We start from the raw sequence: 130,916 nt of genomic DNA, 5'->3' as shown, positions 1-130,916 counted from the left end.
GATAACACAAAATAATAATTGGGGACACTGATACTTATGGTTGTCTCTGAAAGGGGTACGGCCGGGGTACACCATCCGTTCCAAGAGGCACGTATTGACCTCCTGCTGTAGATTTGCCCTGGTGAAAAATGCTTATTTCGCCTTTGCTGTCCCCTTCCATACTGTAAATCCATCTGAATCTCGGCCCTGTTTCATAAAACTTGTTATCAATAGCAAGTTGTAATTATTGTTATGAGCTACTGAAATCGTGGCATTTGATAGGCTAAGAGCAAATTTGTCATAGAAATTTAGCATTTGTTACTGATATCAAGTTTTATGAAACGGGTCTCTGAATCGTTTGCAGGAAATGAGGTCAAAGATGAATGTTTGGTCCTCATTTCAAATCAGAAGAGATACAATATCATGGTACGAGCGCGATAAAAAAAAATTGACATGTTGATTTTCTATGGACATGACGCTAATATCCTTGACATCCCAGAGTCAATAACAATTGAACAGAATGGGGGGGGGGGGTACTGTGGAATAAGAAAACAAAATAAAATCTACGAGGCCGTCACGATCATGTTGTGGAAATAAATGCCTCTCCCAAATATAGAGGAGACTCGTAATACAAAGACCTTAGAGAGAGAGAGAGAGAGAGAGAGAGCGAGCTTTATATTAGTCGGTTGAAGGCCTGTTCCCAATTGTTATGGGCATTTTCGATTAGGTTTACGCAGTTTTACGTCCGTAATTACATAATTTTAACAAAACATTTCATCATCGCTGCTAGTGGATGATTGACTCTATAAGCAGAAAAACCAATCTCAGGCCATTTCCTCTTGACCTTGAATGGCGACCTCACAACCTAAAGCGTCAACTTAACCGTAATTAATTACATGATTTCACTAATCATAGTTCGGTGGCTGATATCCTACTATTAGGAAATTTGAATGCTAAGAGAACACAGTCCTTATAAGGACACGAGGCGAGAGAGGTATTATATTATGGGCTAATGTGAACTTTCAAACACTTTTCTATTTTAACCCTAATAAGGCCGGGCTATTTGAGGTCTTAGTACGGCCGGGGGGGGGGGGCATTATGGTCCCCCCCCCTTAAAATCTCGGGCGTGAAACGGCCGATCTCCGCGAAAAATTGCACGCATGTCAAGTGAAGTGTATAGAATAATATGATAATTTCAATTTTTTGAAAAATTCTCTCATTTGCATATATATGGTAAATTATTCAAATAAGGTCATAATATCACATTTTTACCCATAAATCATATATTATTCATATTTAAGCATTCTTTTTCACTACCTATATTCATTAGACCATTTAGAATAATAATACGACAAAAAAAATTGGAAGAGCCAGCTTAATATTCCTTATGTTATCTCTTGTTTTGATAATTTCTTATGTATTTCATTTATTGCTTTTGTTTTTTTAATTTAATTTCTTACTACAATTCAACTATTTTGACTCCCAAAACAACCACCTAAACTTTAAACAAGACCCAATAACCAATGTTTGATCTATTTTTGGGAAAAATGACATTTCCACATGTTTTGTACACAAATCACAAAAATGAGCGATTTTCGGGCTGACATGCAAAGACAAAAGGTCACGTGACCTTGTAATTTTCAATTTTTTTTTTTTAAAGATGCGCAAGACTCGAAAGAAAGAGGTCAACGAGCGGCGGGGCGCCATCCATATGCGTTCCCGAATATTCAGAAAAATTGTGGAGGGGGGGGGGGGCATAATGGCCCCCGGCCTTATTAGGGTTAAGATCTAATCAGCTACCATTACATCCTCTGCTGTAAGCATGCTTTACGCCTTTTCGTTGAAGCTCATTTACCAATGACAAAAATTAATCGAATGGCTATTGCCTATAATTGCCTAAAATGGGAAAGCTCTCATTTTGTGAATTTGTATCGTTAATTATTGTTAAGTACCTGAATGGAGAGTGTATTGTGTAAGGAAGAGTGATATGAAGGCGGATTGCTGTTTACTCGTTGATGGGCTAAGTGTGTGTGTGTGTGTGTGAGAGAGAGCGTGGGTGAGTGTGGGTAAATGTGGGTGTGTGGGCGGACGGGAAATGATGCGTGCCGAAAGGGAAGAGGAATATAATACACTGTTGCTCATAAAGTTGGAATATTTTTTTGTTTACCCCAATTTATGGAATTATTTTGACAATGATTTATTCCTAATAGATCTAGATAATAGTATTCATTCTCAGATGTTATTGAATAACAATTTGCCCATGTTTGTTTTGCGTGACTGCTAAAGCAGTGTATGCTACTATGCTTATCATAAATTACAGTAATGAGGATTAATACCCAACAAAAGGGCACTAATATAGCACATTGACACGGTTTTGATCCTAGGGCCTCACAGTTACGAGGCCATTGCTTTGCTTTGCATTAAATTATCAATAATTCATTGCATTTTACCCCGGTCCCCAACATTAAGCGACCACTAGAGCACCGACAGCGTCTTTAGCCAGCCATCCAAGGTGCGTGTGCTATACCAATGGCCGATATCGGGATCAGACGCAGTTTTAGCCTACGCCGGTCATACGTCACACGCCCATTATCGGCGGCGGCACTTTCAAAACAATGGTTACGAACACATACGCCAATTCAGGTATTCAAGGCCCCTCAAATTTTACGAAGTTTCTCTCTTTTGGTGAATCTTTCATATGTGGCTCTTTGGGCTATGTAGGAAGATATTAACGCCCATTTAAACCACCAATCGATTTAGTTTGGGTTTCTTTCTCCTGTAATGCATTACCAAAGAGCAATAGCTCATCGACTTGTTTTCGAACCTGGGACCTCGCGGTTACGAGACCACTGCTCTACCACTGAGCCATCACGCCTCCACGGTCGGATTATCGATTCAGTCGACTTGAAGTGCCCATACGTACAGTGAATACAAATTTCGAAAATTCAAAAACTTCTGTATATTTGTCCGATTTCGTTCAAACTTTCGGTTTGCTTCTCTGATTTGTTTTCCTCATTTCTTCTATCCATTTTATGATTTCCTTCAAAGGTACTATGTCCTCTTTGCAGGCCAAAAATGAACAAGTTAAATTCCACCGGCATTTGAAAGATAATACTAACTTAGAACTTCCCTCCCAACGAAAGGGCTTGAAAACGTCTTTTTGTATGAAAATAACGACTGTTAGTTGTCGAATCGACTTTCGGGATTGTAATCCGTTTAGTAAATACTAGTCTGATTTTCAGATCCTTGTACCGAATGGTGTACGTTTAGTGCTGCGCAAAGATTCAATCAGTTTAATTTTGGCCATTCCAAGAAGTGGGTTATTGATGTAGACAAATGCTCATGTACAATATTATTATTGTTTTCATTATTTATGAGTATACTATGTATTGTTTATATCTGGATTCATTTAAAAGTGTTAAAGCGTATAATTATATTTATATGTCTATGGAATTATTTTTACCTTGTAAATTCACTTGCATCAGCCTCCAGTTGTATTGTTGAATATTCGAATAAAACCTTATTAAATCAAATCAAATCAAACGGATGATGTCATAAAATGATTGAGATCTGGAGCATTTTTTTTTAGGGTGGAGATAAGCAGGTCTGAGAAAATTATTCAAAACAATATTTAAAAATCTATGAAATATATTTAGATGTTTGAATAACAAAATATGAGCTGTTTGCAGCCCTGCACATCAACACGAATCAACTTACGTTTGTATTTCATCCGACCTGTTATATCAATGTCATTGTGCAGCTTCTAGTGGAGAGAAACCCGTTCCAAAACCCTCATCAATTCAGGGTCAATAAGCTAAATCTATTGTCAAGTTTAGTCGTCCAATAGCCTTCAATAAACTTAGCAAGGTACCAAAAATACTGTACGTAACAACTTACAACAAGAAGTACAAGGAAATCACTTGATAAAGTGTGTTCTGATTTAAGTGGAATGTTGAGGCGTGGCAATACGACGTATGTGAATACTGTACTGTCGTTTAATAAAAATTGCAATTTATGGAAGAGATCTTGGAAGAAGCAAATAAATCGACGACACATGACCGTATTTTTCCCCTTTTTCAGAGAGCAATTTATAGATGTGGTAATTTTGGTTTGATTTTTGTCTCTCTTCCATTAAGTATTTTATGCTGTGTTAAAATGTACAATGTTTCTCTTTTGCTTGTCTTTCCACGCTTTTAAGTATGTAAACAGTTTGTATCTCATAATGTATTGTTTGTAATTTATGAAATGGACCTTGTGGCGATTAGCCATGTTTCAAAGAAGTTATCCGATGAAGTATAGTACTACTTCTACTCGTAAGTAAGATGAGAACCATATACTCTATTTATTCTTATCCTACGTCTGTTAAGCTTGAATATTCCATTGATATACAACTTGATCTCCATCACGATTCATTTCAATTATATCTTTTTTCCTGAGAGTAAAAACTAACAAACACAAATACTATTTATATTTAGAAAATGACAGTGTTGAATATAAGGTAAACGCTCTATGTTTCGAACGTTGTTGGTCTTTGTAATTATTCAATACTAAATTGTTACGTGCAGTAATGCCCAGCGCAAACTACACCATTCTCCTGCGATCAGATTTGTGAAGAAATAGTAATTATATTATATATGGAAATGTAAACAAATATCATCTTCCTGATTTAGGATATAAATTATAATAAGAAAATTAAGAACCTAATTAGAGTGCATATCGTCAGGATATCAGCTGAATCGGATTCAAATCGTAAAAAATCGCACTATTGCATGGTCACGAGTCCCTGCAACTCAGAAATAAAGGGGTAAACCGTGGCGTTATCGTTTTTTACGATTGAAAGAATGATATTGTTCTGTTTTATAAGATACAGACATGTTAAGCGTATTACGCTTTACGTCATCGTATAAAAATAAAAACCCATCGGAACGAGGCTTAAACTAAGCTTGATGTCAGCGTTATAAAAACAACAAATAAGAAGGAATGGAAAAAAATGCTTTTAAATCCTACCTTTCCGTTGACATGTTGATTCTTTTGTTTCTCCAGCTTCAGTAAGTAGACATTACCTTTTAGGTGCCACGAGTGAAGTGAAGAATTCTTCGCCTGGTTCTCTGAGCTCACTAAATTGCTATTAATCACGCCTTTTGACGTACTTGGTTGCAAAATGCGGAATGGATCCTTTTTAAAGTGAACTCAATTAAGTCGTAACTGTTAATATGGACTTTTAGATGCACTGCCTTGAATGGACGTCACACGTATCAGTCCACGCAAATCTAAAAGTGCCTAATGAGCGATTGGAACGACCTTGGTAGCCAAAACGCGTTTCTGCAGGCGAATGGAATAAGGTTCTTGTTTTGGTAGTTGTTGTTGCTTTTTTAGTTTTTTTGGTTATTGTTTGTGTCTGTTGATATTAATAACATACAATATGCCCTCGGGCTTAATTTAGAAGAAGAAAGATCTTCGCCTGATCCAAAGAACTTTACAGGGAATAATAAATAAGTAGAAGGAAAAAAATATATGTTCTTAAAAACATAGTTAGAATTTTTGAAAAATTCTGTAAATGAGAAAGGAAAGATGAGGGCATTATCTTCAGCGTGATGCCCGAATATCGTCATATTCGGGCAGCAATAATTATGACAGAAATGTTTGATTATTATTTCCTATGTAATGTGTTTGGATGACGACATAATTTTAAAAAAGACAACAAAGTGTCTTTGTTGCTCACTTGCTTTAAGGCATTGTTGTTCTCAGAATTTCGAAACAGGATCTTTTCAGCAAGTGAGATGCTCGAATATAACAGGGAAGTGCTAGAATATATGATTATGATAGCTTATCAATATAACATATTTTGAAGACGAAAATATCACATGCTTCGTCATAATGAATAATTAGTTTTACTCGTTTGCTTCACTCGCTCGCAGAATTTACATTAAAAAAAAAAAAAAATCATTATCTTGAGCCCGCTGGTTATAGATGACGCGGTATTCATGAACTTTAACTCTTTCCCTCTTTCTGTTAATCTCCTACGTGTTATCATATTTGTTAATAGAAAAGGTTTTGGAAAATATCATAGTAATGTATTCTTTAAAAGATTGCTCTTAACATTCGTTTATTTCTGTGAATATTTCAGCAAATACTTCAATAGTTTTTACCCAACATTAGTGTAGTTCAGTTTTCCTATTTGTGTCACAGTGCAGGTGATCTTTAGCAAATTCATTTAATTTCGATCTTTTAAAACCTCACACTATGCATATTTTTTTTCTCACAACGACCTTTCCCAATGGCTTTTGACAGTTTACTTCACAATGTAATCCCATGACAAGATCTCAACTCAATGGAGCAGAGAATTATATAACAAAAGAAAATGTTGACAGCCAAGCTTTAGAAATTGGAACATAATTAAAAATGAATAATAGATTAGGAAGCGGATGTGATGACAATAGGTTTGTTAATCGCTTTGTAAGCGCTAAGGAATAATGGATGGGAAAAATGAAAAGAGAGTCGTGATCAATTGGAAGCTCCGCAGCGGAGATTAATTAAGTTCAGTTCAGTTCAGTTCAGTTTCAGTTTATTTTTATATTTCCCTTGTTGTATAATACATCATTAGATTTGGCATGTTACATTTTTTTGGTACTAATTTTTTAATGCGTTTATACAAACAAAAGAATAATAAATAAGACTAAGTTGTATAAAGGAAGAAATATGATGGAGCCTAAAGAGAAAACAATGCTTGTAGGGAATGTGAGAGAGAGAGAGAGAGAGAGAGAGAGAAAGAGAAAGAAGTGGGTGGGTTCCAATTTCAGCGAATATCATGAACTTGTGACTCTGTGCCTGTGATTAAGATGAACAGATCAAGAGGCATTCACCTAGGGTATATTGGAGGTCAAACCTATTCGATTCACAGTGAACTAGGTGACCGTTCGACTATCTAAATGTCTTTTTGTGCTTTTATGTATAAACCATACAAAGATGGGACGAATATAATTTAGATATGAATCTTAAAACATTACAGAGTACCTTGCTACCTCTGCAAAAACAAACCAACAAATCAACTCAGACCAAAGCATTCATGTGAAAATGCTTTATTGCCTTTGATTCTGTTAATTATGATGTATTGCTTAAAACACTTTCTATAATAGGATGCTCTGAGAATGCATTGGCATGGTTTAAATCTTACTTTTGATTCAAGGATCAATTGACAGAATAGGGGTAAATGAACTAATACAAGGTCAACTATCTCTGGGGTACCACAAGGCTCGGTTTTAGGGCCTCTGTTGGTTACAATCTATATTAATGATTTGTTTTCTAGTATCAAGTTAGAAAAAGTTGTCGTGTTTGCTGATGATGCAACTTTGTATGTTAGTGGTAGTAATCTAGAATCGGTTGAAAGTCAACTTAATTCTGCAATGAATAAAGTTTACACGTGGACATCTAAAAATAGATTGGTATTAAATGATTTAAAAAAAATGAAAGTGATGATTTCTTGTTCTCGACAACGATTGATTACCTTGCAGGATACAAAATATCTGTTACAATTAATGGTACTTTATTAGAATGTGTTTCAGAATATTAGTCTCTGGGAGTGACGATTGATGATACACTGATATTCAAATCTCATGTTGCTTCTATTGTAATAGTTATGAAACAAAAACTTGACTTAATTAGAAGAAATAAGTATATATTTAATGTTGATCAACTTAAGAGATAATATTGGGGTTTTGTTCCCCCCCATGAATTTTATTGTTCAACTGTCTGATCATCTAGATCTGAATCAAACTACAAAATATTAAACACGCTATACAAACGAGCAGCATATATCTAGCGTATATACACGGAAAACTCTATCGGGAACAGTTTTTCCGAATACTAGCCTGGCCTTCTCTGAACGAATTGTTTAAGAAGTCAATATTATGCATGGTGTATAAATGTGTAAGTGGGATAGCACCATCTCAGTTAACTAGTAAATTTGTCCTTAATGGTAATATTTCTACACGTGTAACACGAAGCAAGGAAGCACTATCATATTATTATTGCGTACCCCTCAATCTAAAACCTGATATTATCAGAGGACATTCGTAACTGTTGGTCTAAATGAATGGAGTTGTTTGTCTGATGAATGCCAATCTGCCCAGTCCTTAACCATATGTTTTTTTATGAAGGTGGAGGGGATGGGGAGGGGGGGGGGGGATTAACAGTGATATCAAATTAATGTTATGCTTGATTTTAATGTAATTTGTATTTTGTAAACAGGTGGTAAACAGGTACTGTAGCTTTACCTGAGTGCATGTGAAGTAAGCGTGAGTGTGACGATGATGTGTGTGTGGAAGTCTCTGTTTGTGCGTGTGTGTGTGCGTGTGTGTGTGTGTGTGTGTGTCCAGTGTTGTGTCCAGTGTTGTACGCGTGTAAATCTGTGTTTAATTCGCTTTAATGCTTTCATCGTAACAATTGCTTGGGATTCGAGGATAAGTACTCATGCAAAACCATGTGTTACTCGCTACTAGGCCGTTCCGGAATTTGTTATTTTTTTGATGAATTTGTTTACGGGTAATCACTCGTTTATACTCATGATAATGTTTAATTGTTATTTGCAGCGTACCGGACGCACCAACCCTGTTTTAATTTCGGTCACACTTTTTTTTATAGTTATGATGAAACTTCTGATCACATCCTAGCTAACAGTTAAAAAGCTAGAAATATTTCAAAGGACATACATGTTACTGTTAACAAGTGAGTATCAATTTTGATGACGACAAAAGCCTTATTTTGACTGAAGCTTAAAGATAAAGTTGAGTTTTGGTCATAAGGTTCTTAAGGTTCATAAGGTTCATCTTTATTGTCCATTTAACAATGGAAATTCATCGTGTTACATGGTATTGCGGTACACATATATTTAACATAATACACTCATACAAAAATCAAAGAATTTTTGAGTGGACAGTAAACAAAAATAAACAATTAACAATCAAAACAAAGATATAGTCATGCATCAAAAATAATATACATGTATATCAATAGGTGGAATGACTATAGGATTTTACAAGTATCGATAATGTATTGCATTATTATCATTGCTATATAGTCTTATTATTATTATGATTATTACTTTTATTATTAACAATGGAAATTCGTTGTGTTACATGGTATGTGATTGCATCGTGAAAATACGTTGTGAAATCGATCAGATAAGGGTGATCATCTAGCATATAAGTATTGGTGTATACTGCATGGTTCTGGAATCATCAGAATGATAAGAAATTTGACCCAGTCTTGGTAAATGTGCAAGCAATGTACTACACGAATATGTGGCATTAAAATCCGCCCCGATTTCAATGATGTTACATGCCATATTTAGAGTATTAGAGCACTTCAAGAGACATGCTTTTCAGGATACATTTTTATCTGATGTTCTTCCACTCTTGAATAATACAATGATAACGCTTACATATTTTTTACCTTTTCCCAGAACTCAACCTTCACTTTAAGTAGTCGTCGAATGTGCTTTGTTAATACATGTCAATTATTGTTTTGTGTAATCTTACATACGATTGTGTAAAGTAGGATCCTCTGAACAAGATGAGCATGAGATGGCCACAGTACGAAGTACCACACCAACCAATCTCCCGGGAACGGATGCATACATGGAACTGGAACTCTATGAACGAGTATCCGACGATGGAACCGCTTACCAAGCACTTGATCTGAAAGCGAGTCATTCAAAGAACCGTACCCATGATCGAAAGATTATCTTAAAAGGATCCGGTAGCTTTGTCTCAGATTCTGAAACAAAATCCTGGATTTAGCTCATGCCGCAATGATAATTATACACCTTTAGATCAGTCAGGAGCCTCATGACTTCTACAAGCCGATCGCCTGTCTGATTATCAAGATATCTATGATTGGAATTACAAACTTTAAAAACCGTTTGCTAAACGGTTTTCATAACACTACAATCTATTGAGGTAAACGAGTATGGTAAAACTGGTCACTCAAATATTTTTAATTTTTTGAGGCACTTCTTGATCATTTTGACGCACAATTTCTTTAGGGCTTCAATATTACACTATATCACAGACACTGATAACACGCAGAGTCGTGCATCTCAGATTTAACATTGTAAAAAGATGTCTTTAATGTTCCAAAGGGTCCTATTGGTAGGAAACATTTCTTGGCTCGAAATAAGGCTTCTGCTGATAGCCATATATGCCAGAAGGGCAATAACTTTTAGGAACATGTTACGAATAAGCGTTCGGCATGTTCTTCTGGCACCCAACAAACACGAAGTTTAAATTATTTCGAGATATATTCACGTGACTAAAACTAAAGGAACTGAATTGCCATAATTTCATTTCATATTATTTTATTTAGCAGCTAAGTTTCCATTGATACATATATATATATATATATACACACATGGCATTATTTGGTACATGTATTAGAATAACAGATCCATATAATTTGAAAATACATAACATCACAATGGTAAACCTTTAAAGGTTGAAAATAGCATATGCCACTTTCAAAGTGAACATGCACGTGCATTTGTAACATTCCAAGAACATATCGTACGAGATTTAACAACAATAAGAGGTGACGATATATACACACACACGATGCACAAATGTAGAACTGTCTAAAAATAGATTTGAAGTTTACACATTAAAGCACTAATAACGTGGATGTGAAAATTCAGCACATGCTGTATGTCCAGCTTTTTACAGTTGAAGTTATTTATATTGTCTAAAAATTTGCCATGCTAGATATAACCGTTGCTAGGAGTTGCTTAAGAAAATCATAGACATATATTTCAGAAATTTACAACAGAAGCTACACAGCTGCATACGATATATTTTTACTTTAAGTCAGTAAGAGACATTTAGCTTTATCCCTCTTGTTTTTGGTACAAATTATTACCGAATCCAGTCATGAAACATTTATGTACAGGTATCTTGGTCTAGTGGCTACGTCACCAGACGCACGTGTTTGAAAACAGTGAATTTAAGCAATCTGACGTAGAAAATGAACAAAAATGATTAATGAAGGCTCACAAAATATCACTGGTGGTTGGTGGAAAAACACTCTTGGAGAGGAGCTCAGTCAACCATATGTACAGAAGATAAAGACCGATTAAAGCAGGCTTGTTTGAGGGTCGACAAACGAGGCAAGTCCTGGGCCCTGCGTCATTAAACTTGTTATAAATAAGAACTGGTTATCAATAACTAATTACAAAAACTGTTATAAGCTTCTAAAATCGCGGCATTCGATTGGCTGAGAGCTAATTTATCACAGCATTTTAGCATTTATTATCGATGATAAGTGTTTAGAAAACAGGGTCCTGATGTATTCTGGACAAAGCTAATGAAAAGCCTTGTTTACGAATAGAAGGGTTTTGAACGCAACCACTCGACGTTCAGGCATGACAGGCAGCCAGTGAGGGTCGCATTGGAGAGTTTTGCAGTATGGGTCCGAATCGGTGCAGAGAATACAAGCCGCGGGCTGCTGAGATTTGTAGTCTCTGAAGTCGCTCGTGGCAGACTCAGCGTCCAGAAACCTTAGTATGTTTGGAAGGATAGCCTTTATGGCAGCAGACAGAGCGAAGTAACTCGAAGATGAAGACCAGTATCTCTGTCACTGATATGAAAGACATTCCTATGTAGAGACCCAATAATCCACCTAAACTTCCGAAAAGAGATTCGACCTTTTGATAGAGAAATAGAAGCAAAATGGAGAAAAATTGAAGTCATACATTTCAGATATCTCACATGGTTGGTCTCTAACTTTTTCATGAGACATAATTAATCTCTCTGTGTTGTACTATATTTATCGATGGATAGGTATGGTAAATATGGTTTTATAATAAAATATACTTTGAATAGTGCTTTATATAAATTTGTCTACGCACTTTACATTACTTTGTCGAAACAAACAACATTATCTGCCATAATTGAAGAAATTAAAGACTTATATTACCGACGTTTCTTCTGTAGCCTTGACGCAAAACAAATTTGTGTAGTATTTAAGTAGGTAAAGCGTCAACAAGATTGATTTGATATAAAACTGTTGACCGTTTTCTGAACTTTATTAAATCAATTTTTAAAATTCACACCTGTTGGTTATCAATGATATTGTTTTCATGATTGTTATCATACTTATGTTGTGTAAGAATAATTAATTTAACACATTTCAGTATACCCTAAATAGCTCTTACAAGGGAATACTGCTCTAAATTAAACCATTTGTTGACTATTGATTTTTAGAACGTAAGAAATAATAACATACCGTTATCAATGGAGTTTCCACGACATTCTCGAAGTTGAGTTCTTCATAAAACACAGAAAGGCGCACAAGATTGTTTCTAATAAAAATGGGGAAAAAAATCGGGGGTAAATCCATTTTTATTATGGCAATTATTAGCATTGATATTGATATTACTATTATTATTTTTGGTATCAATATTATTTTTAATATCAATATTATTTTTACTATCAATATTGTTTTTAATATCAATACAATTATATATATATCAACATTATTATCAATATTACTATTATTAGTATTGTACTTGTTGTTATAATTATCAAAAACGAACGCAAATAATTCCGAATCACAAACTTAAGTACCTTTCAATAGCTCTGACCATCACCTATTGAAATATATTTTTATTCGAACATTACAATAACTTATGACGTAATCTGAACAAGATTTCTATGGAATGTACGATAGGATTTTATTGTTAATGCATCTTATTCTTATCATTATTATTCTTAATCTTGTTGTTGTTGTTTTTGCTCTTCCACTACTACATAGTAAAATCTGCTTTAGTAACCACTTGTCTAAAAACACCATATTTGTGTTTCCCTTGAAAATGGTTTCTCATTGAAACATGTAAAAGGGAGTTGTACATATAAAGGCCACCTGCCTATAAAGACCACTTTTCTTGTCCTCCTTTATAGACAGGTTTCACTGTACTACTTCCACCACCGCTACTACTATTATGCTACTCCTGATGTTGCTGCTGCTACTACTACTACTACTACTACTACTACTACCTCTACTACTACTACCAATACTACTACTTCTACTACTTCTACTACCACTACTAATGCTACTAAAGATACTACTGATGCTGCTGCTACTACTACTACTACTTCTACTACTACTACTACTACTACTACTACTACTACTACTACTATTACTACTACTTCTACTTCTACCACCACCATCGATACTACTATTATACGACTCCTGATGTTGTAGCTACTATTCCTGCTGTTTTTGCTACTACTACTACTACTACTACTACTTCCACTACTACTACTACTACTACTACTACTACTACTACTGCTGCTACATTCACTACCACCATCCTCCTCATAAGCATCATGTCTTCATCTGTGGGGCTCGGTAGTTCAATAGGGGAATGAAGATCAGTTTAACTAGGAAGGGGAAAGGTGACCTATCCCAGAAATCTCAAAATTACACGGGGGGGGGGGGGGGGGGGGGGGGGGGGGGGAGGAGGTACAGAAATTAAAATTATGTTTATTGTTATTAATGCTATATTTATTATTACTACTATTAATATCATTGTTATTATTGTTATGATTGTTATAGTTATAATCCTTCTTCCTATTAATATTATCATAATTCTCATTGTTGTGTCTCTTCTTATTATTATTATTACTACTACCATAATTATCATCATCACCATCATCATCACTATCATGGCTTTAGTTACTAATTGGACTCAGTAGTTCAATAGCGGATCCAAGATCGCTTTAATTGGGAAGGGAAAGGGAATATACCAATAACACCATTTTCGACCTCAGAAATGTCAAACTTGTTCGGGAAGGTGGATAAAGGATCATAACTTGAACAGTTTTGTACAAATACCCCTGCCCCCCTAAGTCTATCACTACTGCAAATTACAATGGGTTACAGGCTAGCTCTAGGCACCAATCTAGCGAGCAAAGCATATTCATTAAGTGCATGTACCTGTTCAATTGTTGGTTTACTGCTATGGTTATTCAGACTTTAAGTTAAGAACAATAAAACAATAAAGACAAGGAAATTTTCCTACCTCGATTGCGCCACATTTGTAAGAATTCGAGCTGCTTTCTTGTTGATACTGGCCAGGCTGTCATACAAATGAGCCTTTTAAATATAATTAACGAAACAAAACAATTATTTCATACTAGGTATCTTATTCGTATGATTCAGACTAATTCTTTTGTTGGGTGTCAAAGAAAAATTTGATTAACACCAATTATACGCCCAAACCCTTATGACAGTCCATCGTTTTTTTTTAAAGACCTTATTGGATGAAGATACAACTTTATATCAATGGAAAGCTAAATAAACGTATAAAACAAATATAAAGGAATACGAAATACTTTGCTTTTCAGCATTGCACAAAAGCAAATTAAAAAAAATAAAAAAATCGCACACCTCCAAATAACGGGTCAACAGTGATCAAATCTACCGCAGTTACGGTGACGACATAACACGTGGACCATAATAGCTAAGGCGATCAGCCGTGCTTAATTAATGCAAAATCGTTGTGAACAAGCGTATACTCTACATATAACGATTTCATCAATTCGATAGCTAGATTTTGTGTCAAGAACTTCCAAATTTTAAAGTTTTAGCCCAGATTTCAAGTTTTCACAGAGCTGTTTCTCGTCTGACAGGCAGTAAAATAGCATATAACCGGCATTATTATAATCTATGACTTATAAGGTTTCCATTGAATATAATTATAACTCGTGTATTTAATTGTTCTCTTCCAACAGGGTCTTTGAAGATACATTGGTTGTGGCACCAGGGGTAGGGGAGGGGGCGGGTAGCTAGTCCCACGTTTTGTAGACCATTGTAAGTTTTAATTGTGTTTTCATGAGTCTTAGGGTGTCTTCCAATTGTGCACATGCCAGATTACAGACAGAAAATATCCAAACGCATGTAATCAACATACAATGAAATGAGCCGCTTCCTTCACAAAATTTAGCAAAGAAATTGAATCTTATATTTGCAAATAATTTGCTCACCAGTGGTTCACATGACTTGTATCGCCTCTCAAGCTAGCATAAAATTATTATGGAAAAAGGAGATATCGGAAAAGGCTCACAGCCGCTATGTGTATCCCAAAATACAAATATTGCTATGTAGGCTTAAATGTGTTAAACACGATCGCAAAGAATTTCGATAAATTTACAGAAGGGCAATTTTGAGTCCTTATTATTTCCCGTTTAAATGCATGTGAAAATGCAAGGATTATGCAATACGTCATTTTCTGTTAGAGTATTGCAAAAGTTGACATCAACTACGTGACTGGGAAATTTTGCTAATTAGATAATTATGTCGTTTTAACATCTATTATTCACCCAATCAGTGATAACCAACCTCGTATCTTGCGGTAGGCCATCTTGAAATTGCTATCCTCGGTTTGAACACAGTTTCACTGAAGAAAAAAAAGAGTCATGACATTTTACAATGTTCTAATGTATTAGAAGTTATTTTTCATCGTATTTTACCTATTAGGGTACTAGAAGAGCAATCCTATTCTGGGGACATTACTGGTATGAAATTCTTCCACTGTCGTGAAAAAAGAGAAGGCAAGCCCACAACTATTTTTCATCTTTATCGGGTCTCAACCTAGTCTGTAAAAGTAGTCGGCTCAGGGCTCGTGCGGTTCTCTTCTCGTAACATCTCGAATTTAGCAATTATAATTTAAATTAAAAATTGTTGTGGGTAAAAATTCACAATTTATTTTGCTTAAAAGATTTAGACAAAACTATTTTTTTATGCCGATGTTGATGCACGTACACTGTTGCTGATATAGTCGGAATATTTTGTTTTTACCCCAATTTAGGGAAATATTTTGACAATGATTTATTCATATTAGATCTAGATCTAGATCTAGTATACCTTCTCAGATTTTATTGAATATTAATTTGCCCGTGTTTGTTTTGCGTGACTGCTAAAGCATGTGTATGCTAATATGCTTATCAACTAGGGGACCTACGCCCTTAAGTCATAAATGACAGTAATGAGGATTAATGCCCCATAAAAGGGCACTAATAACGCACATCGAGGCGGTTTTGATCCTGGGGCCTCACAGTTACGAGGCCATTGCTATGCCACTGAACCATGACTGTACGCAGCAGGGCTAAGCTAGGGGACAGATCCCACAAATAAAAAAAAATAAAAAATGCAATAAATTATTAATAATTCATTACATTTTACCCCGGTCCCCAACAGAAAAAAATGTTCTGTGTGCCCATGCCTTGAACCATAATTCCAACTTTATGAGCAACAGTGTAGTTTCAGGCAACACGAATCTCCAAATGAAATTCAAACCACGTGAAACATGTTGATACGTAAACTCACCTACAAGCGTTTGAACAGTCACAATTAAGTTTGTTTTTCAGAAAGTCTTTAAAGACGCTGTTCCTGCAATTTCCTACGGAAATACGGAAAAGAAGTTGTTAGGAAACAAAATGAAAATGATTTTGTAATTTTGTTAAACCGTTGACTATTATTATCGTTATTATCATTATTACTATTATTATTAATATTATTATTATTTTTCTCATTATTATCATAAATATCATTATTATCATAATTATCATTATTATCGTTATTATCATAATTATCGTTATTATCATAATTATCATTATTATCAATACTATTATTTTTATCATTGGTATCATTATTATCATTGGTATCATTATTATTATCATTATAATTATTATTAGTGGTAGTAGCAGTATTGTTATTCCTAATTTAACATCATCATTATTATTGCTAATATTATTTGACAAAACAGGTCTGGATCTGGAAGGCTTCGTTTGTGTCCATTTGTTTTTAGATTTATCAACTTCTTTTTAAAGCTTCCATTTCAGTGGATTTGATTTTCCTAAAAACTTTCCGTAACGATACACAATTTAATAATTAAATATGTAGTTAATAAACTGAGGAAATCCAATAGTTGAAATTTATCCGATTTCATGTTTGAATTTTCATTTTCATTTGGATAATGAATTATATGAAAGTATTTTATAAAATGTACGAAGAACAGAAATGTCACAGGGGTTCATTATTTTTTTATTTTGAAGTACTACTGTTTTTAACATGGTATGATTAATATTTTCTTCAAATTCTACATAAATTATTCATTCTGGATAAAGAATAAAAAACATAAGAAATATTCTCTAAATCTAAACGTGCTTGCAAAGTCAAGTGTATTTGTTTGTTTTACCTTGTTCTCTGTTAATGACCTCACACATGGTTCCATCGATGAGAACGTCAGTGATGCATGAACACGTCTCGTTCAGGGTTTCCTGAAGGCAAAGTTTTAAACATGAACGCTGGGAGAAGTCGTATTTTTCCGGAGCATAGAATGAATCATGTTTTCTTATACAATTGCCGTAGGGCTCAGGGAGTCGAGAAATGGAGGTCTGTCGGAAAGAAAGAAAGAAAGGGAGATGAATAACAATAACAATACAAATATTATTATGACTTCTGCTAGTACTTCTGCTACTACAACTGCCACTACAACTACCACCACCACCACCACTACCACCAGTCCACCACCACCACCACCACCACTACTACTTGTACTATGCCAAAAGATAATGGTAGTATTTATTTAGTATTCTTTCATATTCATCTCTATGCTAAATGTATATACATAAATAATTTCGATTAAATATTCGAAAGCAAAAATAAAAACCAATCAAGCAAACAAAAAAACAAACATATATACATCATTGAACTCTTAAAATAAGGAGTGGAGTGTGTGGAGGTTCGAGTCCCGACGCTGCACTAATGTCCTTTGGCAAGACATTGATCTACATTTGCCACACTCCACCCAGGTGATGTAAATGGGTACCTGGTAGGAATTTATTCCTTGAAACGCAGAGCGCGTAACAGCTGCACTGCTAAAGCCAGGGTAATTATGCTGCATTATTGTAGAGCGCTTAGAGACTTCTGACAAAGTAAGTGTTAGGCGCTATATAAGCACTGTAATTATTATATTAGGATGGGTGCTGATGCGTGTGTGGGCGTGGATATGTGGGAGTGTGTGTGTGTATGATTGGAAGTGGTTGCGCAGTTTTAAGAGAGGGCGTAGATATAAGAATAAATTAAGATAAATAAAGATTCATGAAAACGGGAATTCAATGGTACTGCTTGTTAAACTAACATCACTTCTAGACGAACGGGTTGCTCAAAAGTGCCGAGCCGTTGCCTATCAAATGAATCATACAATTTCTTTTTTGTGACCTTTTCTGTTTCGAACCAAGATGAAAACGGTTTTAATTTGAGAAATTTGTCAACTGCAATTTTGTATGTTTTTTGTGTCTATTTATCTTTTCAAAAATTTATTTTATTTTGGGGTTTCTTGGGGCAGCAAGATGCGATAAAATCAATATAAGATAATATTATACAGATAAGATAATATAAGATTAGAGGTGGTAAGATAAGGTTTTTAAGATAACATATAGGCCTACCTGTATGCACTCAAAGAGACTACGAACTTTCAGCCTAAATCCGTTATCTTATAATTATAATTACTAATCTCGTTGTAAAGCTATATTCTGCAGATCAAATTTTTATACAGATTTAAAAGTTCATTGCAATTTTTGGTATAATTCACAATGGTTGAATTACATTTTGGAAGGTTTTGACAGATATATTTTCCTACGAGGGATTGCTCTAAAAGTAATACCTTTGTGAGTCCGATGGAGGTCGCAAAGCCAGGTGCTGCCTCGATGCCATCGTCCTCGGGGAACGCGTAGATGCGGGGGTCTTTGATAGCGACTTTGACCCCTGAATTGGGGCTGAGAATACCGATGTACTCGGGCTGCTCCACCATCAATGTCAGTTGAAGGCCTGGCTCATAGGAAGAAGGAGAAGAAGGAGGAGAAGAAGAAGATAAAAACGTCCATATTAAATGTACTATGTCCTATTTGCTAGCCAAAAAATGAAATATTAAATTCCAACGGCATTTGAAAGATGATGACGATGATGAACAGCATTTGTATGGCGCCATATTTCAAAGGCGCGAGCTCCTCCAATAAAATTCAATACTAATTTAGAACTTCCCTCAAAACGAAAGGGTTTGAAAATGGCTTTTAGTGGGAAAATAACGACCATCTGATTTTCAGATCCTTTTACTGAATGTTCGTACGTTTTAAGCTGCGCAAAGATTTAATCAGTTTAATTTTCGCCATTACAATTAGTGAGTTATTGATGAAGACAAATGCTTATAAAACCTGTTGAGCTCATTTTATGTGTGTTATTACCAAAGAAAACAAATGTCAGTCAGTCACTCAATAGTGTCCGACAGTGAAGTCTAGAAGGTTAACAGGTTACCTTGCATAATTTGAATACTACGACACTGCTAATGTTTTTACTTTACAGATAGCTGTACATGGCGTATTCATAATTCCTGCATAGTTCTATACAGAATTTAATGTTGGTTGCAAAAGGGAGTATCTTACTAGCGGTGTTCTATTAATTGCTTCCTAAGATGGGGTGCGAGGTTGACAAACTCTCTGGATAAACATAACGGAGGAATTCAGCAAGGTAGCCTAATAGAAAGATTATCTTTCTTTTGAATGTTAAACCTTTGCAAATACCATGTTATACAGTTTATTAGGGCTGCACTATTTAACAAGAGGCTGATGAAACATACTAGCGAGAAAGACTGTGATAATTTATGTTAACCCGATATACAGAGTACAGCACCTTCTATATTGGGGTCAAAGTTACGAGATCCTCCAGCAACATATGCGAGTGAGCAAAGCGACCGATATTTAGAAGGAAAACAAAGCTGTATACCCTCAACATTCTTTAACATGCACTCTTCACTCTGAATTGGGGTGCACAATCCTTGTGGATCACAATTTTTCTTCCTTTCCTCCCTTTTCTATATCTTTTCCCCTTTCTCTTTTATTCCCCCCCCCCTTGCTCTTTCTTTTCGTTTGTCTTTCTTGCGCCTCCTCCTTGTTCCGTGTAATGCGCCCCTTGAAATCCCTTCTGCACCCCCAGTGGATACGCCTCTGAACTAGATGAAAGTTTGCCTACTAAATTCTAAGGTTGGTAGAAGCTTAGACTACAATTTACTTTTCTTATTATCATTCTACATGCTTATATACCTGTAAGGAGGTCGTTGGTGGTGGGCGTTAGAACCGTGACCTTCACCCCGTTCCCACCCCGCTTATAGGTAAGCAAGGTTTAGTTTTTATGTGTGTTTAAGTTGTTATATTTGATAATATTGCTATTATGTTTTGTTCATATCCTGGTTTAAACGAATTTGTATCATTATAAGGCTTAAAAATATGTTCAAAGAACATGATATTTGTTAACAGAAAGGTGTAATTTAAGGCGATATTGTTGTTATGTAATGCTCAGAGGGTGTGACTTCTCAATGTACAAGTAGATTACACGTAGAGGAAATGGATGCGTAGGCTATGCCTGCACGGGTACCAACTCTACTCCTCAGGCTGCCATTGTCATCTGTATTGTCCGAGGCGAGGTCTACCCCCACTCATTCCGGCTACCCGTCCCAATCTACCCCCCTACATACCACTGAGCTACATTATCTTATTATCTTATCTTTACCATACTGAGATCCTGTTCTTGATGTCGTCGTGCGCTTCCCCCTCTTCAATTTATGTGCGTTGTTAAACACGAAACAATTCCCATACTCAGCGTTCTGGATGACGGTGAAATTTCTACGGGAAATTAAAAAATAATAAAAATTGAAAGTATCAATAACAAGGTAATATATAACAACCCTATTACACATGTGCATAATTCATTTAATTAATTTGAAAATCCCATTAAGTATTTATGAACAAACAGATGACTATGTGAAGTTTAAATATTTGCCAAGGTTTCTGGTCATATTGATTGAAACATTGCCGAATTAATGTAAAGCCGGATGAATTAATCTGAAATTGAATTCTGATAAGATCGACGTTCCCTTATTTGAATTGAGCATTCAGTTTAATTATTGATTACACCACTCAGTTTGATCAAACTGTGCCTTCAAATCGAATACAATCGTATTTTAAGGGCACACGAATGTATGAGAGTCTCCGATTGTAAATTCGAATAGTCAAATGATTAGGAAAAGGGCAATTTCTGGATTTCAGCCGATTTTTTATGCAATCTTTGGCTCCTCTTCGCTCTCCAAATATGTTTTAAAGTATAAATATTCCTTTTGTTCACTGCACTACCTCCCTATCTTTCTTTTTTCTTTCTTTTATTTCCTTTCCTTTTCTTTCTTTCTTTCCTGTTTCTTGTTCAGTGTGGGTTGGTCCCATCCCGCCATGCCCCCTCCGACTTCAACACTAGGGGCATTCACACCTACAGAAAAAAGTGAGATTTAAAATTTTTGCTTTGCAATCCAAGAGAGCCCAAAAGAAGGCACACGGAAGATCTTCGAAGAGTTCTTTGACAGCGCGACCACTGTGTGAACAGAATGATTTCGTAAAAATCTTCGCGATTCGTTTCGCGATTCAATTCGCAGTAACTATTGCGATTTTACAGAATAATCGCGATAGTTTGCCGGGCGCTGTGTGTGTGAATGGTATTGATAATCAAAAGTCGCTTGATGTAATCCCAGGATTCCAAGCGCGCGTGCTAGTGCATCGTCGAGTTTCGCGCATGCGCAGTTTGGACGTTCTTGCCGTCTAGTGAGAATTCTTCCTATGTGTAAATGGTCGCCCCCCCCCAAAAAAAAAAATTCATCTTTGCATCGCGATCTAATTCACACTAAAATGACACGTGTGAACGGTTGCACACACAAAATAAAATCGATCTTTCAATAGCGATCCAAAATAGCAAAGTAGCTACTTACTCATAGCTGCATGCCTCTGTATCGAAGGAGCATTGTAGAATAAAATCTTTGGCCTTGTGTCCAAGCGTACGCAACTCCTCTTTTGTCGGTTTGACAAAATTCTTAAAATTATTATAGTCGCTCCCCTTCGAAAGATTGTACAATGCCTCCCAGTCGTTCGGGTCTTCGATGTCCTCGATGCCGGAGTAATCGTATTCGTCGCCTTGTTCGAAATCGTACAAGAATAGAATATAATTCTTGGTTATCATCCATTTTGTTTGAATTAATTTTCTATATTCATATTCATATATATGCCGAATTGAAACAAAAATCTACCAAGAATTCTTACCTTCTTCTTTTATTGAGTAAAGATTGGATATAACATCACGGAAATTCTGAAACACTGTCTGTTAATCTTCGCTAAAAAAGAAAGTTTCAATCATTTAGGAATCGTATAGAAAAAAGCACTGTATGATGTCCGCGCCCCGGGGTCTACGCTCGCACAAAGACAATTTTAACACGTAAACCAATGGGGATCGCAGCATGAGGGCATTTTTACAAAGACTATTGACCGGTAGGCGGGCATGGCCAAAATCACGACTCCAATTTCGACCAATCAGATGGCTAGATTTCTAAAGAGAGGTATACACCATGCACTATTTTAAGCCACTAGTGAAATTATGGATTCCTCGGCGACAGAATTAGCATTCCTGCCACCTCGATCCATAATTTCAACTAGCCTCTCAGTGCATGGTATATCTGGTTATATTTGGTCGACGACGAATAGTCAACCTGTTCGAAACGTCGAGCCACTCCCGCCACTCATCCTCTCCAAGCGCTATAGTTCTCTTTAGAACTATATGCCAAGAAAGATTACCGAGAGTCCTTTTCAGGACTCCTTAATCCTCTCTCTCTCTCTCACACATGGTGCACCCACAAGCCTACTGTATATCTACATCACCATGCAAGCCGACACTTACAAGCAGCATCCAAATTCATTGTTATTGTCATTTTCAAGAAGGATTCGGTAAGAATACGGCTTAAAAGATTCATAAGATACGATATCGGATGGGCCTGTCATTTTTTAAACTACATCTGGATCATGTAATGTAAAAAATTAGGATCAATAGTATTCAATAGTATGTTCACACAATCAATCGTAACTTTACAATAAATAGTAACTTCACCTTTTGATAGCTGATTTTAAAAAATATATGTTACTGATAAACACAGTTGGTGGTAAGATACAATTAATTGCAGCAACATATAGATTTGCTTATGATTGTAACGAAAAAAAAACGAAAGAGAAATATAAATACTATAAGAAGACTCAGCATTGAGTGCACGACGGCCCCGATACGGAAGAGAAGTGGTATCTTCTTCAGCTGTTTTTCCATCTGTTGTTGTTTCTTCTCCTGATGACGAGTCTGAGAAGAACCAACTATAGTCGGAATCTTCCAGTCCAATCCCGTCAACTTTGTGATTTCGATCTAAAGCTGCCAGTGTCTCGAAACGGGTACCTGCTCGAGAATTATATTATAACAAAAGTAAGGTGGATGAAATCATTGCCTCGGTCGTCTTTTGACCAAATTGAGATGTTTGCCTATAACTCAGGTCTCTTTATGATAGCCACCTATTATTCAAGGTCTTAACTCAATTTACAGTCCTAAACCATGTCTTTTGGAAAAAATAGTAACTGCCTTAATCAGGTGAAACAAAAAGACAGAATTAGTCAATGTTTTTTAAATTCATTTGACAAAATGCTAATCGAATCAAGTGTGTAATTGAGTCGGTGTTGACATACTTTGATTCGATTTGATTTGAATTTATTTGAATATTTCACAAATAAATTTGAACAAGTAATTATACAAAATTACACAAGAAGTTGTATGTTGAAAAGGAGCATTTGTGGAAAATATTATTTTCAGACTAGTTTTCAACGAGACCGAGTTTTATAACGAGCACAATAAGGTGTTAGGAAATCAGAAGTATGATGAAATTAACGAAAAGGGGGCAGATGATGGTTTATTGAAAACAGACCAGCTGCTCACAAAGTCAAGGTAAAATCGACAAATGAAAAAAAAGTAAGTCTGTTACACCAATAGCAAAAACATATCATTATCAACAACCAACTTTTGTACACATAAGCAATTAAGAAAACAACACAATCTTCTGTCATGTTTCAAGGTTTTTCAAACCAACTGGAGATAATTACCCTTCAACATCGATCGTCGCAGCATGTTCAGATTACAGATGGTGACGGCGGGGAATTCGAGCCTCGATTTGGTGATGAGTGAGATTTTGGTCGTGGTCGGTCGAGCGATGTAGGACTGGACGAGCTTCGAACCCTGAAAGAGGAAGACACCCGCAAAGATCAAGGTGACCACGCACCAAAACAGACGTGATTGCCACGGGCGGGACGCGTTCAGAACTCGAGGGATTCCGTGCGTGGTCGCGTTGTCGACGAACTCGTTGACGATCTTCCGTGTGCCTTCTTTTGGGCTCTCGTCGTAGTCTGGTCTGCCATACGCCTTCTCCGAGTAGTCAGCCATTTTCTCTGGGCTCGTCTTTGTATCTCGTGGTAGGTCGCCCATGTCGATTTTCTCTTGCCCGAATTTAAATCTACGAGATAAACAAAAAGAAAAATCATTGACGAAATAACCAATGATTTGCAAATTATTCACACTCCTAGTTTTATTTTTGGCTTCCTTCTTGTCTATGTCATGCATCATTTGTGTATTGGGTCAATTCGAAATTCTATTGTAACTTTTGTTCACACCCTCTTTTGAGAGGCAGCTTGATGAACCTCACTAAAGAGATTATGAAGGGCCCGGTTGGCCGTAGACAACACCCCCCCCCCCCCCCCGCTGAGAATAACTCAAAAGAATAATTGGGGACACTGATATTTATAGTTATCTTTGAAGGGATATGGGGTCCATTATTTGTTCCAGGAGGCATGTATTGACCCCCTGCTGTAGTTATCCCCTGCTAAACAAATTTTTATTTGCCTTTGCTGTCTATTCTGTCCCCTTCCACATCGAAAATCCATCTGAATCTTGGCCCTCTTTCATAAAACTTGTTATCAATAACGAGTTGCGATAGCTGATTGAAATCGTGGCATTTGATTGGCTGAGAGCAAATTTGTCATAGAAAGTAAGCAATTGTTACTGATACCAAGTATTCTAAACAGGGCTCTGAATCGTTTGCAGGACATGAGGTGAAAATTGAATGTTAGGTCCTCATTTCAAATGAGAAGAGATACAATATCCCACCGCTGCCACCATATAATGTGGGGTTGTTTAAGCTGTATGATTATAGTATTGAAATGATGACACATAGAGATTGATCAGAGTTAGGTTTCAATCCAGCCAGCCTGGTTATGTTGCAGGGTATCACAGAGAACCACACCACAGACCAGCATCTGTATGTGCGTGTGTGTGCGTGTGTTTGTGTGTGTCTAACATGTAACATGAAGTCAATGTAAAAGATTACATATTACAAGGAGTGCGATTAAAAAAAAGAAACTTCTATTGACATGTACGTTAATTATACTAATCCTAGACATCCCAGGGTCAATAATGCTTCATAAGAATGAGGGAGGGGGGGGGGGGGTGGGGGGGGGGGGGACTGCGAAATAAGAAAACTAAATAAATTCTGCGAGGCCGTCACGATCATGGTTAAGTCATAAATGCCTTTTCCAACAATAGAGAAGACTCAGAAATACAGAGAGAGAAATATATAACGCATCATTTGCGATAATATACACGACCGCGTACTCACTATGGAAACGTGACCGATGAAAGACAAACAGAGGGACTTTCAGACAATTAATAAAGAGAGCCACTGACTGATTTATTCAAACAAATCACATGATTGCCGCCATCCCAGCCCTGCAATCATAAGTATTATTACCCCGGCTAATTAGCCGAGCTTCCATGATAAAGCACTCGAGCATTCGAAGAGATTCAGCCACCTCGATCCATATACTAATATGAGGAAATTGATAACGCTTTCTCTAAAGTCAGTCCTCTTCTTGCCAGTTGGAGAGTGCCTTTTTACAAACCGTGTTATGTTTGTTCATGGTGGTATTTTGATTGGCAGTGAAATTCAAACAAAATTTCCTGCATACATAGGAAAGATGCAAATACACTCTTAACTATCAATTTAAAAAAAAAAAATCTCTTTTCATGACATGATCATGAAAATATGGTTTATTCTCCTTGATAGATGAAATTGATATCTTTTTCAGAACTTCTTTGATCAATCTAAAGAGAAATAGGGATTTATCAATGAATCATCCTCTTAAGATAATAAACTCTATGTAGTCAGGAACATAATGATATAATAAAACAATCATGTCATAGAAATGGGTAAGAATATATTGTTCCAACTCGATAGGTAACAGAGTAGATATGTTACACTCATCCCTGGGTTTATCGGGAGGGGCTCAACCGACCTTGACCGCCCATTTAAACCCAACTGGCAAACCTTATGTAAACAAAAAACAAAATCAACACAACAACAACAAGGTCCCTTAATTGTGAATGTTTTTTCCCCTACAGAATCTCGCTCTCTTTTTGTATTAACCCAAGAATCCACCCCTTACCCGAAAGCCGTGGAACCCCCCCCCCCCCCCCCCCCCTGAATATCGAAGGAGCATCAAAATTATTATTGCAATGTGTAGTTTAGTCATTTTGAATGAGTATATTTTGTACTTTCAAAATATTATTGTATGGCGCACAATACGAATGTTGTATAATGTAATGACTATACATATAATGAACAATGACTATGACGTGCCCCCGGCAATTGCGTATGTGCCTCATTAGAAATGTGAACCAGGGATAATCCTACAGTAAAGCAATCATTAAGCTTTTACTTTATCATAATCATTATCATATTAGTCGTAATTTATCATGAACTTGAAAGTTAGTAATTGTTAGGGTGTTTGTTAGTTTTGTTGTTGTTGTTGTTGCTGTTGTTGTTTTTTCGGGGGGGGGGGGCGGGGGTTGTGCCTCACCCCCTGAAAGACCCAGCGATGCTATTGATGCTGCAGCGGGAGGGTGAGGGGTATCAGCGAATTTGAGAGTGAAAAGTAAACCCGAAGATATAATTATAAAGAAGGAGCGTGACTTTGACATCGGTTGAAGGTCTGTCCCCAATTGTTATGGACATTTTCGATTAGGTTTACGCAGTTTCACATCCGTAATTACAAAACATTAATAAAACCATTCCATCGTGACTGCTAGTGGATGAAGGACTCACACAATAAGCAGAATAACCACTTTCAGACCATTTCCTCCTGACCTTGAATCACGACCTTACAACCAAGAGCGTCAACTTTAAACCGTAATTAATTACATGATTTCACTAATCATAGTTCGGTGGCTGATATCCTAATATTTATGAACGATTGTGACTTTCAAGCACTATTTCCATTTTAAAGATCTAATCAGCTACTATTACATCCTCTGCTGTAAGCGTATTTAGCATTACGCCTTTTCGTTGAAGCTGGTTGACTGATGACACGATCATTTAATGGCTATTGCCTATATTGAGAAAGCTCTTATTGTGTGGATTGGTATCGTTTAAGGGAAATTACCGTTAAGTAGCTTGATGGAGAGTGTAATGTAAATTAATGGATTGCCCCAGGAATAAGGATATGAAGGCTAATTGCTGTTTACTCGTTGATGGGCTAAGTGTGTGCATGTGCGTGCGTGTGTATGTGAGAGAGGGCGTGGGTGAGTTTGGGTAAGTGTGGGTGTGTGGGAGGAGATAATGCGTGCTGAAAGGGAGGAGGAATATAATATACAGCTTTCATGTGGTCTCAACTTTCTTGAAGTGTAGAATATGGAGTTCTTATACATGTAATCTTAAAAGCATTTAAAGTGATTTGTCATGCCACACAAAGAATAATTATCCCAGTACCATTTTAGTTGATGTGAACACACATATGAATGATATGGGTTGGATATCCAAATAACACCCTAATGCCGTGACAGAATAAATTCTACTTAAAGGTACATGTACTATGTCCCATTTGCAGTCCAAAAAATGAAAATATTACATTTCAACGACATTTGAAAGATAATACTAATTAGAACTTCCCTAAAAATGAATGAACTTGAAAATGTCTTCTTGTGGGGAAATAGCGACCGTTAGCTGTCGTATCGAACTTAGGGATTGCAGTCCTTTTATTAAAGAGTCTGATTTTCAGACCCTTGTACCGAAAGATTCAATCAATTTAATCGTGGCTATTACAAGAAGTGTGTTATTGATTTTGACAGATGATCATGTACCATTTACCATGTTATGTATGTTATTACCAAATGTAAAAAAAGAAGTCCGTCAGTCACTCAATAGTGTCTGACAGTGAAGTCTGGAAAGTAAACGGGTTTCCTTGCATCATTTTCATAATTCCTGCAAAGTTTCATTCGATGTTGGCTTCAAAAGGGATACACTACCTTTAAACAAGTGCTGTCGACCTAACGGCATTATAGTGGCAATGATACATGCTTATAGCCCTTTTTTTTTTCTTTTTTTTTTTACTTTTAATGTGCAAATGGGTTCTGAAATTATTAAATGTCTACCAAATCATGAGCGATGCTTACTATTCTGTTTAGAATTCAGTACACTCTGTTCCAAAATCACATATATTGTGTATATTTGTCTCAATTTGATGTTAGAGGCAGCCAGAGCTTAAGGGTGTGCAATCTGGCCTGTGCCCATGCAAAAGAACATTAATTTCCGTTTTCCTCCTAGTGCCTTCTCTCTTGGACAACTACTAAAAGCATATTATGGATTGCATACGATTACAGGTCCTCTAACAAGAAATGAGCTTCCTTACTCAAACATTATGAAGAAAAAATGAAGACATTTTGGGTCTTAAAACAAACGTGAAAGTTGCCCGGCACTACACTACAGTGACACTACCGATTCACCTAATTACGTAGAGTGATTACTAATTTTGAAAATAAAAAAAACTTACTTGTTTTGGTCCGATTCCGTTTATTCCTTTCTTCTACAATGCATGTTAGTTGAGACTGGATTTTCTTCAATATAAATGTTCTTGTGCAGCCTCGTAAAGAGAAACATAATCCGATACCCTCATCTATTCACGGCCAATACACTAAATCTAATGTCAAGTTTAGTCATTCAATAGCCTTTAATAAACTTAGCAAGGTACCAAAAATACTGCACGTAACAACTTACAACAATTACAATGAAATCACTTGACAAAAGAGTATTCTGACTTAAGTGGAAAGTTTAGGCGCTTGCAATATAATGTGATTATTGAACAGTCATTTAATTAAAACATTTAGGAAGAGATCATGGCAAGAAGCGATTAAATCAAAGACACATGACGTTTGTCATAAAATCATGACCGTCATTCATCACATTTTTAGAGAGTAATTTACAGATGTGGTACATATGTTTTTTGATTTTGATTCTCTTCATCATTATGAAAGTAATTTATGTGTTAAAATGTACAATGCACCTCTTTTGCTTGCTCTTCCACGCTTAGAATTTTTTAACAGTTTGTAGCTGACAATATATTGTTCGTTATTTATGATATGAACATTGTGGCCGATTAGCCTTGTTCTGAATAAGTTATCCATTGAAATATACAACTACTCCTATTTATACTACTACTAAAATTACTACTACTACTACTATTACTACTACTACTACTACTACTGCCACTACTACTTCTATTAAGGAAGATAAGAACCATATAGTATATTTATTCACGTCCTACGTCTATAAAGCTTGAATAATCTATTTTTATAAACAACTCCATCTCCATCAAAAGTCATTTCAGGTATCTTTTATTCTTGAGAGTAAAAAGTACCCTAATAGAAATGCTACATAAGTAATGAATAAAATGACAGTGTTGAATAAAAACCATATGGTAAACGTTCTATGTTTGGAATGTTGTTGGTATTTATAATTACTCTATACTAAAGTGTTACTTGCAGTAATGCCCAGCGCAAACTACACGATCCTCCTTCGGTCCGATTTTCGAAATTTTTAAATTATATTACATAATTATGGAAATGTAAACAAATATCATCTTCCTGATTTAGAATCTAAATTAAGATAAGAATACTAAAAACCTAATTTAAGTGCATTTAAATCTTCTCGTCGTGATATCAGCCGAATCGGCTTCAACTCGTGGAAAATCGCACGACTGGTCTGGCGTCACTGCGATTCAGATATAATGGGGTAATCCGTGGCGTTTTTGTTTTTTACGTATCAAATGATTGGCAAAAGGTTCTGTTTTATAAGATACAGAAATGTGAAATGTATCACACGGAGTTAAATGTTTATGTCATCACATTTATAAAAAAAAACCCGTCGTATTTAACATATCGAACCGAGGCTTACGCTGAGCTTGATCACGGCGTAATAAGAAGGAGAAAAAAAAAGGAATTACAAAATAGCTTTTAAATCCTACCTTTCCGTTGACATGTTGTTGATTCTCCTCTTTTTCCAGCTATTGGTAATCAGACCTAACCTCTAAGGTGACACGAGTGAAGTGGATAATTCGTCACCTGATTCTCTGAACTGCATAAATTGCTATCAGCCAAACCCTTTGGCGTCCTTGATTTGACAGTGCATTCACTGTTTTGTTCCCGGGAATGGTTCCTGTTTAACATGAACTCAATTATGTCGTAGCTGTTAATGTACGGTCGGAACGACCCTGGTAGACAAACTCGTTCCTGTAGGCGTTTTGAATGACGGTGTTTTTTTTTTGGCCGTTGTTGTTGCTTTTTCTTTGTGTGATGCTATTGTTTTTGTTGGTTGATAACCTCATAAAGGCCCTAGGGCTTAATGTAGAATCAGAAAGATCGTTGCTTGATCTAAGAAACTTTACAGGGATTGAAAAATAAATAGAGGTAAAATATATGTTCTTAAAAACATCGTTAATTTTTTTTAAAGAATTGAAAAAGGAAATTTGAGGACATTAATATCTGCCGGGCCTACATTACGTTACACTGTCCCAACCATGCATATCTTTGTTGGGCTTCTTAGTATACTTTAAGTCAAACAGCTACAATAGAGTGGAGACTTATAATATACTTCATGTTCAGCGATTCCAAAGGCATACGGGGGGGGGGGTCCGATATTCGGGCAATATTAATCGGACAGCGTGGTGCCGGAATATCGTCATATTCGGGCAGCAATATGACACAATGTTTTATTTATTATAATGTGTTTTGATGACGATATATTTTTTTATGAGATAGTTAAGTGTCTTTGTTTTTCTCACTCCTCAGAATTTCGAAACAGGAAGTGAGACGCCCGAATATATTGCAGGAAAGTGCCAGAATGTATAATTATTATAGCTAATTTATATGATATATTTTGAAGACGAAAATATCACATATTTTGTCATAATAAATGTTTTTTAAAAACTCGTTTGCTTCGCTCGTTCGCAGAATTAACATTAAATCAATCATTATCTTGAGCCATCTGGTTGACGTCATGAAATTTCTCTCTCTCCCTCTATCTCATACCTTCCTCTGTGTTATCATAATTTTTAATGATTATCAGTCCTTTGTAGTGCAATACAACCAGTACAAAAAAAAACTTTTTATATAAAATTCTATCTTTTCCTGATTTTTTTCTTCTTTTTTTTATCAACCTTTATTTCATATTCTTGATGCAATTTTTGTTTAGAGGTTTACCATGTTCATGAATAATTGATAGCAATAAGTGGACATGTATTAAAATCATAAACATTAAAAATTAAACAAATCTATATAGAGAGATTTCGAATTAATTGGACTGATACACTTTTCTCAAAACTGCTAAATAGGGGGTTTACAAAGGGCATGCATTTTGTTTATACATAATTGAAAAGATCGTTATGAACCTGTCGATGAAAATGTTTCTGTGATGAAAAAATGAATACTTAATTCATTCAGGTAAAATAACCACCACTAAATATTAATGAGAAGGTTGATACACGGTAGAGACACGAAAACAATTATGTGAGCTTTCTAATTCTGTTTTGTCGGTAAGGCTTATAAATGTTAAATGCACGGATAAATCCTAGCGTTATATGCTTTTCATTATGCTAATATTTGTTTCCTTTTTAAACTGCGTGATATGAAATCAGCCAGTTATTCTGTGATGAAACGTACAATCAACTTGACCCCCCGGCCCCCGAGCTCTCGGTGAGAGTCTGCTGTTTCAGCACATTAAATGAATTTGTGAAATGTCAGGTGATGATATTGTGCACAATTTACAGCTTATACTTCAATAGAAAAGATTTTGGAGAATATCATAGTAGAAATGTTTCCTTGAAAAAGCGCTCAATTGCTAATTTCTGATATATTGCAACAAATAGTTCAACAGTGTTTACCAGACTTTAGTGTAGTACAGTATTTATATTTGTAGTGCAGTTGATCTTTAGTAATTTCTTTTCGTTTTGATCATTCTGAAACTTCACACTATGCATCATTTTTTCTCACAATAACCTTTCCCAATGGCCTATAGAGAGTTTCTTTCACAATGTATTCCCATGACAAGATCTCATTTTTTGTGCAGAAAAAAATAAATAGAAAAACAAAGCAAATGAAGCAGATAATTATATAACAAAAGAAACCTTTGAAAGACAAGCTTTAGAAAAATGGAACATACTCAAAAATGAATAATAAATTAGAGAGCGGATTTGATGACATAAATTTTGTCAATCGCTTTGTGAGCGCTAAGGATTAATGGATGGGAAAAATGAAAAGAGAGTCGTGTTCAATTGGAAGCTCCGCAGCGGAGATTAATTAAGTGAAAGTGAATGAGAGAGAGAGAGAGAGAGAGAGAGAGAGAGAAAGTGAGAGAGAGACAAAAACAGAGCGAGAGAGAGAGAGATAGAGAGAGAGAGAGAGAGAGAGACAGAAAGACAGAGACAGAGCGAGAGAGAGAGATACAGAGAGAGAGAGACAGAGACACAGAGACAGAGACAGAGAGAGAGAGAGAGAGAGGGATGAGCGAGAGAGATAGTTCACGTTTTGAAAATTACATTAGGGAAATTGAATATTAAATGATACACTTCAGAAAAACTGTCGATCCATATTAAAGATAAACTTGAGTTCTGGTAATGCGATTGCATTGTGAAAGAAAAGGTGTGGAATGGATCAGAAAAGTTGATCATATAGCATGTAAGTAATGGTGTGTAATGCAAGGTTCTGGAGTCATCAAAATCATCATAAATTTGGCAGAGTCTTGGTAAAGTAACAATCACTTACACAGAAAGATGTATACGGGACAACACACATGGTGTCGGGGCTAGTACTACCCTGATTTCCTTATCTTTCTATGCTCATTACTCAGCCAGTATACATTTTCTTCCAAAATTGTTTGGCACATGACATTTATTTGTAATATTGAACATTCAGTTTAAGTTTCGTTAGATTCTGTGAGAATTCATTTTCTTTTTTTTACCAGAACTCAAGTTTATCTTTAAGCATATACAGTGTCACTAACAAAATACAAAGAACGATGCAAAAAATAGCTCTCTGAACGATGATATTTTATCTAATGTTGAAATGGAATTCGTTCATGAAGCTCCTTAAAGGCATCGTTTAACAATGTTAAATCTGAGATGCATGGTCCTATGTGTCATCAGTGTCTGTGGTATGGTGTAACATTGAAGCCCTAAACAAAATCGCGCTTCAAAATGATCATGAAGTGCTTCCAAAATGTAAAAATCTTTGAGTAACCGGTTGTACCATACTCGTTCTCCCAAATAGACTGTATAGTGTTATGAAAACCGTTCGGAAAACGCAAAATTCGATTTCGATTCCCAATCATAAATATCTTGATAATCAGACAAGCGATCGGCTTATAAAAGTCATGGGGTTCCTGACTGACCTAAAGGTTAATAATTATCATTGCAGCGTGAGTTAAATCCAGGAATTTATTTCAGAATCTGAGACAATGTTACCTAATCCCTTTAACAACTTCTCGTAGCTGTTTTCCCGCCATCGCCCCAACCCCTCCATTCTCATGATGAGAGAAACAGTAACGTTTGGATTCACGCCGCTTGTACTGCGTTTACATGCCTCTAAGCTAGAGGCAACTCCTGTCTTCGTTTTCAGTGTCAGTCAGTTTCGGTTTATTGTTTCTTATTTCACATATATTTAACATTTTTGCAAATATTTTACAAAGTTAATGGTACTTTTATTAAACGTGGATTCCATAAAGAGAGACAAAAACAGAAAGTGAGCACCTCAAAGCGATTGGTTCGAATGCATTACATAAAAAACTGAACTAATTATAACAAGCAGAATGCAATATGGAGGGGCCTATGGTGAAAGCTATGCGTGTAAAATACACCGATTGGACGATACATCGCTTTAAAAGCATACTATACCGTTAACGTGTATCTTCCTATAAGGGGACAACTCTTATGTTGTACATGAAGTGGCTTATCCCCATTACTGTTGTTTCAACCCAGTTAAGTCATTCTATTAATTATGCTGCAGTCATTACAATATTCAATTTAAGAATTTTTGATCAGTAAATTAGTCTGATTATACACGTAAAACTTAGCTTGATTTTACTTTAAAGCCCTTTATTTACAGTTAATAAATATATTATTTATAGCCCTTGTAAACAAAAATGTGGGGGTATTTTTTCGTAAATCGAGAATAAAAGATGGACTGGTTGAATTAAGGCCTCTGTTGAATACTTTTTAGATGTAAGCTATGAGTCGGGCTATGATGAGCTATGTGGTCGGAAAAAGGTGGGTGGCTCAAGCCCCACGAAATGTTATAGTCGGGTAATGAATAATTGTAATCGTTTTATTATCCTATCTAGTAAATTTTAATGGTGAAATTTTCACTGTAATAAAGTGTTGATATTTCGCACGCTTGCAAAATTGCAAAATAGAAGAATCAAAATGTTTTTTTTTATTTCGTCAGCCCCCTAGCAGAACTGTTCCTGTACACAATTACACTTATACACCTGCGTTACAGCTAAACAAGGCACTTACAAAATAAATTAAAACACCCATAAAAATGTCCTACACGAATCTCAGGTGGCAGGAATTAATTCCTTGAAATGCTAGAGCGCCATAATGGCCTCCTTGCTAAAGCCAGGGTAATACTCGGGCAGCGCCAGGAGCGTCACGACGTGACGGACATGTGCGCTATATAAGAAGTCATTATCATTATCATTATTACTATTTATATATATATATATATATATATATATATCTCAATATTATATAAAAATATATTTAATGCAAAGGAGGAGAGGCACTTTGCAAAAAAGCATGACGGCTTGTGATTTTTTTCCCCACCCGAATTGATGGGCGTTTGTCTGCTGTTAGTGCCTTAAAGTGTCAATATTGATTACTTTCCTTCAAAGGTTGCTGGTGGGTGATTACCTTTACGGCGTTATAAAGGCCTACACAGGGTGACCCAATTAAAACGGAATAAGTAAAGATGACGTATACTTCCAATAATGCGGGACAAAGTTTATCGGTACCAGTCGATCATTCTAAAAGAAAATGATACCAAATTTGTTGAGTATTTTTAGAGGCGTGTTTTTGTGCAAAAAGTTGAAGACATCCACTGGCAGAGTTCATCGCAGAACATGACGTATCATTGTGTAATTTACGAAATGGTATGTCATGCCTAAGCTTTGGGTCAACTGTAATATACGTAGGATTGAATAAAAAACATTACACTCCACATGCATTTTTTCTCTTTCCAGTCATTCCAATGACTTGTTAAACACACACACATGACATTTTACGAATTGTTTAAAACGCAATTCCATTGATACTGGACGAATTTGAACTCATACCTCGCGTCAAAAAAGCTCTACCAAATTTGTCAATCTTGATAACATTTTCTACGTGAAGACATATTATTGCCATTGGCACCAGTTAATTCGACCCCACAATATTGGAAGTATGGAAGTCCTTTTTTATTGGGCTACTCTTCATACTATTCCGAGATCAAACGTAGTCATTTCGATGTAAGAAATATACAGAACCCCCCCCCCCCCCCACCAGGCACCTCAACGTTTCGAGGGTTACCTCGCCATAGACACCTACAAACAAACAAGCTGTATCTGGTTAAAAATGTATCATTTCAAGACATATGAAAATAATTTTTTTCTTCAAATTTGTCAAAATATCTAATATTTGTGGTGGTACACAAGTATTAGAAATCGATATATTTCAGCCGTCTCCGATCAGGTTTTAATTAAACATAGATGATTTTGTCATTTAAATATTATGTTCATTCAAATTTGACACTCAGTTTTTCATTATGTCACAAACAAATTATTTTATGTAGCGCCCTCTGCAACAGAACTCAACTATCCCTTTAATTAACACTCCGGATGCTCTCTTCGCCTCTCTTTACGGATTTGCCACACGTGCTATATGGCACAAAACGTTAGGCACCAATTGACGCTAGAATCGCTGTGTACAACGCAGTAGTTTTGCAAAATCACCCCCTTTCTAGTCTTGATTAGCTCCCCCGGTCCCCGACTCCGGAACCGCATGCGCGTTCCCAAAATCTCGTTAAAGGGATACTTTTTCGCGCGACAAAGTCCGGCCCGCCGTTGACTTTTACACTGGAGAAAGGGGGTGCTTCCAAAAAGAGGGAACATGCATACGCGTACCCTAAATAACTGAGTGGGGGCCGGGTAAGCTCCTTGACAACTGTTACGGGTTTGGGATAAGATCCCCGAGGACTGGGGCGGAGAATATAACGGTTTGGAGTTTTGGAACAGACTCAAGCAACACCTATCTATATTATAATCTTCTTTAGTGTAATAAAGTGTGTATTTTTCTTGATTCTTGAACTCTAAAACATGACTAGTAAGTACGTAGGATCTTAACACAACCCTTTGAAAACCGATATATTTTAATCTTGCCCTTGAAAGAGCTCAATGATCTTGAAGGCTTTTTTTTTCTTTCCATAAACCTGTCCTAAGATAAACACTATTTAGCTCAGGGAGATGATTTGTGTTGCATAAAAGAGATACTGATATTCAACGCCCCTGTGAAGCGCACAGGGAGGTTATGTATACAAACTTAGCTGAAGACTTTCATATTCCACATTGCTGATAGTAATTCAGTTAGCCACTATCTAAGTCTTTCCCAGGTGAATCGCCGACAGCATATTCAGTGGTTTTTCAGTCTCATCAGCGCCCTCGATTTGGCAACTCTAATATTTGAGCTCTACAAATTCCCAAATTGGATTGGATAATCATCTAAATATGACATGCGCTTTACCAAAGCGGCTCATTATATGCCCATTAAGACTCAGACATTTGGAGAGATCTGGGCCCCGTCTTACAAAGAGTTGATATCAATCGCAACTTATTTGCGATTGATATCAATCGTAACTATGTACATAAGAGATAGGAGACTGCAAACTTGCGATTGATTGGAGGACTTACGATTGATTTGGATCGATCGTAACTCTTTGTAAGACGGGGCCCTGGATCGCGATTCAAATCTGACTTTTTTTTTGCCCCCGTTCATACATAAGCATAAAAGCTCACTTCTCGACGAGCGCTGTTATCTCGCTTTTCATCACACGGCCAAGTTTTCTCAAACAAAAAGTTCGCACTTTGAGTGAGATTCTGATCGCAATTCGAAAAATCGAAACTCTCTAATTCATTTGTGTGTTCATCCCACTATTATTCATATTCAAGCCTTGTTCAGGTAAGACGCGGTTAACCGTGGCTTCACATTATTTTCCGTATCCGATAACACAGAGCTTAGTGATGAGTATACGCATATAGACCTTTGATGCGCGCAGTTATATCTGAACAAGCCTTTAATGGCCAACTTACTCCGATTCCTTGTTTTCAGCGGCTTCCTTGACTTGGAATATCCAGGCCACTCCATCCTGTTTCTTAGACATTTTGGCTTCCATCTACCTAGTCAGAATCGTCATCAATAATTCCTTTCAGCGAACACTGTATTTTAATCTGTCCTGCCTCTGTTGACACCTTGTATCATTATCAAAATGAACAGATAATGCGATTGGCCTCTGCGAGTGTTGAAAGTGTGATAAAATGTAGTGACCCTTCGGATGGGTAGCCTACTCTGTACGCTAATCGATCAATGTTGTTTGTGAAGCGAGTTTGTATGACGATATGTATTTGCTAGTAGGAATAAGCTAAGATCGGAATTTGATATCATGCTCCGTTATATATGCGCAGCAGAAGAGATGAGCTGACAAAACCCTATTCCTATTTGTAATAAGTGCCCCTTCCCCTTTAAAAACGTGTCATCCCCTCTGATAAAATGCCCCTATCGAAATCTAAAAGGTACCCCTTTTACTTTAACAAGATGTCCTTTTTTAAATTTCTCTTTTCTCTTTTCATCTCTGATAAGTGCCTCATTTGCTTTTAAAATGTGCCTTTTTAACTTTTCAATAAGTGCCCTTTGCCTTCCTGATAAGTCCCTGTTTTCTCTTTTTAATAAATGCCCCTTTCTCTTCTTATAAATGCCCCTTTTAACCTCTGATAAGTGCCATTTTCAAATATTATAAGTTCCCCCTGTTTATTCGACGTAATCGCCCTTTCATATTAAAGTGACCGTTTTTACTTATTATTAGACTATTATACACAAGAGCAAAATATGGTGCAGAAGGAGTTCTTGACCCTGTAAAAAGAAAATCTTGAAGATCATCCCTGATAATAATTTCATTACAATGTAGGGGTATATAGTATATACATGTACATTATCGAAAGGTTGTATTTTTTCGTTTTTAGGTTACCATTTGTGGGTGACCCCTTTTTCCAGAAAGTGGCAATTTTTGATAGTGCAACCCCACTTTGAGAGTCGTGCTACCGCCTCTGCCACTATCGTCACGATGTAATAAGTATAGACATGTTTAACTAATTAATTAGATGCGTTTCAATGACAACAGCATTGAGACCAAAAGAGAATTCTTTATCATGCGTCTACCAAAATGTTCCGTGGTGCATGTCATTTTATGAAAAATAGAAATTTGATTGCCTGGGAAGGTATTGGATAGCATTTTGTCCAACCGTCAAAGGTTGTTTAGTCGATACCTTTAATAGTGACGTGACAAGATGTTCATAAACATGGAATAAATGCATAGTAATACTGAAACTTATAAGTTATTATTTTTTTTAAATTCAATTATCAATCATAATAACTTTTGATGATGTCTGCAATCTTAAGAAACCAAGTTTTCTTACAGACGTTCTCGTCGAAATTAATAATTGTGAATCGGGCCAATTACCGGCTGGGATACTCGATATGGCACAGTCCCCGAAGAAATAAATGAAATAAAAATTGAAAGCCTAAAACAGCGAAAATCATACTTTAAGAAAAAAATAAACCATTATCTCTGCTAAGTGCAGGCAAAACAACGTAGGCACTATGCAATATTAATTCTTGTATCCGCTGTCACTATCTACATTACCTTCGCAATGCTTTGTTGTTGTTGTTGTTGATGTTGCTGTTAGATTTGATTCTTTGTATATTTGTTTTAAGTTAAGTCCCTGATATCATGACAATACTTCACTTCCGCCAACCGTTCTCTATTATTCTGTTATTTTTCATTATTTTAGCTTTTACTCTGCTTCCCCTTTTTTTAAATTTCCCTTCAGTTCTTTTTATTTGCCCTAGCTATTCTTTTTACTGTGAAATATAAGATTAAAAGAGCAAACTCGTATTTGTGTAGACTTACATGAGAGACACGTTGCTAAAGAGAGAGACGGTAGAGAGAAAGGGAGAGAAAGGGAGCAGGAGAAAGACAGAGAGACAGAAAGAGAGGCAGAAATAGAGGAGGAAAGAGAGGAGGAATGGAGAAAGAGAGAGAGAGACATACAGACATACAGACTGACAGTCGTGCATGATAGATTACAGAAAGGCACTTTAGATTTATCACAGTTATTTTGCCCCCCCCCCCCCCTCCAACAAAAAAGAGAGAATAATTGTTCTGAGAGATGTTATTATTTTTAAGTGACAGTTTAAAGATGCGATATTTTTATTTAGTTTAAATGCATTTTGCAAAACTAAACCGAGACAATTAGTTAATATATGATGATACAAACGTTTGATAACAATCATAGCTACATCACGATTTGTCGCAACGGAAATTAAATGTCACTTTTATCACAATGATCTCATTTTCAAAAGATACGTCACCTATATGAAGTGGGTCTGGGTTAAAGGTAAAGACCAGTTATGGTCAATGCGATTGCATTGTGAAAGAAACGTTGTGGAATCGATCAGAAAAGGTTGATCATCTTGCATCTAGCATCTGCAAGGTTCTGGAATCATCAAAATGATAAGAAATTTGGCCCATTCTTCGTAAAGTTACAAGCACTATACACAGAAAGATGTATATGGGACTACCCTATATCTCTCACAGACCATGAGAGAAACAAATTTACCAAATATATGAATTAGTAGGCGGTTTCCCGGCAAATTTGTTATCATCATGTATTAGTCAAAACATATTCTTTCACATGATTGGTAATGAGAGCTTCCATTTCATTTTTTGAAATTGGGGCGTTTCCAATACTGGTCTTTACCTTTAAGAGCGTCTGTAAGGGGGCGAGGGAAGGGGTGGTGCCGCCTCCAGGATTAGATATTTGAAAAGAAAGAGTACACGACACCCAATCATCACTGACACGTTGAAAACACAGGTGGTACATTCACAAAATATATTCACAAAATTGTGCTATTAAACTTTGGTTTTAAAGTGGAAAGCGGCAAGTACTTGTATGTGCCTCTAAACTAGTGAATTTTTGAATATCGTGAAGTTCCACAGAGAAATTATAGGTAAAGACCAGTATTGGAAACGCCCCAATTTCAAAAAATGAAATGGAAGCTCTCATTACCAATCATGTGAAAGAATATGTTTTGACTATATGAATTAAACAAACAATCAAATGAATAAATAAGTAAATTAATAACAAATAAATGGCAACCATCAAATAACTCTTGAGACAGTTTACATGGAAAACAAGACAAAGAAGATAAAAAGTTCTTTAAAAATATCGTTTAATGATAACAAAGAAAAATAATGCCTACATGATTATTTTGAAAGATACGCTCTCTACATTTTCAATAACATATTATCTTTCGGGACAAACGTCCAACATGGCAAGGATTATAGAAATTGATGTTTGATAAAGAAGTTCATAAATACTAAATCTACCCTTAAAAAGTCCATGGTTCATAAAATGCGCACGAGGTCAGATTAAAAAGTACGATGGATTATTTTTAACACCTAATTAACGTCAAAAGTGATAATCTTCACCTTTTCGGATAACTTTTATTGTTTGCGGTTCGAGTCCCGCCATGGCACTAAATGTCCTTTAGCAAGACATTTATCTACATTTGCCACTCTCCACCAAGGTGTTAAATTATAAAGCAGGAAGTCTTTAAATGCTGCGAGCACCGATATCGGTAGCCAAACAGAGCCGGGGTAATATTGAAGTGCCTTGAGCACCTTGCATGGTGGATATGTGCGTTATAAAGATATCCAATATTAATTATCAGTATCATTATCATTTTCGTCGATGCATGTGTACAATCGATCATACTGCCCACTGAAATGGATTTAAGAGTAAATAATTGCCTTATATATATATATATATATATATATATAATCTATGTATTCGTTGACATGGTGATCTGGGGATTGCAAAACAATTTGTGATTAAATGTAATCATGTCCCCTTTTCAATCCCCATAAATCATGTCGATCATTTATGATTTTTACGTCAGAGACGTCACACCATTTCCATCTTTTGTCCTGTTTTCCAAAGCAAGCACTAGAATGCGGTAACACATTGTCGACGTAAAGACTTCCCAGCGGTGTGCGTGCATTAATTAATTAGGTGATCATTTCAAAATTAATAATTGTTGTAGAGTAGCCGTAGTCAAGTAAATTGAAAAATTTAGGTCATGCAGTAAAGTTGAACCATTATTATTACCGGAGGTGGTCGTGTTCATTCAGTGCACAAGTTTATGTCTCTCGATCTCTCGGGGGACACCTAATGTCATATAATTATGAAAAGTGAGAAAAACTACATAGTACATTCAACCAGCATTGGAATGCATTTTTTAGGAACTGGGTTAAAATAGATTGTATATTCCTTCTAGAGGCATACTACAATGACGTTTTTTATTAACATTTATACATCTCTTGAATAATTTATTCAGTATCTTCACTCGATCCTGCAACGATGCAGAAGTATCGTAGACGAACCTGAACTTGAATTTCTCTTCCGTTTCAGGGTATGAAACGTTCTTGTAATGCCCGTGGTACATGTTGCGTCATTTTCATTCCGTCACTCCCTGCGCCAATCGGGCCCTGTGAATCAATATGATGTTTACATTGTTCAATTTGCATTCTTTTATTTTTTGTGTACGTTGTAACGCTAATAAGGCCCGTCAAAGACCACCACCGTCACTGACGCATGCAGTCGTGCGTCAGTCGAGTGACGTCTCGTATCCATGGACTCATGAATCGCAGTTTCAGTAGAGGTCAGATTTAAATTATGGTCTGGGAAAGGCAGTCACAAGACGTTAAATAACATGCCTAAGCCTAACTATCCTCTTTCCCCTTCCATCCCTCTCTCTTTCTCTATATCTCTCTCTCTCTCCCTTCTCTCTCTCTCTCTCTCTCTCTCTCTCTCTCTCTCTCTCTCTCTCTCTCTCTCTCTATCTCCCTCTTTCCTCATGAAAAGAGAAACAATGATAACGCATGTAATGATCAAAAGTGGTGTCATAAACCAATTTGGATATTCGGTTGCCTCGATCATTATAAAGTTTTCCGAAGGATCCTTTCTCTTTTACGTTAATTCAATGAAAGTACTTGGTTTATCTTTCATTTGGTGTTTTTATAAGAAAATCATAATTTAGTGTCGTTATCTTCCAAATTAATGTGGGCTGAGAACGGTAGCTTATCACTGGCCAGCTTGGACCGGGTCCTGCGGTGAAGAGCTTCGGCATCCTGTATGGTCTGGGGCTGAGTGCGACCCAGAGTTTCAGGGAGGGGTAATACGCTGAAACCCGCCAGGATCGAGAGGGTACCAAAAATGGTCATTGGTAGCCAGACCTCGTAGACATCCTGTGATTCAACGGGGAAAAAGAAAAGGAAAAGGTATGAAGAACTTAATATTGGTAAAGAAGAACATGAAAGAATAATTTCAAAATAAACATGAGCGCTTGTGAACGCTATCCATAATTTATCAATCCCACGTACAAACTTATTTATTAGTGCTTGTTTTGTTTTTCTCTCGTCACTTAGTATCTTTCAGCTAAAGATTCCGCAAGAGGAACAATCTTAACCAGAGGCGGCGGACCCGGGGGGGGGGGGGGGCAGGGGGGCACAGTGCCCCCACCCCACTTTTTCAAGTACCCCAAAAGTGCCCCTTTTTCCATAGGAAAAGTGCCACTTTAACTTTCTAAGAAGCGCCCCTTTTTACATAAAAACTGCCCCTATTACTTTGATAAGTGCCCCTATTAATTTTTAAAAGTGCCCCTCCCCTTTCCACCTCTGATATGTGCCCCTTTTATTTTGACACGTATCTTTTTTGCCTGACAAATTTTCTTTGCAATAAGTGTCTATTTTCCGTTCTCATAAGTGCCCTTTTTAATCTCTAGTAAGTGCCCCTTTTCGGGTACGAGAAGCGCCCGTTTTCACTTTTGTTAAGCGCCCCCTTCACCTCTGATAATTGCCCTATTCAAATCTTAGAGGTGCCCCTTTTACTTTGACAATTGCCCCTTTTCCTTTGTAAGAAGTGCCCCTTTCCCTTTTAATAACTATCCCTTTTTAACTCGGATAAGCGCACCTTATATTTTCACATGCGCCCCCTTTCCTTTCTAATAAGTGCCCCTTTTCCTTATGATAAGTGCTTCTTCGCTTTTTCATAAGAGCCCCCTTTCACCTCCAATAAATGCCCCTATCAATATCTGATCAGTGCCCCTTTTCTTTCAACAAATTCACATTTCCCTTTATTATTAGTGCCCCTTTTTCATTCTCATAAGTGCCTCTTTCATATAAGGTGTGTGCCCCTTTTCACCTCTGATAATTAACCTTGTTAACAATGATACGTGCCCCTTTTCCTTTCTTATAAGGAACCTATCAAAATCTGATGGTTGCCTCTTTTCCGCGACAAATGCCCATTTTCACCTCTGATCATAACCCTTTGTACTTTGACACGTGCTCCTTTTATTTTCTAATAAGTGTCTTATCCCTTCGATAAGTGTCCCCATTTCCTCTCATCATTAAACGTGCCCCTAATTTCAAGCGACTAAGAGCAATATCTCCCAAAGCTTGCTCGCTACGCTCGTTCACATTTATAGATGTTATAAGTTTGTTACTTATCAAAGGTCTTTTCAGTTTGCTGTTATGAGAATGTGCTTATTTATAACCCGATGAGGATTGATTTTTCCCTCTTTATAAGATGTAGTTTTCGCACTGCGACCTCACAAATCTTAATTTTTTCCTCGCTCGCTTTGCTCGCTCGCAAATGATTTTTTTTCGACCATCACACCCAACTGCAAGGTATGATGCTTAACCAATATTGTATACGATGTATAAAGAGAAACAAATATTGAAATCATCCCTGATAATGTAATCAAATTATAGGGGTATATACCAATGTATAAAAAATTGAATATTTTCGCTTTGAGATTTCCCTTTGTAGGTGCCCTTTTTTCCCAGAAAGTGCCCTTTTTTGTTGGTGCCCCCCCCCCCCCCCACTTTGGAAGTCGCTCCGCCGCCTCTGATCTTAACATGAAACCACCGGCAGAGTCTACTTTATATCATTTTTTTTTATCAAAGTAACGACATCCACTGACGAGTATTACGTGAAATCCCTTGACAGCCACGTCTCCTTAAAAAGACCTCGGTGTCATACACACACCAACAAATATGTGCCGACAGTTGTGTTAGTGTGCTCCTTTAACCAAAAGCACCTGAACATTTTGTCAATCTCTTTTTTTCTTGTGCTTATCACATAATTTTCCGAATTCCAAGTCCCGAGTGTCATGGATTTCTTGAACGCACCTATGTTTTATGTGTGCATTTAATCATCGGTCGACCATACAGGCAAAGGTTCTCCATAATATTCGAAGCAAACAGAGTTACACTTGATATAATTATTACTTTCGTTAAATGGGATCTGTTAAACTTTGATTGAATAAGAACATGACTCACGAGCGCAAGCAAAAACGGAGCAACGATACCACCAACTCTGGAAGAAAACGACGACACGCCCAGTCCAAGATTCCTAATAATAAAAAAAAGTTGGTATGATGTATTACTTAATAATGATAGGGGGGTATAAGAAACAGAGAAATTGAGAAAAGGTGGGGGAGAGGATTAACATAGTTCATTGATTAAATGAAGACCAAGTCTTAACCCCAAAGTTCTTAATAACTTATTTCAATTACAAAATAATTGATAATTTAAAAAAGATTGATATCGTCAAGACATGAAAATGAAAAACTATTCCTATAGAGTCAAATGTAGTACTTTTAATTCAGTTGCAAATTTTAAGTGATTTGTAAAGGGTAAAGAGGTCGAAATTCCGCACTCCAGAAATCGATGGACTAATCTAGCATTTAGGCAGCTTTCGAGAATATAATGGACCAATGAGTGCATATATCATATCCATTCAAATTCACGAGGCTCATTAAAATGGGTGAGAGAAAAAAGAAGCAATCTACCTAATTAGCAAGGTTCAGTAAACACGCATACCGTATTCCTTTCATTAATGGGATTAAATGTTATCATCTACGTCATCTTAACACGGGTAAGGTGACTTTGATGGATATGGTTTCAATCGATGTCTTGTTCATGCTCTGTGACCAGCATGGAATTAATTGGGGCATGCTACTTTCAGTGGCGGATCCGGGGATGGGGCAACGGGGGCACTAATCCCCTCCCCCCCCCCCCGGGTTTAAAAAAAAGTGGGAAAAGGGAGAAATATTTAAATGTCATAATTTATTTCCCCCCTTTCTTTCTTTCTTTCATTTTCTTTTCCTTTCTTTCTCATATTTTTTTGTTTGTTGTTTTGCTTGTCACAATTTTATCGGACTTTGCCCCTCCCCCTGCAAGAATGATCGTGATTCCACCACTTTAATTTATAACGACGTTACCTTTTACAGTCAAACCTGTCTATAGCGACCGCCCAAGGGAAACACAAAAAGTGGCCTTTGTAGACAGGTGGTCTTTGTAAAGACAGATTCCTTTAGTATACATGATTCAATGAGAAACCATTTTCAAGGGAAACAACAAATGTGGTCTTTGTAGACAGGTGGTCACTAAAGCAGGTGTGACTGTACCTTTATTTATTACCTGATTACTGTAGGGAAGAGTTCTGACGCGTAGAGAAATACGATAGCGTATGACGCCGATATACAAAATTTGCCTGCCATTGCAACGGTAACGATAACAGGTGAAAGATCTGTACCGCCCTCTGTGGTGAAAACAAAAATGAAGAAGAAATCGATAACCATAAATAAGGGGTGATCAACTAATCCCGTTTTGGTAGTTAAGACCTAGGAGCAATATACATTTATCTAGCCGATTTATGTTATTACCGAGTCTGTATGAGGTGTTTCATTTCAGACAGTATTAATTTCATCCCATTGGATTTTGCCCATTTATAGATTTCTTTTGTTGGTTGCCTTACGACACCGTGTACAATGTAAAATACTGCAATATAAATTACTACGTCACCGCCTTAATCGACGAATGAACCAGAGACAATGAAGGTGGATCGAAAATTGAAGGTAGATGACATGAATTTACAACGGAATGACTGAACGTACAGTTCCATTGTTTGATGGTTTTAAGGGTTCGGAGACCTTTTTCAGGTGTACAACTATACCATTAATTTTGTTTATATTTCATTTTGGTCCCATTACTTTACTTATGATATCCAATAAAAGCAACATAGCAAAGGAAGAAAAAAAATCTAGAGAATCCCCACAAAAGTAATAATACGCATTACTATCAATACCTGTTTCGGCGGGAATGAATACTGTTGCTATGCAGGCTATACCTCCGATAATATGACAGGCACAGAGTGGAAGCCGTCTGCCAACACTGTAACGAATACAAAATAGAGGGCGTTGACCATTGATTGTACTTATTGCACCTCAACGATGTCTTTCAAAACATGTTCAGAAAATTTGTCATGACAGTATAATAAAAGAAAATACCTACAAAAAAAAGAGAGCAAGGGGAACAAAAGGAAAGAAAGAGAGACGGGGGACAGACAGACATACTTAATTCGAGAGACAGAAAACGAATGTAAGAGAGGGACGAAGGAGATTGAAATTACGGGAAAAGGAAAAGATGAGAAGGGCATGAATGGGACGGTATATACAGACAAAAAACACCTGAAAAGTCTTTAAAGGCTTTATTTTGTGCTGAGCGTCACATAAATTAAAAAAAGACAATCAATTATGTCATGTATCTGTTGTGATTATATAGACTGGGAATTAGTTCAGCGGACATGGTTCGATAATTTGACATTTATTTATGTCTGTTTGACGCTCGGCGCGTTAAAATGATAGTACTTAACACCCTTCTGGCTCCAAACAGACGCTCCAAACAGACGGTATTGCATGTAATGAACAGAGTATACCGAGCTCACCGAGTTGGGGAAAGAGAGAGAGAGAGAGAGAGAGAGAGAGAGAGAAGAACAAAATTCATCTCAAACGTGATCGTTTGATAAAAATTGTAGAAAATAGGTTTTATGTTTGCAGAGCTACATTGTATTTTGTCTTATCAAATAGTTTTCACTTTATGCAAGAATTGTATTAGAAATAATAATTGTGCACATAGTTGCCGTAAACGTTTGTTATTTCGTAAGAACTACACGTAGCTCTACTGACCATCTGATGAGACCGGCTGCAACGAAATAGGCGGGAACCTCGACAGCTCCACTAATGAAGAAATTCAGATATGGATCGCCTGCTAAACTGTCCGTGTTCAGCGACAGTCCGTAGTAGATGACGCTATTTACAAACCTGTATTTGTGACAGAGAGAAGATTTCAGCCGTCACAAATTCATCATCAATCAGCATAATGTGTAGCAAAATAAAAATTAAAGAAAAGCTTTTTGGATTTGCTTTCTTCACTTATATATATATAAAACAGAAAACAAAAAATAATTTGTTGAGAACCACTAAGTTTTCTGGTTCTGGTTCTTAGCAGATCTCGTCGTGTATTGATTGACGGCGTTCCAATGGTGGTCTGTCTTAACATGACAGTTTCAAGTGGTACGAATCGACCAATGGTGGCCTAGCTCAAATAATGATATGACAAAAGTGTCCTATACTAAGAAATTACACCCTTTTTCTATTGGTGACTTTTTTCCAACATTTGAAGAAAAAAAAGAATCGACCATCATTGCCCGTGCCCACTCGAGACCTAATAATTATCCCTCACGGGACCATGCAGTTGCGTTAATATATTAACCTTTTCTCAAATGTGGGATCTTAATAGTGCAGGCGTATATCCAGTGAAGGGGAATACGACGCCCCTCCCCCTTCCCCGCACCGTTTAAATATTAGGGGGTGTTTCACAAAGATCCTCAGTTGAACTTACCTCTAAGTTGGACTTAACAATTATGGACAGCCGTTAGCATCCTTGAAAACATTTAGTAAAAGTTATTTTAAAAGGCATACAATGTTGATTCAAATCATTCATATTTTCTATTATCATAGGAGATTTCATGTTCTTGATGTGGTGTATATATAAAAAGTCTAAAATAATTGAATTTTCGCTTTTGAATATATTTTATTTTAAGGCTACAAATGGCTCTCCATAATTTTTAAGTCAAACTTAAAGTTAAGTTTGACTGAGGATCTCTGTGAAACACCTCCCTGATATGATAACCTTAAACCATAATTCCATATTGATGATAATCCAAAACTGTCGATTCTATATTTCAATAAATTGATTTGATTTGATTTAAACTAGCCTGTAGAACACTGAGATACCAAGATCTACTATGCCCCATCCCCATCTACAGATGAACCCCCTCATCCCCTTTTATCCATTTCGGGATACGCCACTGCTTACCAAACAAATGCCATGATGATAGTCAGCTTCCTCATGTTCCGCGTCCGGATCAAATCAAGAAGTGTGAAATGTTTCTCCGCGCCAAAGACCGCATCCGACTCCGAAAGCGCGTCCATGCTTGCAATGCTGTACCCTTCCACAAGGGTAAGCGTCTTCGTATCGCCATTCGTAAGGTCGTAAAGGTCGGGATCCGATGCTGCAGATACTTGTCTGAGCTTGGCATTGACTTTAGTTCTTCTGGACAAGGTCCAAATATCGTAGTTGGTCGAGGTGTTGGCCTGATGAGCTTGGGACAGTATCGGTGATGGGATCTCCTTGCCATTGAATTTGGCAATCCTCTGCAGGTTTGCTTCCGCTTGGTCTATTTTCCCGCGGGACAATAGCCATCTGGTTGATTCTGGAATTGCTCTGAATGAATAGAAAAATTGAGGGAATATCGCCAGGCTTACTATTTGTAGCTGGTAATTCAATGTCATTTTATCGCTATAGGATATCGGCTCACTACTGACTATAATTGTGTTTTTTTTATTTGAATCTTATTTTTACGTACTGTAAAGCAGGGCTCCCACTTAGCCGAGTTGGAACCTCGAGTTGTGGCCAGCTGGCGCGATCTTAAAGCAAGCCGTTTTATTATTAATTGATATCAATAAATCAATTCTTGTAATCAAGAAATAATTTTTTACGTTGTAAAGCGATAGTAATTCTTGATATCAAGAATTCGATTTCGTGATATCAGCAATTCGATTTCGTGATATCAAGAATTCGATTCTTGATATCAAGAAATATGGTTTAATGATAAAACTGCTTGCCATAAGATCGCGCCAGCTCGCCAGAACTCGAGGTTCCAACTCGGCTAAGTGGGAGCCCTGCTTTAACACTTTAAGATGTTGGTTGAAGAAAGGATCTTGAATAATCACCGGAGAAACATGATAACAGTTTATTGAGATTAAATAAAATATACAGTAGGCTAATACAGTTGCACCATGTGAGAGCGTGGGGGATTACGGAGTCCTGAGCTTATAGTTCTAAAGAGAACTATAGCGCTTGTTGGAGAGGATAGGGGGCTCGGCGGACTATCCGTCGTCATGATGGGCGTTTCAGGTTGGAGTGCAAATGCCTTAATTCAAGTTCTACAACTAGTGCCCTTAAACTAGTCTATTCCTTTCGAAAACACCCCGGCGGTGTCCTTGTCCACGACATGTCCTAGCTATATAGTTACTTACGCTATGATGAAGACAGTTAATATATTGGGCAATGAGATGGCGAGTTGAAGGTAGACCCAGTCCTTGAGGAGATAGGCCAGGCCCGGTAATGACATGATTCCTGAAGCCCAGAAGACGGTGAGGAGGATACCCGCTGGTCCACGCTTACTCGGTGTAAACATCTCCGTTACCATCACGTAAGACGTCAGGTCGATACCCTGCAGATAACAACAAGCAAATAATTACCATTGGTTAAGGTGATGGGACAAACTATCACTTCCGATGCGATCTGGATACAGCTATCTTTCCGAAACGAAGCTGAGGAAAGATAGTGTATACATTTAGATCGCCGAGGAAGTGATAGTTTGCCATCGCCTGCTTTATATTCCATATCGGAAACATTTCGGAAATAATTCCGTCATTTTAGAGCAACAAGCTATTAATTAACAGATAGCAAATGGTGTACGATACGTACAGTGTATGCAGTACTTACGTACGTACGTATGTACGCAACTTCGGTGAAAGTGCGTTGCACTGTGTAGATATGCTACTATCTACACAGTGCAACGCACATTCACTAAAGTACTATCTACACAGTGTAACGAACCTTTCTTCTCCCATCAATGATGGGCGAACTATCTTTCATCACATGATTTACTTTTGACCAATCGTAGAGCAAGATTCTTAGTATGTGGAATATATATAACAACGATTAAAAACATTTTTTGAGTCATCTTCGTCGCCTTCATGTATGATATCGGGTCAATACCCGGCAGATAACAAAACGTATTAAAAAGTTTTATAAAAACACATCTTTGTCACCATCACGCATGATCCAGGTCAGTACCCTATAGATTTAACAAAAAAGATTTTACAAATGTGTTCATAAAATGTCTTCGTTGTTGTCGTTGTGATTTTTACCGTGATTTTAGCTCATAATGAAAGAGCAATTCCTAATGTAATTTTTGATAACATTTTTTTGTTTGATTCATTTGAGGATGACTCTAAAAATACTGTTCCCAGCATGATATCTTACAAAGCTGTGATCGAGGAAGAATATAGTTAAAAAGTATGGGTACAAAAGAGGAAGCCATTGTGTTTGTAACTTTAAAAACGTGACAAACTCGAAGTAAGTATAGCTTCATCCTCCAAGCTCCAGGGGCGGATCCACAAAAATGCCCCCCCCCCCCCGGCAACAAAAGAAGTAAAAGGAGTTTTAGCTCATATTGGTCGGCGCGATTTCCCCATTTCCGGGGGCAAACAAGTAAAAAGAAATTGTTAGTGCTCACTACCCCCCTCCCCCCACTGAGTGAAATGTCGGTCGACGTGATTTTCAAATTCAGCCCCCCCCCCCCCCCCTATTGTAAATCCTGGATCCGCCACAGCCAAGCTCTATGTTATATCTTAAGAATCTCTCACTGGTGACTGGCCTATGAGTCTTTCGAAAGGACGTTACACTTTCATTCGATTGTACTCATCTATTAAATCTCGACCATTTCCTGGTAATAAGAAATTGTTTGCTTGTAATCTGAACAACATACTGCCGATCTCTACTCTCTAATAATCGACATCAGTGGCGAAACACGAGCCTAGCTATTGAGGGGGCGCTTCTCTGGCTGGATGCATGGATTGTGGGCAAAATTATGAAAGCCACCGAGCGAGTGTTGGACGGGGTTGGAGGGGTCATGACATTTTCTTGGTACGTTCCCTCCTCTTCTCTCTCTCTCTCTCTCTCTCTCTCTTTCTTTCTCTTTCGTTATTTCTCTCGCCATTTGATTTGAGCCCCCTCCTGTAATAACCCCGTTGATCAAGAGCAATCGAGATTGAACCATTGAGTCCTGAAACTCATTACGCAAATTAAGGACCGGTAATGTGTTTCGATATGCGATCGACATAAAGTGATCAGTACTTTAATATCTAATTAAAGGCTGTTTGTCTTACTTTGCAGTTGCATGTATCTGATTTCAAATGCGAGTGAACAGCACACACGATGGATTATTAAAAACAGAATCATTGTTATTGAAAAAAAGAAATATATGATTTTGTCTTATTTACCCAGTACTCGTCCTGTGGGCCCTACAAACATCAGACCCCTCCCCTACATAACATGCCTTTACTGCAGTTTGTTTCTTTTATGTCTGTTTGCAAAAAAGTTTGCAGCAAACACGTTCAGTAATTATTACATGCAGTATTACATGCAATAATTACATGCAGTAATTACTAACAAGTTCAATTTCTTTCAGACAGATACATACCATATTTGTCAACTGATGCATTAATTGGTCTTGATGTAATTCGCCAATTCAAAGGTTTGAACCCTTTAATGCAAAGAGCTGACAGAATAGTGACAAAGCACTCTTCAAACGAAAGCGAAAGGATGATAATTATCGTCTAATAAAAGTCTATTGGCATTTTTAAAGGCACGGCTGTAAAGAGCTGGAGGAAAAATATCGACATTGATTATTTATTGGGTGAGTCGCTGTTCATCGTGTCCTTAATTTCTTAAAGGTATATACCAGTTATGGAAACGCCCCCCTCTCAAAAAAATGAAATGGAAGCTCTTATTACCGATCATGTGAAAGAATATGTTTTGACTAAAAATACGTGATGATACAAATTTTGCCGGGAAACCGCTTACTAATTGATATATTTGGTAAATTATTATATCGATCCGGCCTGGATAAATATCGCGTATGCACTTCAACATTGAACATTTGGGCATATATTTCTGCTTTTTTTGCGAATTTAGGTTAAAGTATTGCCATCTAAACCTCTGAAGGCAATATTTAAACAAAATTGAATAGATATTTTGTACCCAGAACCCTTGAAACGTAATTTTACCACTACCGGTCTATTATCTTTAAACTTTGATTGTCAATACATCCCATCGCGCTATCTAAGATTTCATTTGAACTCATTTCACTCGGGATGGGAGATTGTTGATTTATCGCTATATATTTCCTAAACTGTAATGATCTTAGATCAAATTTCTAAAATTCAGAAAATATATATTACAACAATTAAAATAATGACAGTTTTTTTTTTTATCGAAGATTAAACAGTTATGATACTTCGTTCGGCTTTTTCTTCACTTATCATCCGTAATTCAATAGATTCTTAATAAATGTTTTACTTACTTTCATCAAATACAGTACTCCTAAAAATTAAAGGATAACTTTATCTCCGGCCTACCAACCCAGAAAAACCAACTACACTATTCCGTCCCCCCCCCCACCCACCTCACTGCGTGAACATGGGGTTACGGTTGCCAAAATGGTGGCATTTCCAAAACTCTCTTGGATGGGGGAGGGAGATTTCCACCACTCTCTGCACGGGTAGCGTGATAAGTGAGATGCTTAACCCAGCCCCAACCTCGTATAACACTATAAAAATCAGCATCATCAAGACCCAATAGATCTCAAAGACGGTGTCCAGTGGTGTATCCAAACCTTGGTATCACGAGGGGGCAACACATTTAATCTTACTGTCAGGGTTTTTTCGTTAAGGGTGGAGGGGTACAGCCCAAAATGGATAATCTTTGGATAATATAACTGTTTTTGTATGTTTCATTTTCTTGATCGGAAATTTGTAAGATGGGGCAAGTCCCCCCTCCCACCCTTGTCCCTCATTCAAATACACCATTGAGGATGTCGTACCTGTTCGAAGACGCCGACGAAGAACCGGAGGGCGACGAAGGTCCAGTAGTTGGGAGAGAAGGCGACTGCGACACCGAACGCGATTTGGGCCCAGATCGAAATGAACCAGATCGGCTTCCTTCCGTAACGATCCGATAGCTGTCCAAAGACGAGGGATCCGACCATGACGCCACCCATGAAGATTGACATCGAGAGATCGACTTTGCCCTTTTCATCGCACACCAGATTCCACTAATAAAGCAAAATGCAACAACAACAAATTTTAGAAATAATTGGAAAAACATTGCCGAAAATACATTCCATACTGATCAATTTAAACATTTAAAATTGCATCGAAATTTAAAAAGTATTTTAATCACGTTTATCCTTATAAACACTAAAGTTCACCTCAAAGTTATGCAATATTGTATCATGCGTTTTTATAAACTTTTACTTAGTTCATACATTTAAACATCCACTTTCGTCAATGTCTGGGAAATCGAGCAAACTAACTGTTTATATTCTGATTGAACATTGAAGATAATTATACAAGCTATGCATAAGGTCATTAAATCGTGTTTTTTTTTCGAGTGCCGTTCTCTCCATGATTGTGTTATGTTACTTTTTTGCTTCGTTTTTTTTTTGTTTGTTTGATGCTTAGCTTGGATATTGTGGTTGCTTGTATTACTTTATATTACTATATAATTGCACGTTATGTTGAATGAACGTTAAACGTTTAAAAATAATTTTTGGTAATATTAGGCGTTCTCATATTTTGGTATTGCATGGCAATATCATTCTGGATATCAAACATTTGAAATGGCCCAAATCAAGAGAATGATGTTAATTTTATATCGGGGTCAAGCAAGTAACACTTTGGGGCGGTCCGGCGATGTATATTCGTGTGTGTGTGTGTGTGGGGGGGGGGGGGGGTACTTGGTAATGTGGTCCCGGTGCATTATACAGTGCGTCCCAGAAAAAAACGAAACGGTGAATTATCGATGTTCTGTTTATTTGAAGTAATGCTTGCATCAAGTCTTTCGTCTTCTTTGTGCATGGCTGATCGTCAACGAAACGGATTAAAGTCTTTTGTCAACTCTGTCTCTTGCTACGGCAGGTAGCCAGTGAAAATTAATTCGTTTAATCAAAATATGGAAATGCAAGCATTACTTTAAACAAACAGAACTTTGTTATTCCGGGCTCATTTTTCCTGATTGAGGTGTCATATGGAAGGGCAGAAATTGAACTTTCTAGAAATGTGATTTTCTCTTTGAAATTCAGATACCGCCCACCATATGACTTTTTCGTATCCTTTCTTCAAATTGTTTTTAATCACTCAGGCGTGAAATATACATCATACGAGTCGCATCAAATGAAAGAGGAGGATCAAAGCTTTCCAAATGTCATTTATTAATTATAAATGTGATTAAGTTATGCTAAAACGTCGATAATTCTCGGTTTCATTTTTTCTGACACACACTGTATAGGATAAAACTTGAAGGTCGTGATATGAAAAGAAGGGTAAAACTAACACGGGGGTGGAAAATGTAGAGATTCTTGTATTTATAATCAAGTAATTACTGCGAGTCAATTAACTCGTTGTGTCAATGTTAGAAGTCCTTAAAACGATTTGGTTTGATACTACACGCTTTACAAATTTAAATGGAATGAACTATATATACGTAAGACCAACAGCTTTTATCGACCTTTGCTTTTATGTACATTTCAATGACGTAGGCTATTATAAAATACACAATCTGTATGTGACAGGCATCATGCAATTGTATTATATTTGAGATTCGCCGTTGACAAAAGTATTGATTTTTTTCAACATTAATTAATACATGGAAATTTAACTCAAAACACTCTCAACAGTAATACGACGTTTTCCAGACATATTATTATAGCATCAATTTGTTTAGGTGGATGCGCAAGTCAAATAACAATTAAGAGAAGAGGGAGAGAAAGAGAGAGAGAGAGAGAGAGAGAGAGAGAGAGAGAGAAAGAGAGAAGAGAGAGAGAAAGAGAGGGAGAGAGAGAAAGAAAGATGTGGCCTGGGTGGGTTCCTATTTCAGCGAAAGTCATGAACTTGTGACCCTGTGAGATCAAGAGGCATCCATTGAGGATATACTAGAGGTCAAACCTATTCGATTCACAACGAACAAGACCTATATTATTTTTTAAGGATAAATAAATTATTGTGCCACAAAAACAACAAATTAGCCAAGGGAAAAGAGATTTCGAATCTTTAATTGCAAATTACTGGTAACATAATATATTCAATGTTTTTGTTTGTAATCAATCTGGTCTTGTTGAACGACAGTCATGTTATACCCTCAATTGGCATACAGTTGTAATCCAAAAAAAAAAGATGAAGCATAACCCCCTCCCTTAGAAGGCCTATGTATCCTGCATGTATCCTATAGGCAATGCACACAACCTTGCAAATTGTTTAAAGCTCGCATGCTACTTTATAGTAACCGTAACATATCGCCGCCTGTACCGACCCCTCCCCCCCCCCCCCCCCACCCCCGTATACAAGGCCCCTGGGAAACCAATCATTCGTTTGTGAATATTCTTACCTCTGTTGCAATTGTTTTACCATAGAGCTCTTCATCATAAATCCAACCATCTGTGCACCCCTCCGTCGCATTGCCAGCGGTGAAGTTCACGTATCTCGAACAGCTGGAATTCACCGGGTCTTCGCCATCCACCTTCCCCGGCTCAAGCGGGTAGTAATGATTCCAAGGATCGCCGACATCGTCCGCGGGACCCCCCACTGGAGGAATCTGACAATGATGCTCGGGAACCGCCCCCAGGAAGCCGATGGCGAGCATATGCCAGGACTGCGTGAGTTGTCCGACGAGGCATATGAGCACGTAAACAATGGTCTGATATCGACCGAAGTCGCCTAAGGATTTGAGCGCGTCGTCGAGTTCCATGATATGAATGTTTACGTCACAATGGTTAAGGCATGTAGTAGGTCCATGGTTTAGGCTTCTGGCGGTCGCCTATACTATTGCTAGGTTATGCAAAGATCAGTGTTCATTCCGCGGTAACCCTAATAGATACCGTTGGATCGCTGTACAAATATAAAGAAGTACTCAATCTTCTGTATTATCAAACAAGGTATCGCGTAAACAACACCCTGACTGCAAATATATACTACAGGAGTAACGTCCAATGAGAGCTAGTATCTTATCTATAAGTGTGTAAGTATGCATTAATTGCCTGTTTCAAGTATGTGTTTATAATGACATGCGATATAATAATAATGCTCATCCAACAATCTGCATTATTTCTTTCGAAACTGATCTGATGTTCTCACAGGAGTGACAGACATGTCAATTGAAAACAAAGTTTTTATAACAGGCCTGCATGATCACAACTAGATTTCAAAGAGGTTGTTATATTCTTGACAATATGTGTTGTCATATGTATTTTGTGTTGTATTTATTAAACTTCATTGATGTACATCAATATTCTGTTTATAAACATATAATCAATTTACAATGTAATGTAACATATCAATATTCTGTAAACATATATACCGTATAAATAAATTTACAATACAGTGTTTATAGCAAAACAGAAGGAAAATTATATCCAGAATCAATCGAAAGAAAGCTGAAAGAACTGATAAAATGATGAAGATGCAGAAAGGGAGAAAGATCTTTATCTCGCACATAAAAGGTGTTCACGCACGCACGCACAAGGCGATACAATGTGGCGACGTCATATTCTAAAATTGTTTTTCCACCTACAATGAATAAATCAAATATTCATAATTATTTAATTTACCCTTTCATGATTTTATCGCCTACATGAACATCTCCTCTGAGGGCTTTATTAAAGATAGTTTAACAATCGTAAAGGAATTCAAAACTGGTCGAAACGAAACCGAGAACACCGTAAAGGGTTGACGTTGATACAATCGACCATAATTTATTGCAAAGTGGGATATAGAATTATAATGTCCATCATTAACCCCTATAAAATAGGCCTGCCTTGATGATTGAATTCAAGAAAGTGCTTATCGAAATTGTCAAAGAAACCAACAACTGTTTCCCTGTAATGTCGCCAAATAATGGCAAGAGCTGCTATGAGGCTTATGACTTATGAGCTGATAATGCTTCGAAAGTCAATATAATAATAATAATAATAATAACTAGAATTTAAATCGTCACGAGGACGATTAAGGTGGTCTGTCTTCAAGTCTTATGATAGATTATAATACTTACTATATTGAGAAAGGGAGAAGTTATATAGACATGTAAACAATGATGATCATCATGATGATCATGATGATGATGATCCTGATAGTAATGGTGATGACGATGTTGATGATGATGATGATCATCATGATGATGTTGATGATGATCATCAACAGACCATGATGACATCTGATTGAAAAAAATGAGGGAACATTTAGATAGCATATAGTCTCAGCTACAACATACTCCAAAATCAACAAAAACCAAACGGAAATAACGGCGATATTGCTCGCAAAAGACAGGAATGTAGAATCCAGATTTGAGAAAAAGTCATCTCCCATAGGGACTACACTCAAAAAGTAATGGATCAAGTGATAATAGGGGAATAATAAAGTAAACATGGTTGTTTATAACATTATTTGTGATTCTACGTGTTTTAATAAGCAAAGGAAAAGGTACAGTGAAAGGTCAAAAAGAAAAAAAAAGTGAAGAAAAAAATTGTTGGAGACGCCCGGACTCGAACCAGGGACTTCGAGGTCGGAAGTCAAGTGCGTTACCGATGTACCAAAATATTTCCCATAGAGATTACACGTAAACGGAAAATGGAATTATCAAATCCCACTTTGTAAGTGAAATATGAGCATGATCCCGGCATCTGATCGAAAATTAAAGGGCACACTTACGATAGCATATTGACTCAGCTACAACATACTCAAAGCTCAGCGTAAACGAAGATAAAACGACGGAGATATTGCTCGCGAAAGACAAGAATGTAGAAACCAGTTTTGAGAAAAAGTCATGTCCCATAGAGAATACACGCAAAATGTGAAAAATTGACATGCCTCCTTTAATCGCAAAAATACGCCATGATGCCATTGTTCAAATGAAATATCGTGTGAAATACATTCGTAGAAAATATTCTCAGCTAAAACATATCAAAATTTGAAAGAAAATTGATCAACATTTACAGAGATACAATCAATTTTCCAAAAATCTGCTAACGTCATAATATGCAAATTGAAATTTTAAGTTCGGAGGCCATTATGATGACGTCATGAGTTAATTGAGGGTCAAATGAGACATGAAATCATATCTCCGACTCATGATCTATCTAAATATGAAAAAAATTGGGGGTATCTATCCATTCTGAAGAGTTAAAATGAATTTTGTATAGGCTTGTTTTTGCACATGTAATGTGGATAGGGATAATGCAGATCCGCGTGTGCTGTAAACTTTGACGGACGCTCATTGCGTTATCACTGGTCAGAAAAAGGTGAACAAGGTATCAAAATGCTTGGAAAAATGTGGTTGATATGATAGAGAAAATTTGGCGTTTCCATGTTGTAAAATGTCAGTACGCGCACTTACGCGCGGAAACGCGCGCAAAAAAGTGCTCTCGCGCAAAATCTTGAAAATGCTTACAATTGCCTGAAACGTGTGCAAAAAAAATTTGGAACGAATTTGAGCATTTTAAAATTTTAATGCGCGCGTACGTGCGCGTCGAGGTGCGCGCGCAAATTTTGTTGACATTTTTAGTTGAACTTTGACCTGAAGTTGATGTATACCAAATATGGTTTATTTTTGAAGACTCGTTATCGAGATATGATAATGACTTGATTTTTACAAAATGGCGCCTGGATGACGTCACGATGACCCCATGAACTTGAAAAAGGTTTCGGGAACTTGATATTATAGGGCCTAATGACTATCAGAAATTTGAAGGAATTTGACCAAGTCGATTTCGAGTAAACGTATACACAAAAAAAGTGTACGGAAGAAATAAAAATAAATAAAGAATAAAGAATAAAGAAAGAAAATTCTAACGAAATCAATAGGTGATCTGTCATCGACAGACCACCTAATAATAGCTAGTTCTTATTTAGCGCTTTTCAGGACCGAAGGCCCTCTCAAAGCACTTTACAGATATATAGATAATATAACAGCCCGTTTTATGTTTTCGAAAATGTAGGCCCACATTTGGAAAGCATTTCTCGGGCATGCGCATATGATCGTGCCAATGCCTTGTGATATCATATTCATAGTTGACCTTTGACCTGTGATTCGAAAAAATACTGCGCAGAGCTCTGGCCGAAGCAGTATAGAATGTCATATACATGTATGTCATGTCACTATTCCATATTACGTGTTGTCGTTTGTACACACGTCTTGTAGGAATTTCGTGCATGGTTGTGGGTATGGGGATTTTTTTTTGGGGGGGGGGGGGAGGGGGGGGGGGGGGGAGGGGGAGGGGGGGGGGAGGGGGGGGGGGAGGGGGAGGGGGGGGGGACACGTCTGAATCCTATATCCTACTCCTATATAGTTATAGCGATCGCGATTTTTTTTTTCTCGAGAAATCAATTCGAGGGCAATCGTAGTATACCTCCATTGCATCGCCCATATAAATCATGAATGGATTACGTCACATATCATTAATGTTCCCACATTACAACAGTTCTTGAATCTATGGTGGCTCCTAAGAGACACGCAAACGCAAAATTTGACGTATACCTATGCAACCAATTTTTAGTTTTGAACTCTTTATTTTTTTCTCAACGCCCAACCCCCCCCCCCCCTCCCCCCACCCCTTGAGCAAAAAATAAATCATTGTTTTGTTTAAGATAACGTTACCATCTTTTTTTTAAACCACAAACCTTAATTGTGTATGATCGAATCTCTTTGATTGAATTCGAGAATCGCGCCATCTTCGGCTTAGGCACTGAAACAGATCGTTCCCGTACGTAACCGTGGGGGAAAAATAATAATAAAATCAAATTACTCTGTAGATGAATTGTGTGCTAACAAAGTTATCAAGTTACCAAGAAATCAATGAAATCACAACCGAGGGATCAAGTCTACAAGTTTGAATTGTAATCAATATGTAATTACTCATTTTCATCACAACAGAAATAGATTACAAGTCATAAGAAACGTATACTCTCAATTATTGATCAAGCTGCCCCTCCCCCATCTCTCTCTTTCTCTCTCTCTCTCTCTCTCTCTCTCTCTCTCTCTCTCTCTATCTCTCTCCCCCTCCCCCTCTCTCTCTTTCATTTTCACTCTCCCTCCCTCCACCTCTCTTTCTCTTTCTGTCTTCCCCTTTCAATTATCTCTCTCTCTCTCTCTCTCTCTCTCTCTCTCACTCATTCACCTATCTCCCCATTCTCTTCTCCTCTCTATAATCTGTACATCAGCATCCTGTCTATTCTACAATATCTTTTTGTTTCTACCCCTATACAAGTAGTACCACAAAACAAAACAAACGTGTGTAGAATAGAATAAATAATTTATTTTACAATTAAAATCATCACAATTGTTTTTAAAGCCTTTCTTAAAACATTTCCTTGAGCTTTTCAGTCACGTTAGCTCCAGCCTATCTTAACTTTCGTCTTTCCAATCGTGTTCTGACGCAAAGGGACCTGTGTCGACCTTTGAGGTCAGAACCGTCTGTCACGTGACCTACCAACTCCCTTCCCGCCTGAAATCCACTACCCCTAGCAAACCTTCCAATCATGATCACAAACAGACTTAATCGCAGAAAACACTCCAAACGACTTCCAGTTCCAAGACGAAGAAAGATGTTGAATTCTAACCAGTCAAGAAAATTGTAAGACTTTGTAAGCATGTCTGGATGTATGTAAGGACCTGACAGTCAAGTGGCTTGAGGTGTGGGTTCCTACAGTACTAAAGGACTTGATAAAAATCACTCAATAACTGGTGTGATCAGACGCTTTTCAACCTTTTCATTTAGCTTTCTACTATCTTTATCATTCATTCTCTGGCCATTACTCTGTTCTGTCAACTTTCTAAACTCATTTCTAATATCATTCCAAAGATAAACTAAACATGATATGTAAATAACATTTCGTCACATAAAATCGGCCTACATCAAATACATAATATTGACGTATCAAATAATGCAGTCGAAATAGCTTTTAAAAAATAGCTGATCAATATTCTTCTTGCCCTATCATCGGCAATTTTTCCATCGATCTCGTTCTGAGGAACACTTTTTGTTTGGTTCGGTATTATATTGGCTAATATTTTTACCTTTTTGTCAAACGGATAATCAAATATATTAACAGCTTTGTCTTGTTTACATTTTGGACTTGTCGTTTCCTAATGTAACATTATTCATTTTGTATCTACCATTCGATTCGATGCTTTCCCTATTTTCTTTTTCATAACACCGTACAAGTTGATTTCATTCGAAATCCTTTTGATAATTAGTTCTACATTTCTCTTTCATCAATTACTTAAACACTGTGAACAGTGGCCTTTGAAATTGTTGGTGTCAACCTGCTCTGAAATGCCTCGGTTAAAGACAACTCCATTTTTATGCTTAATTTCTGCAATCGAGAATTTTCATCGGCAAAAATTTCCTCTCAAAAGCATCATTCTGTAAAATATCGTATAGAATGTCAGCTGGTGAGCAGATAATGATTAATATATCTTATCTACCTTACGCTACAAATATAATTTCATCAATACATCAGAGCACGGGGTCATGACAGGCACTTCTTCTGGGCTTTGGCGACAGCCTTCTCAATGTGTTTCCAGGATGGACGAAGACGAGGTTTGATGTTGGTCATCTCAGCCACCAGCTCTCTCAGGATTCGACTCTTCACCACCTTGCCCTCGATCCGACCCAGCATCTTGCCCACGGAGAAGATGTCAGTTTGAATGGACATTGGTTGTTGGTCTAACATGTATTCTGGAGCCAGATGTTGGTACAAAGTGCCATCATTGTACTCCTCTCGATCAGCTTCAGGCATGTGGCGGTGCTTGAGGGGTATGGTCTGGGTGGACACTTTGCCCATGTCGATGATGAAAGCGTGCCATCTCTTATCGCGGTAGTTCCACTGCAAGAGAATGTTGTTTGGTTTCAGGTCGTTATGCAGGAGACCTTTAGCATGCAGGACCTGTATTCCGTTGACGATGTCTGTGATAATGCCGAACCAATCTCTCTGGGTGAGTGACTGACTAGGGTGTTTTATGGCCTGGCTGAGGGAGAAGACCGTACCGGTTTTCTTGTCGCCAAGGAACTCGAGGACGAGGGAAGGAGCACCGTCGATGTCAACGACGCCGATTGCCTTCGGGAAAGAAGGGTGGTCGGCGAGTGTGAGGTGGACAAATGCTTCCATGGTCGTACGAGCATGGTTGGCCTTGATGCGAATCATCCGTTTCTCGGTATCCTCTTCTTTCACCCGTACGCTTACGTACGGTACCTTGACGGCGACGGCCTCGCCTTTGTACTGCCTAAGGAACACCTTCCCGAACGCACCCTTCCCGATCTGATCCTCGTCATCATCTACCTGAGCGTCAGGTAAAAAGGAAAGGTCAGCGATGTCGATGGTCTTTAGCTTGACATCAGAGTAGGTTCGCATGACCACGGCTCGGTCGACATAAGGCATGTCGGCAAACATAGAGTCCCTTTTCTCTAACATGAACTCGTGAAATCTGAAATTGAAAGTAAACACGAGTTAGGGGTATTATAACTTATAACATCATAACAAGTTGTGATGAATTAAATTACTGGACGGGAAAATTTGTTAAATGCATTCTGTGATGATAAATATTTATTTATGCAATCCTTTGTAGAATACTTCCCTTTTTCTCAATTTCAACTATTTCAAAAATACTATTAAATTGTTAAGCCTTTGGGAAGGTTTTTACAAAATATCCATCTCTTCTAATGTTCGACACATCATGATCATCCTAAACGCAAAGAGATGCATCTTTTTTAAGCAGGGGTGTATCATCTTTTCCTTCCATTTTCTGTTCGGTGCGTTTTCGCTCAGAAAAAAAAAATTAAAAGAAGCAAAATATTCTCTCTGAACACATTACTAATTCCTTTCGTTTGTTTCAACCACTCCCTTTAGAAAATTGTTAGAAAAACTGGCGTACTGGGCACCGTTGCACAAAACTTACCATTGATGATAACTTTGCCATCAATGGTTACTACCATGGAAACCTTGATTTTGATTGGCTGTTGAGCCCTGTTACCGTGGTAGTTGCCATTGATGGCAAAGTTACGATTAATGGTAATGGTAAGTTTTGTGCAACGGGGTTCTGATCGAATTAGCATGATTGGTGTCGCGGGTTTGTGTCTTTTTATTCAGAAAATTATTGTGATGTAATACTCACTCGGAGAGTTGGTATCTGACTTTCTTGAGTAGATGTTCTTGTTTGTATGTCTGGAAACGAAGATCTTTAACAGTCTCCTTCAGTTCAGTCCTTTCACGCTCTCCGATACTGCAAAAAAAAAAAAAAACATAATCTTAGATTGTTGAAGAAAATTGATATATCTAGTCTGATTTTGTTTCGATCGAATTCTAGTCGTCAATGTTAAATTTGAAAAATGTATCTGATCGAATCGATTCTTAAGTGCTCTCTTTACGTGATGTACATAAATAATGCGGAACGTTCGTATTTTGTTCTTAATTTCATGAAGTTGAAGAATACACACTTTCTGATCATTCTAGACAGATCGCAGTACTGAGAAAGACATAATTTCATGTTGTCCGATGGGCTTTTGTATATTTTGATTATGGCCGCACGTGTTTGTATTTTCACATTCCTTGTATTCGTACAATCGACACTTCGTTTCATCTATCGAAATGAATTTAGCTATGATATCAGATATCAGTTGCCTTTCCTTGCAGCACTTTATTGTAAAAGGAATCAAATTACCTCCTATCGTCACCCGAATCACCGCTCTCGAGAAAGGGGTCACTCGCCTTCAACTGTACAGGGTAGAGAACGTAATAAATGAATTTAAAAAAAAAACGATTTAATAAATTCTTTAGTGTAGCCATCAGTCGCATGGGATTTCATGAGGGTCACTGGTGGTAACTGTTGATTTATATCGTGATTGTTAATTTCATTCTAATCAATTTGAATAGGAATTTTATTCGAGAACAGTTGGGGTCTTTGAGCCCGTTGAGCCGACAAGAATATTCAGTATGAGTGCGAGAAGATATTATTTGCAGGAGGCCATTTCAATTGATGATGATGATGATGATGATGATGATGATGATGATCCACAGCACTTGTATGGCGCCATTTATCTGTTTCAAACAATCAAAGGCGCCCGTTCCTTCAATAGTCACATACTACACATTTGCTTGAAAAGATAGGTTTCAGTTTCGATTCTTATTTTCACATTGTTCTTTGAAATCAATGTTGTCACTGTTTACCAAACTGATCCAAATATCCAAATATACAACAAAATCGAATATGAGATCAAAAACGTTCAGAGTGGTAGTTTAAAGTCAATTCGCATCAAAGAAACTGAAGAGGTGTAGACAAAACAGAAAACACTTTGTTAACAGGAATATTTTATTGGTGTATGTGGGGCCATTGAATTGAAAACTTTTTGTCAAATATTATGTTGTTTTTGCTGTCTTATTCTTTCACCTACCATTTCTTCAAGATTGGCTTTAGCCTTTTCCAAGTCGTTTATCTCGAGTTTCATATGTGCATTGAGTTGGCTCATGTCATCAAGCGACTGGCACAAGTCTGTGATCGTGAGTGTATCCCCAACCTTTGTCAGTAGACCAAAATCAACGGCAGCAGTGTTCAGAGCAGCTTTCATCGCCTAAAGATGAAATTGAGAACAGAGGAGAAAGATTAGTAGGATTTAAAAAAAATCTGATTAGAACTACAGAATATGAGACGAATTAATAGTGGGAGGTGGAGCGGATACATGAAGTATTCATGACTTAATCATTTGTGAAAGTTAGATACTTTTTCATTTACATTAAAAAATGCAATCATCCAGTTGTATTCATGTATGTATATTCTCCAAACTCTCGCTCATTTTTTGCCTTTCTTTTGCTTCTTCTCCCCCTTTCAAGAGACAGAAAGGATTATGAAAGATAAAATGGATAATAAAGTAAAAAGAAAAAGTAATGGATTGTACTGGAAAATAACGAATGATGGATAATTCGCTAACGGATGATAACTATTATTGCAAATTATGTTATCCTACCATCGTCCTACCGTATCCTGACAATATTTGTTCATGAGCACAGATTTTTTGTGTTCTTATATGATTCGAATATACTTTTTTTATACTATTTTCATTTCATTCAGGGTATGTTTCTCTTCAGAACTCCTGGTTATGAACTATTTAATCCACCTGCCGAACATAATGGCATTTCTATAGATGGAATCCACTGCATAAATTAGCTGTTGATATGTCTGACAAGCCTCAAGCAAGCTTTTGAGATGCTAGGGGGAACATCCTTCAAGAAGTATACAAACAAGTAGTAGACACTTTTTTTTTTTTTCGTTTTCTCCTCCCTTACTTTTCCTTCGTAAAGGCATCACCCAATGCACAAGAATAAATGATCCTTGAACCAAGTAAAGGTTAGTTGACTTGTTTGAGATGCTTACCTCAAGCTCATCCTCCATCCCCTTCCCTCTTGTCTCCGCTTCAGTTACTTTCCCTTCGAGTACCTCCTTTTGTTTCTTCATCTCAGCGACTTTCCCTTTCAGCTCCTTCCTCTCTTTCGCCATCGTCTCCGCTTCTGCGGCCTTCGCCTCGAGTTGGTCCCTTATTTCTTTCGTTTCAGTTGCTTTCTCTTTGAGCTTCTTCTCGATTAGATCGCTTTGCTCCTTCATTTGAAGTACCTTCCCATTAAGCTCCTGCAAGATAAAGACGTGTTTAAAAATAATTGAGTTTTATCAACTCTTGGTAGCTTTTATTTGTATAAATACTGCTCTTCTTGCAGTCCCTGCAATTATCATTAACTCCAGCAATTGTGAGGTACCTTTATGTACATGGGTGGAGCGTGTCAAAAGTGGATTAATGCCAAAGAGTGTGAATGCCGGGCTGAGATTCGAACCCTCAACATTTCGAATGATAGTCAAGCGACTAAACAAATATACCACTTGTTCTTCCTCAGGGTTCCCAAAGTATCTACAATAATTCGATTAATTAAGTAATAAGCCATGAAACAAAGTGCGCCTATATTAAGGATTATTTTCATGACCACAACAATATATTCCTAGAAACTACATCACCCACCTTTTCCACCCCTTAGCTAAATTGAATAGCAGTTTTTTTAGAAGGGTCTATTTATTTTACACAAGATAAAATATACTTAATATGATACAGATCACTGTTCAACTTTCAGTCTACACAATAGATCTAATATTTTCTATGTATTCATTTGTACTTCTTTCTTAAAGACTGATTTTGAAAAAGAAGTTCAATTCAATTCAGTTAATTTCAGTTCAGATCAGAAGAAGTTGAGATCGTTTTTGACCATCATTGCTTTTATAACTAAGTTGTAAGTAAAATAATGATTTTTGAAGGATACCAGTGAGCAGTGATAAAATTTGGTCTTAATGAAACTATGACATGGTTGAACGATATATTTTCTTCTAAAGCGCTATATACAGTACAAAACTGATCAAATCTCTTTACAAATCAGATTAATCAATACATGTAAACCTACAAAATAAACTACAACATTATCTTTATGCCTCTTGAATGATTCAACAAAGGTACTAGAACTTAATTCACGTGGTAGCCTGTTCCATATTACAGTGCCACTGAAATGAAAACCGCAATTCTACCCATGACTAGGATGCAAACAAATTCATTAATGTTTTGAGGGAGACACGAAACACTTTCAGCGTAGATTAGGCCTACAGAATCCCGACGAATGTGCATAGTATGACTGGAGCATTTTAGATTTAAAAAACAATATATTTGATCCTTTTCCCCACCTGATTTTTCTTCTTCTGGAAATCCACTGAATTTTTAAGGCCTTTGTTACGGACTTGCATATCGGCGATATCATACTTGTAATCGGCGACCATTGATAAGCCAGTCTGCACTTTCCTTTTTGTAAGCTGAATTATAAGAACATTGGATGAGATATTAGAATTTGTATAAAACAAAACTGTGAATTATAAAGTGGTTTGTTATAGTAATTTCCTTTTGTAAGTGTTATGTATAAAATAACACTGGGGGTAAAGATTGAGTATCAATCAGAAATAAAAGAGAGTGGAAAAGTTTGAAATCGAGGGAGAGAATAGAGAGGTTTTAAATTGTGCTGAAAAATATTAGCATAAAAAGTTATTTGAAAATTAAAGATTAAATAGACGTGATAAAAATCTAGGGACGGAGATGCAGAGAAGTTAAACGAAAAGGGTAAGAGAATTCAGAGGAAAGTGGAGATTGGGGGAGATGGGAGCAGGGGAGACTGACATAAAGACATACACATACAGAGATATACAGATTATACAGAGAGAGAGAGGGAGACAGACAGACTGACATATATACAGACAGAGAAAAAGAGATTCAGATTGACAGATAGACATACAGACAGACAAAAGACTCAGAGAAAGAGAGAGAGAGAAGAAAGGGGGATTAATTTAGGTAACAAAAAGTTAGAGAGGATAAGAGGGGATATGGATCACATTAAAGAGAATGATGGGGGTGATAGGACTACAAGGAAAAAGTATTGATAACCGCTTAATTATCTTAGCTCACTCTAATCTTGGAAGATTGAAAACGAATTTCATACCTTGATTTCAAACTCTAGCTCCTTGATCTTCTCTTCGGCTTCCTTCTTAAGTCCTTCCATTTCTTTTACCTTTTCCATGGCTGTCTCGGCTTTCTCAGCAAAATCCTGATGTACAGAAAAGGTTTACATTAAAGTATATTTTTCTTAATTCAAAGTTCCTTTATTTTGTCATTTTCTAGAACATGATTAAGCAACTTGTAGAAGAAAGAAAAATTATGAAACGTCATGTTGAAAATATATTCTCAAAAACAAATTTGTTCAGTCATGAACATCTTGCAACGGCATATGCTTATTCTTTTTATTTAGATTGATTCTATCCATACTGATAATAATTTTCTTCATTATCAACAGCTCGTTAAGTTAACTATTTAGTTCCATGACTATTTTATCACTCGATGTCAACATGTGTTCATTATCGATTCGAGAGATAACGCTAGTTTGTGTCAATCAATCTCAGATTTTTCTTTCTTCAGAATTCGTTTGATTTGGTTTGATAGCTAGTTTGTTTTCTTGACTGCTAAGAAAGCATGTGTGTGCTTGTAAGTAACCAACCAGGGGACCGATGTCTTTCAGTCCTCTCCGAGGGACTTTGGTAATGAGAATTAATGCCTTACTACTAAAGCGCATCGACTTGGTTTCGAACCCAGGACCTTCCAGTTACGAGAACACTGCCCTACCACTGGGCCATCGCGTCTCCTCTCCCACACCCTCTTCTGTTTGTTTTTTTGGAATGAAATGTATCGTTTCTTTTTACCTTGCTCTCCTGTTCGGTCATTTGAAGTTTTTCTTCCAGTTCTTTCCTTTCTTTCTGAAGCTCGTCAACTTTCTGGTTGAGCTTTTCGGTGACACCCGGGGTCAATGCAGGTCTAGAAGTGGATTTCTACAAAGATCAAATAGAGTTGCCATTTTAATATTAATTATCAGTTTGTGGGATTGTTTTATGTTTTTTAAAACGTTTGTTTATTTGATTAATTAATTTTTTTTTCGTATGGTGTGCGTATGTGTTTTCCTTCATATTTGCGGAATGTCCTTACTATTCAGAGCAAATGATGGACACACACAATTTCCTTTTTCCTATCCTGTCACTGTTGAATGCAGTTCCTATACTTCAATGAGCATGTATATTATCAAGAATGCAATTATATTCGATGAATGACAGAATATTTTAAAAGACATCTAACCTTTAAAGACATTAGATGGATAATTGTACATTTAGTAATATTGTTAATTTCATAGAATAAGCATTGCTATATCTCATTAAAGTAATACCATTTCCAATTATATTATTACTCACCTTACTTTGATAGTGATCAGTCAAGATTTAAAGAACTTTTTTTTTCTTGATACATGTATTATCAACATACGCGAAATATATATTTACAATGTAGGAAGCAGGCGATAATCCCTGAAAGCGTGAGGCTTGTGTTGAGGGCGCTATAATAATACAAACGCAAATAATCAGCACATTCGGTTGGGTATCATTGTTACTCTTATCATCATTCCTATTGATACTATTGTAAAAGAAATACAGCTCACCTTGATTTCACTCTCGAGCTTGATGTTTTGGTCTACAGTCTCTTTCACCAGCTTTTCCAAGTCCTTCACTCTTTTAGTTATAACCTGATTTTTCATGACCAGTTTCTAGTTGTGGTTTGAACACATGGATAAATAATGGTATATAATGAACGATAACTTTCTATATATGCGTTATATATTAAGAGGTAATGATGAAACGAATGCATTAATAATACAAATTTAAAAGGTACATTGGAAGTACTTGATTTATTATTATCATCTTTATAATCAGCAGCACCACCATGCGTTCTCTTTATTAAAGATAATGCAATACGGGATATTTATTACGCCAATATATAGCAGCATTGTGTTTTATTAAAGTCTTTCATATACTTATTTATGTTGTATGAAAGAATTATTTTTAAAAAAAATAAAAAATTGTCTATCAATTCGCTACGTAGCCAGTGGAAATATACGGTATCAATGATTAATATTCCTGTTTAATTTCAAATTGACGAAACATGCTCTTAATCTTAAAATAGGGGATTCGGAGTTCTCATTTTTTTTTAAAAATTCTTCCAGTAGTCTATATTTAATTTGTTTTGAATTTAATAAGCTATACATCCAACAAGTAAGGCAATGACAAAGTCTTCTTTTACTTATTTGTGTATTCGTAAATACTTTTTTTTGGGGGGGGGTGGGCATGGTTGCGCTAAGTTTAGTCAATAGCTTTTATTGTTTTGATGTTTCTTTTGGACCTATCTTTGAAATGTTATAATCTTACCGAGCTCTCATTTTCGGCCTTGCTGAGTTTCTGTTCCAGATCCTTCTTGATGTTCTGAAGTTCCTCGATTTGTTCATCAGGCTTTTCGACTTTGTCAGGAGTCACAGCTGGGCTTAGATCTGATTCCTGTAGAGGGAATGCGTTCTTGTTAAAGTACTTGAATTGTTCTTGACGGCTACAGTACATATAACGGCAGTAATGATAAATTAAAAGCTAATTATATATTAAGAGTGCTGAATGATCATATAGCATTGTATACTGCTTAATTATGAGTATTACAATCATTTTCACCCCTGTTTTAATAAAGCTCTAATGAAAAAGGCAGATGTCCAAGTTTCAAAAAGGCTATGAAAGATTAATTGTCCTATAAAGTTTAAAGCGTGGATTGCATGTTTATTAACAAATATGTTTATATTAACAAACATGATCAATATGCGGAGTAACCCATGATGCAGTAGAATCGCTTTATCCGCCGTCTCTCTATCTCTCTCGCTATGGTTTACCTTCTGACTTTGCTTCTGAGCCTGGGTGAGTTGCATGGAGAGATCTTCATTTTCCTCCTTCAGCTTCATGGCGAGTGTCATGTGCCTCTCACTTTCCTCAGTAGCTGCCGCCAGGTATTCCTCAAATTGCTGTAAACAAAATATCGATTAGTATCAAGTGATTACATTTTGATGCAATAAATGGCCACGTTTTGCTAAGATTGCTTATAAAACGCTAACTATTCCTCAAATTGCTACCAAATTGATTAAGATTATGTGATCCTTGTGATTAGATTTCGATGCAAAGGAAAACACAAATTAAATATGTAGGCCTACAAATGTGTTAATTGTGTTAATAATGAAAAAACAAACAAGTTTATAACTTCAAATCTATGAGCTTATGATCTTGATCGTCAAATGGCATATACTGTATTATTACCTGGCACACAATTTGACGGCCTTCAAGTTGTCTCGTTAGATTGGCCTTTTCCTTCTCTAATTTTGATGATTCTTCCTTTAGCTTTACGGTCTCACATGCTGATTTCTTCTTTAAATCCTGAGAAGAAGGAAAAAAGGAGAAATGTAAACTTCATCTTCAAAACATGACAATTTTTTTAGGTAATGTGAATTTCGTCAAGAAAAAAAACCCAAGGAAAAATGAGTGATATACGGTCATACGGATGATTTCTATTTCAAAACACGAATTAATTAAAATTCATCATTATTAATATTCAAGTGACGGTTCGCTCAGTTTGTTTTATTCATATCATTTTATTATGTATCATTTTTTTTTGTATCTTACCTCTTGCTCTTTTGCAGCATTCTGAATTTATTTAGCTAGTTCTTTCTTCTCTTTTCGAAGTTCAGCGATTTGTTCCCCAAGCTTTTTGGTAGCGCCTTGAATCTCAGCCGCTCTAGATTTGGCTTCCTAAAAGGAACAACAAAAATTGTGATAGGCACACCTTGTCAATATTTTTCTTTTAGCTTTAAGGTACTGTTAAATCAATTCTTTTGAAATTAAAAGCACATTTGTTCACTCAGGATGAACAGTTTAATATTTTACCATGGTAAACCTAACTCAGCATACAAACTTAAACCCTATTCTATATAAAATATCCGAATTTTACAGTATCATTTATTAATTATGGAGATTTTATGCGACTTTGTTTATTGTGAGCCTATTTTGTCTTGGTCATTTTGGTTGTCTATTGCTATACCTTGCAATCAGTTTGGCAGCCGTCAATTTGTTTCAGGAGATTGGCTTTTTCTTTCTCCAATTTGGCATATCTTTCCTGGAACGCCTGGAATTCACGGGCAGATTTCTCCCGAAAATCCTTAAGACGACAAAATAGAAAATAGAAAAATAAGTGCAAATCAAACATTGTAAACATAGAACCGATCTTAAATACGGTAAAAATTCCTCAATGTCGCAAAATAAATAAGGGAAAAGAAATACATTTCTTGCTCAATACACACTAAACAGTAATTTATTATCTTGAATTTATCATCGAGAAATTTTTTGCGATTCAATTTTTAGATGAGATTTCAAAATTCTTCACGATATATACTTTGTGCTTTTGGGGGATTTCGTTCAACTTAATTCCATTCAAATATGACGTCATTAAAAAATAGTATAGATAGTAAATGATAGTATAAATCTTAAATACATTATAGGCCAGGACCTTTAAGAAGCAAAAGTGCTTGTAAAAGTGAGGTCCTTTTCAAATAAACACAATTTTAGATAAGTTACAAAGGAAATGAAACGTACACGGTATATATCTATTATTTTTTAATTTGTTATAACGACCATAAACTACAGCAGATATCAACCACATAATGGTTGTTAGTAATAAAAAGTTATCTCACTTTCATCATATTTACCTTGCGGTCTTTTTCGACAGTCCGAAGTTTTTCTTGAAGTTCTTTTTTGCCTTTCTGAAGCTGTGCGATTTGCTCTTCAAACTTTTCGGTAGCTTCTAGAATCTCAGCTGGTGTGGAATTTGCCTCCTAAAAATAATGAACCGATTGTAAATAGCACCTCTCGGCATTCTTCTTCTTCTTACGTTGTGATATATTAAACACAAATCAAATGATAAACCAATAGCACCCTGTTCCTGAATTTTACAATAATTATCATCATGGTGTACGCTTAAATCTACACTTAAAGAGAAGGTTGAGTTCTGGTAGCCTAAAGATATAAACAGGCGTGTGAATGTTAGTTTGGAAGAAATGTCATAGTTGAAAGACGTCTCCTGGAAAGGACCGTCCCTTGAAATTCCCCCGTATTCGCAATATGACGGGGAATATAAACTGACAGATGTATACCAAACTTTTACCGTGTTAACGCCACAAGTATGTGTAGTCCCATGTACCCATTCTGTGAGCAGCACATCACAATTTTCAGCCAAGATACAATCAATTTCTTGTCATTTTGATTAGTCAAGAGCCCCCACAGTTTATATCTAGTTTTATGTTTTACTATAAACATCATTAATCTTCCTTATTGTTTCCAGTCAGTTCCTTTCACCATTGAAATTGTATAACAATCATTTTACTTTTATCTTTACTAATTATAATTGTATCAAGAGGAGATTATAATTTATTCGCATATTTAGCACCGATGATGCGTGTTCATACCTCGCTTAAAAGTTGAAGGTCTTTGAATTCTTCAAAGAGATATGTTTTTTCTTCCTTCCATATCGCAGATTCTTCTTTGTGTTCTTGCCGCTGCCGCTCCAAAGCCTCATCCAAATCCTGGAGAAAAATTATCGGGATAATGCAAACTCCACCTTCAAAATGCTTTAAACATGACAAATCTGCCATTTTTAATCAACTCATTAATTTCCGTCGACATAAAACAGAAAAATAAGATGCAATATTTCCTTGACTTTTATCAACATTATATTTCTCTTTGATAGATTTGTGTATGATGACGTATTAACAAATAAGCGAAGAGTCCCCCCCCCCCAGACCAGGGGTGGGGTAGGGGGGGGGGGGGGGTGGCAACAGGTGTATCTAGGGCCTGTGCTGTAGAAGCAACAACAACAAAAATCCTCGTCCTTGAGATTAGGTCCTGAATACGTTAGCTTCCAAAAAATGCTGAATACGCCATTTTTCACATACTACATTTTTTTACCTGGCATTTTAGGAAACTTTTTTCCAATTCTTCTAAGAGTTCATCGTCATTTCCTTTTCGAATGAGCCTCAAAGCCCGTTTCAGTTGATCATTCCTTTCTACCACAGACTCCAATGATTCATCCGTTTCCTGTAAGGTTGGTCAAAGAGAGCTTTTAAAATGGTTTGATCTGAAGAGCAATTATTACAGAAGATGATTGAGTATTCTTACTTTTAATGAAGAATTTGATAAACGTTAGTTTCACAATCATGTTTCGGACTTATTTTCAATAAAACTATTTTCATTACATTAATGAGACATCTAAAACGTGTTTTGTGTATTTTTGTAGCTCGTGGAGACATATTCTTGGAGTAAGATATAATCTATGGTCCTTAATACACTATTCAACGAATTCAGAGATTTGTTTTCCAACTTTGTTTTCATTCACGGCGAAGGCCAAAGTCATTCATCCGTCTAGTGGGTCTCATTCGACCATAAACGTAACTTCTGAAGAAGACAGTAAGTCAATTTCGCTCGTTACTCATTTAAGGAAGCGACTTTACACCCCTAAAAGATGTTCCAGCTAGAAAAAAAAATTATAAAAAAAGGGGGGGGGGGTTATAATTAATATTAATCATTTGCGCCTTCCCCATTGTGTTACAATGCCCTTGAATAAATCATGTTTGTCATATTGTGATACATTATATTGCTTGATTATTTGCTGAATATGGGGAAATTAAGAAATGGAACATTATTTTTAATTGTCTTTTTTTTCTCAAGTATATATACAATTCCCTTACCACGCAAAGGTCGCGTAGGGCTGCCATTTCACGTATCATGTAATCATTCTCGCCCTGCAGCTCGGTGACCTGCTTCTCGCTCTCCTCCTTCACAGACTTGAGTTCACCTTCCGATGCCTGTCCCAAAAGAAGGAGAACAGATTGCAGATAATTATGATACAAACAATAATATGCTGTGTTTGTATAATAAAAATAATAATAATATTAATTAAACATTTTTATAAAGCGCATAACACATAGGCAATTGCATGTCTCTACGCACGTTAAGAAAAAGAAAAACAGTGCTCTGGGTTAATGATTTTGATTATATTATGATATGACATCTCTATTTGCTCTTCCAAAGGAGTTTGGATGATAAAATTTCCCTGGCTTTAGCTTCGGCAACTGTAGCGCTCAGTGCATTCGAGGATTACTTCCTACCCCTTACTACACCGGGGTCGAGAGTGGCAAATGTAGATCAATATCTTGCCAAAGGACGTTAGTGCTACGACAGGGATTCGAACCCCGTAACTATCTTGTGGGCCAGTTCAGAGAACTTCTTAAAGACCGTCAATAATACTGGGCCAGACGGGATTAGACCACACAGCGAGGTCACTGGCTATCTCATTAACTCGGCTCTCAACTAACATAAGAAAAAGAGGATCATGGGGGAGCAACAGGCACCAATTGGGAAGTTTTCTATATAGAGGGAGCAGGTAGCTACAAGTAGGACAGTGGGGCTTTAAGTAGCCCACAGCACCTCTACAAGAGAACGCGATCGCAATGACTTTCAAGAATCGAAGGCAGTTTTAATACCCGGATGTCTTGCTTTTAGAAAAAATATTTGGATTATGCAATGTGTTATTGTCATGCTATATAACAAATCACAAAGGGTAAATTATAATATTTATGACCCCTGTTTTTTTTTGGGGGGGGGGAGGGGGGTGGGAGAAGGGTCTCCATTATTTGTTTTACCTTGCGCTCTTTTTGAAGTTTTTCCTCTAACTTCGTTTTCTCTTTCTGGAGCCCGGCAATTCGCTCGTCAAGATTTTCGGTTCCGCCTTGAAGCTTAGCCGGGTTAGAATTGGCCTCCTGAAAGCAATGAACAATCTTAGTCTAGCGGAGCTTGTCAATTTTGGTCTTGGTTACGCATTGGGTCATTTTTAAAAGAAATCGTCAGATAAGATACAATCCATGGTCCTGATAATTGTCATAATTATCAACATGGTCTACATTTTATTTCGTCTATCATGTCCTTGGGTTGATTACTTTACACTCATTGCGATCGTTTTGGAATTATCATGTACTTATAAACAGGACTGTCGTGGTTTTTGTTTGGTACGTATTGCGCGGACATTTTTGTATTATTTAATTTACATGCATCTTTGTGATAATGATCATCAATGCTCACTACCTGGAATAAACCTTGACGATCTTCGAGTTGTTTCAAGAAATTGGCTTTTTCTTTCTTCCATTTGGCAACTGTTTCTTCGAACTCTTCTTGTTCTTCTTCCAATGCCTCTTCTTTTTCCTGAAGAAGAAAAGTAAGAAAAAGGAAAATGATTTTCTTTCTTCACGGTCAAAACATGATTTTTTTTCTTCTTTAGTATAGACTCCAAATTTAGTCCGACACAAAAACGCCAATAATATTGGAATATTTTCTTTTCATTATCGTCAATTTTATACCAATTAATTTCACAGTAATTCAATCCCGCCACTTCCATTTTCTTTCAAAAGAGTTGAAAATAGCTTTTAATGATTATGAACATCATAACAATAACAATGATGATGATAATGATAATAATAATAATATTGGATAGTTTTATAGCGCACATATCCACCATGAAAGGTGTTCAAGGTGCCCCAATATTACCCCGGATCTGCTAGGCTATACCGATTTCGGTGCTCCCAGCATTTAAGGAATTCGTTCCTACCGGTAGTGGCAAAATGCAGATCAATATCTTGCCCAGGTCCCCTGTGGTGGGACTCGAACCGCGAACCATGTGATCCACAGTCCGGAGACATATCCACAAGACCACGACACCTCTACAAGACTACATGTTATTACCTTGCATTCTTGGAAGCTTTTCATTAGCTCTTCAAATACTTCCGCATTCTTTCCTCCCTGTGCCGAAATGGTTTCCTGAACCATGTTTCTGTTCTCTTCTTTTAAATCCTCAAGTATCGCCTGTAGCTCCTGTGGGTGTAAATAAGATGAGGTTAATGTATTTCAGGGATATGTAATATATATATATTTTGTTTAAAAAAAAATTATTTATGGTTTAATTTTACTCAGATTTTCCTTCCATGGCCATTTGTTTTATGCTTTATGGAGCGAATAAACCCAGATATTTGAGATAACAGGTGACCCTCTTTTTTATATGACTTAAGTTGTTTGGTAGGTAATATATTATGACGTAATATAATCATTTCGACCATCCCTTAGTTTTTAATTTTGTTTCATTACCTTGCAATTAATGCGGACAGTTGCGAGTTCAGATGAAATGGAGTCATTCTTCTTCTGCAGCTTGGTAACTTTCATCTCGCTTTCCTCTTTCGAAGACTTGAATTCATCCTTTAACTCCTGTCAGAAACAAGGGGTTGAAAATGTGAGGGAGAACGAGTTGTTATAGAGATTTATACACATTTTTAGCGCTTCAAACACAACCTCACTATATTTTTTATTTTAAATCAATAATTAAATATTTGTTTCAGCTTTAATAACATGGCCGAAACATAAATACGCCTCAAAGAAACAGGCTGAAACCCTATAAACTTTAAAACGTGATCGCAAGGACTTACAAGAAATCAGCTAGTTCATTTTCAATCCGGACAATAATGTCCGGATTTTGTAACATATCATTGTTTATTTCGTACATTTCAAAGAGTGACTTAAATGTACAAGGCTTTTGGAATTGTCTTTGTATGATTTCTTGAAAGTCTTTGCAATCGTTATGGAATAATCAATGGAAATTTGGATTATATAATAATCACTGTTAATCTAGTTTTATATTTAATCTTTTGAGGGTTGTTTATACATGTACCTGGTAGTTCTTAGCAGCAATTCCAATTTCACCTGAGAGGCTGTGGTTCTTCTCAGCTAATCTGTCGCCTATTCTATGGACACGTTCTATTCTCTCTTGCATTTGCTATAGATGTCAAATAAAAGATAGAGTTTCAATGTTATGTTGACAACAGAGATGGGGATGGAAATAAGGTAAATGCAGGAAGACGAAGGGATTCGCCATACACAAATAAAATAAAGGTAATGTCTCAACATGCATTGCCTTACCAAATCCTTATTTTAATTTTAAACAAAAAAATGTTCGGGGCCTCGTGACCTTGAAAATATGATTGTCTGTACCTCAAGTTGTTTGCGAGCTTCTGTAAGTTCAGCTGTGAGCGCATCCTTCTCTTTCGCCGCTCTCTCAGCAAGTTCTTTGCGAGCTTTCGTCACCCCCTCTAGCTCCGATGCGAATCTTTCTTTCAGGTCCTACAGAGACAAAAGGGATGAAAGTGGAAGTATTTGCTCTCTAAATTATAATTATTCTCAAAATTTGGAGTAATTTCCGTTTGGAGAAGTTAAAAACGAAGTGACTAATAATAATAGAACTCTTTGAATTAAGGGAGTAAGAATATGATTCTAAAGCATTCCAATTTGTTTTAGGCACATCCCATTTTCAAAGTTATATACCAGAAGTCTGATTATTAAGGCAAGATGTTTGTCAGCATATTTCGATGAGCAACATATAACAGTAAGACCGATAACTTTTGCATGCATTTAATGCTTTCCGAATTTCGCAATTGATTCAGATTCACGAAAGTTCCGTCCTGCGGAATAATTGAAACACAATCAATTGACACAAAATTAAATATTTTCAATTCACGGAATGTTTCTTTCGGAATAGTATTCCTCAACAATAAGAAAAAAGTTTCCGGTTTACAGTAATTATCCAACAATCTATATTACTATTTTCGATTTGCTTGTTAGCTGGCAATGATGTTTTTGTTTCTTTTGTTACAACTTGCATTGTGTTTTTACCTGGTACTGCTGTTGAGCCTTCTTAACTTGAGCTGTAAGTTCCTCATTTTGATGTTGTTCTTTCTCCTGTTTCTCAGCCGAGAGTTTCTCCTCCAATTCCTTTCAAAACAAAGAGAAAATGAAATGTTGCATTTTAGAGAGAAGTGATGGAGAGGAGAGGAGAAGGAGAAGGAGTGGATAAGAAGGGGGAAAGAGGGGAAAGGGAGGGGAGAGAGTAAAGGGGAGTGAGGGAGAGAGTAAACGAATGAAAGAAATAAAGAATAGAAGAAAGTAACAAATGTACGTGTGAAAGAATTTGAAAGCTCAGATAAATAACAAATCAAATAGAAAATTAAATTTTTCAAAATTATCAATGGCGAGATAACACAATCTCTACAATCACATATAATTGCTGAAACATATTGTGTAAGTAAATGTGGTAGATTTCCATAAAAAATAAAGCTATTAACCTTGTGGAGTCATCAACAAAACGCAAAAGCAAAACTAAACTAAAAACTAAAACCAAAAACCAAAAAGATAATTATTTAATAGTCAATGATCAACTTTGAAAGACACAGTAACATCCTATTTTTATTTACAAGTCACTGTTTATTTTGTCTTCAGTATATACCTGGCATTTTTGTCGGGCATCTTCAGGCTGCTTGGAAAGTTGAGACTTTTCTTCGCTGAACTGCCGTGTCAGAGCCTGGTGTCTCTTACCTTCTTCGTTGCTTGATTCAAACTGATCCTGTAATACCTGTACGGAAACGAATGTTGGTGTTATTTTGTTCTTTTTATCATTATTACTCTACTCTAGAGTCTGATTTTTGTTATTCGGACTCCTATTTGTTTATTTAACTTTTTGTTAATTATCTCATACGAACTTTACATCTATAATTGTCTTTACTAATAATCTCATAATTACTTTACATCAATACATTAATTGAACTGGAAGCCTGTCTGCTGAGAACGCAGCATTCTTCCAGAATCTCAGGTAAAGGTAAAGGTTACTTTACATCAATACTTTTCGGATGAAAATTATCGTGTTTTTTTTAGCGTCAAGAGGCATCACATGAGGAAAAGAAATCAAAGTTCGAACATTTTCTGTTGATGTTCGCATCAATTCTTATTGTGTGAACATGTTTCATGCAGAATCGTGGGTTCGAACCCCGGCTGCGTCATACCAAAAGACGTTAAAAGATGGGAGTTGTTGCTACCTTGTTTGGCGTTCAACAATAAGGGATAGAGCAACGTCGATCTGGCGCTGCTCAGTGGCTGCCGGGCTCACGATCAATTGGGGAAAAAGAATTCCGTTTTGGTTTAATAAAATTTGGAGTGGACTATTAGTCTATTATTATTATTATTATTATTTCGTTTGTTTGTTTGTTTGTTTATCGATAATTCTTACCTGACATTTCTGGCCAGCTGTTTCAAGTTGGGCTGAAAGAAAATCCTTATCTCTTGTCAAGCTCCCCACGAGAAGTTCAAGTCGGGTTTTCTCTTGATTTACTGCTGAACAGCCCTTCTTCGATTCCTTTTGAAAAGTTATATTAATACGTTGAATATTTATTGTGTGATGGATCCATAATCTATAACATAAAACCGGCGTTCAATTTTTCTGTATTGAGTTTTACCTGATATAGATACTTTGTGATTTCTGTTTCTCCGTTTCTTCAATCTTTTGAAGTATGTCTTCAGAGCCTGTACTTTTTGCAATTTCGCATTTTAACCCGAGCAGATCGTTTTCTAAAGGAAATATCGGTTATTTCTACTTTAAAAAAAATAATCAGATGATTGTTTAACCTTGTTTGACCCTATTTTTACTTAAAATTGCGTTATTTATTTATCATCATTATCATTATTGTTTTGTTGTTGTTTTAAGTTTTGTTTGTTCGTTGGTGAGGGATTGACTAATTCGTCAGGAATGGAGGAATCTTCTTCAAATACTGAAGTAGCATCGCTAGACTATTTACATTGCATGTATTCGAACAAAAGTTGCTCGAATTTTTCAATCCGTCTGCTAATCAGGAAAAGGACATCATCTTATTTTTTGAGTGATTAGAATTTTACAACTAATATTAAGGATCCCTGTGTGGATAAACTGTATTGATATAAACTAACTAACCAACGAACCAATCAAACAAACAAACAAACAAACAAACATACCTCAGAGTTAGACTCGAGTTGTTCCTTCTCAGTAAGGAGCTGCTCTATATTAGCCTGTCGCTGCGAGACCTCATCAGAAAGTCGCTGAAAATATCAGTATTAAAGTATGAGTATTTGTAATTATTACTCAATTAAGTATGTCTTTAGCATCAAGGAGAGATGACTGTATCAGTAATAATATATTTTTTTTTTAGATAAACAGGGATATGATAATATGACACAGAAACTATCCAATACGTGATTGATAATTTTAAACTTGTACGCATGTACCTCGATTAATAACAAATTATCTTATGTACCTGATTTTCTGCCTCGGTTTCGATCTTCTGGCTCTGTAAATCGGCAAATTCCTTCTTCAACTCGGTGAGACGATCTTCTGTCTTGGCACTTTTCTCCTCTAACTCCTAGTTATCATTGTTGAATAAAATGGCGATAACAAAAACAAATAATGGATATGAATATTTAGACGAAAATTTAAAAAAAAAAATTATCAAAAAATTATTTCTATGCTTCCATAATTGTTCACTTTGTCTGCTTGGTCTTAGCATGCGTTTTGATAATTGAAATCTTCGAAACAAACATTAAGGGTTCCGTGTGTTAATAATGTAGTGATTAGTTTTTCAAAAAGGACAAAGAAACAGACAAACCTTTGAGTAAGCCAGGAGTTGTTCCTTCCCCGATATGAGCTGCTCCTTATCAGCGTTATGTTGTGAGACCACATCAGAAAGCCACTAAATATGTACGATTAGTTTGATATAATACATAGATAAGTCGTTAGAAAAATTATTACTTACTAAACGCACAGGAATGGGATTCTGTGGGAACCTTTTTTGGGAGTAATATAACTTCGATCACTTCGTGTAGAGTTGAAATTTGGAGCGCATTCAACTCCAAGAGGAAGTGATCCCTTACATGACATTAAAAAAGGCATTTGCATTCGTTGGTGAAAAAATAGGACTGTCTATTGCTGCGACGATTAAGCGCAAAAAAATAAGATGTCAGTGGGAAATTTTCGTCTCTCTATTTGAAATTTAACCAAATCAAAGATAAAAATGTCATGAATATTCTCGAGAAATAAAGACGTAGATGGTCAACAATTTATTGAAAAGAGTCAATTTTTAGTATTACTTATGTAAAAGATGGTAATAGAGCTTTAGGTAGAATCCTAATATTAACATATTATTATTATTTGTACCTGATTTTCTGAATCTGCCTCTTTCGTTTGGCTCTGTAAATTGGCAACATCCTCTTCAAGATGACTGAGACGATCCGTGGCGTCTACGAATTTCTTCTCTAACTCCTATTTAGCATGAAACGAGAAAAGACTGAGATTAATACATTACAGAAATTACTGATTGGTAACGCTATATATGTTTCTCTGTATTTTGCTTATTAATTTGTTTATCTTCATGATTTATTTATTCACTCATTTATTTGTTCATTCATTTATTTGTTTGTTTTTTTGTAATTATTATCTTAAGAACTTACCATGGAGTAACATTTCAACCGTTCCTTCTCTGACAAGAGCGGCTTAATGTCGGCCTTTAGTTCCTTGATCTCGAGTGAAAGACGCTGAAAGATATTGAATATGATATTTTTCATAATAATATACGTTTCGTTTGTCTTCAGCATAAATGTGACGACAATTATGAATATTACATTTGATTGGTTAAAATGAACGTGTGATGTATGTTTGTATGAGCTTTAATTATTAGTTCGGTTGACTTTGTCTATTTTTTTAATGTTTATTTGAGTAATTGTGAGAGCAAAACTAGTATAGTTTTTTGTCTCCCTTGCTACAAGCTTTTGTATGTACATTTATTTTGTTTATGGTAAATAAATGCCATTTTAGCTAAGCTGAACTGAATTGCAGATAAGAATCTGAATAATATCATGAAATAAATGAAATTTATAATAGGGTAAATTTAGTCTCTCTATTTGAAAAGTATCCAAAGGCTTATTATAAGTAAATATTCTTCACAAAAAACACATGAGTGTCAACATTTACATCATCAGAAACTACCCACTTCCATTTTAAACACTGCTTAATACTGTAAGAGATCGTTACCAGTGATATAAACATCTTGAATATTAATATCATTTATTTGTACCTGATTATCTGAATCCGCCTCGTTCTTCTGGCTCCGTAAATCGGCAACATCCTTTTTGAGCTGGCGGAGACGATCTTTTGCCTTCGAATATTTTTCGGCTACGGTCTATTCATCATGAACAAGGTAATTCCAATTTTAGAAACATACAAAATGGAAACCCATTAATTGGTGGGTTACGGGGATCCAGGCTGAGTATAGACCTTCTTTCCCTTCAATATACATTTTGACCCATAACTGCACCACCCAATGTGCAACTTTATGAGTTAATTTTTATCATCTCTTTATTTATGCTTTATGCTTTGAATGTCAATATTATAGTATGCGTGTATGGAATGGACAATTCAAATATTTTGTCGTACAAATCTATGCATATTTTTAAGTATGATAGGAATTTAGTAAGTGGTTCGTAAAATCTCTATGAATATGATCAAGTTCAAGAATGATTTGTATCACTTCTAAAAACATTGGATGTCTGCATTATTTTGTGAATCCCCCTCAATGGGTTGAAAAGTCTCACCCAATCCTTGTTTAATGACTGACCATCTGTTTAGTGTCAAAAGGGCGTTAACTCCTAACGCCCTTCTGACTCTCTACAAATGGACTATAATATGTTACCTTGAGTTTAGAGTCTAGTTCGATCTTTTGAACCTGTACTTCAGAAACCCTCTTCTTGGATTCAAAGATCTCTTCATCTGCTTTGGATATGGTGTCCTTTGAATTAAAGTTTGAAGAACAAAAATGTAATGGTTGTTTAACCTACTTTGTCTTCTAATTGCGTCTTTGAATATAACTTCTTTGTACCTGTATATCCATGATCGTTCCTTGGTTCAATAATGATATTAGCTTTAATCTATACAAGTTACACTTTTCATTAAAAACAACAATACTACAATATTTTATTAAAAACATATCACTAATATTATTACTACTTCTTATTCTTCAGCTACAACTTTATAATTCTGATTGTTTTTTTTTTATAATTCATCGAATACATCTACTTTTTAAATAGCTATCCTCATTATTATGCAATGATCTACCTTCAGCTTTAAATCCTGCTCAATCCTCTCTTCTTTCAGTTCTTCAATCTCTTGTTTCAGTTCGTCCTCACGATGGTTGGTCTTGCGGTCTTTAGAAAATGAGTTCTGGAAATGAAATGAAGTGGGGAGAAGTATTGAGAGTTTTGATACAATATTCGCACATGAAATTAATTTATATTATGTTGACATGGTTCCTTTCAGTTTAGGGATGATCATTATTATCAGTATAGACCATTCCTATAATGTTCCTTATCGTATGAAATATGTATTTCAAAATTTCAATCCAATCCTGAAAGTATGTTAATAGCAAATTTGCAGTTACAGAACGCTTCACAATATTTATCTGGAAGTATAACATTTGGGCAGCCCTGTCTTGGCAGCCTACAGTAGAAAACTGATTCCCCACCACCGGGCCATGATAGAGCGCCGAATCCGGACGGGGTACGCCCTTTCCATTATTACTAGCGCTTATAATTATTTTCATCATGATAATAAAATGATACATGTTAATTACAATTTCAATGTATGACATTATAAATGGTAAGTATACCTGTATCTCCTGGTACAACTCATCTTTCTCTTTCTGCATGTTTCCAATGTCTTGTTCCAGCTTCAAGACATAGTAGTCCCTTTGATGACCATCAGAGCGAAGATTCTGAAACGAGGGTAGAAAAAAAAGACGTCATCAATTGCAAGATTAGAGTAAATTCAAACGGAGGATTGATATAATATATTACCAAACACTTTCGCGAAGACTCCACGAAATCAACTAACGCATAATTTCAATACTCTGTTATATCGAAATCATATTTAGATTAATACATATGTCTAAGTTCGTTGTAACGTAAGTACATTTAATTTTGTTTGTCTTAATATTTTAAAATATATATAAAGAAAAGTTTATATTCTTACCTTAAGTTCTTGGTCGAATGATATCTTCTGAAGTTTCAGAGCACTCTGGTTTAGTTTTGATTTCATGAAGTCATCCTGAAATGAGTAATATTTTAGCAATTATACTTGTAAAACAATATTAAGCTATATCATACGCTTGCGTCATAATGTCGGAAGGCTTTACAACTGCTTCTCAAAGGGAATGCGACAATTACGGCTAGCCTTTTTTCACCAAAAGTACATATAGGGTTCATGTTATGGTTGCGATTGGGTTTTGGGTTAGGTTCAGGTTTAGGAAAGTTATAGTGTTGGGCCCGGGGTTGTCGAAGTTAGGTATTCGGTTTTTGTAGTAAATTACCGCGGATCAATTATTGTTGCGACAGCATGCATGTGTCATTCATCCAGGCAATAATGAAGCGGAAATACTTTTGTCATTTTCGATGCTTCATTTCATAACCAACCTCAGACTTTGAATCCAAATTCATCATCTGATTGAGGTTTGCCAAGTCCTTCTCCAGTGTCAAGATGTGATCATCTTTCTTGAACTCTCTGGCTTGAAGATCCTTTTACGAAAAAAGAAAAGAGGTAATATAGGAATATCTCCTATTAGATAATTGGTATCAGGATTCTAAAATTAAAAAGAATCGAGAAAAGCAATAAAAATTAAGCTATCCATTGATCATTCAAGGAATATTCAATATGATAATGAAGATTACCGTTAAATTTAGTATATAATGTTTCGGTCGTAATTGTTACAAAATATAACTGTATTCGTAAAGTTACATTTCGGTATCTTCTTCGCCGGTCTAATCTGCGACTTCGAGCTTTTATTGACAAGCTGTGAATAAAAAATAAAAAAAAACCAAGAATACTATAACTATTTTATGATTACAATTGTTTTTCATATTGTTACTAACCTTATACATATTCATGATGTATGTTAATGCTATTTAAAGGCATATGCACTAAAAGGCTTGGATTTTTATTTAAAAATCTTAGACCGTATATGCGCAGGTATTTTGTTATTTTTGACTTACTGATTCAAACTGTTGTTACTGTTGTGTGGTTATGATTTTATGATATATTTTTGATTGTTTAATACAGTGTCACCTTGCTGTGATAATATCCACCATCCAATGCTAAATAACGGGAAATACAAAACTTACAATATTTTTCATTGAAAAAAATAAGATTCTGTATGCCTCAAAAAAGACATTTAAAGATTTATCTTCAAAGTGGGGCAGGCAATAACCCCCCCCCCCCCCACCCCTATCGGCGCCATTGTACCTCTATTGAACATGGTGTTTAGATGAGGGTTTCTTGAAGTAAGTCGTATTGTGGCTTATAATGATATACCTTGATCTGTAGATTGAGAGACTCGTTGTTCTGTTTAGTCTCATCCAAATCAGTTTGAAGACCCAAGACCACCTCCCCAGCTTCCTCGTAGCGCTGCAGTAAATCCTAAGAACAGAAGAGAGCGGGAAAAAAGGTCATTATTTCCATGCGTTATCTTCAGATTCTATGCAATAATAATAATTATAATCTCTATTTATATATAGTGCTTAATACGAGATACCGTCTCAAAAGCGCTTTTGAGAATTATTATCCCGGTCATCAGATTCATTCACGCACAATCTCCACTCCCTGGGGAGTGTTCCTACAATAAGCTAACCAATTTCGAAGGTTTACACAAATATGTGCTACCTTTTTACCATAGTTATACTTGATGAATTTTGTGTATATTATCTAGGATTACAACTCCTTACTTCTGCAAAATATTTGACAATTTGAAAAGTACCTATACCTACCTCATTTTCACACGTCTTCTTTTCGATGTCTGTCTCAAGATCGCGAATCTTGGTCTCGAAATCAAAGACGCGGTTGTCAGCTGTCTGCCGCTTATCTTGAGCTTCCTATACATATAAGAAATATAAGTAAGAAAGGGAGGGGAAATAGTTACATTCAGAAAGTATCAAGTGGAACATAAGTCTGTGGATACCAAACATCTTGAACTATAATCAGCTTCAAATCAGTGTTGCAGTCGAGTCCGGTCCCAGGGCCGTATCTTCATTACCTTGGCGTTTGCCTCGGACCGAGTTTGTGTAGAAAACCTATGGTAGGTTAATTTTTTGACAGCTTCTTGACTCGCGGGAACGGCTAACCTCGACTACATTCACTCCTTCAAATCATAGAATATCATTGAACAAACAGAAAAATCGAAGAGGGTAAACATGTCACCTGCAGGTCGAGGGCTAGATCGAGGTTCTTGGTCTGCAAATTGTCCAGTTCGTTCTGGAGTTCGACGATGCGTTTGGTCTTCGTCTTTTCACGATCACGGAGATTCTACAAGAAAAGGACAAAGAATACGATATTTTATGTCGTGTGATGTCAGGATTATTTCAAATCGGTTAAAAGTCATTCTTTTTACAATCTGACTACGTTAATCATTCACACTTAAACACTTTCCTACATGAATTTACTTTGGAAACGACGTGTATTTTGAACTTGGAAATTAATAATTTTAAAGTTAGAGATTTTTGTTTTTTTCTTTCTCTCTATCTCTCTCTTTCACTCTCTCACTATCTCTCTCTCTCTCTCTCACTCTTTCTCTCTTTCTTCCTTTCTTTCTTCATGCTTAGGAAACCAAATATGCATTTATACTTCTATATCTATCACTATCAGTTTATCAATACCTTCTCGTTCTCTTCGTTCTTTATATTACTGCTTTACCCTATAACTGAAGCCAATAGTCTTACAATCCTTTCCCTAAACATGTAAACTGCTTTCATTATTTTCAATGCTCCTGGGCACGTTTTATAAACAGTTACGATTGATCGCAACCTTTTTGCTATTGATATCAATCGCAACTATGCACATAAGAGATAGGAGACTGCAAACATGCGATTGATTTAGTTAAATTATTAATTATTAGACGAGGCCCTGGTATAATCTATGCGATGCCTAACAACCCTAATATTCATTCTCTTAGACAATGTTTCATAACTGGTTTCGTCACAATACATGCATCTCTGTTTCATCGTGATGTAAATACATCCTATTGGATTTGATAAAAAGCTGATGTTGAAGCCCCTATGAAAGAAGAAGACGAAACGGAGAAAGTTGAATAATAATTTTTTTAAATGAAAAAAAAAGCCTCACTACAGGCATCTTGATACAAATAACATGTATAATATTGCAATGTTTAACAACACTTTTAAGAGGAGATTTGTATTTTTCAGCTTCAATAATAATAATTATTACAAGAGATAATTGCTTAATATTATTTTTAATAGTTTAGGCATCAATTTAAATTGTTTTTTACTTGAAAACTAAATTTGTTGCTATTACGTGAAAGAAATGTCTTAAAGTTATTTTTCTTCATTTAGTTTGCAATATCATTTATATCATATCATTCTTATCATTTTGATTATTTTATTCTTATTATTTTCATCTTCATCTTAATCATTATCACCTTTTCACTCAAATTGAAACGGGTTGCCTTTGAAATCTTTTCTTTTACTTAGAAAACTAAATAATTGGATTTGTTTTTTTGCATACATCCTAATAAATAATAATGTTAAGGTACCTGAATCTTCTCCTCTTTGACCTTGACCATGTCCTTGAGGTTGATGAAGGTGACCTTCATCTTGCTGACCATGGTCGAGGTCTGTGAGGGGGTGGTATCAACATCCATCATTCGAGCAAGACCCTGTTAGGAGAATTATCATAGTATGTAGATCGTTAAATTATTATTTCACTATATTCCCATACTATGGTCGGAAAGTCAAGACCCCGTCTCTCTCTCTCTCTCTCTGCCCCCCCCCACCTTTCTCTCTCACTATCTCTCTGTCTAACTTTCATATTTTCCTTTCAATTTTCTCAAATTTATATTCTCTATTTCCTACTAACCCCACCTTTCTCTCTCTGTCTCTCTCTCTCACTTTTTTTTTCTTTCTTTCCTTCTCTCTTTCTAACACCACCTTTCCCCCCTTTATTCTGGTATACCCTTCCAAGTTTAAATTAGGAAAGAGAGAAGTGAGAAGCATTTTGCTATGTTCTTATTTCTGATCTGACAGTTGGTTGTACCCCCTACTATGAATATTGATATCTATATAAAACAGACTTATATTTTTCATTATACATTTTCCTACAAATTTGTTACCATGATTGACTCATCCGAGTGGCCGATCAGAGAGTCCTTCGGTGACTCTTTCAATTCCTGCAAAAGGATGATTACAAATTATTTTTTAATCGTCAATACACAAAATAGAATACGATCGCAAAGAGTTTCAAAAATCAAACTTAGTTTGTTTTAATAGCCTTGTGTGGCATAATTATACTGAAATATGCGAACGTGAAAATGACATAATACATTTCAATTAGACCTTTAAAAAAAAAGACGTTGTATTGCCCTTTGCGACAGACCCAACAATCTTGAAATCAACGGTCGGCTTTAACAAAACAAAAAACAAAAAATATCGTTTTTTAAAAGAAAAAATATGTATTAAAGCATTCAAAACTGAGAAATACCAGCCCAAAGAGGGAGTAAACAACAAACAAAAAGTAGAAAAAAAAACACAGATTCGACCGACCGACCCATGTTTTGGCACCAATGAGCAATACAATATCTTTTTTTTATAGGACTCATCATAAGTTTTGTAATCAATGATTTTTATAGACAATAAGTTATGTTTTAAATCTATAAACATGTGAATGTTTCATAATATTTTCAATCCTTTAGTTGGAAAATCAATTCTCTTCTTCATTCTCCACTTCTTCTTCTTCTTCTTCTTTCTATTCTTTCTTCTTCTTCTTCTCTTTCTCCTTTCAAGAGGAAATTAAAGGAATACCTAATACTTGACAGTCAGAGAAGAGAAGTGAATGACATGTTATATGATTGAAATTTTTATTCTTCTGTCGGTTCATACTTTTTCATGTTGTATATACTTATGTTTTCGTACGTTATAGAATTTCTACAAATTCATCATTATTTTCCTCTTCTTCCTTCTCCTCTTTTTCTTCTTCTCCTTCTTCTTTTTCTTCTTGTACTTAATATCATTTCTATCATCAGTTTAAATGTTGTTATTATTATCTTTAATAAGTAGTTCTTTTAATTTTCTTATCTGTCTGTAAATATTACTATTTTAACTTATTAATTTTATACATGTCTGTAAGGGACCCCACTGGAAATAAGCTCTCGAGCTTTCGTGGGTTATCCTGTTCAAGCTGACTTTTTTTTGATCTGTTATTATTGTATATTGTTGTATGTTGGAAGCTTGTCGAATAAAAATCAATCAATTTTTCTTTCACATCAATCATTACAAGAAGATGTCACGTACCTGGATGTCGTTCTTAAGTTGGGAAATGACGTGTTTCTGCTTGCTCCAGGTTGATGTGATAAGATCAGCTAAACCATCTGGAGCAAGGGGACCGGAGACTTCAGTCAACCCCTTGCAAGCCTTCAAGAGCGTCTCGTTACCCTAGATCGAGTAAAGAGGAGAGAAATGATTTACATGTGGGCCTTAACGATCCCCCACCCTTTTACCCTTTGTAATTTAGCCCTACCCCCGCCCCCTCCGGAAGTTTAGACCGAAAATCACCTGAAAATTTGAAAAAGCTTTCTCCTTCTTTTTTATTTAATGATTTATCGGAATTGAAACCATGACTGTACATGTAAAACTGTATAGCATTTTATAAGATCTCAAGCTTTTTCATCGTGTTCCTGTACTTTTGTATGGGTCAGAATCTTTTCAAATGAGAACTGGGACCCGTTTCACAAAGCCTTTTTTCAAAGACAAATAACAAAAATCAGTGACAAATCTGCTGATAACTAATTAGAAGCAAGGATTTCACTAGCTTATAACAAATATTATTTTGTCACTGATGATGATAAGTTTTGTGAAACGGGGCCAAGATGTATATATATTTTTTGTCTGAATTATCTTGGAAATGGTACCTTGATGGTCTTCTCAAGACGGGTAACGCGTTCTTTTGAGGTTCGAACGAAGGTCTTGAAGGATCGAGCAGTCCTGACTGGGTTGGTCTCGGGACCAAGGCCTAATGCATCTTGCACGTCAAACAAGAGAACATCATGGTCCTAAAACATTGTCAAATATGGGACACGAGAGAGAGAGAGAGAGAGAGAGAGAGAGAGAGAGAGAGAGAGAGAGAGAGAGAGAGAGAGGGGGGAGAGAGTGAGAGAGAGAGAGAGAGGGGAGAAAGAGAGAGAGAGAGAGGGAGAGAGAGAGAGGGGAGAGAGAGAGAGAGAGAGAGGGGGAAGGGAGAAAGAGAGAGAGAGAGAGGGAGAGAGGGAGAGAGAGAGAGAGGGGATATAAAAAGAGATTATGAGACAAAGAGAGCGTAATTGAGAGTGAAAGAGAGGTTGGGAATGAATATGAGCAAAAAGAGAGAAAGAGAGAGTGAGAGAGAAACAGAGTGAGAGGGGGAGGTGAGACAGGCAGACGTACAGACAGACAAGGAAAGCAGAACTATAGGCAAAACTCATGGTTGAAAAGGAAGTTGAAGAAAAATTACAAACAGAAAGTATAACGAGGTTGCATAAATGTTTTACAAGCAAAAAAAGGAATAGAATATGAATAATATATATTTACAAAATATATTTATCGGCAGTATAATCTAGGGGAGATATGAATATAGGAATGATGTGTCCTTTTTTTTTTTTTTTAACCTGCTTTACATATTTTTTAAGGGGAATATTCAAAACTGTATATTGAGGCAACCCTAGACCCTAGGGAAACATAGAAAGTGAACACGGTAGACAGGTGGCATTTCTAGCCAGTTTACAGAACACTTTCTCGAGGAAGACATAATACATGACCATGATAGAAAAAAATAAGTGGCCGCTATTAAGACAGTATAGAAGATAATGCAAACATAAATCGATTTTAATTCTAAATGGTTTATTAATGAAAATTATACATTTTCAGTTTCATAACAGTTTAAAAAATTGCTGCAAATTTACCTTAAGTTGTTCCTTCATTCTTGTGGATTCGTTGTCTGCACTGGTCATCTTGAATATCAGTTTATTGACCGTGTCTGCCGGGCTGGTCGTGGGCGCAAAATCACAAGATTCACGAAGGAACTTCAACACTATTTGCACGTCCTGTAGTGTAGTTTCCTATGAAATATCGTAAACTCGGACATTGAAAATCATACCTATACTGTATTTGGACAAATACGAATTTACGGTGTTTTTTTAAACATTCAACCACATTCAGTCCCTCAAAAGTCAAAATAAAAGATTCTGACAGGAGCAGCTAGGGTATTAAGTTCTTTTTTATTAATTTTTTTTTTAAAGTTTAGTACTTCTAAACTGAGATCGGTCGAAAATCTTCCAGAATTCTTTTTCGTATTGGCACATATACGATAACAAATAGATAGTTGATAATATGATATCTTATTGCATCGTTTCCGAACAGGTTTATACGGTATAATATGGTCGGCTCAGCTGTTGTTCTTAAATTGTTTGTTATCCTTGTTTAGTGGTTAAGATTGGAATGGGATTTGGTAATGACTAATGACGTTTACCTTTTCCCTGTCTCCACCTACTACTCCGAAGATCAAGATATATTAATCTTGATCTATAGGAGACACGAACGAATTCCTCCAGACCCCACCCCTTTCTCTCACTGTATATCTATGTTTCTCTCTCCATCACCCCTCTCCCTATCCTTCTCCCTCTCTCTCTCTCTCCTACACTCTCCCTCTCCTGCGTTTCCCACCTATACTTAAAATATTCGGGGGGGGGGGGGTTTATTGCAAAAACATTATTTTTAGAAAGCCTAATCAGATCCCCCCCCCCCTCGGTCATTTATAAGCGTGTAATCATTTTATACTTGCCTCATTTTGGACTTTCTTGGTCTTAAATTTGTCCACGGGTCGTGCCATCAGTGTTTTCTTGATAGGGGGGTAAACAAGATTACCCTTATTCCTCACCGGCTTCTCAGCCATAAGAGGAAGAAGTCGGTTGATATGCTTCGGTGTGATACTCATTCTAAAACAAAATGTTTAAATACATGTATGTCTATTACATTACTGGCAAATTTAGGGGGCATACGGTCCATATCCTCCAATTTTAATATGCAATGATGCTTAAATACCTGTATTACACAAAAATATAAGTCGCCCCACCCCCTTATTTACCAACATCTAGCACGATTAGGGATTATACTATCATTATCATTATAAACGTTACCAGAAATCATTAGCAGTACCCATCTCCTCCTCCTCCTCCTCCTTATTTTCATCATCATTCACATTCAACACATTCATTATCCATAACATGTTCTATTCCTTTGCCTCATTGTTTCAATATCATGTACACTTTCATTTTATTTGGCACATAAATTGTGCATAATCTTCAAGGAAATAATAACCCCCCCCCCCACCTCACCTCCCCTCACCCCCCCCCCCAAAAAAATATATAGCCTATATTTTGAAGGTGTTTGTTAATTATTGTGTACATGTATATATTTCCTATTAATAGGAAGAAAAATGATAAGAAATATGATATCGTAAATCAGTGAGGCACTCACCTTAATTATCACTATGGTTTTCGCAAGCTGTAAAATAACGATTTCTGCAATAAACGTCAAAACTTTCACGTTATTGAAGAATTTCGATAGATTGCTAACTATACGTGTTCGCGAGCATGCCGTTTCAGCAAGTTGTGAAGTCGGTTGCTAAGTATGCCTCGCAACAAGCAGACATGTGGGCTTGACCGTGACGTAATAAAAACTTTGGGCCAATAAGCGTGCGCCTACGCTTTAAGTAATGCATATTCATTTTTGTACGCGCCTACGACACAATGAAAATAAAAGGCGTTTGACTTCTTATAAAAATCTGCTCGCGCATGGGCAGGTGCTTTGAAAAGCTCCTTGTGTTGCTATGAATATCATATATTGCTGAAACGTTGAATTTTGTTCAATATTAGTACGTGTTTGGTACGAAAGGATTTTCAAGATTTTTTTTTTTTGTTTGGTTTCGGCAAAAACTTTGTTGAAACATATAACCTTATAACCCCCTCCCTTATAACTAAGATTTACTTTTTAACACAAGATGGCAGCACACAAAGATACACTCTTATTTCCACGGAGTCAAATTTCACTCTAAATGGCGTCAGCTGGGAGTCAACTCTATTCCTAGTTAAAGTGACACGGATTCCGAATCAATTTGACTCGGATTGTGTGGCATCAGCTGAGAATTGACTCAATTCAGAGTCAAGATGACTCCTTTTCCGTGTCACTTTAACTAGGAATAGAGTTGACTCCCAGCTGACGCCATTCAGAGTGAAATTTGACTCCGTGGAAATAAGAGTGTAGGCCTAGAAGTAAAACAAGAGCTAACCAATGGTAAATGGCATGGTAATATTAATTTCACTCCAGAAAGACTGATTTAAGGCTAGTTAGCATAAGTAACTATAATCACAACAAGTCTACCTCGTACAAAACATTGCAAACGATAATGGCCTTCATATCTTTACCCTTTCATCATTATGCATTATTTTGTGAAAACAATGTAATGTGAATATAACTATTATTTTCTTTTAAAATTACCATCATAATAATAATAATGGTGGCTTCTAGAAAATCCCAAAGCCCAATATTGACGTCCTTTCTGCTATATTTCTTTCTATAGCTATATATTTCTAAATTTCCTGGGGGACGTGTCCTATCGGGCCCAGGATCGCCGCCCCTATCCATGTTTACTACCAACATGAGTTCAAATACAAACACAAGCGAGTTGGTATGAGCTGAATCCAAATGAAGGGCAAAATAAGAGTTGTGAAGCGGCCTTACAATTAATTTAAAATGTGACTGTTGAGTATATAGCTTCTATTTTATAAAAGACATCTAAAATATTGTGCCTTTGTCGAATTTCTCACTAAGGAGTGATGACCTTTGTAGCGCAGGGGCTGTTTTTTTAATGTTTAACTTTGAATCCGCGGCTCGAGATTTTATGCGGCTCGAGGGGGGGGGGGGGGATTTTTTCTTTTCTCTCTCTCTGTTTCTTTTCTCTTCTCTTTTCTGTTCTCTTCTCTTTTCTTTTCTCTTCTCCTTTTTTTTCTCTTCTCCTTCTTTTCTTCTTCTCTTGTCCTTTCTTTTTTCTCTTCTTTTCTTCCTCTTTTTTCCTTCCTTTTTTGCGCCGCCAATAGGGGGGGGGGGGGGGGGGAGGCGGCCCCCCTGGATCCGCCACTGCCATCCTCTGGAACCACTTTCAATTATAATGGTTCTTTCAATAAGGCTATAAACAAATATCAAGCCAGGAGAGCCATGTTCAATTTAACATTTTTTTTTTTTTTTTTTGGTCTCGAAATTTGAAAATTTGACATTTTGTTGCGTTGGGGGGGGGGGGGGGTAGGGGGGAAGGGGGGGGGGGGGTAAGGTCACCTTTTTTAGTTCAGCTATTGGCATAATTTTTTTTTCTTAAATTAAAAAAAAAACTCAAAGGGGGGGGGGGGTTTCTCCAAAATACACAGATCAACAAAACTGTAGGTCACCCCCCCCCCCCCCCCCCCCTGCGTACGCGCCTGCTGCCAGTTACCAAATGTCGTTATTTATCTGATCAAACTCTTGAGTTATGTTTCCTATGTAATATTAAGGTACAGGGTGGTGAATTTCATTATGTTCTGGTGTGCCCAGCTTTCAATGACTTTCGTAAGCAGTATGTTAAGAAATATTATTACAGTAGACCTAACGTTATCACATTTCATCAGTTATTCAATGCAAATTCTGTTAAGCAGTTAAAGAACCTTTCCAAATTCTGTAAGATCATTATGTCTAATTTTGGATAATTTGTTTTGCCCTTTTTAATACGTTAGAGTTATATTTTAATTGGTTTTTGCCGTTTTTAGTAGCATAGTGTACATATATATAGTAGTGTTAGTACTGCCAGTTGAGATGTAGGGTTTCATGTATTTTTTTAAAAAGTAGACCTAGACCTATATCCTTAAGCTTGCCTTCATTTGTTCGTTGTTCGGTGCCAAAGATTGTCTTGTTTTTAAAGATTTTCTGTGTGTGTTTAAAAAAAAAAAATCTATATGAATATCATTGTTGAACATTATATATGTACTATTCAACTGTATTTCTGCCATGCCCCAGAAGGGGCCGTTAAAGAAATAAAAATCATTGTCATTGTCATCGTCTCTGCATGCCTAGCCTTCCCTCCTCCTCCACCCCACCCTTTAATTTAGCGCGTTCTAGGTCAAAGGTCAGCAAGAAATGTCAAAAAGACCGAAGATGGCACCCCTCAAGACAAAATTTGTTGAAGGTAAATGGTGTTTTATTGGCGGGAATCTTCTTTGTTGGTATCCTGCATGTATTTCTTTGAAAGATTTGTTTATTTTAATTGTATAATACTTAAAATTTGTATCATTATCTCATGTAGTATACATGTTTTTGGTCAAGATTTGAGTAAGATCGCACGTGAAAGCTCCATTTCTTAATTGTCTTCGGCCCCATGCATGCATTTTCACGTATGTCGAAAATTTCTACGCACAAAAAATTATGAGCGCTATTTCAGAATCGTATCCATGGTATCCAGACTTTGACCCGCGATTCCGGCGTGGAAAACCGAGAAACCTTACTATAATATACCTAAAATCAACTTAATCTTCATCAATTGTTCAAATAACGGCCATGATTTAAAAGTTGTTACCTTTCTTACCTGTTTCGTGTCAATTTTTTAATCTTTTTCCTAAAAAACATTGAAGACATGAATAAATTATGATCATAGGCCTAGGCCTAGACACTTTCTCACAGGTTTCACGACAAACCCCTGCACAATAAAATTGCATACTGTACCGACGATGGGGTGTAGGCACGCACACGTGCATAAAGTTAGCAGCCGTAATGATGATGAGTATAATCCTGATTATCATCATTATCATGATCATCATCTAGAAGCCATGTGAATGGTGAAAAATAATCCCAAATTGAAAATATAAAAAAACGTTCAGAGACCCTACAGGGTGTCTGATCGCGCACTCAGTTTTGGGTGCTAAAATCCTTCCCATAGAAATTATTTACATGAATTTAATGAGGATCTGAGATTACAGTAGCTAACTTCGAACCACCGGTGCCCACACCCCACCGTTGCGTAGGTATGCACTTGTATTGTGCAGCTGTTTACCTTGAGACCTGTAAGAAAGTGTATATTATGTCTTGTTTTAAAGGAAAGTACTCAAAACAGGTCAATACAGTTTCAAAGCCACTTCCTGCACACGGCACAAAAAGCACCGCACAAAGTACAAAGATACTCCATTTAAGAGGCTGATACTCAACTGGAAGAAGAAGTAGTAAAAGACCTGTTTACTAGTAATAATGTATATTTTAATATAGATCGAGATCTCTGCATGTTTGCAACTTATTACGTCAGTCACTTTGAAATCCGCTAGTGAAACTCAAGATCGTGTACGGTTTGTATTAAGTAGAAAGTCTTGATTTCTCTATGTTGATAATTTGTCCCTATTTACAGGTGAAAGAGTTCTCTGCTTCCATGGACCGCTACTGTATGAAGCCAAGGTATGACATTACACCATTTTATATTCCTACTTCAGTCTTTTGTCTTAACTTCTATTTACTTTCAATCCATCCTGGATCTTTAAAACTAATTATAAAGAACAGTACCCTGTTCAATATTATGTTTGCACCAACCACATGCAGCCCCAAACATCCCCTTCTCTTTTATTGAATCCTTGTTCTTTTTTTAGTAGTATGTTTTCTTTCATTTGGACCAGAATGAGTCATTTTCATGTTAAATAATTAGAGCGAGAAAATGCATTGTTATCGTAACCAGAGCTCTTAATTAATCAATTCACTTACTCCTGTGTCCTACTCTACCATAATATTTCTTTGTGTACTCATGTGGTTTTTCTTCCTTCTGCACAGTGTGTCAAATCGGAGGTCAAGGATAAGATGATCAGATATTTCATCCACTACAATGGCTGGAATAAAAAGTAAGTGAAGGGTACCCTTGTTGTAGATTCTGCTCTCCAAACTGCGGTTATTTGGTTCCTGTGATTAACATCTCATTGATTGTGTTAAAGCCCGTCTGCACTAGTTTGGCCAGGAGGGATTAGACCTCCCTGCAAGGTCACTGACAGATGGTTATCAAATCAAATCAGCTCTCAAATAACATAAGAAAAAGGGGACCATGGGGGACCAACGGTCACCGATTAGGCATTGTTTGCTATATAGAGCTAGAAGTAGCTATAAGTAGTGCAGTGGGGCTTTAAGATACATGTAGCTAGCATATTTTTGAAAAGTTCAAAAGAAAATGGCATATCCTGTTCTATATGATGATATCAGCAAAATGATATATGTATTTTGATAAGACATTCTGTTAAATTTTAACATACTGCAGAGCAGCTACAAAATTTGTCAATTTCCTTATTGTCATGCTAGTATAGAACACTTAATTTTTGTATTAGGTCATCTTTTTGTCTCAGGTTTGTCCTATTTTGCAATCAGAAATGGAGGAGGAAGAGATGGTTAAGTTTTTCTGAAGGAACTGCCCTGTCTCTGATATCTGATATGTTTGTGTTGCTTTGAAGGGAATGGAATTAAAAGATTAAATTGATTGCATATTATTCACTTGTTATCATAATGTGTTCCTCTTTTATATCAACAGTTGGGACGAATGGGTTCCAGAGAGCAGAGCCCTCAAGTTCAACGAGGCCAATTTGCAGAAACAGAAGGAGTTATTTGCAGCTCAGAAAGCGTAAGTCATCCAATTTGTTTATTGTGAAGGATAACAAAATATTTAATAGGCCATTTTCGTAATGTAATCAAATTTAATGCATAGATCTTTGTCAAGTGCCATGTTACAAATTATTTCATTGATCTGTTATGAATAATTGTGAATGTGAATTGCATACATTACGTGTTGCTAACTGCTAAATAGACTTGATTAATGGTTAATCTTCACTTGTCTGCAGGAAGGCAAAGAGAGCTCGCACTCAGAAGGCGAAACCTGAGAAGGAAGCCCCGTCAAAGGCACCACCAGCACCACCACTACCACCACCATCAGAAAAGTCATCATCTAAGAGAGCGGCTAAGACTTCCAGTTCTGAACCAGGTTAGCAGACTAATCAAGATATATGTTGTTTTTTTTTTAAAGGCGAAAGTTAGCAGTTTAATTGACAGCACAGGTGTTGTTATAACGGAGGCATTATGTTTTCAGGTTGTCCGTCCGTACGTCCCGTTCTCGTGATCACGTTATCTGAATAACCGATTGATGGATTCCTGCCAAACTTTGGTCATGTATGTATCTTGCAAAGCCGATGAACTGATTAGATTTTTGGGGTCACAAGGTCAAAGGTCACAGGGCTCATTATGTATGCAAAAACAGCTCGTGATCGCATTATCCTTAAAACAGATTGATGGATTCCTGCCAAACTAAGATCATGTATGTATCTTGCAGAGCCAATGAACTGAGTAGATTCTTGGGTCATGAGGTCAAAGGTCAAATGTCATGGGCTCATTATGTATGCAAAAATAGCTTGTGAACGCATTCTCATTAGAACTGACAGATGGATTACTATTTAACTCAGGACATCTTGCAGAGCCAATGAACTGAGTAGATTTTTAGGGTCATGAGGTCAAAGATCAAAGGGTTATATATGTATATGAGAAATTGCTTGTAATCACGATATTCTTAGAACCTGTTAATGGATTACAATGAAACTTGAATTTGAAAAATTTCTTCTGTTTTGGTTTGTAAACTTGCTCTATGATGGAGGCATCATTTTCGACTGCGCGCAGTCAAAGTTCCATCTAGTTTTATTTGTACATTTGTTTTCTTCAATAAATCGTTCTGAATCTGGAGAGAAATATAACATCATTTCTAAAGATGTGAGTAATTTGTATTCAAAACAGTAATATGGAGCTTAACATTGTGTTGCCAATTTAAAGCTTTAAGGATTTAATATTTCATTTGATTGTTAAGTGAGTTTCTGGCTTCAAACAAGATGATTTAACACTGCTCAGATTGTCAAGACATTTGTGTTCTATCTCTTTTCTCATGCATGTGTTATATTGAAGGATTCTGATTCGAAAATTTTTCTCTGAAATCTCAAATTTGAACTTTCGTCTCATATTTTGAACTTCAGACTTGATGAGAAGCTAAGAGTATTTGACCAGACTTTGTTGAAAAGAACCTCTATTTAATTATATTTAAGTGTATTGTGTTGGAATACACATAAAAATGGGCTTTACACCAGTAGGGGCCCTGAGAGCAAGCGATCTATGCAATTCAAATTACCTTCACAGGAACACCCCTTGGCTTTATGATTTTCTGGAAATTACCCTCATTAATACACAAAACTTTTGTGGGTACCTATCTATCAAAGTTAATCATAAGTCTTATGTTCACTGCCTTTGTTCTTAGCATCCACCCCTTCCTCAGCGGCACCCTCGCCCCAACCTGCCCCAGAAGAACCCCCTCCAGTGGCTGCTGCCCCTGCCCCTACTCCCCCATCAGACTCGCTGAGGAAGAAGAGATCAAGACCAGATGCCACAGTTGAAACGGTAAGATGGTTTCCCGCTTTTTTCCAGATTTTGTTACAAATTTTTCGCTCAATTTTTTTTTCCCAATGTTTACTATTACCCCTGAGGATGGTGATAAAGTCTTATTATTATTAGCAATTATGTAAGTACCCAATTGGCAATGATATATGCACCCAATAGTGTAACCCTAATTAACATGCCTGAACTAGAATTCAAATGTATGAGCAAATAGAATGACACTCTTATTTTATATATTTTTTCTCTACAGATCCCTTTTCTACCTCTCTCTTTTCTCTGTCATCTTCCCCAGCTTTTCACTTTTCTCTCTCTGTACTTTATAATTGTAAATTTGTTTATGTTTATTATCAATATGAAATGCAATGTAAAACAATTCTTCTTCATTTCTAATCTCAATTTTTGTGTCTTGTCAATATTGGTGAATTTATTGGATTCTTTTATATAATTTTATATAATTGTAGCAATGTCTCTTGAAGATCATTGCTACTGAAGTGCTCACATCTTTCAACAACGATGTAAACTAGTTCACAACTTGCGACCATTTTTTGATCTGATAAATTGGGTAAAGATATGAATTAGAGCATTATATTTTGTTTTTGTTTCGTTGCTGCCGTACAGGAGGAATCATTTGTCAGCAAAGTGGACATCAAAGTCAGAGTTCCAGAGGAGCTGAAGCCTATCTTGGTCGATGATTGGGATGCTATTACAAGACAAAAAATGGTACATTCAGAACCTGCTCTTCCTCAGTTCAAAAATTTACAAAATTAGTATTGTTTTTCAAAATTTTCTTTTTAAATTTCCTTTTGTGTATGCTGATGATCATTTGCAGAGACAACAAAGGAAATATTATTCCACACATAAAAGAAGTCAAAATAGAGACTTTCAAGTGTTAGTTATTGAACCTTGTTAATTGTCATTTGTACTTACAAATTAAATTTAATTGGTCCTAAATCCATGCTTTGCAAGAATATTCATGTAAAAGTGTTTTGGTCACTGAGATGGTAGATACCACAATCTCTGAGAAATGCCATGTGTTGGGATATTTCACCTACTGTTTTTGTTCAGGTAATTTCTTTTCATAATGTCCTGGACACTGAAGAAGTAGTAGAGCAGTGGTCAATTCGATGCGCTAGTGCTCTTTGGTAAGGCATTAATCCTCATTACCAAGTCCCTTGGAGAGGATTTAAACCCCTCAGCCTCCTGCTTGCTTACTTACAAGCACACACATGCTTTCTTAGCAGTCAATGAAAACAAACAAACAAAACAAGTATATTTTTATCGTAGCTAGCCCCCAAATATTTATAGATGATGATACAAAGATGCGTTTTTCTACTCTGGATACACTATTTTGATCTGAAGCATAGATGTACCTGATATTATCATTAATCCATTTTTTTTCTTTGCAGTTGCTTCACCTTCCAGCCAGGACTACAGTGGAGCAGATCTTAGAGGATTACATGAAACAGAAGAAGACTAAAAAAGACATGACACCTGCCAAGTAAGTACATGTACATGCAAACAATGTTGCTAATGTTGTGAATGACCAACAATTTAAAAAAAAATGGGTTTCAGGAGAAAGAAAACTTATTTGAATAATAACTTGTTAAATATACTCACATTTTTTAATCAATTCAATTACATTTAATTCAATTCAAAATGTTATTGTCCAATTATTGGATATTTGTTTCGTTTGCAAGTCAAGACAAAATTGCAGATTGTAAACATCAATAAGGTATGAATGGATACATCATAATACGATTGACTTGAACATAGATAACAGAAAATGCGATAGTACAAAATGTAGATTAAAATTCAGACTAAGTAATTAAATTCATAATTCAGATTAAATTCAATTCACAATTCAAATTAAATTAAATTCATATAATTCAGTTTAAATCCAATTCACAATCGAGATCAAATCCATTTCACAATTCAAACCAAACCCAATTCATAATCTTGTATATAAGCGTGGGGATACACAATGAAGAAACACACCAGATGAATTCATTGTAGTATTCAAACGACTTTCCATCCTTTTATGCCTTGGTTCACATTAGGTTAATATTTTTTTTTTTTTTTTTTTTACAGAGAGAGCACTATCGCTGAAATCTGCCAAGGACTCAAAGAATACTTCAATGTCATGCTGGGCACGCAATTACTCTACAAGTTTGAGAGACCTCAGTTTGCCAATGTGAGTATTCGCTTCGGTCTGATTGAATAGTGTGTGTGTAGGATACACATCCTGTGGACATTGACCCCAGAACAGCCACCATTATGACCATGATGGTCAGTTTGGGCCAAAAGTGGGCAAAATGACCAAAACGTTGTGAGTAGGGTCAATAACACTGATGATTTGTATGCCTCTTTTACGAAGAAGCCCGAGGCATTAAGTTTTCGGGTTGTCCGTCCTTACGTACGTCCGTCCCGTTTTTGTGATTGTGTTATCTCAAGAACTGATTGATTGATTCCTGCCAAACTCCGGTCATGTGTGTATCTTGCAGAGCCAATGAATTGATTAGATTTTTGGGTTAGGAGGTCACAGGGCTCATTATGTATGCAAAAATATCTGGTGATCACATTATCATTAGATCAGATAGACAGATCACCATGAAACTCAGGACATGTATGTATCTTGCTGAGACAATGAACTGATTAGATTTTGGGGTCATGAGGTCAAAGGACATGGGGCTCATGTATGTATGCTAAAATAGCTTGTGATCACATTATCATTAGAAGTGACGGATGGATTACCATCAAACTCAATACATGTATGTATCTTACAGAACCAATGAACTGAGTAGATTTTGGGGTCATGAGGTCGAACTACAATCAAACTTGAATTGGAAAAATTGCTTCTGTTTTGGTTTGTGAAATTGCTCTATGACGGAGGCATCATTTTCGACTGCATACAGTCGAAGTTCCATCTACATGTAGTTGAAATTGTTTCTTTTTTGGTTTGTGAAATCGCTCTATGCCGGAGGTATGATCATTTTCGACTGTCAAAGATCCATCTTGTTTAATCAGCACATAGTTTTACCCCGAATAACCTATGCCAAACTTCCCCATCAAAAATTCTGATTAAACCCCCTTGTCTCATCAGATATATAACAATGCCACAGCTGATATTTCTTGTCGACTTTTTCCCATGATGCATCACATGAAATTGACTAAACACTGGTTTTGCTAGATGGTATTGACTGACTTAACTTACTTGACTTATGCCGTACACGCAGGCGAGGGCCCTCCTGATGGCTTCTGTATGGTGATGGTATGCCAGGTATTTCTGTCTGCAGCCAGTCTTGATGCATCTGTCAGCCTTGTTATGGATGGCATTATTTTCATGTTATTATATCTTTTGTGAAACTATTTTCCCCAGATCCTAGCAGCTCACCCGGATGAACCCATGTCCAGAGTATACGGTGCTGTTCACTTACTCAGACTCTTTGGTGAGTTAATTAGACTCTGTATTAATGAACAAAAGGTCATCCCAACATCTTGAATTTGTATTACGAAACAAGATGTTTATGTCTAATGATTATCTTTAAACTAACATTTGTTTTTGCAAGGCAAGAGCTTCTTGTCTTCTTGGTTGATTGATTGATGGAGTGATTGTCATATTTATTGATCGATGGATTCTTTTTTTTAAGTGATATTGACGAATCTTGTGTTTTATGTCATTTGTTTCATAGTTGTTAGGATATGGGAAAATAATAAAGAGGAGTTTTATTACTTGAAGGATGGTGTTTTCCAAAAGCTATAAAATAGAGTCTTTACCCGGAAGAATGCAATTCCTTGGCTAAAGCAGGGGTAATGATATGTTTGCAGGACCCTCGGGGAGAAGAGTATCAAAATTGATGAGGCCACCCTGGGTAAACAAGAAATCGTATTATTATTATTATTATTATTCATATGTGTATACAGAGCTGCCAACCATTCTGTTTTTTCCTGGAATTACTCCGTTTTTTCCTCCAAATTACTTGAAGAGAAAAATATTCTCAAAAAGAATGAAACGCCGATAATACGAAAATATCAGCAACAAAATGCCTACTTGTAATGGCTCTATAGTTCCTAATATGGAAAAAAACAACATGAGGAATGGACATTTCTGCATTGGAAGTTTGTTGCGTGTCGTGAATTTTGTTTTAATGAATTCCTTTTTTTTGCTTGAAATTCCTTTTTATTGTCTTACAAGGTTGACAGCTCTGTGTATAGCTAGTCAGTATTTTTGGTAATAACGTCCAACCCCGTTCTCTCTTTTCACCAGTAAAACTCGGTGGAATGCTTGCCTTTACACCCGTCGACGAGAAGAGCATGCAACTCCTTCTGACCCACGTCCACGACTTCATGACGTATCTCAAGAAGAACTCCTCCACCCTCTTCAAACCCAGCGACTACGAGGCTGCCCCTCCCGAATACCATCGGAAGGCTCTGTAGCATCCATAACTTGTTTCTCTTTTTAAAATAAATTCTCTTTGCCAATGTGATGTATGGATGATAATGATGTAGAGAGGTGTCGTGGTCTAGCGGATGATACATCGCCTGACTGTGGATCATATGGTTTCGCGGTTTGAGTCCCGCCGCAACACTTATGTCCTTTGGCAAGATGTTAATCTACATTTGCCACTCTCCACCCAGGTGAAGTAAATGGGTACCTGGTAGGAAGAAATTCCTTGAATGCTTTAGCACCTTATGGCAGCTCAGCTGTAGCGTACATATCCACCACTCAAGGTCCTCCAATATCACCCCGGCTCTGCTATTGAAGCTATCGATCCCAGTGCTCACAGCATTCAAGCAATTTCTTATCTCATGGATAATTTCTACATCTGCCATGGATACAATTTCACAATGCATATACCCGCTTTTGAGTGAAGAAGAAGAAAGGATTGCGAAGCTATTTTCAGCCCAAAATTGTCTGTCAAACATTAGGGTCTGTTAAAAGCAAGAAGGGCATTAACTCTGCGCAAAAGGCTCCCCACAGATGATTTAGATTATCGGGTGGGGTTTTGCATGGTAAAGCCTTGGTCCGACACAAGGCGGTGAGTTGCCTAAAAAATAACAAACAAGAAAAATGCAGCAGCAAAGTACAATCCGCTTTTGATATGTGTATAAGAATTGTAAGAAGCGATGTCATGGGGAGATAGCTGCTGATAATAGTGGATAATAATTTAAACAAGTCATAATGATTTATCTGCTTGTAATATTAAACAAATTGTGTGATCTGCACTGTGCTTTTCCTCATTTTATTTTGCTGCAGCAGTTCTTAAGGCAGTTTACTGCTTCGCGGGATTTTCACATAGAAGTCCCCCGTTCTGGGGCATGTTATAAGAAGTACCCTTTGTATGAACTACACTACATTTTGTTGTTACTTTGTGTAGTTTGTGGCTCATGCATGTGCTGGAAGTTTAGCCTGCATATCTCATTGTGGAATGTGTACATGAAACCTTGGCCTGTTTATTGCGGTAACCTGTAGCTTAAACGCAATGTACTAAAGATCATGAAGGAACATTGTGGATATTACGATACTGGATCGTATATGTGTGACCCTTGACCTTTGACATTAGTTTTTGAGCAGACAATACTCAAGACATCTCCATTTTTCCAATCATTTTGTAAAGTTGTGTCTACAAGTATTTTAAAGAAGTGCATGAGGTCTGATGAACTTGTGTGTATTAAACTGCATATGATTTTTAATGTATAATAATTAACAGCTGTAAATATATTTGTGTTTTTATTATCATTATGAAATGCAGTCATTTATGTTTTACATGTGTACTACCTTTGACGTCATGATTAGGAGTAATTATGCAAATGTATGATCTTGCTTTGGAAAAAAGCAAATGTATGAGGTTGAAAAGATAAATGCAACATGAAGATGAGGTTTGCAAGATTAGAGATGCTTTTATCATGTGTATTTGATTTCAATTGTATTTCAGATGTGTTGGTAGTATTGGTATAGATGTACATTAAAACATGCATGGTATCTACATGCAACAACAACAATAACATTTCATAAGCGCTCATAACCATCATAAGGATTGCTCAAGTCTTGTAACAGAGTAGTGTTTTAAACAAAATTCATAAGGCAAACTAAATATTCAAGAATGAATGGATAACAGTAAGATAAATGTCAAGAGGAATTAGCAGTGATTCTGCCCTCAATTTTTGTTTTGAGCTGTTGAGTTCTCATATAAAGAGGAAAACATGAAATTTACTGTCATATATAAAAGAAACAGTGCCAGTCAAAGACACACTTCAATATTGCTAGAGGAATAGATAATGTCTAATCTATATATTCTACAATGTATGGCATTGTACATGTGGCTAGTCACTGGGCCCTATGCCACGTTTTTTGGAGTGAGACACAGATCTTGACAGATTTACGAGTAACTACGGTAACTGCCAAGACCAAATATGGCAGAGAACGTAAGGGGCTCAACAAGTAATTTTTGTGTTTATAAAACATTGATGTGTAATATTATTGTATTTTCAGTAATATTCATTACCTGTGTAACTTCATTTTCAGTGTCCATTTTCAAGTCGGCTGCCTTTGTTAGGAGTAGATGAAAATATTGGAAATCAAATCGTCATACCAGCTGTAAAAACATGTAAGGGGCTAAATACGTAAGGGGCTCAACAAGCCAATTTATGTGTTTAAATATATACAACATTGGTTTGTAATGTTATTGTATATTCAGTTATATTCATAACTTGTGTAGCATTTTCAGTGTCCATTTTCAAGTTGGTTACTGTTTTCAATAGGAGTAGATGAACAGATTGGATATCAAATTGCCATGCCTCAGTCAGTCAGTCTTAATGTCATTTTACCAAGCAACTAAAGCCGTCTGCGCACTATACGATCTTCCTGCGATCTAATTTTCAAATCATTGAAAGTTTAGAAGATGGAATGTTCATATCAAATGCAATTGCCAATTCTTCCAAAATCGGATTGTAGGCAGATCATATAGTATACAGTGGCCCTTTAACATTTTTGTGTTTCAACGTGTAGGTAGGGGAAATTTAGAAATCAAGTACTAGTCGTATGCAATTAGAACTGTTCAGAAAACATAGTTGTATGTATGTTGAATCCCTCCAATTCTCTTTGCTTTTTCCTGCCTCTCTCTCTCTTCCTCTCTCTCTCTCTACATGCAATTGTTGAGATGTATCTGGGTGCACTGCAGATACAAAATTAATCAATTCTGGTTTAAAGCTACATTAAATCATGTGGAGAAGTCTAAACTGGTATTTGAATTTTTATAGTAATGTGCATGTAATTGTGGTTGAAAATTTAGGACATGTAAAGTTTCATTTTCCCTTTGTTTTGTGGCTAGTCATGTTCAGTATTAAATGTAAATATTGTATAAAGTCACTATTTTTGCAGCTTGGTAGCATCTTCATTATAATGCTAGCTTTGATTCTGGTATTCATCATTTGTTTATGTACATACATGTTATGAGCATGGTAACAAGCCAAAAAGAAATAATCATGATAATAAATGTCTTTTTTTTGTGAAGCAAATATTGTTTTGTTTTTGTTTTTGATGGTTATGAACAGGGAACATTCATTCACAAGTGAATACAGTTGAGGTTTTCATTCAAGATGCATGAACAGGTATAAAAGAATCCATCCAGAGGAAAAAGATGTTGCAAGGTAGTTGATTCCAGGAGGGGGAGAGGGGGGGGGGGGGAGGGGGGGATATGCATATGATTGGAAAGCATTGTCATCTGTCATTGTGGATAAAGTCACAATTCTTTTCTTCCCTCCTTATTCTCTCTCACTCCCTTCTCTCGACCTCTCCGTCATTTTTCTCTCTTCACCCCACCCTCTTTCTCTCTCTTGCTCTTCTTCCTCTCTTACACTCATCTCCCATTCTCTCTCTTTTAACTCTTCCACTCTATTCTCTCACTATATTATCTCTCTTCTCCCCCTCTCTCCCTTTCACTCCTCTCATATTTGCCTCTCTGTTCCCCCAACTCACTTTCTTTAAATGTGTAACTGACTTGACAAAAAATAGAGATACATATTTCATCTATAAAATGTAATTTATTACAAAGAAAAAATGCTATTGTTGGTGAAAGTCTCCCTCACATGGTTTTAGTTCCTTTTAAGTTTCCCTACATGTATATGGCTAAGACTAAGAGTGGCACAGCTGATGAGAGAGATGTCCAAAAACCGAACCCATATCACAGCTTGGACACCCAATGGTGAAATGTAACGTGTATTTTGTCTCCCTTTAAAAGAAAAGTGAGTTGTATAACCTGTAAAGAAAGGCCACCTGTCTACAGTGGTCACTTTTTCTGTTTCCCTTCAGTGGCCTTTATAGACAGGTTCGACTGTATGCGATTATCTTCAGGTACTGTTCCAATGGTGCAAAGCACAACGCACTTTGAAGACTAAAAAGTCTGTATGCCTGAAGACATTGGAGCTTCCACTAAACAACACTTCCCGCTCTCAATCCATGCGCTGAAAGGGCATTTGGTAGACAGGAATGGCATCCAAACTTTTTCACCTAGATAAAACTAGTGTTTTATTGGAGTACCGTGAATACCTTCTAGGGAGTGTAGCATGGCGAAACTACCGGTACATGTCTTTCCCGTGGCCGTGACAACTTCGGTCTGTTTCGCAAATGCTGACCATGTAGAGATTAAGTCGCTGACTACCGTTGATCAAGTCTATTCATTTACGTGCAGTTGTCCAAAAGAAGACGTAGATGGCGTTAACAAGCACTTGCCAAGCTACACTCCCTTTTAGCACTGTAAGAAACAAATACTTTCATAATAAAAGTATGGAACGATCTTCGGTATTTGTTCTATCGGTCTAAGGTAATCCATTATCTTCCGGTACTGTTCTGACGTCACAAGGGACAATGCTATCTGAAGATCGAAGGATCAATGTGGCGGTAGGCTTTGAAGTTTCCCAGCTTGTTGCCTTTGGTGTCATAGTGGAACTTGTAGTAGCAGACATCGCAGAAGAAACATGGATCGGTTGGTGATAGTGAGTCTTCTTGGGTCATCCATCTGAAAAAGTAATAACAATAATAGTAATTGTAAAGGTGATCAGTAGTAATGGTGATAATTATATTACTACTACACTTTTACTACTAATAATTGTCAAGGTTGCAAAAATGATTCATATTTGTAAAGTGCACAGACCTGTATCTGCCTTTAACGGTACCAAAGGTGCACAAAAATATTTAGAAATTACGCAAATGCACACCAAAAAAAGAAAATACATCAATTATTTCGTCAAATTTCAGTCGGTTCCTTTGAATGAGGTATCATATCACAGGTAATTTCTTACTCTTTCCAGTGATACCAAGAACCAAATTTTCATTTTGGCAATGAAGTGTAGGGTTTTGCCATAGCAGGGGGTGTTTCACAAAGACTGAGATCGACTATAAGTTGGACATAACTCATGCCATAGGCTGCTCTCACCATTATGATCTTTAGATAATATATTTTCATTCAATAATGAACTTTCACAAAAGATAAATTCTGTAGATTTGTACGGTCCTTGAGAGACCAATAACTGTGAGAGACAACAGTGGCATGAATGGCCTGTCATAGTTAAGTCCAACTTAAAGTCGATCTTAGTCTTTGTGAAACACCCCCTGGTCCCATATACTTACTTTGCAGTAAGCGTCTTGCATCCAATACAGGAGTTCCTGTAGAAAGCAGATTGGTTGCAGAGGAGAGGAAACTCTTCGAGATCCTGGCAATCATTTTCATCCATGAACCTACAAAGAGAAACCCAAGATGAGATATGTCAAATGTTTGAAAATACACCTTTAATATGGTGATTAGAGAATCCAGGGAGAAAAAAAAAAATCTGGTCCACATCAAAGGTGGTCTGGAGAACTGCCAGACATCTCAATAATTTGCAGCTGATAAGGTTTTCTCTCCCTCTCCAGGTGGAAAGCCCTCAATTACGATGGAGTTACAATTGTTTTTATCCTTATGACTATTAGGGTGACCCCAATCTGGAGAATATTGTATTTCTATTATTCAAACAGTCATATGGGTCATTCCATGGGGTTGGGGCAATGTTTGTGACAGACCAGAAGAGAGAAACTATGTCTCCTACCAACCATAACAATGTTTGCTCAAATTTAGTTTAGCTTAAAAAGCATAGCCACCTATGTTTAGAGGTACTCTAGCTTCATGGTAAATCGATAATATAGACCCAAAGTTTATGTAATGTTATATCAATTTGATGACCATGTAAACGTTGGTGAAAAAAGAAATGCAGGTTAAGCAAAGATTTTGAAGAGAAGCAACTGATACAGGAGTGATTCTGGCAGGTCACTACTATATATGTGTATATTCATTGCATGGAAATCTTCAACAAATGATTCATCTTATATGTGAATTAGAAGATCTCATACCAATGTTACATGGACGTCGTCATATTTTGTGCCCCAACCTCATGTAATGACATTGTAATTGTTTCTAGAAAGGGATTAATATCAGATCACATTGCAATAAGGAAAATATGTAAGAATCTTTTGAGAAAAGCTCCCCAACAGATATTTTTATATGAATAAATTAATAAATTATTGTGATGTGGTACTGTGGAGGGGTTATTAAGCCCCACTGCACTACTTATAGTTACTTGCGCCCTCTATATAGCAAACAATGCCTCATCGGTGAACATTGGTCCCCCGTGGTCCCCTTTTTCTTATGTTAATTGAGAGCTGATTTGAAGAGATAACCACTTGTCAGTGACCCTGCAGGGAGGTCTAATCCCTCCTGGCCAAACTAGTGCAGATGGGCTTTAAAGAATGCTTACCTGATATCAGTGAAGGTGATGTTGTGTTCACAGTCTCCCTGATGAACGTACAGATAGGGGAAGCCCAGTCTGATGGACAGATCGTTGAATGTTGTCTCCTCCATCTTGGCTTGCTTCATCTCACCCGAGATGATCACACTCTTCCCTTGAGCTATCCACTGGCGCAGCGGTCTGTCAGGATTAAACAAAATAACAGGTGAAACAAAACAATATGAACAACCAGGGGGTGTTTCACAAAGACTAAGATCGACTTTAAGTTAGACTTAACTATGGCAGGCTATTCATGTCACTGCTTCCTCTCACCATTATGGTCTTTAGATAATAATTTTTCCTTCCATAATGAATTATCAACAATGACGGTCGCATCTTACCAAGTACCCATTCAACACCTGGGTGGAGAGTAGCAAGTGCAAGTTAATATCTTGCCAAAGGATATTAGTGTCGTGTATTTTTTTGTAAACATTCATAACTATTTATATGCATAAGTTTCAAAAGTAATCCTCGCACGATTTCTTTCAATATCAAAACATAGCGAGGTTCTGATATCTGTGGTGAGCATTGTAGATTGTTACTCACCCTGTAATATCCCTTGACTTGGGGTCTCTCATGTCACTGTAGAAGGTATCTTCTATGAAGATGAAGGAGGACTTGTAGAGATCCTGGGCCCTGGTGTCGTCTGCAGTGTCGGGGTTCTCGCTGCACTCTCCGCACAGGTAGACCAGGTCCATCGGGCACAGGAGCTTGTCCTTCAGGGCAGAGAGGGGCTGGTTGGCATGGACCATCAACTCTCTGTCGTGCTTGACCTGATGATACAGAAAGAGAGATTGAACGATAAGATCTCTATCCAGACCTACCAACTTCGGGAGTTCAAAAACTTAATCCTGAAAGTTGTATTTTACTGACAAAGATTGTATTTTAAAAAAAAACATGGACCAATGCCTCTTACAGTTCCTGTGGGAGTGTCGTAGTCGAGTGGTTTAAAGCGCTTGACTGGAGATGCAAAGGTCGGGGGTTTGAATCCCGACACGGCACTAATATCCTTTGGCAAGATATTAACCTGCACTTGCTACTCTCCATATAGGTGTTAAATGGGTACCCGATAGGATGCGACTGTCATTGTTGGTCAAACAGTTTTGAGCGTCAAGTAACGCCTGGCTGGAATGCTCCCCAGGGAGTGGAGATTGTGCACGCATTGTGTGCGGGCAAGCACTGAATCCAATAACTTGGGTAATAGTATATCTGTAAAGCGCTTAAAGACATTTGTATTAAGCGCTATATAAAAGCGGATTATTAATATACAGGAAACAATTTGTGTATGGATCATTGGTTGAATATGCAAAATTTCGTCACGACGGGCGTGTTCGATTAACCCATGACCAGGACAGAATGGGCATTTTGTCATTGAAAATGGCACACACACAAGTTTTTTTGTTTTGTTTTAGAAAATCGTACGGTCGTATTTACTTCTAAAAATCATACGAAAGGCGATTAAATCGTACTGGTTGGCAGCTCTGCCTATCTTATAGAGAGTTGCAATTGATCTGAATCAATCAAGTGTTTCTCTGATCAATTGCAAGTTTGCAGTCTCCTAATTCTTATTTACATAGTTGCGATTGATATCAGCAGATAAGATGTGATTAATCGCACTGTTAATAAGACGGGTCCCTGGATTTGAATAGTGCATATTAAATTTTTACTACGTTTAAGCTTTAAAAAAAAAATGTATAGTGCATATATTATGTAAATTCAAGAAAGCTGTGCATTTTTCATTTTGGGGGGTTTTTGTGACTTCCCCCCCCCCCCCCCCACAGCCTGCTTCAAATTTTAGACCCCACACACAGGCACCTTCACAAATTTTCATTTTGAAAATGGACAATGAATACGAACCTTTATGAACCTTTTGAGAATGTGAAAATCTTGATTTCATTACTTTACATTAATTTGGATCTCATTGAACTTCTATTGCTTCATGAGTTTTATTTAGTAGATAATTTAAGAGAGCAACAGTTTCCAGGAACCACAATGTTTCCAAAGGAATAACTACCAGTGGCGACTCACCATGCGCGAATATATAGGCACTTTGTTGCTGACTGTCATTGTCACAGTCAGTAGGACGACTGGTTCAGTGATGGTGCCGGGAGTATCCTTGCTGTAGCTATACTGTTAACATGGCATAAAGAAGAAACATACATGTACAAAAACAAGAATGGGGTGTTTAGCATCACGTAATGCTGATGTGATACACAGTTTTTAAAGAAGAAAGAAAGAAAAAATGAAGACACAAAATGGAGAAATTTCACATGTCAATGAATGGCAAAGAAGACATTAAAAATGGGATGCATGTATCACATGCCTAGACTCAGTTTTACTTTATATTTATATGTGTTTTATAAGATATTGAAATGTGTAGTATTCTACAATATTTCTTTTCACCAGGATATTTTCTTCATTTATGAACGATGCTTACTGGGTAGGGGGGGGGGGGGAATTCAGTTAAGTTTAAAAGTAAGACCAAATTTATCACAATATATAATAACAACACAGTGCAAAGAGACACAAGACAGTGTGATACCATTTAAAACATGGTCAATTTCATACAAACTTTAAAAAAAGAAACATGCAAACACATCGATGCTATTTTTCCTGTCAGCGCACAACACAACAATAAATGTTTCATCAAAGACACTTACCAGTAAACTTGTAAATGATATTCAATTTGCTATGCCAATACTGGGCAAGGAAGTAGTACATACTAAGCTACTAATTGATTCTGTTGTGTCAGATAAAGTCTATACTCACATGGGAGAATGACTTCTGTGAAGGAGGCCCACTGCGTCCATATTTAGCTGCAGTAGTAACCCTTGACCTGCAATCACCAGTACATCAAAAGAATCATTAATGTCAGGAATTAGAAATTCAAAAACTGCAAAAGCCCAACAGTTTTTGACAAGTTCACAGGCTTTTATATTCTTTCAGTTTAACGTTATTAACCTAAATGCATATTATGTACATGTATGAAAATCAATTACCTCAAAAACAAAGAAGACACAAACATATGAGCTCAAACTGTAAAATAAAGTCAAAACACGTTAGGGCTGCAATTGGGTTTTTAGGTTGGGTTTTTAGGTTAGGTTTAAAGTTAGAGAAAAGGTTAGGCATAGGGATGGTTGCAGGGTTGAGGTTAGAAAGTTTGTAACTGTTAGAAACCGACTCCAAGCCCCTGTTTCATAAAACTTGATATCAATATTAAACAAGTTACGATTATTGTTATAAGCTACTGAAATCCAGTTATGGTCATGCGATTGCATTGTGAAAGAAACGTTGTGGAATCGATCAGAAAAGGTTGATCATCTAGCATCTAGCATCTGCAAGGTTCTGGAATCATCAAAATGATAAGAAATTTGGCCCTTTCTTTGTAAAGTTACAAGCACTATACACAGAAAGATGTATATGGGACTACTCTATATCTCTCACAGACCATGAGAGAAACAAATTTACCAAATATATGAATTAGTAGGCGGTTTCCCGGCAAATTTTTTATCATCATGTATTAGTCAAAACATATTCTTTCACATGATTGGTAATGAGAGCTTCCATTTCATTTTTTGAAATTGGGGCGTTTCCAATACTGGTCTTTACCTTTAATAACAGGTTTTCTGAAAGAGGGCCCAGAGTGATTGTATTTGGAGTGCCACCTGCTCAGGCTGCCCATACATTTTAAATACTTTCAAATTGACTGCAATACAGGATTTCTGGTGGTCAAGGGCGACAGTTGAAGATAAAGTTGAGGGCTGGTCACTTGATAACATTTTGAAAGATACTATCTGCAGTTTTTGAATGATAATATAGAATGGGTACAGCTAAAACGCATGTGGCATACAAAATTGGTCGAAAATGTTTAGCATTTTTTCATCATATTCTTAATATGAGGGAATTTGATTTTGAAAAGAAATCCTTGTCAGGAGACATTTCTACTAGGATATTATTCCAAACTGATAAACAAAATATAAGAAACCTCACAAATTTTTTGTCATCTAAATACTCAATCTTATCTTCAACTTGAGCCCTGTCAAATGCTAGTTGATACCTGAGTGTTTGAAGTTGTTCTCCTGCTTCAGGAAGGACCCCTTCCATGATGTTGTCATGACAATGCCTCGTCATGCTGTGAACACCAGTCACAGAAGTGTGTAGGGTATCAATGCTGTCAATAAAGAATAACGAAAATAAAAAACAAGGATGCTACATGTATAATGCTGCAGCTGTACCTCGATAGAAATAATAGAAATCATTGATAGAATAATATTCTCAAATACCATGTAGACTGAGACTCTACTTTACAGTATGCTGACCTGGCTTATTATTTTTGCATCTAATTAGCATGACATTTACCTTGATAGACCAGTTATTTTAAAAGGATTTTTAAAATTTTAGACACAAATTCCTTTCATATTAATTTAGGGTGATAGAAGACATGCTACACCATGGCTCAGTGGTAGAGGATTAGCTGGGACTTGGGACCTCCCAGTCTTGTAACTGGGAGGTCCCAGGTTAAGTCCATGCACTCATGCCTTTTGGTAAGGGCTTAATAGGTGACTTAAAGCCGTTGGTACCATGGCTACTTACTTACAAGTGTATACTTTCTCAGCAGTCAGGCAAAGCAATTCTCAAACAACATCAGAAACATCAACGAAGTCAAAAAGATCTAGGTCTAGTAATAGTATCTAGGAATTTATTCTAAAAATTAACATCGTCATCTTTTCTTCTTCAACATTATCAACATCAAGTTCAAGTAGGGTTTAGTAGTAGTACTAGTACTAGATCTAGAACCTAGTATCTTTCTTTGAATTATCATCTTTCAATTCATTCAATTCAATGTAACGTTTGACATTTTGGTAACAAATTAATCAATGAGTCAACACTTAAAGAACTACATGACAGAGTGAGGCATGCGAAAAGAATTACAACTAGAACCAGAACTCGAAGGACCAACTTGAGGCAATGAATGATAAATTTTATCGAGCTTGAACTGAATTGATCAACTCAAGTCAAGGCAGCGCCAAGTAACAAGTTGAACTGAAGTTCATAATCATAGGTCTACTCATCATCAGCTCAATTCAAGTCAATGTTAAAAAATACCTGCAAACATCTGCTAACTCCTTAGCAATTCCAGGATCCACTCCGAGTTCTTTTGCCACTTCCTCATGAGAAAGATGCTCCTTCCTATCGAAATCAACATTCTCTGTTGTCAAGCAGTCCCACATCTTGGGAAAATCGGCTACGGCCATCATAGCAGAACGCCCCCGAACCTCCCCGGCAGGATTGGACTCATTGTCGCTCATACCTCCTGCTGAGCTAGCTGAGCTAAGTGAGCTGCGAGTGCGATGATATTGCAGAACTCTGAAGCAAAATGGCAGCTTACAACTTTAAGGTTCCCGTGGCCGACCTTTTCTTCTTGGTTTTCGTTCGCCAATGTAATGTTTGGTAATTTCTTAAACAATTTATAATAATTAACAATATTATAAAGGAGTCTGTCTGAATACAGGGCTGATCTTCATTCAATTCAACAGAGAGCTTATGTTAGAGAGAGGATTTCCTCTGAGTTACTTCCGTAGTGCTTCTATCTTTTTTCGGGTTAAGAAGGATTAGAAAAGTCGCATGTATCTTGTCTTGCGTTGTCTCGTCTCATAGCTACGTATATGGCAAGCCAAATGCCCAATAAAGTGAAAAACTCAGTTTATTTATATATTTATTTATTTATGCATGTTCCCAATTTCACAATTCTTTGGAGTTATAACATCACATGACAAAGAATATAATATAACAAATCATTTTCAATTTAAGTATGGAGGCTGCCAGGGTAGTGAGCACTAATATTTTGTTTTGGCCCTCGTTTTCCTTGTTTCTTTTTTTTTTTCTACTTTTCTCCTTTTCTTTCTTTTATTTTCTTTCATTTCTTTCCTCTTCTTCCTCTTTTTATTTTTCTCTTCTCTTTCCTTTCTTTTCATTTTCTTTTTTTCTTTTCTAGCCCTTTCTCTCTCATTTCCCCCCTCCCCCTTTCCTCATTTTTCCCGACGGCAGCGCAATTTTACCTACAATATCCTGACAGAGGCGGCCCTCCGGGGGGGGGGGGGGGGGCAGGCACAGTGCCCCCACTTTTTCAAGCACCCGAAAAGTGCCCCTTTTTACATAGGAAAAGTGCTCCTTTAACTTTTTAAGAAGTGCACCTTTTATTTGGACATGTGCCCCATTTCCTTCGACAAGTTCCCATTTTCCTTTGCAATAGGTGTCCATTTTCCATTCTCGTAAATGCCCTTATTAATATCTAGTAAGTGCCCCTAATAAGGTACGTTGAGTGGCTCTTTTCAGTTTTGATAAGTGCCCCCTTCACCTCTGATAGGTGTCCTATTTAAATCTGAGAGGTGCCTCTTTTATTTTGACAAGTGCCCCTTTTCCTTTGTAAGAAGTGTCCCTTCCCCTTTTAATAACTACCCCCATTTTAACTCTGATAAGCGCACCTTATATTTTCATATGTGCCTTTTTTCCTTTCTAATAAGTGCCCCTTTTCCTAATGAAAAGTGCCCCATTAAAACAAGAGCCCCTTCCCCTTTCTCATAAGTGCCCCTTCTCTGGTAAATGACCCTTTTCAAGTCAGGTACGAGAAGTTACTCCTTTTCACTCCAGATAAGTGCCCCCTTCACCTCCGAAAAATGCCCCTTTAAAATCTGATCGGTGCCCATTTTCTTTCAACTTATTGTCCTTTATTACAAGTGCCCCTTTTTCATTCACATAAGTGCCCCTTTTCATATCTGGTCATTGCCACTTTTCAAGTGCGATAAGGGCCTCTTTTCACCTCTGATAATTTCCCTTTTAACAATGATACATGCCCCTTTTCTTTTCTAATAAGGGACCTATCCCCTTTTCATAAATGCTCCCTTTTCACCTCTTATAAATGCCGCTATCAAGATCTGATGGAGGCCCCTTTTCTGTCGACAAATGCCCATTTCCTATCTCATGACTGACTTTTTTTCATCCCTGGTGAGTAACCCCCCAAACACCCCCCCCCCCCCCTGCGTACGCGCCTGGTTGGTGTAGACAAATCATGTACCTGTTACAGCTCATTTTTTATACCAAAGGAAAAAAAATGTCAGTCAGTCACTCACTAGTGTCTTACAGGGAAGTCTAGAATTTAAATGGGTTTCCTTGCATAATTTGAATACTAGGACACTGCTAACATTTAAATTTTACAGATAGGACATACATGACATATTCATAATTCTTGCAAAGTTCTACAGAATGTGATGTTGGCTGAAAAAAGGACATAGTATCTTTAAGGATTAAACAGTTGGATTCATTTAATTGCATCGATATTAACAAAATAGTGATAGAAGAGTCTTATGTTTAAATGTTTTTTTTTTAAAAACATGTTAATACATGTATCTGTAAATGTGTTCTATAATAAGAAACGGATGTATTTTTTTTGTAGAAAGAGTCAGATCATTAACCGGTGATGACGTAACATATATATTATAATCAATGACCATTTTTTGAATGATGTTTTGCTTTACCCTTTGTTTTGTATTTGCAGGGGTTTTCTTTTCTGTTCCCATTGTACATAATAAAGTCCGACTCACCCTATGTTTTTGACGTCATTGTTCTGACAAAGCGCCCCCTCCAAAAGGTAGACTTTGAGATGACAAGCAGGCGTAGATCCAGGGGGCCGAGCGGACCTTGCCCCCTGCCCCCCCCCAATAAAAAGGAACAAAAATTTGTGACCAGAAAATTACCTTTTCTTTTTTGCTCAAGGGGGGGGGGGGTGTTTAGTAAAAAAAAAAAAAAAAATAAGCGCTCACTATCGGCAGGCACGATTTTCAAAATTCAGCACACTCAATTTTAAATTGATTTCGAATTTTGGCCTCCCGCTAAGAAATCCTGGATCCGCGCCTGATGATAAGACACAATCAGTACAAGGGAAAACATGAGGAGAGGAAAAATGAATGACAGCTATAAGTCCAATGGTTTTGAGTTTTTGTCCGATATATAGACACACCTACAGACAGATATATATTAAATATCATATTCATGAAACTCAGAGGCCCGAATTCACAACAGTGGTACAAAGAGGGATTGTACCATGGGTGTGGTACAAAAACCCCCCTCCGAGGTTTAAACCTCTGATTTTCGTATTCACAAAGCAGGTTTAAACCCCCCGGGGGTTTAAACCATGGTTTCAAAAACCTAGGAGGGGGTTTAAACCCCCGGGGGGTTGTTGTGAATTCGGGCCAGAGAGAGAGAGAGAGAGAGAGGATGATTAATTAAGAGAGGTCGAGAGAGCTTCGGGCCGGGGGTGTTCAGGTGAGAGAGAGAGAGAGAGAGAGAGAGAGAGGCAGAGAGAGGCAGAGAGAGAGAGAGAGAGAGAAAGAGAAAGAAAGAAACTAATTCACTATCCTCTCCCATGCATGCAGACAATACCGGATCCTCACATTTTGCTCACCAATATTGCTAACCCCTACACAGTGACTGGACACCCCAAATCGTCCGGATCTTTATAGACAACACGCTCTGACCACTCAGCCGAGGCACAACAAATCTGTTAAACACTGTATAGGTCCTTGGTTAAACCGTCCAATGTTAAACCATATTATAAAGAGCATAAAAGATTAATCCTACAATACGGAACAATCCCTTTTGTCGTGCCGTTACCTCTATTCTTTCTCATTTCTACGTTAGCAACAGAGTATCTCCGTACTTTACTTTGTGCTTGGTCATCGAAAGGATTAAATTCACTTTATCTGCATTAAATCGTTTTATTCTTTTTGATAAGGGGAAAAAAGAAAGCCGATTTCAAACGAAGAGTGTATGTAGAGACTGCCTGAGGAGACGAACGTAGTCGTTATTTCGCACAACTGCAGTTTGGAAGCGTGGAGAACAAAGTTTGGAGAAATATAGTCAACAGGGTTTCTGGCATTTCGGTGTTTCAGACATTTGAGTTAGAAGTGTTTTCATCTTGTCATATTGAAAACAAAAACCCTGTTTAATCTGTGATCATGAGATCCCAACAATTGGTGGAGATGTGGTGAATATATCGTGATAATTTTGATTTTAGACACGCATTTGGGGAAGCACTGATCTTAAAAGTAACAAGTGATGATCATGACGCATATCTGAAGTGGCTTTCAGCTCAAGAGACCGACATGAAACTAGAGTGGCCGATATCGACAGCGTCTCGTCGGCCTAGCTTCTGAACAGTCTTATATCGTGATCTGATCCCTATAGCCCTTGTCGTTCAGCCATCATGATTGAGACTCCGGCATCGTCTCGAGACGAACCAAACTTGACTGTGATATCCAGCCTTCTGAGTCTGACGTCATTAACCACGTCGTCGCTGCTCCTTTGTGTTTTGGTACTCGTTCTCGTCCTGGTCATCTTGACTGTAGATCGTCGGAATTCAGTGACACCGGTTGAAGATGGGGTCACATTATTACCAGGACCGAGAGGGGCCCTAGCAACGGTTAAAGTCCTCTTGGGGATGACTAAAAGAGCATCAAGATGTGAGTTCAAATTACAGTAAATTCATCAGTAAAAAATAATTATGTGCATTAAAGTATTTAAAAAAAAAGTTTCAGTAACAGCAATAGATTATATAAAAAGTAAAAATGAAGAAATTCGAGAGTCGTATGATATCATATCAACATAAAGAACATTTTATAGAATGATATTACGTCGGAAAACGGTAGTGATAGTACAGTTGCAAAATGCAGCTCTATTTATTGATTTATTTGATCTTATCTTTATGAATACAATAATTGAAAGGACCCTTAAATTCATAAAGATGACATGAAATAAATCCATATAAAGAGCTGCTCTTTGCAACTACACTGTCATTACTGTTTTTGAATTTTTTTTTGTTTTCAACTAAATCATTACGTTCATTTCCACTTTAAAAAAAAAAATAAAAAAAAAAAATATATATATATATATATATATATATATTTATTAACAAATTTTTAAAAAAAATAAAAAAAAATCAACTTTTAGGAAAACAAATTGCTGCTTCATCTTTTCGCACTGGAAAAATATTTGTTTTAAAGAAAAAATCCCAAGGTAGGGTCAATAATGCGCTCAACCAACGATTTGACAATTCGTTCCTGTTTTCACGAAGTGACGGTAGTGAGGAAAATCCGCACACAAAGTGAATGCGATTTTCATTCACTACCGTCACTTCGTGAAAATAGGGACGATTATTATATGCCCAACTTGGGTGCCTTTGTTTGATTTGTAGAAAGAGGTGATTGTGATTTGGAAAATCATAACTAATTACCGAAGTTGGACATAAACCTGCGCATCGAATTTGGTCGACCGGGTGGCGTTATTTTCTTCTGCGGCACAGATTGGGGCTTTTTTAAAAAAAAAAGGGGGTCTTGATTTAACCCTAACCCTAACCCTAAACTTTCCCATAGGCTCAACACGCACCTAATCCCAATCTGTGCCGCCGAAAAAATAACGCGACCGGGTGCCCTCGATCATGTCGGGCTTTTTCATCCAGTAGGCCAGGGCCCTATATTTTATATAGAAGCGTTTTTCACTCAGTGCAACTTTCTTATCAATTGAAAAGGTTCTCCCAACATTTACCTAAATATCCAGTTGCTTTGTATCCTCCACCTTCAGACATGTTCGAGAGGACAAAGACATACGGGAAGGTCTTTGGGATCGGAGATGGCCCGGACTCTTACGTCATAATAATGGATTATGCTAGTCTAGAAGAGGCCTTTGTTACGAAAGCAGATCTATGCTCTGACAGGGGTGGACTCATTCGGACCATGCTGGAATCCGTCCTTCCAGAAAGAGGTAAGGCATTCAGGGAGGAGGTGAACCATTAACGTACAATGGGCTCCGACGATAATAACCTCGGGCTCCATTGAGTCTATTTAGTCAAATTAAGTCAAAGGTTTAGGGTTAGACTCAGGGTTAGGGTTAGGTTAGGGTTAGACTTTGGGTTTTAAGTTGTGTTTAGAGTTAGGGATATAGTTGATTTAGGTATAGCGATTGCATCTCAGTTTATTCAGTTATTTTGCCTTTATAAATAGTGAGGCAATGCAATAAATAATCAAAGTGTAATTGTTTGTGACCTCTTTCCAAGCTGCTAATGACGTAGAACATATCAGCCTATCAGAAGAATGGAAATTTAAGAAATTGCAAACTTGTTTGGGAATAAAAATTTCGCGGCCGGGGGTTGAATTTAGGAAATCGGTTTGTGCAGGATACTAGCCGCAGAGCAATCGTTACTGTAGCAAGTGTCGTAAAGCGAGTGAGAATCATGTAAGGTTGTCACGAGACAACTTCGAAGGGTTAGGGGGGGGGGGGCAGCGGATGTGGTTACACCCATTCCCTTTGTGGGCGTGGACGCCCCAAATATAAGAATTGAAACATCGATAAATGCTCTCAAATTTGTTTCAGTTGGCCTTGAACGCAAATGAGTGTTGTACTCATTATTTGATTATTTTTTAATAGAAATTTTACATCAAATATTCAGGATTTATCGTCAAATTTCTAAAATTTCACTTGTGCTCCTAGAACGTAATATGAAATAGGCCAAGAGAGACATTTCAAGAATATCCAGCACTTGACTTAGACTCTCTATACAAATATAGTCTTGGAATGACAGTCAAATGAATTGTAAACAATGAACTACAATATACCCCGATGTTTAATTTAACGGCCACTTACGGAGAAATTTCCAATGAAAATCTTAAAAGGCACATTTTCTTATTATAATGCTAAATATTTCTTTTATGCGTGTGTGTTTTGTTTTGACTTGATCTTGAAAAGATTAACAAAGAGTCTTTTTAAAGTCTCATTTGTAACTTCCTTTCAGAAAACTTAACACATTTTGCGTTATTTTATTTATTCATTATTTTTTTTATTAGTAAGAGCCTCAGCATTCTCACACCACATCAATTTTAAATGAGAGCTGAAACCGATCGCAAAGAAATTGAAAAATAAATTATTTCAATAACCTCGTCCATTACAATGACACATACTGAAATATGCGAATATTACAATGATGCATACGTCATCCGAACAGGAGTATTAATAATGAATGGTTATGAGTTCAATAGTGCGAATATTTTCATAAGTAAGATTAACATTCTATTTAGCGAGGCGTCAGCCGAGTTGAATAGACTTAACGTTAATCTTTCAACGAATGAAAATATTCGAAACATTGAACGAATGAAAAACATTCATTATTTGTTGTATACAACATCGAAGAAGATCTAATAGAACGTTAATCGACAAATTATGCTTTACTCCTTATATTAAAGATAAATTGAAGTTGGAGTCAAGCCTTCCCGATTACATTCAGATTGCCTTCGCGTCAGATACACGCAGGGATACGCGCGCGCACGGCTGAGAGGTGCGCAGTCTGCATATAACCAACAATGCACGGCGCATATAACCAAAAATGCACGACCGTGCAATATAACATCTATTGAATATCATGTGACCAACAATACTCCAATCAAATGACAAGGATCCACGTAGGTGTTGTATAAAGAGAAATAATTACCCTTTAGTTGATTCTTCAACATGAATGCGATCGTGTCGCTAAAATCTCATTAGGGACTTTTAGATTTGCACGTCGACAGCTTTGACTGCAACGTGTGACGTCATTTTAAGGCACTGCGCATGCGTCACGTCGTCTCAGTCGGCGATCGAGAATGCGTCAACCTTGATTTTCCTAAATCTAGTACGGTACTAGTACATGCCGCGTGCGCACAAAATATACAGTTCCTCAAGTAGACAAAGGAACACCCCTTCCCTGCTATTATGTAAACATGTGTAGAACAGGTGTCACATGCATATTCACCTGTTCTACACATTTTTACATAATAGCAGTGAAGGGATGTTCTTTTGTCTACCAAAGCAATTGTTGAGGGTAGAATGAGAATGCTAATAGTGTTACTTCCTGCATGCATGTATATCGTCTAGTGAAATCTAAAAGATTTCTAATTGTAGTCAACATGGGCAGTTGAGTACGTTGACACGCATGATCAGTCGGCGTTCGTCGTGTTCTCGTCCACTCAATCTAAAAGTCCCTATTGTGATTCGTCAACAGGTTCGATCTTCAACAACGGTACAGCATGGAATGAGGTTCGAGGGTTCGTTGCTAAAACCGTCAAAAATCCCGATTTTGGCGCCACCACCATATCCCGCTGTGTCAGCGAAACAATCCCAACTTTATGTTCCGAGCTGGATGCACTCGTTGACGGGCCGTTCGATCCCAAAAGAACCTACCAGTGCTTCTGCGTCGATGTCTTCCATCGCATCGCATTTGGTATCGGCATTAGCTACGAAAATTGCACCGTTAAGAAGTTCATCGACAATCTGGACACCGTAGTTGCCCAAACGCTGGACCCAAGTACCCTTCTTCTTACTCGGCCATCTTTGATAAACTCTTTCCTCTTCAGAGGATATCGGTCAAAGGTATATTATATACATAATTAAAAAAGTTTGTCCAACTTCAATTTCGATATCATACTTTTCTGGTAATGCACATTATGTAAGTAGAAATATAATTTTTGTTTTGGTGTCAGTCCATCTTTTGTGTTGAAAATTCAGTTTGAGCTTATCAGTGGCGTACCTCTACTTTTGAAAAGGAAGGGTTACTTATTTATATTGGACATGAGAACAGGGACGGATCCGGGAATTTATTTTTGTAAAGAAGGGGCGAAATTATTACGAGATATCTATGATAAGTCTAATCAAACAAACAAAGAATCAAGGAAACAACAACAAAAGTGACGTACTTCCAGGTGTATTTGTGTGTCAAACCTTAAACGGATGCATAAAAACACAACGGGGCACATTTTTGTGTAATTAAGGTATGCACAATTGAGTTTAAAGGGGGAGGGGCATGGAATGGTATCTCCATGAATCAATCGATGCATAAAACTAATAATCGCTCGTGTATTTCTGTTCTGGAACCTATAGCTGCGGAGTTCATCTAGCTACGTAAAGACACGAGCAGAAGAGGTACTCGCCAAACTAGATGCCCCCGAACAGTCGTCAAGCCTTATTGCACTCTTTGTCAAGTATATCGAGGGCATTCGCTCATCCGGTAAGGCATCATATTCGGAACCCGACGATGGATGGGTTATCGTCTACAACATGTTCTTTGCTGCTACTGACACCATTCACGAAGTTCTCCTGTGGCTCACACTATTCATCGCTACTAGACCTGATATCCAACTGAGGGTAATATTTAAAAAATAATTCTTTCTTCACATCCAGTAAAAAATGATTGTTTGGTAAGCTTTTGCCTCAGTGCTTAATACGTGGTATTATCTTTAAAATCTCGTCAGCTCAACGGTTGGACAATAGGTATTTAGAAAATCTTTGGATAAAAAGTAATATTCACAGATCTCGTCAACCCGATATTTGGACGTCAAGTCTTTGGGCAAAAGGACAAATTCATGGATCTCGTCGACCCGATATTTGGACAATATTTTGTTGTTGATGAAAATTCATTCGACAAAAAGAACAACTTCACAGATCTCGACAATGTCATATTTGGGCGATAATTGTTTGGATTAAAAAACAAATTTACAGATCTCGTCAACTTAATATTTGAACAATAGGTCTTTGTACGAAAAGAAAAATTCTGAGACATCACAGCTCGACGTGCCTCACAGTCCAACTTGACGCTTGGACAATAAATCTTTGGACGAAAAAAAATATTCACAGATTTCTTCAACCCAATATTTTGACAATAAGTCTTTGGCCGAACACTTTTACAGATCTCGTCAACCCGATATTTGGATATTAAGTTTTTGCAAAAGAAACATTTGAATGAAGAGCACAAATTCATAGATTTTGTCAACGCAGTATTTGGAAAATAATTCTTTGAAAAAAGTCAATAATGGATGAGAAGTAAACAAAATCACAGATCTTGTTGAGTTTGGACCATGTGGGTGAGAAGACTATGGAGACCTGCGTCTTCTTGTCCGAACTAGGCCAACTTGACGAAATATAATGATTTTATTTTCCATTTGTGTTTGATCGATCACATCATACAGTTTTCATCATTTTCCTACGGAGTTCTCCCAGGCTTTTAGTGATAATTTCCTCCCATTTTCCTTTGTAACATTAATTTCAGAGAGGACATCTCATTTAAGTTTGAAATAATAGTTGTTATAGTTTAATACAAGTCTTCCACTCTTCCTGGTCTCAAATGCGGGAAAAATAAACGTACTTTAAAGGTAATACAAAGTTTTGGGATGGGGTCATGAATTTGGTTCAAATAAACATATTGGAAGCATATGCGATCCTACAATATTCAGGGATCGTTGTTGCGGTTGAAATCGAGTCTAAAGTTATGAAATTGTAAATAATAAACTCTTTATGATATATAGCTCCCTCTCAAGGTCAAGATATTAAGCTATAAAACAATGTTTCTTGACTAAAATCGACCAATTAGCTATTCCCGTTTGGAAATTATATATCACAACTACATATTCTGAGATTTTACTTGTCACAGCTACCATTGTACGGCTGTAGGCGCTATTTGAAATAGCGGTAAATTTTTATATTTAATTTTTCTCGAAAGGAGAAATGTTTTAGGGGCTAATTTTTCTTGTGCTTATAATACATCTACAGGGGCATCCAAATATATCAAAATGGTAAAGAATCACTTTCCACCCAATTTTCAAATTTCCCAAAACTTTGTATTACCTTTAAGGCAGCAATCTTTACTTGATCCTCAGAACTTAAGCCATCTTTATTTGATAATATAAAGGTAGCTAGATGTAATTTGCAAATATTGTGCTACCCCCACATTCTTTGGATTCTAAGTCAAATAAATCTAATTTAATTCATTTTTAACAGATGCGGAAAGAAATAGACACTGTCATGAATTCTGGTGGAAGTGAATCCTTGTACGACCAGCGATCTCGTCTCCCAGTCGTAAGGAGCATCATCCTCGAAGTTCTGCGCATGCGTCCCGTTGCTCCGATGGGAGTTCCCCACGTTGTATCCGACACGGGCAGTATAGACGGATACAGCATCCCCAAAGGCAGTCAGATATTCTCCAACATATGGGGAATGCACAACGACCCGGATATTTGGAAAGATCCATCGGCCTTCAATCCGGATCGGTTCCTAAGCAACACCGGTGTTCTGGACGAGGTGAAAGCCAAGTTGGTGATTCCATTTTCAATAGGTAAATATGTCATCGCAACTGCTATCATCAGATGAAGGTTATTATACGGGGTAAAACAAACTTAAATTGATGACCTCAGATGACATTGCAATTTCCACATTTCGATTGCTCCACTAGTGACACCTCTCCCTTTGTTAAAGAGAACAATATACATCACGTTTTACTATTATGGTACTATAATGACTGCCAAAGACTTAATTATATTTTGGCACGAATGATCGTTCATCATAAACACAATAATCAATCATAAATACCGATGTATAAACTTCTTTATAAAGTGCAAACGAACATATAGGCGCTTTTCTCTTTTTCATTATCCTCCCTCTTTTTGATAGGCTCGTGTTGATATTCATTCTAATTCTTCTTCTATTACCCCTCCTCTCTCCCCCTCTTTCGATCTTACTGTCCCCCCCCCCCCATTCCTCTCGCTCACCCGCCGTGGCTTCTGTATCTATCTACCTTACCCGTCCTGCTCCGTCCCCTCTCTCTGGTAACATAATCATCTTTATCAACATCATTATCCTTCTAGGGCCGCGATCTTGTCCGGGTGAGCAGGTTGCCAGGAGAATCATCTTCCAGACCCTGGTCAGCTTAATTTCCAGGTACAGAATTTCGCTTCCGGCAGGCAGACCTACACCTCAGCTTGTCAACGAGGAGCGCTCATTCACCATGAGTCCCGAAAGATTCAAAGTTATATTTTCCAGGATTCAAGCCGATCCGGTTCAATTGAAAGACCTTGAAATCCCGACTACAGAGTAATGCTTATCGACCGTTGCAAATGTGTTTAAAGCCTATCTGCACAAGTTTGGTCAGGAGGGATTAGACATTCCTGCATGGTCACTGGCAGGTGGTTATCTCATCAAATCAATATGAAAAAGGGGATCATTGGGACCAACCGGTACCGCTTAGGCATTGTTTGCTATATAGAGGGCGCAAATAGATACACGTAGTGCAGTCCTGTTCTAAAGAATGAATAATACACAAACAAAGACAAATAATGAGAACATTTTATCTTTGTTTTTCTCACCATTTTTGAATGAGTAGTTTATTTGAAGTAGAAATATAAAAGTCAGCAAAAATCATTTCTACTTGTTCACAGTACAAGTTTTAAAAGGGAAATTTGACAAATGTTCACCACTATAATGAAAAGCTTAGGTAAACGACATCAAAATATGAAATAGAAACGATCTTTTTGTCTTTGTAGTCGAGCTCTAACACTGATTTATTTAAATAGTCGAGTGCTTGTTTATTAGAATAAACGATTTTTGAATCCTATCTAGCCCTCTAGCTCTTGGTTTCTGGAAATCAGAAATGAAAACAAAAAAGCAATTGTTTCTTGTCTTAATGAATTTAAGAAAGTAAACATCATTGTTATCGTTGAAGAAAGTAAACATCATTGGTATCTATCCCAAGAGAAATACAACATGACTTATACGAGACAACAGACATATATCGAGCAATTACAAACGTTACAAAATAGAGCAAGGAGAACTATTCTGAAAATCAAACCTTAATTACATTTTATGTTACATCAATGCATGAAATATACGTACCGCGCGGTGAGGGACTTTGATATCTTCACCAGAAATTTCATATTAGAGTAATGATGTTTAAAACCTTTAAAGGGAAAATTGAGTTCTGTTTTCAGACTCTTAGTCTGATCTATGACATTTATAATGCCCTTTAAGAACCTAACATTGCTATGAAGGTAATTTTAGACCCCAAAATGTGTGAAATTTAGCCAATACGATCATACCAATTCAGCTCTACTTTAACAAAAATAAGGTGACCGTTAATTAATTATTTAATTAAAAATAACAATACCCGTACATGGGCCGGCTGATTGTGCGTAATATAACCAATTCGAAAATGCCAACAAAATAAGCCAACATCGGCATTGGTTGAAATACGACGTAAAAGGCGCTATTTCGTTTTTTCAACGGTTTTTTCAAATTATCTAATATTGATGGGTACACAAGTATTAGAAATCGTTATATTTATGGATATTTCAGCCGTCTCTGTACCAATTTTGATCAAACGAAGATGATTTTTCATTTAAATTGTATGTTCTTTCAAATTTGACACTCAGTTTTTCATTATTTCACAAAAAAATATTTTGTGTAGAGCCCTCTACAACAGAACTCAACTATCCCTTTAAGCTACACATTCTACTTATCTAGCTTATGCTTTTACTATTTAATAATGACTTCTATTTATGCATACGGCTTATTGTTTGTAAGTTCATTTTCATGGACCTTTATTTACTCTGGGCTGTCAACAATACAGCAACTTGAATGCATTGAAATTTTACGCGTATATTTTATTTGAAAAATTAAAACGGTAACACAGAAAACATTTTGAAATACGTAATCAGCAATTGGATTTCATTGGTAGAGTAGGATAGACATGAAATTAATTACAATTCATGCAGCATTAATATCTCGAGTTGTCACTGCCATAGAGCTAGGTCAGAGCCGTTGTACTTTAAAAGAAGCCTTGATTTATTTGATGTATTATCCGTGTGTCTTTAAAAAAAAAAAAAACATGTTCGGTAATGTACTGATTAGAAGAAATCTCAGATGTTATGAATAAATCAATTATTACTAATATTACATGATGATCAGTATCTATAGTTAAATATGTAAGTAAATGGATTATATTTAAATGTACTTTCAGTTGAGTTCAGTTTGTTCAAAACATAATTTAATCAGATGTTATGGTAAGGATTGCTAACAAACATGACAAACTATATTCTTGAACTCGAATCATATAGCCCGCAACTTCCGAGTTATTTATGATCGAATGTTTTGAGCTTGCTAGAAAATGATGCTCAGCAGCTGTTAAACCATAGTATTCTAGCCACTCTGGTTAATCATTGTCTACCACAAACTCCGAGATTTAAAGTATAAAACATGATTATCGCCAAGTTGTAACACTGAAATCTGGGATTCACTAATCAAGAGATATGTCATACTCCATATCT

At 36.8% G+C, this 130,916-nt stretch overlaps 8 protein-coding genes across 11 annotated transcripts; 2 read left to right on the top strand and 6 right to left on the bottom strand.

Annotated features, from left to right (window-relative positions):
• Positions 1 to 10,015: 10,015 nt before the first annotated feature.
• LOC100889526 (amiloride-sensitive sodium channel subunit beta) lies at positions 10,016 to 37,819 on the bottom strand. Of its 4 annotated transcripts, none has more exons than XM_011685573.2 (12): positions 37,646 to 37,819; positions 24,033 to 24,439; positions 23,137 to 23,337; positions 21,839 to 22,040; positions 20,596 to 20,708; positions 18,698 to 18,861; positions 17,228 to 17,426; positions 16,357 to 16,429; positions 15,370 to 15,427; positions 14,051 to 14,124; positions 12,253 to 12,328; positions 10,016 to 11,671 (listed from the first exon to the last, which is right to left on the bottom strand). In XM_011685573.2, the coding sequence occupies exons 1-12, from the start codon at positions 37,726 to 37,728 to the stop codon at positions 11,510 to 11,512; spliced, it is 1,812 nt and encodes a 603-aa protein (XP_011683875.2). In that variant the 5' UTR covers positions 37,729 to 37,819; the 3' UTR covers positions 10,016 to 11,509. The 4 variants fall into 4 exon arrangements, with proteins under 4 accessions (XP_011683875.2, XP_030833002.1, XP_030833003.1 ...); XM_030977142.1 differs by lacking the exon at positions 37,646 to 37,819 and adding an exon at positions 30,276 to 30,520; XM_030977143.1 differs by lacking the exon at positions 37,646 to 37,819 and adding an exon at positions 28,806 to 28,906.
• A 4,644-nt stretch (positions 37,820 to 42,463) lies between these two features.
• Positions 42,464 to 56,794, bottom strand: LOC586938 (organic cation transporter protein). Its single transcript, XM_030977346.1, has 9 exons — positions 56,314 to 56,794; positions 53,753 to 53,983; positions 50,118 to 50,314; positions 48,895 to 49,302; positions 47,703 to 47,837; positions 46,823 to 46,908; positions 46,156 to 46,276; positions 45,013 to 45,085; positions 42,464 to 42,918 (listed from the first exon to the last, which is right to left on the bottom strand). Exons 1-9 carry the CDS (start codon positions 56,671 to 56,673, stop codon positions 42,700 to 42,702), a joined length of 1,830 nt encoding a protein of 609 aa, XP_030833206.1. The 5' UTR covers positions 56,674 to 56,794; the 3' UTR covers positions 42,464 to 42,699.
• A 5,094-nt stretch (positions 56,795 to 61,888) lies between these two features.
• LOC105436512 (probable serine/threonine-protein kinase DDB_G0271402) lies at positions 61,889 to 66,536 on the bottom strand. The gene is made up of 5 exons (XM_030976324.1): positions 66,343 to 66,536; positions 65,366 to 65,542; positions 64,636 to 64,688; positions 64,090 to 64,197; positions 61,889 to 63,402 (listed from the first exon to the last, which is right to left on the bottom strand). The coding sequence occupies exons 1-5, from the start codon at positions 66,463 to 66,465 to the stop codon at positions 62,448 to 62,450; spliced, it is 1,416 nt and encodes a 471-aa protein (XP_030832184.1). The 5' UTR covers positions 66,466 to 66,536; the 3' UTR covers positions 61,889 to 62,447.
• A 1,584-nt stretch (positions 66,537 to 68,120) lies between these two features.
• Positions 68,121 to 70,971, bottom strand: LOC105436508 (nucleobindin-2-like). The gene is made up of 5 exons (XM_030977111.1): positions 70,786 to 70,971; positions 70,023 to 70,127; positions 69,241 to 69,366; positions 68,487 to 68,591; positions 68,121 to 68,162 (listed from the first exon to the last, which is right to left on the bottom strand). Exons 1-5 carry the CDS (start codon positions 70,969 to 70,971, stop codon positions 68,121 to 68,123), a joined length of 564 nt encoding a protein of 187 aa, XP_030832971.1.
• A 13,052-nt stretch (positions 70,972 to 84,023) lies between these two features.
• Positions 84,024 to 93,400, bottom strand: LOC115920686 (spindle pole body component 110-like). Its single transcript, XM_030977110.1, has 13 exons — positions 93,244 to 93,400; positions 91,344 to 91,453; positions 90,727 to 90,867; positions 89,550 to 89,606; positions 88,974 to 89,096; positions 87,626 to 87,730; positions 87,196 to 87,300; positions 86,744 to 86,848; positions 85,849 to 85,950; positions 85,409 to 85,483; positions 85,047 to 85,151; positions 84,497 to 84,601; positions 84,024 to 84,170 (listed from the first exon to the last, which is right to left on the bottom strand). The coding sequence occupies exons 1-13, from the start codon at positions 93,398 to 93,400 to the stop codon at positions 84,024 to 84,026; spliced, it is 1,437 nt and encodes a 478-aa protein (XP_030832970.1).
• Positions 93,401 to 96,592: 3,192 nt separating this feature from the next.
• On the top strand, positions 96,593 to 108,442 carry LOC585759 (mortality factor 4-like protein 1). Its single transcript, XM_030976637.1, has 11 exons — positions 96,593 to 96,676; positions 97,883 to 97,929; positions 98,296 to 98,363; positions 99,038 to 99,127; positions 99,345 to 99,484; positions 100,796 to 100,935; positions 101,551 to 101,652; positions 102,339 to 102,430; positions 103,021 to 103,123; positions 104,309 to 104,378; positions 105,197 to 108,442. Exons 1-11 carry the CDS (start codon positions 96,628 to 96,630, stop codon positions 105,364 to 105,366), a joined length of 1,071 nt encoding a protein of 356 aa, XP_030832497.1. The 5' UTR covers positions 96,593 to 96,627; the 3' UTR covers positions 105,367 to 108,442.
• A 1,155-nt stretch (positions 108,443 to 109,597) lies between these two features.
• Positions 109,598 to 117,487, bottom strand: LOC583428 (snRNA-activating protein complex subunit 3). Its single transcript, XM_030977109.1, has 9 exons — positions 116,854 to 117,487; positions 115,805 to 115,918; positions 114,517 to 114,583; positions 113,776 to 113,877; positions 112,294 to 112,520; positions 112,021 to 112,048; positions 111,718 to 111,938; positions 110,558 to 110,665; positions 109,598 to 109,946 (listed from the first exon to the last, which is right to left on the bottom strand). Exons 1-9 carry the CDS (start codon positions 117,054 to 117,056, stop codon positions 109,799 to 109,801), a joined length of 1,218 nt encoding a protein of 405 aa, XP_030832969.1. The 5' UTR covers positions 117,057 to 117,487; the 3' UTR covers positions 109,598 to 109,798.
• A 2,963-nt stretch (positions 117,488 to 120,450) lies between these two features.
• LOC100888399 (cytochrome P450 2U1) lies at positions 120,451 to 129,410 on the top strand. The gene is made up of 6 exons (XM_003724293.3): positions 120,451 to 121,265; positions 122,383 to 122,562; positions 124,832 to 125,199; positions 125,707 to 125,970; positions 127,600 to 127,933; positions 128,463 to 129,410. Exons 1-6 carry the CDS (start codon positions 121,010 to 121,012, stop codon positions 128,690 to 128,692), a joined length of 1,632 nt encoding a protein of 543 aa, XP_003724341.1. The 5' UTR covers positions 120,451 to 121,009; the 3' UTR covers positions 128,693 to 129,410.
• Positions 129,411 to 130,916: the final 1,506 nt, after the last annotated feature.

This window comes from Strongylocentrotus purpuratus, unplaced genomic scaffold, assembly GCF_000002235.5.
Source record: "Strongylocentrotus purpuratus isolate Spur 01 unplaced genomic scaffold, Spur_5.0 spur5_scaffold_9, whole genome shotgun sequence".
Lineage (NCBI taxonomy): Eukaryota > Metazoa > Echinodermata > Echinoidea > Camarodonta > Strongylocentrotidae > Strongylocentrotus > Strongylocentrotus purpuratus.
Note: the sequence above shows the minus strand (reverse complement) of the source record. Positions and strands in the feature narration are given on the sequence as shown.

Bases quoted from the DNA above. Each gene is read 5' to 3' on its own strand.
- LOC100889526 (XM_011685573.2), bottom strand. From the start codon at position 37,728: ATGGAAGCCAAAATGTCTAAGAAACAGGATGGAGTGGCCTGGATATTC. The intron at 23,338-24,032 runs GTAATTATCTCC...ATTCTCGAGCAG, and splicing joins GCGACGATCGATGTTGAAGG to GTACCCGTTTCGAGACACTG. The intron at 11,672-12,252 runs GTATGTTATTAT...CTCTATCAAAAG, and splicing joins TGGAAACTCCATTGATAACG to GTCGAATCTCTTTTCGGAAG.
- LOC586938 (XM_030977346.1), bottom strand. From the start codon at position 56,673: ATGGAACTCGACGACGCGCTCAAATCCTTAGGCGACTTCGGTCGATAT. The intron at 49,303-50,117 runs GTAAGTAACTAT...CTATTCATTCAG, and splicing joins TTAACTGTCTTCATCATAGC to AGCAATTCCAGAATCAACCA. The intron at 46,277-46,822 runs GTATTGATAGTA...TTTTCACCACAG, and splicing joins ATTCATTCCCGCCGAAACAG to AGGGCGGTACAGATCTTTCA.
- LOC105436512 (XM_030976324.1), bottom strand. From the start codon at position 66,465: ATGGCGAAAGAGAGGAAGGAGCTGAAAGGGAAAGTCGCTGAGATGAAG. The intron at 65,543-66,342 runs GTAAGCATCTCA...TTTCATCTTTAG, and splicing joins GGATGGAGGATGAGCTTGAG to GCGATGAAAGCTGCTCTGAA. The intron at 64,198-64,635 runs GTAATTTGATTC...TTTTTTTTGCAG, and splicing joins GATTCGGGTGACGATAGGAG to TATCGGAGAGCGTGAAAGGA.
- LOC105436508 (XM_030977111.1), bottom strand. From the start codon at position 70,971: ATGTACTGTAGCCGTCAAGAACAATTCAAGTACTTTAACAAGAACGCA. The intron at 69,367-70,022 runs GTGAGCTGTATT...TGATCTTTGTAG, and splicing joins AGCTCGAGAGTGAAATCAAG to AAATCCACTTCTAGACCTGC. The intron at 68,163-68,486 runs GTATGAAATTCG...TCTTTATGTCAG, and splicing joins AGCTAGAGTTTGAAATCAAG to TCTCCCCTGCTCCCATCTCC.
- LOC115920686 (XM_030977110.1), bottom strand. From the start codon at position 93,400: ATGAGTATCACACCGAAGCATATCAACCGACTTCTTCCTCTTATGGCT. The intron at 85,484-85,848 runs GTTGGTTATGAA...TACTCATTTCAG, and splicing joins ATTTGGATTCAAAGTCTGAG to GATGACTTCATGAAATCAAA. The intron at 84,602-85,046 runs GTATACTTACCA...TTTCATTTCCAG, and splicing joins AGTTGTACCAGGAGATACAG to AACTCATTTTCTAAAGACCG.
- LOC585759 (XM_030976637.1), top strand. From the start codon at position 96,628: ATGTCAAAAAGACCGAAGATGGCACCCCTCAAGACAAAATTTGTTGAA. The intron at 99,485-100,795 runs GTTAGCAGACTA...CTTTGTTCTTAG, and splicing joins GACTTCCAGTTCTGAACCAG to CATCCACCCCTTCCTCAGCG. The intron at 100,936-101,550 runs GTAAGATGGTTT...GCTGCCGTACAG, and splicing joins CAGATGCCACAGTTGAAACG to GAGGAATCATTTGTCAGCAA.
- LOC583428 (XM_030977109.1), bottom strand. From the start codon at position 117,056: ATGAGCGACAATGAGTCCAATCCTGCCGGGGAGGTTCGGGGGCGTTCT. The intron at 115,919-116,853 runs GTATTTTTTAAC...CTTTATTGACAG, and splicing joins GAGTTAGCAGATGTTTGCAG to CATTGATACCCTACACACTT. The intron at 110,666-111,717 runs GTAAGCATTCTT...TTCTCTTTGTAG, and splicing joins ATCACCTTCACTGATATCAG to GTTCATGGATGAAAATGATT.
- LOC100888399 (XM_003724293.3), top strand. From the start codon at position 121,010: ATGATTGAGACTCCGGCATCGTCTCGAGACGAACCAAACTTGACTGTG. The intron at 125,971-127,599 runs GTAATATTTAAA...CATTTTTAACAG, and splicing joins GACCTGATATCCAACTGAGG to ATGCGGAAAGAAATAGACAC. The intron at 127,934-128,462 runs GTAAATATGTCA...TTATCCTTCTAG, and splicing joins GGTGATTCCATTTTCAATAG to GGCCGCGATCTTGTCCGGGT.